The following is a 142,592-nucleotide window of genomic DNA, read 5'->3' as shown; positions in this document are numbered from 1 at the left end:
GGTTTATTTTATCAATCAACGGCGTTTTGAACAAAATTTTTACTGTTTAATCACGCACAGGAGAAATCTCACCAGGCACTACCTTGGAGGTAAAGAATGGCTGCTAATGGGAATGACAGACAGAAGAAGTCGGCTTTTAGCTAACGCTGCGAATTTTTTGTTGTTCAAAAACGCACAGGAAAAATCTCCCACCGGCACCACCTTGGAGGTCAAAGCGTAAGACTGGTTACGCACTACGACTACGACTACGAGGGACGAACGGGTGCCGCCTTAAGGAGCTTCGCCCCTAAAACGCGTTTGTACAATCTCCAGAGTTTGTGGCGGTGGCTCAGTGGATAGCATGCCCTGCATCTGTTGTCGCGGACCAAGAGTTCGTGGGTTCGACTCCAGTTCATGGTATTCTTTGAATTTTTATTTGCCGTCTGATTATTTGCATTCTTTCGACGTCATTTCCGTGACGAAAATACGTCACTGAAATATTGGTGGACCCCGGCATAAAACACTTTCGTGTTAAAATATAAATGTTTATACAAGTTTATCAAAGTTCTAAAAGTTGATAAGATCTCAATGCGGTGCTTTGTCTGGGAAATGTCTCACTGATAAAATGCGCGGCGAGACTTTAGATACAGCGATTAAAAACATTCTATTTTGCACGAAAATTGTACGTCTCAAATGGGAGAACATCTTGGTCCGGCCACCCTTTGGTTTCCTGCGCTGTCAGGGCCGCCAGACTGACAAGCCAATCGTTGAGAAGGATGGCCTCCTAATTCTCTAAACGATTTATGATCTGGGGACGGGATCTGCCATGGAATGTGGCGACAAGAGGGTGAGGTGGGGGGGGGGGGGGAGGACATATATATTGAGCCAAGGCATTGAACTCAGCCAAATTCCATTGATCAATTTCATATGGGCAAGTTTTTTCTACTCTTCATGAGGCTAAATCAATCGCGGAAAAGTTCCTATATTGCTCCAGTATTTCAATGTTGTTAAAACAACTCAATATTCCCTTAATTTAGTAATTATTTGAGGTTTGATAACCGTATTACGCTAATTGCTACGAGTCTTTATGAGTGCCCGCTTTTAACAACTTTTATATTCAAATACTTCAAAACGGCGTGTTATACGAAGTTTCGCAAACTTAGAACCAAATCTTTGGAGTATCTCTGGTCACGCTTCTCTGCGTTGTAAATGTGGCTCCTGAATCTGTTGACAGTGGTTCTTGATATTTTTCAACAACCAGTAGCGAAACTATTCCACTAATAGAACTTTCTACGCCAGTAATATCCCTCAACGTCTGCCCGTTGATGTGAAATATTAGGTTGTGGCACATACACATGCACTGTGAGAGAGTAAACAAGAATCGGGAAACTGCGGGCGGCGAACCTAGACAGGAAATAAGAAAATAATGGCTTAGGTAATAAGAGGTGGACAAATATTACATTACTAGGTCTTTCCTGCGTGTTCTCTGGAGCAAAATAAAGTTAATTCAACAACTACCGACTTTTTTTTTCTTCTCCAAAAGGGAGATCTTCAACCTAAAATGATATGAGGAAAAGATACTAAAAATACAATTGAGCCCATGAACTAGAGAGGTTCAGTTTCGGTTTCACTTTATTAAGGTGGGGTGAGACTTTAAAAATGAGTTTCAAAATTTGTGTGTACAGCAGTGGTAATAATAGCTACAGCTATAAAATGTGCAAAGAATTTTAAAGGTAGACGTAGGTTGCATTGAAGCCCTAATGAGTTTTTATTGTATTTAATTTTTTTTAGTTTTTCCATATGTACTTTTTGTTAGGATCTACAAGCTGCAGAGAATTGCAGTTTTGTACAAAAAAGTTGCAACCTACGCTTTACAGAAGTAGAACTAAAATTGTGAGCAGACAGCAAAAACTAGATTTGTTATGTTTTTTACGTTTTTCGATGTATGAAAATTGCCACTTATGAATGTTTTTTTTAATATTAAAACAGTAAGAATGCACCTAGGTGATTACACTTGTTCCAGTTATTTAAATGCAATTAATTAGCACATGTGAGAATTTTTGCGTGTTTATGCACCACAGTTCTCGATAAAAAGATACCGCAAAATCCCGAGCAAGCGCCCCTCATGCGGTAAAAGATTATCGTATTCAAAACTATTCAATAGCGATGAAGAAACTATTCAATATGCGTCAAAAACATCAAAAAGAAACATAAATCACTGTGTGTCGTCTTCTTGTTCCCGTCTTTGTGCGCTTAACGGTTTCACAATATAAATCACTCCTACAATAAAAAAGGATCAAAATACAGGTTATCGAAACTATCGTGAAGAAACTATTCAATAGCGATTTTTTACTGTATAGTGTAAGCATTGTTCCACCTGTGACGAGGAACGACAGCACCAACAGTAAGCAAGAAGGGTTTATCCACGCAATCACCGTATCGCCTCAAACTGGCAAAAATTATTCCCCAGAATAAATGCGTCACAAGCCAATGCTCGGGCTAGCGCTCAAATTAAGCATTATGCCATTGCATATCTTCACTGAGTTGCATGATAATAAGCGACCAAAGCCGTAATTGTTCCTCTCATAACAATGCTCGTTTTGTCTGAAACTATTTTTTACCGTGTGATGCCTTAAGCTCACCCATAAATACGGACTCGTAGCAACAGTCTTTCTTTACTTTACACCTGTTGTTCGACATCATACATAAAACTCGTATATAACAACGGATTTAGTTCATTACGTCATCCTCAAAGTTTTCTTTGCTTTCTCAGATAATACTTTTGAATTGGTAAATGTTTTTGTTGAGACATATGGATCAAGAAAATGTAATACTCAATATGGAATTTGCCTCCACGTTGACTGCTACATCGCCATTATATGAACAGCAATATACTGCGAAAAACTGGCCGATTTCGCAGTCGGCTACCATGTCATGCTCTTTGCGACCGATTAATTGTCATTTAATTAGACGCAAACGCATGGTTTCGACAGACGCCGATACAGGCGCGTCGCTCGAGCACTTTCCACTGCTCGAGTCTGTCCAACTCTACCGCGCATGCGCGCTGCCAAGCCGCTGACGCCCCGGTTTGTCGACGTCATCAATGGGAGTGCTTGCTTCGCTGCCAGTGTCGCCGCCAGGGGCGTTCCTTGGCGCTCATGGCGCGGATGGTGCGGCACAGCGTGCACCCGCTGCCGGCCTTTGTCGCCTCGTTCAGCGCCACGCTGGACTCGTGCGTGGACGAGTAGTAGCTGCTGGACACGACGTCCGAGTCTTCCGCACCGTGGTGTGGTCGATAGCTCTGGTTAACGGAAACGCAGCCGCACTGTTGCCTCCGGATGGCGCTTTCCCTCGCGCTGTCCTGCACGACAGGCCAGCGGGGCGTGGTGAAAACCCTTTGCGACACATATTATGGTCGACTGTCAATAAATGCGTGAAATTTACTTAATTTGCTGCCGAGGTTCTAGAGACCCAATTTAAGCGAGTGGAAGTGTTAGAATAAATTATTAAGGCGAAAGCCTTAGATGCCTCATCAAATGGGAAGATTGGCCATCGGCGGCGTCCACGTCGGTGGCGTTAACACGAGTGATGAAAAAAAAATCATCACGTGATGACGTCACGTAAGATGACGTCAGGTGATGCCGTGATCACATGGCATCGTCCCTTGGTCAAAAGTAGGCCGATCACGGAGGCACGCAAAATCAGGTGAGTTGCAGAAAACTTCCAACTTCCAATGTCTCCGTTCCTGGAGGCGGTGCAAAATTACGTTAGGCGCAGAAAGCTTTTGGAAGGGGGCGGGGAGGACCAATACATTGACTGAGAAGAGAAAGAAGAAGACGACTTTCACCTTCCAGTCGTCTTAGGTGGATGCATAAAAGATCCCATGAGTTTTTTGTATTTTATAGCAAATGCTTGCAATTAGAAAATAATTAGTACTCTAATTATTGTACAGTCAGCCATGTCATATTTATTCGTAAAACGAATTCAACAACCCACTCAAATTACGTACGACAGCTATCTGATGGATGTAAGCATTGCTAAAAAAGTAAAAGAAAAATATTTCGAAATTCCTGTCAAGACGCCGCACGTCCAGCGTCTCGTTAAACACAGTAGTACCTTCAGCAAAGCGATCGTGTGTAGCAAATATTTCACCCAGATGTGGTATAAACGAAGTTTAGGCAACACGAATGTTTACGCAACCGTAAGCTCAGTGTTCGTGGTCTTTTCCTTGCCAACTGTGCACGGAAATGGCAAAATTAGGTCGTGTCTCCAAATGAGGGCGCCGTGACGCAAAGTGATAAGAACGGGCATAGGTGTGCGCAGGGGGGGGGGGGCGCCCCCCCCCCCCTCTCACCTAAGAGGGGGGCGCAAAGTCTGCCCCATACATTGACCTAATAGGGAGGGGGCGCTTCGATGAACCTTCGCCCGCCTTCACCCCCCCTGAAGGGGAACCCTGCGCACGCCTATGATAACGGGCATGTGTTCTACAGCAGGGGTCGGCAACCTTTTGAGACGGAGGGCCGAGTTGCGTGAAGGCGACCCGGCGAGGGCCGGACGGCAATTTGGAGGGGGCAGGGCTTTGCAGGCGAAAATGAAAAAATTGGGTGAATTGACACTAAAGTACTAAACTCGCCGAGCTTTTGCCAAATAGGGAACAATGCCAACTGGAAGCAATCATTCTTTGTTCCCGTATAACCCCATTTAAGCTCAAAACTGCCATGTAGGCTTTCAGATTGGAAGCGACAAGGGGAGGGGCGGGGTGTTCTGACGTCGTGTCGGGGGCCGCATAATATTGTCCCGCGGGCCGCACGTTGCCGACCCCTGTTGTGCAGCGTTGCTTGGGGCTCTTAGACAAGGCCATGGGAATACAGACAACCGATTACAGTCAATGGCATACCGTCAGTCTTCGCGTGACTTGGTCGCCTCATGCGTGTCAGTCGACACCGCTCCTGACGGTGAAATACTTGGCTCTTTGTGACGCAAGCATAGGCTTTGTACACGTGACGTTGTGGGCAGAAAACTCACAGGTGGTTAACACGTCAGGAAAAAATCTCTGTGCGTGTCGTGTTCTTCACTAATGTCGCTACACTTCTACAGTGTATTTACTAACATCTCTACTCACGTTTCGGCTGGTGGTCTAGGCAAATCATCAATATATTTATACATACGGCGTTATTCTTTCTTGATGTTATGCTCATGGAGCAAGCACGCCTTTCTTCCTCTAACGTCTGCATGTATGTACAGGTGCCCCAAAAGTAAACCGGAGCACGCGAGCTGTTGCCAAACTGGGCAAAACTGCATGCCAGCGCGCTCTATCAGAAGATGCGCTGCAGATAGCGAGAGTGCGTCGGCATATCCGGCTGACCCATGCCGATATTTTGATGCTCGCATTATTGCCGGCTCGAGCGAAGCCGCGCTGCTACCATCACTGCTCACCAGGGGACGCTTTCAACGCTTTATGCATTTGTTTGCCCGCGTCGTGAAGAATTCTTCCGAGGCATGCGCTTTCTTCATCGCCAAGAATGCCACCACTTTCGCCCCTGACAAGCAGTGATGGTAGTAGCGTGGCTTCGCCCGAGCCGGCGATAAGGCGAGCATCAAAATGTCGGGATGGGTCGGCCGGTTATGCCGACGCGCTCTCGCTATCTGCAGCGCATCTGCGCATCTTCTGATAGAGCGCGCTGGCATGCAGTTTTACCCAGTTTGGCAACAGCTCGTGTGCTCCGGTTTACTTTTGGAGCACATGTATGTATGTATGTATGTGTGTATGTATGTATGTATGTATGTACGTACGTACGTACGTATGTATGTATGTATGTATGTATGTATGTATGTATGTATGTATGTATGTATGTATGTATGTATGTATGTATGTATGTATGTATGTATGTATGTATGTATGTATGTATGTTGTTTGTTTGTTGTTTGTTTGTTTGTTTGTTTGTACATACGTACGTATGTGCGTGTGTATGTGTATATGTAAATCAGTACTGCGATAGGAATTAATCTCACTTGTTCATCACTACACGACATCACTTGTTCTGACGCCCCCTGGTGCGAATCTGTCAGCGGAACTCACAGCGTCGGTGGCGTTGCCTTCGCTGGCCTTCCGAGTGTCCGCCTGATGACGACGACGGGTGGCACGTTGGCAGGAACCACCGCTGTCTTTATTCCGCGCCGGCAACGCGCGGCTCGATCCCTGCCTCCCTTCCTGACTCGCGCTCGAGCCTTCTTGCAGTATGCAGCGCAGCTCGGTGTTCAGGCGCGAGTCAGTGAACACGATGCGCACGGTGTTGTCCGCTCCCGCTCCTTCTTCCGCGCAGTGACCGCCACGCGTCTCCTCCACGTCGCTGTCTGCAGACGACGCCTGCAAGGAGGTGTCGTGCATTCCAGCTTGTAGAGCGCAGTCAGAACAGCCAGGGTAGGGGCTAGTTGGCTGCACTTAGTTGAAAGCTGCGGCATGTGACTAAGACACACACAAGGAACGATGCAGGAAGAAGCACAAGTGCACAGAACAAGTGCGTTTGTTCTGTTCAAAACACCTGCCTATATATATCCGAAATACCTGCCTATATTTATAAGCTGGTATTTCGGACAAGAACGTTTTAGCAGTACGCTTTAGACGAAGGCCGACCCCACGGCCGAAACGTCGGCATAAATTGTGCTAAAACGTACGTTGAGTCCGAAATACCTGCCCAGAGTATCTGCCTACTATACCTACTGCCTACATTAGGTAGTAGAGCCATTCCGAGCTTTTCCCCTATCTCATCATCATCTGAATATATAAGATTGCTGTTAATGCTATATATTATATCATACAAGTGCACCGCGTTGTCCTAATGAATCAGTGTGATATACATACACTTCGGCCAAACAGCGCCATTGTGGAGATGAATATTGCCTCCGTAAATCGTGCTCTCACTTTTTTCCTGCTCTTTGTCTCCTCGCACTATGAGCACTGTATGATCAAAGCGAAATTGCAGGTTTGTTCGATTTTCCGTACTCTATTGCTTCCAAAAGCCGTTCTAAATGTACCGAGCTCGAAACAAGGGCACGCTCTACATAACACAGTTGCCGAGTGTTTTAAAGATTTGGAGATATTTCTAGGCAAGAAAATTCAAGTTAGTATGAGCAGTGGAAGGCACAGCTCGCCAGCTCAGACCCCGGGGGGCAGTTGGCACGTTGGGGTCATGTCCGGCGGGTCATGTCCGGCCTTGGACTTGGGACCCCGCTCATAATGTGCCACGTCTCCTTTCGCCTTTCATCCTTCATAAAGCTTTTTTATTGCGATAGCAATTATATATATATATATATATATGGACAGTCTCGACGGGGTTTTGCCGTCGCCGTTGCCGTCGCCGTCATGTCCTTCCGATAGGAAGTCCAAATTGATAAGATCCCCCCGCACATTGTACGTTCTACCGCGGGTAAAAGCGCGCAAGCGGGGGCAACGAACGCGGCCGAAGCAGAGTTCAAACGAGCCGGCTCATTTTCGTCGCTCGGAGGGTGCATGCGATAACATCAACCCGCTCGGGAGGCCTGCCGTCGAAGCAGACAGGAAACGCCCCGCCCGTCTTTAACGAGCCTTAAAAGACGCGAAGACGCGAGGGGGGAGGGGGGAGTGTCGCGCGAAGAGCAACTTTGAACTTTGAATCTATGGGCGCGGTCGCGATCGCTGGCGCGCGCGATATCTCGAAAGCCATCACAGCGGGCTGCTCGTATAGGGAACCCAAGCTCAAGTTTGCGGCGCGACGACAGCGCCGCGCCAGCCGCGCTGCGGCTCTGTCGGAAAGCTCTGAACCTTATGCGCGGCCGACTCAGCCCCTTTCACGGTAGCGGTAGCGCACGTGCGCACGCGTTCTGTCGGTGCGGGTAACTGGGGGGCCGTCAGCTCGGCACGTTGAACCGAGAGGCTTGCTGTGCGAAGCTGCGCATTTCCGCGATGGCAGAAGCGACCCCACGGAAGTGGACGTGAGGTCGGAAGTATTCCTGTGTCGTGGGCTGCCACAACAGTGCAGACAACACCAAGGCACGCGATTTACGTGTGAAACTGTATTGTTTCCCGGTCGTGTCGCACGAGAAATAAAGGCGGCAAGCGTGGATAGCTGACAGCGCTGTCTCGCCTTCTATTTTGGTTGTCTGAGTTCATCGCTTTCGTTCGTTTCGACTACCAGCTGAATCGGTAAGTAACGCGGCGCATGCACGCAGCGACTACAGTAATGATTACACGCTGTCTTCTCGCATTGTGAAAGTCCAGTTATGGTTGTAGGTGAAACAACTTTGTGTTTTGATTCCTCGTGTTCGCGAGACCTACCCGTCGTTGTTGAACGTTCACACTCGCGCTATACCGTTAGCGTTGCGCGGTTGTTTGATTTCAACTGAACTCAGCACATTGTCAGAAGTTCGGCGCCTGCAATTCATGCGTCGGGAAGGCTGCTTTATCACGCCGTAACGGACGTCCGTGCATTTTCAGCATGCTTTGACATTGTTTTGCAGGTTTGCTTTGTTTTTGTCACTTTATTAGTGTGATATATATTTAAGCCGCTAAATACAACTGGCACTTAATACATGCTTTGCAATTGCAACCTTGAAGTAACCTTCTGTCACCTTCTGACTTTGTGCGATTTTGTAGCCGCGTTCGCGCAGCAGGTTTTATACGCCTGTCAAGTCGATATAAAAAGAGACTGCAAGCATGACACGAGAGCCGACAAAACGAGGCGAGCAGTTCATCTTGCTTCACAGTGGTTAAAGCTCAGCTAGCTGCCTCGCGTCTTAATCGGCGGGTGATTCTCCAGCGACACGGAGAACTTGACTCTAACCTTCTCAGGAAACAGGGCCATGGCCGTGTAATTTCTTTTTTTCGCACGCCGCAAACGTTTGTTCACGAAAGTACACGGCTGCTACTGTTAAGCATGCCATATCAAAACAACAATCATATGATTCGTAGTCCACACCGCAGAACATCCATAGCATGTACGGCTTCATTTCGGAGTGCGTGTGGACCATTATTCATCTTTAATATGACAGAATGAGACTTACCTCGAGGTATAAGTCCTACACGGTGTAATCGCGACTTGGGAAATGAATTTCGCTTTGAGTCGGGCGTCGTTGTCGTCGATCGTCTGCTCTTCACCGTTAAAGGGGTCATGAACCACTTTTCCAAGTAATGATCTAATGGCCTCAGTATCGGAGTGTACTGCCTCCCGAATCGATTGCCGCAAAAATTTCTCGAATCCGTCAAGAATCAGCGGAGTTACGGGGGTTTGGCGCACGCTCCCAGCGCTTTCTCTCTTTTCTCGTGCCGACGAGCGCACTGGAAGCTAGACAGGGAGGGATGGCATGGGGGAAAGAAGTTACGCCAGCGCGCGTCATGAAACGCGATCGCTCTCCCGCTGTGATTCGCTTGCGCGAGTGCGGCTACCGTGTACTGAGGAGTGCGGCGCCGGCAAGTGGTGGCACCCCGCGGCAAGAAGCGCATCTGATCCGAACGCCGCTCTCGATTTACGTCGGCTATCGGCCAATAAGCATGCTATGTCTCTTGCTACGTACAGCGGACAGACGCCCCGCCCACCTACGAGAGTGAGAACCGGCCTCTGTTTGAAAAGAGGGTGCCTGGGGAAACGGCAACTTCGCGCTCCGCTTGTGGCCATTACGCGGCGCGCACGACTGTAATATTTGGCAGAGCAGTTCATAGCCGTGTCATCTTTCCGCAGGATGTGTTTTTTCAATCAGCCCAAGGGGTGCTTCATGACCCCTTTAACGTGATTGACGAGCCTTTCTCCTTTTATCAAGTTCGCTTTTCGGAAGTGCCTATCCAGCTGTGAGATCTTTTTGAACCCGCACTGCAGGCGGTACATTGTGAGGTGATGGTAGTGGTTTGAAGAGGAAAAGGCGCCTAATTTCTGCAGCCCGGTCGGGAGCACGGCGCAGCGCCGCGAGAACTCTGCACATGCACAGAAGCGAGCGGCAACGCGGTGGAGAGAAGGGAAAACGCTCGCTGCTTACACCCCAGTTTCTCTTTTTCTGCCAGAGATGGCGCTGCCTGTCAAGAGCAGCAGCGCCGCTAAGCGTTTCTTGGGAAGCCTATACCCTTCTACGTGCTGCGCTCTCAACGCGAAGTGACTATGCGGAGAGCATCTCTCCCTGGAGCGGCCGTATTCTCTTACATCGGCGTTTTGTAGTTACGCGAGATCAGATACAAAACAGTTAGCTGCCAGCCTCACTTCGTGTAACACTGCAATTTGCTGCTCTCGCATTCGTTGCTTCGCCCTTGCGGTGAAACTGTGACTTTTTTTTCTTCGAGTGGTACAGTTGCACGTGTGTGCGTTTTTATTTGCGTCCTCTCTTCGTCTCGTAAGAAGAAGCGCGTTTCTAAGAGCCGGAAAAAAATGTTTTTAAAGGAACACTAAAGTGAAACAACAAATCAATTTAGACTGGTAAGTAACGTTGGGAAAACCCTATTGTCGTCAATTTCACCGCCATGCGTTTACTAACAGAATAGAAAATGAAGGTCAAAGTTTCATTTTTAAATTTCGCGCCGAAATCTCCGCACGTGACGTCAGGGATTTCAAACCACCTTTCTCGTATTTTGATGACATTGTTTCAACAAAATATCCTGAAAATTGGTATGCTACGTCTAGTGCGCTGAAAACACATTTAAAAATTGATACGCTACATCTACGGCCTCCGCAGAGGATAATGTGCTACATACTCTCCGCTTAGGAATTACGTAGGCCCTTGTACACACCGCTAAAGCCTATGACGTCATAGCAATTGGTGCTGGAACTTCAAGGTGGCGTCGCCACCGGCATTTTGTTTTTGCGCGTTTACTTCCTTACCAAGCGTCTTCTCGTGGCATGCGTGGTGATTTTGGTTTTGCGAAAGAGTAATTTACAAATACGAGAAAAAACATCATTTTTCTCTTTCGTATCCCTTTCAAAGGCAGTGCGCGCTGATCGCTATCTTGCCTTGATAGGCTGCTTCGCCTTTCTCGGGTCCAAAGACATCTTCCGGCCGGTGTCTCCGGCGCAGCCGCCGGCCTTGGCCTTGGGTATGGTCAGCCGGAGCTCTCGCTGCCTGCTGGGAACCCGGCCCGCTAAATCCTCACGGTCTGCTCCTCGACTGCGCCATGAACTTTTGCCGACGGCTGGTCGAACCACAACTTCCTCCGTGCCTTTCTCCTTGCCGTACGTGACGCCATTGTTGTCGTCGTCTTCACTCGAATCGCTACTGGAGGACGAGCACGGGTGTAAGACCTTCGGAGGTGCCGAGTCCTCTTGGCGCGCGTTAAGTCCCTTGCGTCGCAGTGTGTGCCTGAGAGAAGGAGAGCACGATACGTTTCAGGCAAAATCACTATTGTAAGGTGTACAGCTAAGACCGAGTATCAGTTTTAAGGCGAAAGCCTTAGATGCCTCTTCAAACGCGAAAATTGACCGGCGTCCCGCGTCGGCCTCCCCCGTCGGCAGCGTCAGCATGAGTGATGCAAAAAATCATCATCACGTTCAGCATGCACAAAAATCATCATTATTCAGCATGCACCTTATTTTCCAACATTTTCAGCTCCCCTGATGGCAGGGAGAGGGCGATGAATTCGGAAGCATGAGACGCATCTGAAAACCTGAAACTACGCATAAAATCGGTTGACAGCTCAACTGAATTAGGCGGTCGTTGTAACAGCAGATGGCCAGCACACGCTAACCATCATCTAGCCAACATTCGGCTACAAACACTCGGCATTTGCCAACACTGCAGCCATGGCTAGCTATACCTAATTACCGAACGCTAGCCAGCATTAGCAATCATTTAGCCATGCTTGTCCAACATTGGTTATCACATAACCGACGCTGGCCAACATTAGTCGGTGCTAACAAGTGCGGGCAGTACGCGAGCAAATGCGGCATGCAAGGACGCCATTGAGCCTTCTCCACCGCTGGTCCCGCGCACCTTAGTGATCGCACATGTAAAAATATTCAGAGCCCTTCTATTACTGTAAGGATGGAAGTCGGCGAAATCAGCGGCAGTGGCTTAACGTCATTTTCGAGCACATTCGCGCATCTGTGCGCGTTGGCGCTCCTTCATTTTCCCCCTGTTCTTCCTCCGAGCGAACGACACGCGTCCGTCGCCTAGCGAGTCCTAAGGCAACTGCTGGTAGCAACGCTAGCACGCTCTCTACGTCACGAGACAAAGGGGCACAGCGATTGGTGGGAAGTGCCACCACCGAATATCCCGACACTTGTGAAAGACACAATGCCACCGCCGAGAATCGCAACACTTGTGAGATAGGCAGTGCCGCCGCCGAGTATCGCGACACTTGTGAAAGAGACAGTGCCACCGCCGAGTATCGCGACACTTTTGAAAGAGACAGTGCCGCCGCCGAGTATCCAGCCACCTGTGAAAGAGACAGTGCCGCCGCCGAGCATCGCGACACTTGTGAAAGAGACAGTGCCGCCGCCTAGTATCACGGCACTTGTGAAAGAAGCGGTGGCGAGGGAAGCCCGTAGCGAGGAGCGAGGAGCGCCAAAAATTATTGTCCCACACCTCTTTCGTCTACGGACGTGATTCGCCAGAACCTAGCCATATGCAGCTTCGCTGTAGAGATACAAGAACCAACTCAGCCTGTTGTCTACGAATATGATAACTATACTTAAGTTTAATGGAAACAGTACGCTTGGTATAAAAGCGGAGTGCCTACCTCAGCCGACGCTAGCCATCACTCACCGATATTTATCAATAGCAAACCAACATCACCAATAGTCTGGCCATAATTACCGTACATAATTGTTTCTGGCGCGAAATTGAGGTCGTGAAAAAGGGACAGAGGAAAGACATACAGTGAAGTGCCGTGCCCCTTTTGCTCCAGAAAAAGTATGCGGAGAAATCTGAGCACCAACTTCACCAAGACGTTCCTTTAGCCGTATTTTCATTGAGTAGCGCAAAAAAACAACAAAAAGAAGCAGGGGCACAGGCTAGAGAGAGGATGCAGGCGATAACTTTCAATTGACGTTTATTTTCAGAAACAAGTTTGTATTGTCTTTCTTGCCTGTGTCCCTGTGTTTTAAATGCGAAGCATTTCTTAGCGAACCTTTGGCACTTTGAGCGTTTCTATCTACGTATCTATCTATCTATCTATCTAGCCGCCTACGTCTGGGTGCTCTCATGGTCGCCTCCTTAACTTGGTGTATACCAAAATTGGCATGGGAGGGTAAGAGGATTTGACGAATATGACTGTCGGGTCGTGACATGAATAACGTGAAAATCCTGTCGCGTACTTCGTCACACCCTTTCCCCCACACACGTGTGGCACATACCCGTTTACCACGGGCCGCGGTGTACGGGTATGCGCCACAGGTGATTGACAGTTTATATCTATTCAGTAACGGCGAGATCAGACATTGGTAATTTAAATGCGAGGGCGTTAAGAAAAACCGACATCGGCAGCGTTGACCCGACTAATGGAAAGAATCAAAATTAGGATCCCAGAAGGAATCGAACCCAAGCATTCTGCGTAGCAATTATGTATTCTACCACAGAGCCATACCAGGTCTATAAACTGGTTTGTATGAACAGTCTATGCAGGCGTAATGTCGGTGCAACATCAACTGTGGTTCTGGTGCTGGCTATCTGATTTTACAAGAGAGCTATGAACGCTACATATGTAGTCCTACGACACAGCCGTCATATCAGATTAACGACTGTGGTTTCAGTGTTGGCTCTGCTTTTATAGCAGTCTAATAAACATTACATTTGTATTCCTATGATTCAGCAAGCTATATTGAAGCATTGCTTGACCCAGAAGGAATGCATTAACGAAAGCTACGTATGATATTCATAAGACTGCACCATAAAGTGCATGATACTGACGTATGTACTCTAACGTGAGGGCTGACGTTACGTCGCACCATAAGTTACCCTTCAAACGCCAGTGTTGTCTACGTGCGTGGTAAACCTACGATGTGCACGCAGCTACTACACTTACAAAAACACATCGATCCACCTCGCAACGTTTGTCTCAACGCCATAAAATACAGCATAGAAGTACTGGCTGACTGCTTCGCATGAAACCGATTCCCACAACGCGTGGGATCTGCCGAATTTTTTTTTTCTCTTTTTTTCTCTCTTTTGCTACTCCACAGTGCATTAATATCAACTAGCTCGGCGTTCCTTACTACAGCCGCATTTAGCAAGCAATGACCAGCGTCAACCGATTATTAGCCATCATACACAGTACGAGCATCTGTGCCTCTCTAAGCTGACGCCCTTTAGTTCGACGTTCTTGGCGCAACTCCAGCTCCGGAAGATGTGGTTTGTACAGTATGGTCCACTGTTGGTGGGAACACTCGAATGTGCACCTTTCAAATTGTTGGCCCCCTAACGTATAGCTGATGTAGAAACATTGTTCGTGCACTGCACGAGTCTGTCGAAAGGACGCAGAAGTTTCTACCACCAGTAGCGTGTATGCCACTACGCTTTTGCAAGACAGCGAAATCCGCACATGCCGTGGACGCAGTGTTCTTTTAACATCAGACCGGTCTGTACATGACCTGAAACGGCGGCGAGGGCTAACCTGACGTAACTGTGCTTGCGGCGAATCCGGAGAGCGTCGGGGATGGTTTCTTCGCAGCGATTCCTTCTCTTGTCAGTGTGGCGTTTCTCGCGATCGCGTTCTGCGCAGACGCGCTTGAAATTGTCAAGGTGGCGCGACGTGCAGCGTTCCTGTTCGACGACGCAGCTGGGACTGCGGATCACGTGCTCCACTGTCAACTTGTGAGGCTCCGGCAGCGACACCAGAATTACCTGCGAGAAAAAAGATGTTTGATCCCTCTGTCATAGGAATCGGTATAACACAAAAGTGAAACGTGTCGTCACAGAAGTAGTTGATTGCTTTAGTGCATTAGACCAGTGTACTGCGTGATGTCAGTGCACGTTAGAGAACACCAGATGGTCGAAATTTACGGAGCCCTCCACTGCGGCGTGCCTCGTAATCACATCGTGGTTTTGGCACGCACTATGACACACACACACGCACACGCACGCGCGCACACACACACACACACACACACACGCGCGCGCGCGCACGCACACACACACATTCGCGCAAGAGCTCAAGCTGTGGCCTGTAAAGCGTGCTCTGCCGTTAGCTGCTGAAGAGTCAGGCGAAGAAGCGCAGGGGTAGAAATATGTGGTCCAACGTGCGACTGCAACGGAGAAGAGATTCCCAAACCGAGTAGACAGTAATTACAGCGGAAGTGGACTGAAGTCAATTATTCTTTTCGATGCGAATACGCGGCACTTCATAGGCGTTGTCAAAGGGGGAGCGAGCGTCTCAGAGTGCTGGCACCGGCACGCAACGGAATTCGCGAGGAAAACATCAGTATGTAAAAAATGCTCCAGGCGCCTGAACGCGCTCGCTTGCTCGTGGAACATTCTTAAAGGCGTTCTATTTTGCCCGTTGAAGCAGGTGCCCACTACGGCTGACCCACTCTCCCAATGATGACATCCTTGCTGTATCACCCTAATTAAAAGCTATGTGTATGCTTAAAGGGTACCTGGAACGCATTGGCCTAGTCAGAGGGGCGGCGGGGGGGGGGGGTTCAAGTTTGTCCCGAATTTTTTTCAATTTCGCACGTGTATTCGTATACGCACACATGCAAACGCACGAACATAAATTAAGTATGGTTGAACCGCCTCCTCCCGAAAAAAATTTCTGGCTACGCCCCTGCTGAAACGTTTTTTTTTAATGACATAGTAGCACAGTGAACTAGGCTAGTTGGTACTGGTTCGTTATGTTACAGCGCTGCAAGAACGAGGAAAAACCTAAGGCACACACACGACGGCACACAACGCTGACTATCAACCGAAAATTTTTAACACGTTTCTTGAATAAAAAATTTAAGTCGATAGTCAGCGCTGTGTCCCGTCGTGTGTGTGCCTTAGCTTTTTCGTCGTTCTTGCCGGGCTGTAACATAATGAATTAATGATATAAAACCTTATGCTACAACTAGTGGAAAGGATTCACACCGCAGTCTAAGCGAAGCTCCTTGTTCTAAGGGGGCTATGGACAATTTTTAGATCCCCCCCCCTCCTACCCCTCCCTCCTAATGCAAGAGTCATCCTTAACATCTTCGACGACCGGCCACGACGAACCCGGCCGCTCACTTATTCTTCTCCAGTAGAAACGCTAAGAACCAATCAGATTGGTCACACGAGGAACGTCGCAAAACCATGCCACGGGCCAAATGCAGGGCCGGTTGAAAACTGGACGTGGCGGCGCCGCTGTCGCGAACAAATTTTACACTGAGCACTTGGCTTGGTTTGCTAGTGATTCCTAAAAACCTACGCTACTGGGTCGATGAGATAGTGCACAATTGGAGAATCCGTTTCAGGTTCCACTTTGATTCAGCCTTACCTGGCTGTCTCCCTGCAGCTCGCAAGTCTGCCCCGGCTTCATGCGATGCACGAAGCGTTCGGCGTTGACGTCGTTTTTCTCATCGTCATCGTCGTCGTCATCGTTGTTATCCTCGGCCTCCTTATTGTCCTCGCAAGGACAGTGCATTTCCAGAAGGTTGGATATGCTACGCATCAGCGGCGAAGACGGGAAGTTCAGCTCCAGGACGTGCTTCTCGACGGTCGACTCGACGGGCCCGTCGACGCAGCGCCTCGGGGAGCCGCTACGGCTTCTGGTTCGGCTGCTGCCGCGGATTTCTCCTCGGTGACGCGGCTGCGAGGACGACTCCCGCGTCCGTGTGATTGTGATCGTCCTGGAGCCGTCGCCTTCGCGCTTGCAACTCGCGACGGCGACCTCTTCGCCGCGTTCGTCTTCGGAAGACGACGACGACGACGTGGAGTTGTCCGTCTCCGCCGAGCGGTAATTGGAGCGGTACCGGCTGAAGACGGCGCCGCACTTTGTCCCGTCTGGCCGCTTCGTAGCGCCGGTGTCTTTTGCGCCATTTTCTGTTTCGTCGCCATTCTCATCTTGGCGCGCCGCCCGGTGATGGTCACCACCTGAGGCGCGCTTCATTGGTGCCTGAAATTATGGAAGTGGCTATTGTCGCTTTACAGACGAGCCAAAAAGTGCAATATACAGACTTAGCTAAACGTTTCCTTGGTCTAGTTGGTTCATGACTTGAGAAGGAAAAATTGTAGCGCAACACAGCGCAAGGTCAGACAAAGAACACGGGACTGGCGCTATCTTCCAACTGTTCATTGAAGAAACTCACGGGAATATATACATGGCGTAAGAGCAGCAAAGGACATGACCCTCGCAGACGGATGTTCAGACGGATGCGCGAGCACCACAGCTCCTTAAAATGTGCTCCGTCGTCGAATTTGGCCTTACATTGCTGTCAGTGTGGTTGCGATCCGCAGTTTGAACTAACCTCCGTTTTATTCCGTCACAGGGTACAATTAACTCGCGAGATAGCTGAGGCTTGCGTTATCCAGAGGCAAGGCACCCTGTGCGTAAGCCAGCCGTCTGTACACCTACACGATAAGGAATTATCATTCCTTAGCGTAGCTTCATAAGATCGCGTAAATATCTGATGTCACACGTGGAATAGAAAAGGGTGTATGAAGATGTGTATTTCGTTGTTTTTCTAAATGATTGGATTATTGTACTGTCAAATGGTATTTTGTTGTTTTCCTTTTTTGGTTTTTTTTTTTTTTTTTTTTTGGGGGGGGGGGGGGGGGTTGTCATGCTGTCCGACGCATGAGATATTCCGCGCAGCAGTACGAAATGGTTTCTTGACAGTCTAAAGAAATTTCATGTCATGAGCCTGATGCTTGAGATCGTTGTAATTAGTGACGTATATATTCTTGCATGTTCCGAAATAAACGTGGTTTGAAGTTAGCGCTTGTGCTGTCTACGTCTCTATCTTTTGTGTCCGTGTTTTATGTGCTACCCACTCGAAAAAATGAACTTGCGCATCTTCCTGCGCACTGCAAGGTCTGCAAATGCGAACCACAATTTCATGAGGTGATGATCCTGGGTACGAGCAAGTATCAGACAGTCCGTGAGTTACTAGAAGCCTTTTATATCAGTTGAATGTATAAGTCCCACGTCCATACAGCAGCGGTCTTCTGATATTAGATTGTTTGAGAGGTGGGTAGGTTAGGCAGTGTTGTTGGCTGTTCTGCGCATGTGTGTGTCACATGTATATATCGCTATGTTTCATGCTTGAAATAAATCAGTTGGAAGTGCCGCCCTATGTCGTCCTGTTGGTGTCTCTCTTCTCTGTATGTTTTTTTTTTTTTCTAGCGGCAGTGTGTCATACTGTAAGCAACACCAACTAGGCCAAGAAGAAGTTTTCCTCAGGTAGATCGCGGTAGCCCGTGTGAATATCCACGACCGTGAGTCGCGTTTCGATTGCTAGTCGGGATCCATCATGGAACCATTGCTATTCGCCCCTTTGGAATGAGTCCTAATGGTGACGTAGGCATCCCACGCTGTTTACTCACCCTAAAGCAGCAGGAGTCGCTGGCCGCTGAACTTCGGCAGCAATGCCTGTGTTTCTGAGGGGCCGTGGGCGGAGTCTGTACACCACCATCACTGAAGTCACCGTCACGCATCCGGCGCTGATGCCTGTGGTGGTGGTGTCTCTGGCGCCGATGAGTAATCGGCGCGCCCTGTGGATGCTTGTGAGCTCCCGAACACTCCTCTATGCGCCTTTCACGTCGATCGGCGGCCGACGAAGCGGAACGGTGACGTCGACGGTGACAGCTGCTCGACCGAGACTTGGAGGCGCAGTGGCCATCAACGTGCGCCTTTCCTGCAGCTCTCTGCGTGCAGTGAGCCACAGAAGAGATATTTCTTTCAACCGTAGAGCATGCATGTCGACCACGGAGAAATAAAAATCTGTATAAAAAACAAAAAAAAATGCATGCAGTTGCACTCAACGTGAAAGCTGTATGAAGTGCGGAACAGTGATTCGTCTGCCCTTCAGCGAAGCTCGCGTTCGCGAGCAAGCAAGCGCTGGCGTTCCACACGTGCAGTCCGCTCGGCGTCTATGGCGCGAAAGGAAACCTTCATTTGTGATACAGTGGCGCCCTCTGCCCTCCTCCTTTCTCTCCTCCTTACCCTGACTTCCCTTCTTCAGCCCCTTGCGGTATTACACTACACACGGCTATACTGTGCTTTACCCCCTCCTCCTTTTCTTCCTCCTCACCGTCACTTCCATTTCCCACCCCTTGCTATACTATACTACATATGTCCACGCTATACTACGCTGGCTATGCTATATCTTCTTCTCTACTCATTCCCATCCTCTTCCCCCTCACATCACTTCTCCTCGCCCTCACTTGCCTTTCCTGCCTTCTTCTTGTCATGCCATACTATACACGTCTGTGCTATACGTGGTTTTTCCTGTGTGACGCCATACATGGCGATGCTATGCTTTACCCTCTTCCCTCCTCCTTTCCCTCCTTCTCCCTCTCACTTCCCTTTACATGGTTTTACATGGCTATACATGGTTATGCTATACATGATTTTGCCTGCGTGACGCCGGGCAACGACCTGAGATGACAGCATACGATGACAGCGTACTCCCTTCCTCTTCCCTTCCTTCCTCCTTTCCCTCCTTCTCAGCCTGACATCACTCCTCCTCACCCTCTGTTTCCTTTCCCGCCCCCGTGCTATAGATGGTTATGCTATACACGGTTTTGCCTGCACGACGCCAAGCGAAGCGAGATGACAACGACAGCATACCGCAGCGTACGACAGCCCGGGCCCCCAAAGTGACCCGCCCTTAAAAATTAGGGAGCCCTTCCCCTATCGGGAAAATGGGGCAAGCGAGCTCGGCGTGTCCATGAATGACCTCATTTCTTTCTTTCTTTCTTTCTTTCTTTCTTTCTTTCTTTCTTTCTTTCTTTCTTTCTTTCTTTCTTTCTTTCTTTCTTTCTTTCTTTCTTTCTTTCTTTCTTTCTTTCTTTCTTTCTTTCTTTCTTTCTTTCGCACTGCGCAATGCTCCCTCCTGTTTCCTTCCTCCATGCCGGTAATGGGACCTTCACCTCCGTGCTTACCAGCGCAACACTTATGTTGCTACAAGCAACAACGACTGTTGTACGTGAAACATTGGAAATGCAACAATGAAATGTGGCAACGGGAAATGACAAGTGATCTCGATAAAATACCAGACTGTCATATCAGAAACGGTTGATCGCCCACGATCGAGAGACCATCAGTTATTAGAAAACGGCGCGTACAAATTACGCATGTGACCGGCGAACTTTCGAACTTTCGAGGGCCGCATTTCTGTACTTTCAAGGCGCCGGGTCTTTCGCGTACAATAACGCCGCCACCGAAATCTTGAACTCATCAGAGCTTCGCTTAAGAAAGTTCTGCAGCATGTTACGCTATATGTAACACTCGAAGGTGAAAACCTGCTGCACACTTGGTAAAGCACTGAGTCGTACTATCGGGGACCAGACTTCTTGCAAGACATAGCGAGCCGCAGTGTGGGAGACACGCATTAAAATTGTAGGAATATCGGCAGCTGGACCAGTTGGTAACAGTTCGTGAACGTCTTGAAAATCGGGGCAAGAAAACGACCCGGACCAGACTGACGTCGTAAGTGACGTTTCAGTTCAGCTCACGTGACCCCGAGCTGTGGAGGTGGAAGTAGACTATACCGCGTCGAAGCCACTCGGAGCATGCGCACTAGGAAAACATCGGGCATTGGAAACCCTTTCCTTACGCTAAAAAAATAATAAAGAGGAGGGGGGGTTGATCCAGGGCTCGTTTCTTTTTTTAGACACACCCTAATGAAACCAACAGACATATGTCTTAAGTTGAAGTGTAGTAATTATGACATAAATGGATTAAATTGCATGAAAAATGAACTTCCCGCGGGTAGGGGCCGAACCTACAACCTTCGGATAACGCGTCTGATGCTCTACCAATTGAGCTACAGTGGTGGGTGCTTTGCCATCTGCTGTACTATTGGGTATTTATGTTTGTGAATTCCTGGGAATGCTGCCCAGCGCCGCTCGCAGCCATGACGATGGGTGTGAAACACTCTTTTCTTGCCAGCTATGGTCACTAGCACGTGACCTTATTACGAGCTTGAAGCTGACCAATAAACCCTCGTATACTACCTAAAGTATTAAATCCGCGTTCTAGCAGGCGTGATGTCGACCTTCCGCTAAGCGATTTGAGGTGTCGCGATGAACGTGCATACGGCGCCCCTCCTCTCCCATTTTTCTTACACCATGCGCTAGGCAGGGTGTTCTGGGGTTATTGTAAACTGCGAAACGCTTCACCGTAAGGTGTCTACACTATCCGAAGCAACGTAGGCAGCCACCTTGTTTCTGCACTGCTTCCTCCGGCAGCCGCAGTGACCGCGTCCAGCACTGCATCCATTCTTGGCCGCAGGAGCCGGTGGCGCCGAGATTTGGAACTTGAGCAGCCTGTTGGACTCCTCCTTGCTGCCTTTCTCGCCATTGTTGGGTGCCACCTGCGTGGTTTTCTCCGTTACGTACACATCGTAATCGTAATGAAGCGTGTTTGCTGCATTCCCTGATCATTGTATCACGTCCTCACTACATAAAGCTGTTAACTTCCTTAGCGCGTCGTTCCACTGTACTCGGTTACAAGCTATAGACGGTTATAACCCTAAGGATAAATATATGCTCCTCCACCACCGTCGATATCTATCCTAGAAGGAATTTGCATAGATGCCCAATCCAATCGCATCTTTTCATTTCCGTAATGTCAGGCACTTTTCGCGTATTATAGGTACTTGACTTTTTTATATTCAGACACATGTTCGTGTCGCTGGTTTTTCGTCGAAAACTTGAACTTACCGTCCAATTTCGGCATGATTCGGGCATCAGTGCTAAGCCAAACTTAATATTTCAAGCGGAGATGACGAAGTTTTAATTCTTAGCATGCGTGGTGGGGTGAGTGCAAGGAAACACCCACGTTACTAAATTAAAATACACGTTAAACAACCACGTGTGTTCAAAATGAATCCGGAATATCCGATAACGACGGACGTCATAATAATTATCATATAGGGGTTTTGGCATGTGAAACCGAAGACGTTAATTTTTTTTTAATTTCAATAATCTGGATGCTTCAGTAAGCACGGAAAGTCTGCAGTAAAGATTATGCGCAGTAATTGAGTTTTAGCCGTTTGACAGTAATTAACAGCATTGACTAGATCCAACGTACTGTACGTAATGCATCTTAGAAGAGGTATTGATTGATTGATTGATTGATTGATTGATTGATTGATTGATTGATTGATTGATTGATTGATTGATTGATCGATGATTGATTGATTGATTGATTGATTGATTGATTGGATGCAAGAGCAAGACACTGAGTTCACCTCGGCAACCTTGTCGCCGCTGTTGTCCTTCGGGTCGTCCTCCAGCATCTTCGTTTGACCGCCGGACTGTTCGAAAGACTTGCCAATGTTCTTCAGCTCCTGAAAAAGTGTGAAATGAAAATTACGCGCACTAATCTATCGTGGTGTTTAAAGAGGTACTACAATGGTTACTATAGCAACTAGCTGATAAAATGGCGTAGTACGATGTTTTAACAGTGGCGAATCTGTTTAACGGAGCCGTAATTTGTGCGGCCTATCCTGTCTGGCCTGCCCTGTGTGGCCCATCACGCATGTGCTACAGAAATTGGGTAAATGCCACTACTCACCACTGGTCCGCTAAAAATGAAGAAAGAGGAAGAATGCAACAGTTAGCCCAACATTGGGGAACAGGAAAGGCAACGGCGGCTGCGAGAAGACCCCGAAGTGATTGAAGGCCTACGCCAATGACGACGTGCCCGTAGATCTATGAGAGGTGCGAACGCTTGGTTTCAGCGCGAGTTTTCTCTCTGGTTGGCCATCCATGTCGTGTCTGTGACTGTGTGAGAGGTGCGAATGGTGCGAAACACGAATTCGTTACTTTCGTAGAGCACTGTATTCACGCTGTTCTTCTGGTGTCCATAATTTCCGTTGTCTAATCATGAGAGTCTTAGAATTAACTTGATGAGTTGCTTGACGGGTCTCCCTTTTATATATGAAAGCAGGAAACACACGCGGGGTGAAGCACCGTTTGACGTCATTGAAGCCCTCGGGTCAAGTACAAAGCAGCTGCAACCTAATCTTTACCGGGAACGCGTTGAAGGGTGTTCCCATTGTTCAGAGGCGCATTATCATCCACCGTGCGGTTTCGACGCTTGTTTTGTGGTTTTCTTTATTGAAATGAATGCTGAGGTCTATGCTGTATGCCTGATTGCGATGAAATATATGCCGTTTGCCTGCAATTGTTAAAGGGCCCCTAAACCACCCAGAGGTCGAAATGTAGTTGTGGCGTTGCAGTTGCGCACGAGTCTACAGCGAACGCGTTCGTCGGCTCGTCTCTCCACCTCTCCGAATGCCCTTCCTCAGCGTCCGAGGTAAAACGCAAGGAAAGCGCTCATCTGCTAGCACAGGAGCACGCGAGCGTCTGTTGGTGGTTTAGGGGACCTTTAACCTGGCGTTTTGAGTTCACGCCACCAAATTTTCCGACCAACGAGAGTTATATATAGCTTCACCGTAAAACGCACAGGGTTCCTTATGCGTTCGCCTAAGATAACTCGAAGACGAAAGCCATCTTTTTCTCAGTCGATTGCATTGATACTCTCGCCCCCCGAAAGCTTTCTGTATCTAGTGCGGTTTCGCACTGCTTCAGGTATCCGAGGTGCCGTATGCTTACTGCTAGTACACTATACTTACTGCACCTCACGTGCCTCCGGGATTGGCCCACCTATGACCAAGCGACGGTTCCATGCGATGACGCCACCATGTGACGCCTCTATGACGTCATGATGACGTCTGAAATTTTGGCGATCTGTGACGCCACGATGACGTCGTAGGGTGATGCCATCACACGATAATTTTTTTGCATCACTCGTGTTGACGCCGACAGTCACTCGATCGTGTTTGAAGAGGCGTATGTAATGCTCTCGCATTAATAAATACAGTTACAGGTCCGTGGGCATCGGCAGGGGGGAGCAAAAGGGGCACTTGCCCCCCTCTAGCCGCACCAGCACCTGCACCCCACCCAAGCTACACCAGCGCTACACCCCCCCCAAGCCACGATGCAACACGGATTGGCACCTCCCAAGACAAAATCCTGCCGACGCCCATGTACAGGGGGGATGGAAAGAACAGCGAACAGCGCGGCGCACTGTTTTCATCAGGCTCGGAACTTGGTGCCAATAAAAAAGATACTGGATAGTTTTTGATTGGATCATGGATGACTCTAGTGGCATTTTATCACCATCCAGGCTACAACCGCTTGCAAATAAATGCGAAAGAGCAGAGAATGTAGATGCCGCATGTTCGCGTTTCTTTTCATCCCCACTGTACATATCTGTACGCTGAGCGCGCCGCGTACCTTGAAAAACTCCTCGCTCACCGACGACGTCGAGAAACCGCCCGAGCCCACAGGGCGCGCGGCGATCAGAGTGGGGCGCGAGTCGTCTTCGTTTTCGGGCTTCGTGTCGCCCGCGTCCTGTTTCTGAGACGACTGGTCCTTCAGTGCCGTTTCGTCGGTCGACCCGTCACCGTCTTGGTTCATGGCCGAAATCCACTACGGAGTGTCATAGGCGCCGGCGACGTCCCGGTAGCTCCCATTGGTTTCGAGAGGCCCTGGCCGCAGCTATGGAACATATAGGGAGACCTGATGTGGCACCCTCGTACACGATGCAGTAAATTTGGACCGAAAAACACGATTCCCAGGTCTGGACCCTGAGCTCCGCATAGCCCAGGGTCGTCGTCTTTCTTGTTCACTGTCTGTGAGGCACTAGAGAGAAAGAAATGTCTATGTACAGAGAGGCGGGTTTACATCTACAGATACACTCTAAAAACTGGTAAGCGTATCGCAAGAGTAAGTAAGCCGAGTTACTCTTCAGAGCGTTCTCTTACTCTCTCAAAGCATCGCATAGAGTGAAATGCACGTTCACTCTGTACGAAAGGAGAGAGTGAAATGTGCTTATACTCCACCCCTATCTGAGAGATTGGAATGCCCGTATACTCTTCTGGCAAGACAGAGTAAGACGCAGTTATACTCCTGCTCCTCTATAGTATATATCGATGAGCCGGCATACCGCTAGCGATGACCACTCATTATTAAGCACACGCATATACAGTAGAGAGCACTGCATTCGTCGCGGGGCTGCATACAATTAATAAAAAAAAAGCAGCGTTTCCAGCGCCTCCCAATGCTTGTCAGTGTACTTGAATGCACTGGGATCCAGCGCCTCGCAGTGCTTTTCAGTGTACAGGAAGGCACTGGAATAAAGCCTAATATCCGCGTTTTTAGCTTTGGATTTGTGCAGTTAAATAAGCGAATATCACCTCATCGAGTCGGTCGACGATCGAAACTACATTCTAAAGGTTTTTAAATTCTTCGTATTTCAGTATCCACGTTTTTCGCTCGAACGTCGCGCACGGAGTACACTGCCCTAAGCTAAATGGTCCGTACGGTTAGAGTGCGCTATTACGACTATAGTCGCGGAACGTGAACACTAATGACCGAAAATATGTCCAAGGGCGTGACGAAAACTGAAGTGTTCAATGTGCAGTTCAGAAGTACAGCGTTTTCTACACAGAAATGACCAACCGCTTTAGCTGGTCAATGCGAATGCCGCACATATCCTCGGTTACGCTAATCTTGTTTGCTAAGAAACGAGCCGGATTGACGTTCTGATACCGGGATACGGAGATACTCAAACCGGCGTTTCTAAACAAGAAAATGAAGACAGATCACCGATATGGTCAGTGCAATCAGTGACAACATGAAAGAAAAAGGGCGTGTTCTTCGTCTCCGAGTGTGTCGTTGTGGTAGCGCATCCGACTCACAATGTGAGGGTCACTGGTTCGGAACCTCACTTGCGCGTGTTTTTTTTTTCTCTCGTCTTTTTTTTTGTCGCAGTGCTCGTTATTATGTCATCATTACGATCTACGCATGAATAAATTCTCAAAAGCAATTTTAAGGCCCTATTTTGGCCCGAGTTCTGCTATTTCTGTCTTGAGGTGTACTACTACTCCTTTCGGAGGGGTCCGGCTACTCTGCTTCGGCAAGAGTTATGTTACTCTGTTGTGGTGGAGTACTATAACCCTTCCTGGGGGCATTACTATACTCTGCCTCAAGAAGAGGTGATTTACTCTGGAAAAGAGAGTTAAATATGGGACAAGAATATACTCTTCCAAAGAGAGTGCCCAGCACTCTCTTAGTTCTTGTGTAGGTAGACCTCAGGTACAAGTTGCTTTGGCCTGTCACTCATTGAAAAAACAAAAACAAAAACTACATGCTGTGACGACAATGTCATTCACTAGCAACAACATGGGTTAATCCCTATTGAAGATTTTGGGTGCGTAGAGATGGTTTCACTAGCTGCAACGCTCCACAACATAATAAAAAATCACAGTTTCACCGCAAGGGCGTAGAAATGAATGCGATAGCAACGTGTTATTACGAAGTAAGGCCATCAGTTGTGACTTTTGGACCCGATCTCGCGTGACCCTACAAAACGCTGGTGTAAGAGAATACGGCCGCTCCAGGGAGAGAAGCGGTTTTCGTGCAGTTTCTTCGCGTTCAGCTCGTAGAAGGGTAGACGAGCCGTTTGCTGATGCCTGCCGAGACAGCGCGCGCCAGCGATCGCGACCGCGCCCTTACAATCAAAGTTCACAGCTGCTGCTCGAGCTTCACAGCTCCCTCCCTTCCCCGGCGTTCCTTCACGCTCCTTCAAAACTGGCGGGGCGTTTCCTTCCTGCTTGAGCAGCAATCGACGGCAGGCCTCGCACGTGTGGTGACGTTATCCCATGCGCCCTCTGTGCGACGGAGATGGGCCGGCTCGTTTCATCTCTGCTTAAGCCGCGTTCGACACCCCCGCTCACGCGATTTTACCCGCGGGTAGAACATAAGATGTGCGGGGGGGGGGGTGTTATGAATTTGGACTTTATGCGTAACATCACGACGACGGCTACGGCAAAACCCATTGAGAGTGTCCATATAATTGCTACCGCAATAATAATTTTTGGCATTTTACTTCCCAAAACCACGATATGATTACGAGAAACACCGTAGTGGAGGGCTCCGGAAGTTGCGACCATGTGGGTTGCAAGTAAATATGAGCGCACGGGGCTCCAACATTTCGCCTTCACCGAAATGCGGCCGGCGCGGCCGGGCCTCCATCCCGCGACTCTCGAGTCAGCAGTCAAACGCCATAACCACTAGTCCACCGTGGCGGGTGCGTCAGAACATACCTTGTTAAGTTTATGTAAGACGGCCTCAGGCGGCCGCTAGTCTTTAAAACATAGGTATATAATTTGCATGGGAGAGTCCGTATATGGAAATGCAAAGAGATAACCAGATGGAGTCTCATTGTCGACCCTGCACAGCGGGAGAAATGTGAAGATAGAAAGAAAATGAGAGTGGAAGGATAAAAGGGAGAGAGACGAGCAGAGCGTGCGCTGAACTGCTGTAGCCAGCGACACTGTTTAATATTAATAATGACAATTTGTAGGTTTTGCGTGCCAGAACCAAGATATGATTACGCCGCAGTGGGCGGCTCTAAACTGAACCCGACCTCCTAGGGCTCTTTAACGTGCACCTTATAAATTTAAGTACACCGGCGTTCTGGTGTATCGGCCGCGTCGAAACGTGGCCGCTGTGGCCGGGAGTCGAACCCGCGCCCTCAAGCTTAGCACCACAGCGCTGTTAAAGCTTACCTCGGCTCTCTCGACGTTGGGCTTCAGTGATTCCTTTAGTGACAGTAATTCGTCAGATATAGAGACAAGCGAACACCTTACAATGACACTTACAGAGAAAGATAACAAAAAAAAAACAATTACGCTCTCTTGAGTATGATTTTGCACATTCTCATAAGACCAGAAAGTTTGGTGATCTGAGCAACGGCCCTGTATGTTTAAGACATCTGCCCACAAAGACATTATTTGCCCGCTGGTGATCGTGTGTGTAAAGAGCGCTTTGATTTTTTCCTCTTTCCTTCTTTATTCGTTTGTTGATTCGTTATCAGTTTCGTGAAGTTGGAATAGCCGGCTCGAATGCAACCTACCTTCTCATGTTTTCATGTCTGTAAAAAAATAAAAACTAACAGGGTCCGTTACGCACTCACCTAAGACGACTGGAGAACGAAAGCCAGCTTCTTTTTCTCCTCAGTCGATGTAATGTTGCTGCCCCGCCACCATCCGAAAGATTTCTGCACCTAATGTGTGCTTGCGTTGCCTCCAGGATCGGAGGCATCTCACCTGATTTTGCACTGCCTCCGGGATCGGCCCACCGCTGGCCAAGCTACGATGTAATGTGGTGACGCCATCATGTGACGTCCCGCCATCGTGCCGTCACTGTGACGTTATGATACGTAACAAATTTTGGCGATCTGTGACGTCATCATGTGATGATTTTATTGCATCACTCGTGTGGACGCCGACGGGAGGCACCGATCAATCTTTGCGTTTGATGAGGCATCTACGGCTTTCGCCTTAATAAAAAGAGCAACGAGGTTCTTGGTTAGTGCTCTGAAAAAAACTCCGCGCATAAGTCTTAATTTGTGATATACGTATGGTACTGAAGTATACGGGTCTTTTTCGTAGACCGTGGCCTCCGCGATTCTAATCGCGGTGACCACGCGTAGACTTTAAAAGATACAAATAGACACGCATAATTACATGAGGTGCTGACTGTGTCCTACTGTACCATACCACGGAAATGACCAGGAGGCAGGTCTGGTCAGATTCCTTCTCCACTGCGCGCATTCTGTGGTGAGCTAGAATTACAATAGATAATTTCTTTTTAAGGCGGAAGCTTTAGATGCCTCATCAACGCGAAATTTGATCGTCGGCGTCGTCGTTCCGCGGCGTCGAGGACGAGCGATGCAAAAAATCATCACCACCTAATGACGTCGCCATATGACGTGACAGGCTGCCAATTATTGTGACTTCATTATGGCGTCATCGTGATGTCTGTGTGGCGTCACGTGACGTAACGATACAAGATAAAGTCATCGCATGACGTAGCTTGGTCGAATGTGGTCCGATCACGGAGGCAATGCAAAAGCAGCTGAGGTGCCTCCGATCTTTGGCGCAGTGCAAAAGCACGTTATGTGGAGAAAGCTTTCGAAACGTGGCAGGCAGGATCAGTTCATCGATTGAGAAGAAAAAGAAGGTGCTTTCGCCTTCGAGTCGTCTTAGTTATGCATAAAGGCCCTGTGAATTTTAGCCTCCATTTCTGGGTTCTGCAATGCGAAGGTTCGCTTGGCTGTGCGGAATTGTCTTAATGAAACCTATAGGCTAACTAACTAAACTTGTTATTCTTATCTTTCTCTGTGTAAACATATCCCAGGAGAAAAAAGTTACATTTCGAGCTGGATTATTGAACCAGAAATCTTTTCCAGCTTGAAAGGTTCAATAATCCAGCTGGAGATAGAACTTGTTTCATCTGGGATATAAATAAAAATTAGGGTACTTACTTGTTTGTTTATTTTAATATTTATAACTGTTATTGGTAAAAAAACTGTATTTTTTATGTATATTTCATTGTGCACCAAACATTTTCCCCTATAATTGCGTAACATTGTTACTCTATAAATTGTCATATTCTTAAGTTTTCTGACAACTTATAAAACCACTGAATCCGCCTCTTTCATTTTCCTGTGCTGCCCCCTGCCGTTTTGGTAGGCATTTGGTAGGGGCCGGGACAATCGGTATTGAGTAACGTTCGTATTGTCAAAAGCAAAGCCTCCGAGACGGAGAGATGTTTCTCCGAGACAACCGGTATTGAATAACGTTGGTATTGTCGAAAGCAAAGCTTCCGAGATGAAGAGACGTTTCGCGACTTCACCACTAGGGGAAGGGTGCGTGCGAAAAAGGCGGCAGTGCCCTACAGTGGGCAAGGCAGTGGGTGTGAGCCACACTTCATAGTGGAACGAGAAGAAAAAAAAGAGCAGGATGCGCGGTTCGCACGTGGCACGCGGCTGACGCGTGCAGACGTTCGGCGCCCAAGGAGAACATCATTCTTGCACTGGAGCCGGGACACGTCGACCAAGCGAACCAGAACAAAAAAAAAAAAAAAAAAAAAGGTACGGTCGTTCTTTGCTCTCTGTCTCGATCCATGTCGCTTCTCGTTTGTCCCCTTCGCTGTGTCCTTGCCTCTTGTGCGCTGTGAAATTTCGCGATGCCTCCGAGAGCTATGTGATGCCTCTGGTATAGTGGTTATGGTGTTATTCGGTGTTTCCGGCATACCGTCTCTTATGCATGGGTCTTGGTTCGCGCAAACTTGGGGTTGGTCTATCGCTCTGCTTTGGGTGGCAGAGCTGCTCGGGCGCCTGCCCTTCAATGCTGCACCACCAAGAGCAAACATACTCAAAACATAACGCATAAGTTTCCCGCCTCCTGTAATTTTAGTAATTAAATTACATTACTAAGTAATTTTCTAGAATTTTTTGAAAATTCGATTCAATTGCTTTACAAATGATAGCTGGTCCAAAGTAAAGACGTTACATTACTATTTTGGAAAGTAATGGAATTACTTTGAAATTCATTCATGCGCTAGCTCATGTTGACTTGATTATTGACTTGACTCCGTTCTTTTTCTTCCCTGTCGTGCCAATTTTTTGTGACGTAAGGGAAGCGGACGTGCTACGTTTTAGTACAAAGTAATTGCGAAATGACTATTTTTTAATTTACTCGCTTGAAGTAATTCATTACATTTCTAAATTACCAGCCCACAAAAGTAATTCATTACATTACCAATTTCAGCAAAAAGTAATTTCATAACTGTAATTGGATTACTGCAATCACCGCATTTATACATTACTCGCTTGAAATAATTCATTACATTTCTAAATTACCAACCCACAAAAGTAATTCATTACATTACCAATTTCAGCAAAAAGTAATTTCATGACTGTAATTGGATTACTGCAATCACCGCATTTATACAGGACACAAACAACCTTGGAGCTGCAATCGTGGTCGCGCGCGCGAAATTACCGAAGTCACAGTTCAACCATGGCCTCCGAGATGGCGCGTCGGCATCTTTGAGCAAAACCTGCCGGCGCGCAATCTCGGAGGCCATAATTTACTCTTGTAACTGCCGGATAAAGTAGAGCGGTGGCACCACCATGTCCTGCTTTGTTTAGTTCCTGCGCGCACGAGAGGTGACTTCATTGCATAGATTTGGAACAGAATGGTGGATCTATTCGCATATCTGCTCCCTGCAGGCCTGTAGTAGCGTATCTGCTTCCTTCAGGGGCTCCAGTCAAACGCGCATTGAAAAGGCCGCGGTACTTTTACCTTTCTCCTCTGTTCTTGCGGCCCCTTATGACCTTTTATGCCTCATAGGTACACTAAAACAAAAAATTAAATCAGCTTAGACAGGTAACCTATTCTTTCCGAACACCGTTGTCATTAATTTCGCCATCATAGGTTAGTTACGAGAAGAGGTCAAAATTTTATTTTTGAATTTCGCGCCGAAATTTCAGCGCGTGAACGTCACCGCGACGTCACGAATTTCGAAGTTCTTTTTCCGTATTCTGGTCCCATTGGTTAAATGAAGTTTTCTGAAACTTGGTATGCGAAGACTGGGTCAATTACCGATAAAAGACTACGTAGTCACCAGCAGACGCCGTCTAAATCTGTGACGTCATGACGAGCTGATGCGGGAAATTCAAGGCGGTGTCGCTACCTCTATTTTATTTCTGCGCGTTTCCTCGGTTACCAAGCTTCCTCTCGCTGTAAGTGTGGTGCTTTCGGTATCGTAAAAATCTAATTTACTAATACGAGAAAAATCGTTTTTCTATTTAGTGTCCCTTTAAAGCAACAATGAACTCATGTGCGTGTACCATTCTTTTGTTTAGCTGGCGCTTACAGTGTACTGGCGCTGAAGGAAAAACGCCAAAGTAGCGGCTGTTTGGGTGATGCGAAACTAAAGCAGATGCGCTCGGGCGAACCGGCGGCCAACTTTCATTCATCCACATCCCAGGTGAAAGATGGCGGCGACGCCGTACCGGCTGCGATGCTCCTTGCTGGGTCATTCGATGGACGTGAGGGCCGTTGCGGCCGCACACAAACCCGAAGGTGCCATCGTCACAGGCTCGAGGGACCGAACGACGCGGATCTGGCTGCCAAATGAGTGCGTACCCACCGACGTCTCTGTTTGTCAACGATCTGAGCTCGCCGTTGGTGCCGGCCTCTGGGAGCTGTGTAAACCGGCAGCGACAGTTTTATCGCTCTTGTTTGTTTTACGTATTCGCGTAACTGCACCCGTTTACTCTAGTTTGCGCGAATACTGCGGCCTAAAGATAGCGGCGTAGTTTGTTCGCTGGTTTCCCCCGTTTGGTTTTGTTCGTTTATCCATCTTACTAGTCATTCAGACAGGTTGTTGCTGACGTCTGAACACAAATAGCTGCGACAAACACAATCGTCGCAGGCATCGGTGAAACTAACGTCGAGTTCCGCTTACGATATTGAAGGTTGCGTGTATGCAAAAGCGAACGGCTGCAAATTCGAGCCATGTTTCGGAATGAACGGTTAGGTTGCACGTAGTAAACGGTGTACCGTGGTGCAAGTTTTGTAGCATAGAAACACCCTCCGAAGAAAGCGTAAACAAACCGTGTACGAAAAGTACTTACACCCTGGTAAAAAAGTAACGCCCCGCGGGAAAACTTTATAATAGGTGTCGTTGGCGTAAGGAACACCTAAATTCTCGGAGTGTCACCTGTAAAATAGTAGTAAAAAGGCCCTTTTGACGTGCGCGAACCATGCCATTCCACGCAGCGCGTCGTTTTTATCGACTTTCGCATTCTATTCCCGGCGGTGCCCAGATCCGCCGGCCTTGATGATGGCCGTGAGCGCATTGACCCACTATTGAATGCCGGGTTGCTCTTGAGCTAAAAAACACGCCTTCTTTGCTTATGCCGGCGCAGAGTCCCGTAAAGAAGAAAATGTATAAGAGTAATTGAAAATGTATGTAAAAGAAAAAAAAAACCGGCGTGGCCATTATTGCTTCAGAAACCTTTTGTCCACGCTAGCAGAGATCAACACAGCATATTTTCGTAGTCGGTTTTGTTTTTTCCTATGCATTAAGCAGTATTGCTTCAATGGCATTGAATATCCTCATTTTGCATGGTCACAGTTGACCCTGTTATCTGGGGAACACAAGTTATCACACAAAAAGTTTTCACTGTGCTCTTGATCCTTAGTCACGGTATGACATTTCCTGATCTAATGCACAGTGGCATATTGCACTGCAGTTGACTGCCTTAGTTTCGACAACCTTGAGAAACTGAAACTAAATTCATATCATTCATGCAATCTGTGTCTGTTTGCCGATTCTATACACTGCTGTGTTTTCAGTGAGTGTGCACAAAGTACTCGTAATATAGAATTGAAATTACCTATGTATTTTGTTTAGGTGGGATAATGTCGCAACCTGCTGTGGTAGCTTGGTGGCTGAAGTATTGTGCGGCCAAACAAAAGGATGCGGATTCGATTCCAAGTCACATCAACCACGTTTCAGTGTGGGTGCTATGCAAGAAACAGCTGTGTACTTAACGTGAGCGTTTGGGCAAGTTGGTAATTCATAGTGAAGAAAAACCTCTTACCGATTGGCGTTTATTCCGCACTGTTGAAAATTTTCTTGGCTGTGTACTTAGATTTAGGTGCGCATTGGAAGAACCCTGCATGGTCAAAATCGATCCGGAATCCTCCACTAATGAGTGCCTCGTAATCATGTTATGGTTCTGGCATATAAGAGCCCAAGAATTTTCCTCAGAATAAAGTTGCAGGGAAATATCATGCTGTGGCTTGCTGCAACAAACATGTACACGCCGTTTCCTTGCACAAGACTGCTTTGCGGATGTCTGCACGCAGACACAGGAAATGCATGGGACAACACATCACATGTGCATTTCCTCCGTTAGCACACAGTTGTCTTTTGCATTGTCCTCACTGCGTATCATAACCAGATTCACGAGCTAGCTACCTAATCGTTTTCACACGTTATGAAATATGTCCCACTAGATTCATAGCGACAGATGTTGCAAGCACTAGGCTACCATATATGAGCTCTGCTTGACATTTTAGGTGATCATTATGTACTTGCTAGCTAGGCTGGGGAATGATATGGCAATTTGCTTTACTTGGTATTGGGGGATTAAGTTTTGCTTGGTATTTGCATTATTTTTCGTTACATGCCACCAACTTTAGTGGTCAAATGGGAAGTGAATTCTACATGTTTAAAACAACATTGCTGAGTTACAGTAATGTTACATGTAATGCACACTCTTTGTTTTCATGTACAGGCTACTGCTTTGTACAGAACATGGCAGGATAGAGTTGGCATGAGATGACTGTAATGCAACACAGGATACAATAAAAGATGAGCAAGCTTCTTCTTGAAGCATGCTTTGGCAGTTCACTTACAAAAGTTGGGAATGGCAGATTATGCAGTGATATATTCTACAGCTTGGCACTTAATTGAAAGATATAAGAACAATCCACATTTGACCTGAAGTCACAATGCTTAGTTAGTGCATGTGCCTGGTTCATCAGATTGAATGACTGCAGAACATGTTGCATAGTGAATTACAAAAATGAATCTTCAAACAAGACATTGCAACAGCAAAGTTGTACAAAAAGAGCAACACTAAGTGCAATGGTGCAGAATTTAAAGAGCATTTGTCAAGAACATTTGTTGCATTGTATGGTGGGCCTACTTGGAAAGAAACATTGGGGCATTCGAATGCTTCAACATACAAGTTATTCCTTATGCTGCTTGTTTTGCAGGATCTTTTTATCAAGTCAGTTCTGTGCAAGGAATTATGATCTTCCTTTACATGACAGGCATATGTTAAGTTACTGGTTTAGTGTGGCTGTTCTTTATTCATGTTAGCACCATGAGGAATAAAACGGCAAACTTGTAATTCGTCTTGATTAGCTTGCTGTTTGCACCTGCCTCTTTATTTTATTACCGCAGTCTCCTTGCAACAATGAGATGAAACATTACCAGACACACATCTTTTTGTACTCCTGTATGCTGAATACTCAAATTGACCCTGAAACATTTGTGACAGCCTTTTAGAAACCTGTTTAGGCAGTAGCATAGGTCGTTCAGATAATTAACAGACTGATCTAAGAGTTCTGCGCAAAGTGTGTAACATATTCTAAAGTTGCAAACATGCGCATCACTTCCTAGTGTGCTGTTGCACGAAGTTTTGAGCTTTCCTGTTATGGGGGGGTGGGGTACCACTTGTGCAACAGATTTGATCGTCTTGTTAGCATTTGTGCAAAAAACCGAATGCAAGCAGCCACTTTGCATTGGAATCTAGTGGCATAGAAATTAACCAAATGAACGCGGACCATGGCTTTGCGATTCACAGCACATTAGCAGATGATCGCAGAGTGGGAAGCTTAGTCCCATACACTCAGTGACGAAGTTGAGAACAAGCACGACTTGGGAGGAGGGTAACCTTTAATGCCCCTTAGCTCCCTTGATGCAAGGTGCTATGCTTAACTTGTGGTGCAGATTATTCACTTCAATTGTAGCCTAACCACTTGCGTAACTTGAGAAACCGTTTTAGGGTACTTTGAAGCATATGTGTAATGGAACATGACAATTCCGTCTCTTCATTTTTTGCGTATCTTCTACACTGTATGGTGTGTGCATTGTCAAGTTGGGCCTTGGGCATAGCTGGCATCTGTATAGCTAAAGTATGAAAAGTGTCAGATTTGTGAAACTTTGCATTCAGTCAATTCAGCTTGCCCTGTGCAAACTGATTCCAATTTATGGCTGCGGGCTTAATTTCATCACCTCAAATAACTGCCAGCCATCCTCGACCGCATTTCTTATATAGCTTGGTAACCATTCCGTTGCTCTAACTGGCCACAGGTTGTCTGTCCTATGCATTACGTGGCTTGCCAAGGTTAATTTTTATCGCTTAATGTCAACTGGAATATCAGTTACCCCTGTTTGTTCTCTGACCCCCTCTGCTGTCTTCCGGTTGTAGTTTTCTAAACTTGGCAGGGCAAGACACTAGCACCCGTGCTTCGTTTAGTAGTCTTTGTAGCAAGCTCCTCGGCCAAGCCTAGTTGCATCGAGAGTATTGTGTTTGCCTTGTTTGGGGTAGCGCAAACGTCGCGAACCAGCCATACGAGACTGTCAGAGGCCCGATTTTGCTTCTCTCTCAGGGGCAGCTGCGACTATTATGAAAGCCAGTGCCTCATGGGGCCGAGCAATTTCGTGTCCAGCGTGTGCACGGTGCCACCCTCGGAGCAGTACAAGTCCGGCTTCATCCTGGTGGGCAGCAACGACTGCAGCATCTACTGCTTCAGTCCCGATTCGCCACAGCCCCTGTACAAGCTGCTGGGACATAGCGGAGCCGGTACGTCATTCAGGCCTCTGTGGCCTCCGGAAGTAGTGCTATGCTTATAAAGGTCATGAAGTGCTTTTCGGTATAATCATCAAATGCACTCAGTATCAAAATTTTTAGCCTCACAAACGGATTGCCGCAAAAATTTCTCGAATCCGTCAAAAACAAGCTGAGTTGCAGGGGTTCGTTGCAAGTCAGCGTGCGTCATGACCTTCAGTGCGCGTGATGACCCATGATTGCTCTCTCCCGTTGTGATTCCTCTGTGCAAGTGTGGATCACTGTGTAATATTAGCAGACTCTGGAGCACGGCATCGGCACATAGCGGCAGCTCGGGCCAAGAAGCACACCTTGTCCAAATGCTGCTCTTGACTTGGGTCACCTATTGGTCAATAGCATGCTACCCGCTGTTCGACGTCAAAACAGCAGGCGCCAGCAGCTCTGAAGAGAGTGAGCACAGGCCTCTGTATGAAAAGAGGGTGCTTGAGAAAATCCCAACTTCACGCTCCGCTTCTAAACTCTCTGCCTCACACGACTGCAAGATGTGGCTGTGATGTTCATAGCAGTGTTTGCTATACGCAGGATATGTTTTCTCGCCAAGCCCAAGGGGTGGTTCATGGCCTCGTAAATGCTCGTATCTCTGACTATTGGTGTTAATGAATGCATATATATCTTTTGTTTGTTTGCTTAGCTATGTTTGCTGCATATGATGGTAACCTTTAAAAAGGTTACCGTAGTGTTAGTTATTTTCATTTTCGATCTGCACCCATTGACGACATATACCTCTACTCACCTAATTGTTTCTTTTGTTGGTTTTTCTTTTTTGGATCGAAATCCAACCATGTTAACATCATTTCAATTAAATTTCAAATCTCATAACTGCAGGTTGCTTTGGGTGAATCGGGTTTCCAGTAGACTTGGTAGACTTGGCTGTTTGCCATGTGGCGAGGTTGAAGCTGATGATGAGTGCTGTAACTACAATGACCTAACAATGGCACAGCAGAAAAGACCCAGTTTCAATGTTATAATCAGGGCTGCAGTAAAACATAATGGGAAAACACCTGTGGCCACACACACGCAGCAGCTACGTACCGACTGCAGTTAGCTTTCTTTGAATGTGTATGTGTAGTATACATGCCTTATGTTGTTGTACATATTTAGCTTCGTTTTGGAATTGCATCACTTCTTTGCGCCACTGAGCGATCATTACTTTAACCTCGGGTCATGTGTTTACGTCTTGAATTTGTCTCAGTGAGAGGCGTACGTTTTGTTCTTCTGCGGCGTTTCACACCCATACTTGGGCCTCGCAACCTCATTCGAAGGCCTGCACCTTACCCACAAGTGCACAACATTCTTGGCTCCCCTGGGTACGAAACGCCACAGACTGACTTCATTGTGCCAACGTAAACATGTGAACCGAGTTTATGGAGATAGTGCACAGTGTTGCTAGTGGAGTGATGCAATTTCAAACTGACAACCCCTGGTTGCGGGATTCCGCAGAAACGATTTGCAGTATTCTGTGTCCATGTGCTTTGAGTTGTCGATGAATTCGCCCTTGCGCTGCCAATTGCTAGCTTCCTAGTTTGCTCATTTGGTAGAGCGACCCCCCCATGAAGGGGTGTTGGTTCCGGGTTCGATCCCCGGACCAGGAAGAATGTTTCTTCAACCAAGAAGCTTTCTTTCTGAGAAATCTTTCAGGCTACAAACAGGTGGTTGTCAGTTTCCCGTTTTTTTCACCACACCTGCCGTTTCTTCATACTTGACATTCTGCTGGGTCATGTTGTTATCCGCCTTTGCAGTCTGCGCCCTGGCAGCAGGTCAGTTCGGCACGCTTCTCAGCGGCTCCTGGGACAAGACAGCGCGCGTCTGGTACGGCCAGAAGTGCGTGATGACCCTCGAGGGCCACCAGCACACAGTCTGGGCAGTCCAAATCTTCCCCAAGCAGGGGATCATGCTCACTGGATCGGCCGACAAGACCGTGAGGCTGTGGAGGGCAGGAAAATGCGAACGGATCTACACTGGTGAGTTATATTTCATCTCATTAGCAATAGGACAGGCCTTTGTCTGTGGCACTCAGAGGCCACAGGAATCTGGCGAATCGTGGCAAGGGAGGGAGATTGTGGTGAAGCGGACGTGTCATTGCAGCTGCTCTCTGCTCTCTTATATCTGTTCACTATTGCATGCCTCGCAATCTTATTGTCATAACTGATGAAACCATTAGTTATGAACCATTGGTTTCATTGTGTCTAACAAAAAAACAAGCCCCTCAAACAATTCCCCTTCTTTCGTAATTACATTGTCATGTCAAACCCATAGTGTTGTAAACCAAGAATTCTAATTTTGAACAGATTTCCACTCCAAGATTTCTCATTGCTCACCAAGAAATTTTGGATTACCGTGACTTATTATTAATTATTGAATCTCGAGTAAACCTTTTCCTCTTTCGGTATTTATGAGAAGTCGCTGGAAAAGGAATTTTGCTGGAGTTAACATTTCAATAAGGGGGCTTGTGTTTGTACGGGCGGCAACTGCTTTCTTTGGCACCATTCTTATGTAAGCCTAGCACACTCTCTCCAAACATGTTCAACGCGGAGGAGCAGGCAAAGAATAAGCTATAGCGGCGCTCTTTGTTCGGCACTTCTCGTCACTTCCCCTAAACCTGTTCCTCTTGCTGCACTCTCGTAGGTCACGAGGACTGCGTCCGCGGTCTAGCCATTCTTTCCAATATGGAGTTTCTCTCGAGCTCCAACGACCAGACCATCCGGCACTGGACGGCCACCGGAGATTGCCTGCGTGTGTACACCGGACACACCAACTACATCTACTCGATCTGCACACTACCCGACTCTCCCGCTGGCACGGAAGAGTTTGTCACGTGCGGCGAAGACCGAACTGTGCGCATCTGGACAGTTGGTGGCGACTGTGTCCAGACGATCGCGATGCCGGCGCATTCGGTGTGGTCGGTGGCGTGCCTGGCCAATGGAGACATCGTTGCTGGCACAAGGTGAGGACGTGCTTTTGAAAAGCGCGTGGAGTTTCTTAAAAATGGGTACAGTCGAACCCGGGTATATCGAACTCGCCAAAAAACGTTTATTAGTTCGATATATGGCATAATTCGATATAGGCCCGCTATAGGATTTTGACACAAAGGCACATAACAATAAGAAAAGTACTTTATTAATATGGTGGCTTACTTGCGTGCCCTACTTTGGAACAAAATAGTCCTGGATTTTCTTGTGTCAACGACTTCGCTGCCTGCGACAGCACACACACCTCCACGTTGTCCAACGAGTCGGAGCAGCTGAGGCTGCAACCTTCCACATTCACGCAATAGCGCCGGACCAACGCAAGTGCACTAATCACTTCGGAGGATGTAGGCAATGGGCCATCGTCAATTTCCTTATTGTTGTCGCTTTGGCTCGTCATTGGCACGACGTCTGCAACGTAGTCCTCATCTTGTAGCTCACCCATGATGGCGACATCATCGTCCGCACTGACGAACTCGTCGAATGTCGATCCGTCGATAGCTCCCGGGAACTCTGCCAGCTCGCTCCAAACTTCGGCGGAAACACCTGCGGTGTTTTCAGTGCTGTCATCGGAATTTGGGGTGTCATCACCAGGCATGCGGAAGCCAGCACGCCTAAAGCAGTTCTGGATCGTCTCCTTCGTGACATCTGCCCACGATCTACTCAACATAGAAAGAGCTCCGAGCAAGTCGATCTTAAGCTCCCTGCCGACACGAAGGTTCACAGAGCACCAACAGGCAACACCACCAGCACGGACCACGCTGAATGAGGACTCGAGGAAAACAGGCAGCAGCAGGCACCCAAGCATAAAGAAAGAAAAAATGGCGCTCACTTCTACCGCCTCTGTACCTCGGAGAAAGCACAACGGCCTCTGATTGGCTGTAAGCGCTGCGAGCGGGCCAGGATCATTTCCTGCAGGGGGGTGTTCGCCCGTGCACAACCGGGTCTAAACCACTTTTTCTAGGGTGGCGCCGGCAGTTTTCCCCGACACCGCGAGGGAAAGCCAACTTGCTGGGGCACTTTTGAGGCACATGGAGTTTGATATATCGGTTGTCGTTGCTATTTTCGTTCGATGTAACAGTAACTTTTGCTATATATTCTCAATGTAAATTTACCGTGTTTAGAAATTGTTCGATATACGGGACAATTTGATATAAACGGGTTCGATATAGTCGGGCTCGACTGTAGCGGCACGGCATTGTTGCATTGTGGTGGCGGCAAAAAAATGAGGCAGTGGCAAAGGTGCTAGTCACCGATATTTCTCTTTACTGGGCAAGCCTGTGCCCAGACAAAAATGAGTGACACTCTAACTATGAGCGCAGGAACACATGCATTTGAAAATGTGTACTCCCGCTTGCATCACACAGTTTGCAGCAACATCAGTGACCATATGTGAAGGTGCATTAGCAGTTTAACTTTTTTTTTGCACTGGTAACCTATGGATGCACAGGACATTGTTATCAGCCAACACAATCTTAAGGGCCTCGCTACTAATACAGAAAGAAGCTTACTTCTCAGACAGCACAGCCCTCTAGTTCTAACACTAAAAATGTTTTTAAAACGTGTGCACGTGTTGGTGTGCATGGATTTTCCTATAATCCTGCATACATACAGATTCATGGCAGCAAATAAAACTGCTCTAACACAAGGGACAGAGGAAAATATTGACGATGCAAGTTAATGCCTTTGTTGATGACCTACTTTTTTTTTCCACTGCTGTGCGCCTTTTCAGTTGTTAGTAGGTGTTTGTGGTGTCTTGACTTCTTTCTTGTGTCCGTGTTTGCATGCCCAGTCCTTCAACAGGAACTAGGTTCAACTGTATTCCAATTTGCAGTGCATGCAGATATCTTACGTTTGCTTGCATGCAGTGATGGCGTCGCTCGGGTGTTCACGAGGCACGCAGAGCTTCAGGCGCCGCCCGAGGAGCAGGCGGCGTTTGCGGAGGCAGTCGCCAAGTTTGCACTGCCAGCTCAGGAGATCGGCGACCTCAAGATCAATGAACTGCCTGGCAAGGAAGCCCTCTTTGAACAAGGTAACTCGTTCTGGCTTCTCTTCACTTTTGGATCAGCTGCTTGCTTCCACTGTCCAGATATCGTGTTTCATTCTTTCTAAGTGGGCCTTAGAGGGCCCTGAAATGGTCCTTTTATGCTTGGCTGCTAACCCAAAAGTGTCTGGTTTTAGAGTGAGCAACTGGGCGTGTTGGTAATGCATGATTCGAATTTGTAGGCGCAAAGAAAACACAGACGAGAAGGGAGACACACACACAGGCGCCCTGTGTGTGTGTCTCCCTTCTCGTCCGTGTCTTCTTTGCGCCTACAAATTCTCTGGTTTTATTCCGGCCACGACAGTTGCATTTCAGTGGAGGCGAAGCGTGGGAGGCCCGTGTACTGTGCAGTCTCTGTGGCACTCTTTTTTTTCCTCACCTGTCAGTCTCTTAGTCTTTTTGAGTGTTGCGCTACAATATCGGGTCTTTCAGTAAGTACCAACTCGCCCAAGAATAAGTTGTTGTGCTGTACGATGTCGGTGCGTGAAAGACCCCAGGTGGTCGAAATTACCCGGAGCTATGGTGGCTAGAGGGGGAAGTGTGACGGGCGCTGTATACCCGCCGTGGGAGAGCGATGCGCGGAACGCAATGAAAGTTCTGGCCGCCGCAAGGGGCACTGGTGTAGTAGTAGGTGCTTGCTCTCGCCGCGCTTGCTTTGGCTCGTCTGGACTCGTTCGTTTTCTCTGTGCTGTGCCGTCACCTTGTTCGGATGCCTTGCCTTCGCTGTCGTCGTTTGTTTACCCGCCACTATACCCACGTGTTCTGCGAACCATGCCGTCAAATCGCGCAAGTACATGCTTCGTACAGCTCGTAATATTAAGCGGACTCGCTGACGAGGGACAGCGTTGTTTGCGAGCGGCACTTCGACGTGAGTTTCATCGGAAGGATATACCAACACATTATAAACGGTGAGGTTGTTGAGATACCCCGCGTTTGTCAGAAGACGCTGTGCCTACGGTGTTTCCGAACGCACCGCGAAGTAATTTACCAAAAAAAGAAAAGCAGACAGGAGTGTCCAAAGGGAGCGCCAAAAACTTGAAGTTGAGGAGGGTCAAGTAATTTGACCTCTTAACGTGATAGGGGAGTATGTGATAATAAATGCCTGACATAATTATGGGATGACAAATGTGTGATAAATAAACATGTCCTTGCATGTATTTAGTATGCATCTAAAGCCGTAAGTTAACAGAAATCATTGGTCCTTGCATAGATAGAACTATCGCTAAAATAATAAAATAAAATGCTCAGTATCAAAGAGCCTCCAGCTGCAGCATTCCAATCTCCACTTCAATTTTCTCAAGGAAAAGGAGCCGGAAATTGTAAATGCTTTGAACATTTGGCGCTCAAGAGCACTTCAATTTTCTCAAGGAAAAGTAGCCGGAAAATGTAAATGCTTTGAAGATTTCGCGCTCAAGAGAACCCCCTACAATACAGAGGAAATGGAGGGGGGTAGGTGGGTGCGGACTAAGAGAGAAAAAAAAAGACGCGCTGCACTGCAGCCAGTATACTCGCTATGAACGATTGTAAACAAGGAAAAAAGTAAGGACAGGACAGAAAGGGCGTCACTCGCAACTAACTTTATTCCCAGAACATCAGCATCATATATAACCACAGCGCGTACGCGTCTTTTTCGTTTTTCAGTAAGCATGTACCAACTAGCCCAACAAAAAGTTCTATTAAGATTGTAAACAGTTTACACTTGACCAAGAAGAAAGAACACTTTAATGTCAGCTGAGCTATGCAGCCGAGCAAGTGGTTTAGCTCAACTGAAGCAGACTAATATGGTAAAAGCAGCGCAAAAGGAATATGATAATAAGAATGACACATAACCAGCGCTGAACAGTTCAGCGCCTGTCCTGTGTCGTTCTTCTCGTGTTGTCGTCTTTTTGCGCTGCTTTTACCATGAAAATCAACCAACTAGCCCAGTTTTTGCACACTGTAGCAGATTAAACATGTTGAAGCAAACCGATATTAAGAAACATTTAAATATGAAAACATGGAGGCACGCCAGTTCTGTCTGGTTTAAAAGCATTCTTGGTTTTCTTTTTTTTTTCCCTCTTGCTTAACACCGCTAAGAACTTGCAACACATGCTTCTTAGCGAAACAAACACGTAGCGCCTTTAACAACACGGGCGCGGGGTATAAGCGATTATTAGAAACAAGTGAAACTAACGTCTAGCGGCCATACGCAAAGCAGGCAAATGCCGCCGCAAGCACCTACGGCGCAGGTAGCGCCACCTGGTGTGACCGCCATCTTTCATTGGGAATTCGTACAGCCCTCCGCTCTCGCCCGTCACACTTCCCCCTCTAGCCACCATACCGGAGCCCTCCACTATGGTGTCTCTCATAGCCCAGGTCTGTTTCGCATGTTCGACCCCATAAACCTTTACCTAACCTTCTTGTGTGCCTTTTTACTGAGCAGGGCTCGCTGAGTAGACATTAAATTAAGCAAAACATAAAAAAAAATCAAATTAAACTGCTGGGTCAAGTTAGCAAAAGCCTACATACTGTAGTTGTGGCCTGTGCCATAGAGTTTCCTATAAATACACTAGAGGGAACTCTGGTCTATGGAAGCTGCAATGCATGGCGCTTCAGCCAGCATGGGAATGATGGGTAGTACACGGATTTGTCTAAACTTCGTTCTTTCGGCTCCGTTTGGCTCCGAGTCTCCTGCATCCGCTTTGTCGCAAGGCGAAGTTCAGAAAAAGTTCAGTAGTTCCACTTCTCCACCTTAACCTTTTAGGCTCAACCAATTCAAATCTGGTCACGGAGTTCGCAACGGTCCATTCTTTTATCCGAAACAAACTCCAAAACACAGCACTAAACAAAGCCACAAGTGCGTTTGAAGCCGTAAGCACGAAGACTAGGCAAATCCGTGTACTACCCATCATTCCCATGGTGGCTGAACAATTGCAGCGCCACAGTTCCCTCTAGGTAATTATAGGAAACTAGGCCTGTGCCACTGGAAAATGCAAGCAGTTGATGATGCAGCAATCGCTGGCATGCGAAGCCCTTTTGGATACACACTTAGTGGCTGAGGTGTCTCACTGCTAAACTCAGAGACAGGTTCAATTCCTATCCATTGCAGCCGCATTTCGATACTGGAGAGACGCAAAAACACCCAGAACTTAGACTTAGTTGTACATCCAACTACCCCAGGTTGTCAAAATGAATCCACTGTCCCTCACCACAGTGTGCCTCATAATCATATTGTGCTTTTGTCATGTAAAACCCAGGATATGTATCATTGGTTGGTGTGTGCGTCGGTGCACGCTCATTATCCATGCAGGTACTGCTTCACACTTTTTTCCAAGTGAGGAAATGCACGTTGTTGCCACGCCACTGATTACACTATGTTGTTACTGTGCTTCTTTGTTTATTCATTCCTGCCATATTCAAGCTAATGTGCACATTATTGTAATGCTGCGTTCATCATTTTGGATAGACAGCATACTGATGTCTTTCTGGCGATGCACTGTCTCGGCAGGTCAGAGAGATGGCCAGACAAGATTGATACGAGAGGACAACTTGGTCTCGGCATACCAGTGGGTTGCAGCCGACAATTCGTGGCAGAAAATCGGGGACGTCGTGGGCGCGCCAAACGCGGACACTCCCGTTGGCAAGATCACGTACGAAGGAAAGGTCAGTGGTCCAGTTTGCTTTTTTTACATGCACATTCGGAGATCGGACCACTTAAAAGGGTCAAGAACCACTTTGCCAAGCAATCATTGAATGACTTCTGTATCAGAGTTTATTGCCTCACGAATCGATTGCCGCAAAAATTTCTAGATTCCGTCAAGAACAGGTGAAGTTACAGGGGTTTGTCCTGTGATTTAAGCGCTTTCTCTCTTTTTCTCGTCCCGACGAGCGCGCTGGAAGCTAAGCAGGGAGGGGTGGCATGGGGGAAAGAAGTTATGTCAGCACGTGTCATGACCGTGAGCATGCGTAATGAAACGCGATCGCTCTCACCCGGTGTTATTTTTGTGTGGAAGTGTGGCTCACTGTGTAATGTTAGCAGACTATGGAGCTCTGCGCCAGTGCGTGGCGACACCACGTGGCAAAAGCGCATCTGATCCAAACGCCACACTTTATTTATGTCGGCTGTTGGCCAATGGCATGCTACCCAGCTGTTCAACGTCATTCAGCGGCCGCCAGCAGCTAGGAAGTGAGTGAGGATGGTCCTCTGTATCAAAATAATGCAATTAAGAAAATGGTAACTTCGCACCCTGCTTGTAAGCTCTCCTTGTGGCGCACGACTGCAAAATCTGTCCAAGATGTTCATAGCAGTGTCTGTTATCTGCAGAATGTGTTTTCTCACCAAGCCCGAGGGGTGCTTCATGACCCCTTTAAAAATGGGTAGAGGGATTCAACTTAATCGGTGTCGTTTCTATACATTTCATTACTTATGCGGCCACGTGACATACTGCAAAGCCATCTTGGTCTTCCCTTCGGCCCAGGGAGCACTTGGGGACAATAATCGATCAATGACAGGGAAATTTCAGCTACCCCTTCAATTTTGTCAGAGTTGTGTTCTGTTCACTCAATACTGAAGTGTCGCTTTTCTCAAAACTTATTGTTACCGCACGTGATAGAAACCCCTGACACTCGTGGCTGTCGTTAAGATCACTATCAATAAATATGTGGCGTGCGTGTGCAAAAGCTGCACAGTATCATAAAGCTTTATACCTGTGTAGCACGGGCGTTTGGAAGGCCTTTCAACAAATAGTCCATTGACTCGTTGGTCAAGTTCAAGCTGCTACACGGGCACTTTTGAAGGCCACCACGTCAATAGTCTGAAGAAAGTCAACAGATCACCCTACAACTATCGAAACCCCGTCAAGCAGTGGAAGCGGAAATAGAGCAAACGTGCCTTCTCATTCACAGTGTGCTCAATTCACAATTAAAAAGGAAATAATCAAACCAGTATGCTCTAAAAATAGTATAGGTGAATGGTAATTATTTTTGCCACTTGAAGTGTGTGAACTGCACACTCTTGACAACAGTGACGTGCCTGTGTTGAGACATATTTCTTTGTTTTTGAGTACATTTTTATGAAACTTTCGCAGCCTATGTATTTTTGTCCTGATTTCAAATATGCAATTATTTTTCTAGTACACTATGCTGTTTTCAAAATATCAAATATTTCATGTATATTGTTGGGAGCAAGATTTATTTATAAATTGTGAAAGTTATAAAGCAAATCAGCATATCACAATAAGCTGGAATGAATACTGTATGCAATAAAACAAGAATGGATGTTTAGGCCCATTTGAACAAAAGTTATGGTACGTTGAACACTTGGCAAGTGAGTGATGTCGAGCTCGTTCAAACTGGGATCAAGCTGGGAATGTTCAACATACCATAACTTTTGTTCAAATGGGCCTAGAACCTCCATTCTTGTTTTATTGCATACAGTATTCATTCCAGGTTATTGTGATAGGCTGATTTGCTTGATAACTCTCACAGTTCAGAAATAAAGCCTGCTCCTAACAATACAAAAACTATTTAATAGTTTCAAAACTACATATTGTATTAGAACAATAATTGCATGTTTGAAATCATCACATAAAAAATACATAAGCTGTGAAAGTTTCATAATTAATATACTATGCTCAAAAACAAGAAACATGTTTCAGAAGCAGGGTCTCCCCTTAAACGGGGCCTGAAGGGACCAGGAAAATATGTTCCGTTTAGTAGGAGTGCAGAATTTAAGCAAGTCCGAAACCAGTCATCTTGGAGGCAGCGTTCCATTTAAGCAGCAATTCCGTTTAAAAGATTTCCGTTTACTGAGTCTACTGCATGTGCTAGCCGCATTGAGTCGCACAAATGCTGCCATAGTTTCACTACTCAACAACCTTTTTAGAAGTAAACAGACATTTGGGTGGTATATGCACAACCACGTGTAAACAACAGGGCTTGTTGCTGAGCTAGTTGGTTCATAACTTGAGGAAAAACTGTAATGACGCAAAGAAGGCGGGGACGAAGCGAAGACACGAACAGACAGACACGGGCGCCAACTTCCAACTGTTTATTATCAGAAACCGCGCCGATTTATATACGCTGCCGAACAAGGTAATCCCATAACAGAAATTGAGACATCGCAGAACTAACAATTCATCATGTGCCATAAATACAAAGACAAGGCATGCGCCAGAACTGCACTAACGCGATCAGACTATGAAAACATGCCAGCACCTATGAACACGTGCCAACCCTAGTGAGAGGCAAAATGAATAGCGCACAATCTAAACTCTACATGTCTAAATGCTATCTTTCAAAAAGATAGCTTCTTTCTCGCTTAGATCGAGTGATGGGGCACTAACGCACTGGCTACCTGCCCTCTTTATTAGAAACGCTTCAATTGTCTCCCTTTCAGTGCAGCTGTTTGCTCTCCTAAGAAACGTGGTTTGGCTGAAGTGTGGCGCACAACCACAGTGCTTGCAGTGGTCTGCCAAGTGCCCGCCCATGTTGCTGCTAACCGCCAAGCGGTGCTCCCTTGCACGATCGTTGAAACACCGGCCTGTTTGGCCGATGTACACCCTACCGCAGCTTAGGGGAATATTATATATCACATTGCTGACACACTCGGTGTATCGCGTGGCGTGCTTCTTGGAGCAAGCAGCTGGCTGCTTATCCGCCATCAAAGGGCAAATCCTGGCCAGTTTGCATGGAGCGGAAAATACAATGCGCACACTATATCTGGCTGCGATCTTCTTTATATTGTGCGAGAGCCGGTGAACGTAAGGAATTACGTGCGTATTCATTTTTTCTTTTGGCTCCTGCACTTTTCTTCCACGTTTCAACTTCTGCAAGAGGCTTTCGCACACACCCGTGATAACGGAGGGAGGAAATCGAGCGTCTTTCAGCCTGTTAATCTGATTACTAAATCCCGTAACAAGACGGTGCTCACATGACTTAATCAAAGCTGAATTGAGGCATGTGATAGCTATGCCTCTCCTGATTAGCTTAGAATGTGCGCTGTCATACGGCAAAAGGCTCTTCTTAGTCCTAGGGTTATACATCCAGCACAGGTGGTCCTTCGTGAAACTAAGTTTAACATCCAGAAATTGAATGGAATTGTCTTGAGGCAATCCCGAAGTGAATTCTAGTCCGCCAGATTCCTTTAAAAAAATGTTAGTTAATTCTGCAACAGCTACGTCAAGGCTAGTGTCGGGTAAACTTAAAAACACAAGATAGTCGTCAACATATCTGTAAATCTTAACAACACTGCTGTTGTTGGTTTTGGCATGAATGCATTTGTCAATGGATGAAAGAAAGATGTCGCACAAAACCAGGGCCACAGATGAGCCGATGCAGATGCCGTTTTTCTGAACATAATATGAACCGTTAAAACACACGATGGTGGAATGCAAATAAAATCGTAAAAACTCTAAAAATTGATCCGTACTCATCCCAGCATAGTTCTGGAAGTCTACTTCACCCAAAGCCTCGATGGACTCGCGAACTGCATCAAACAGACCACTCTGCGGTACGGAATAAAATACTTCACTTCATACACTTCAGCCAAACCACGTTTCTTAGGAGAGCAAACAGCCGCACTGAAAGGGAGACAATTGAAGCGTTTCTAATAAAGAGGGCAGGTAGCCAGTGCGTTAGTGCCCCATCACTCGATCTAAGCGAGAAAGAAGCTATCTTTTTGAAAGGTAGCATTTAGACATGTAGAGTTTAGATTGTGCGCTATTCATTTTGCCTCTCACTAGGGTTGGCACGTGTTCATAGGTGCTGGCATGTTTTCATAGTTTGATCGCGTTAGTGCAGTTCTGGCGCATGCCTTGTCTTTGTATTTATGGCACATGATGAATTGTTAGTTCTGCGATGTCTCAATTTCTGTTATGGGATTACCTTGTTCGGCAGCGTATATAAATCGGCGCGGTTTCTGATAATAAACAGTTGGAAGTTGGCGCCCGTGTCTGTCTGTTCGTGTCTTCGCTTCGCCCCCATCTTCTTTGCGTCATTACAGTTTTTCCTCATGCGTAAACAATTTATTTAAATGTTTAAACATAAATAAGAGACATATTTAGGCTTTTAAGTGGATTTAAATTAACTTTCTGTGGCTTGAAAACAAAAATGCAATTTTTGCGAGAAACACCTGAACCACGCAGTGGCATGTAGCAGTATCACAACTCCGTTGAGTCGATAGAGTGTGGCGTTTCGATGGCCATCGAATGGATTGCCCTTCAAGTGTGCCCGTGTGACACGGGTATTAGACAACTTTAATTGCTCGGTAACGTTGGTCTCTCCGGCAATGTTCTTTGAACGCAGGAGTACGACTACGTCTTTGACGTTGACTTGGACACCGGCGGGAAGATGAAGCTGCCATACAACGTGACCGAGGACCCGTGGCACGCCGCGCAGAACTTCATTCACCGCCACGAACTGAACCAGTATTACCTCGACCAAATTGCGAACTTCATTATTCAAAACACCAAGGGCATGGTTATCGGGAATGCCGTTCCTAGTACATATCAGGATCCCTTTACAGGTGAGTGTCCATCTGCTCTGAACGGCTCTGTTGCAATCATTTTGGAGGGGTGGCATGGGGGAAAGAAGTTATGTCCAAAGAAATGCTCCAAAGAAATGGAGCGTTACATTTTATTTTGAAATTTTCAGGTGGCTCAAGATATATCCCAGGAACTTCAACACCCCAGCCTGCGCAACAAGCATCATCGCAACAAGGTTAGCACTAGGAAGACATCACTTTCATAATGTTCCCCTGCCAGCTGAAAGAACTGAGTAACTTTCTAGATTGCTAGCTAGTACTTGTACTTCATCAAGGCAATTTAAGGTGGCTTGCCGACGGGTGTTTACTTTATGATCATCGTAGTACAGCCAGACCTCAATATAACAGACTTCAATACTATATAACAAAATTCTCGATATGATAAAGCATCTCTGTTTCTATAACTTCACGTAAATTGAACGCCATGTGTAGCCTCAATGCAACGAAACATGTTTACCCGCAACTTCAATATAGCGAAGTTTCGCTGCTACCGCAGAGGAAGACGTAGGCAAAAAATTTAAACTTATTCTTGTGCCGCTCGTCATATGGTTGAGCTTCACACAGTTTTGGGGCACGCATTTCTAAAATTGTGCATCGTGCGACAGAGAGCAGCCGCTGAAGCGGAGGCACGCATTTTCTGGCAGCTGGGGAAAGGGTGCACTTCAGTGTCCTCCTCACCTTCAGAGTGGTAAAGCGGGACAGTGTGGTGGCTGATGCATGGTGTAACACTGGCAAATCATATCGCACTCTACTCCGTTGTATCTACACAGCGCACTTCAGTTTCCTGCGCCGCGCATGCCATGCATTGGTGCCTGCTGTGTTGTTTATTGTTATCCCCTTGTGTCAAGCAACAAGCATGACCCTTTCTTGTACGCCCCTGCCTGCAGCATAAGCGTATCTTTGAAACTTTGAGATAACGTGACAGCCTTCACTGGGCACGCGGGAGCACGGTGCGCATGTAGCTACCAGCCTTCCTTACTTACCTACCTGTATTTTGTGCTCGCTGCTGATCACCTGCAAGCTAACGAGTGGTGGCTGCCGATGCGCTCAGCAGACAATAACCGCGTGAAGCACCTACCTACGTATGTACACACACATGGCTGCACCAAACGCACTCCTGTACACGAAAAAGGCTCCTTGTTTGAACTCCGTTTTACTTCCACAAATGTCCATTCCTCATAGAATTCGAGTTAACAAAGTTACACTGCGTTCCGTAAACTGTAACCTGTTTAAGACAGAGCCTGAAACTCTGTTCATTAGGTGCTTTCGCTTGTGAGGACATCATACTTTTTACGTATCACTGTGTTTCAGCTGATCTGGCCTTTTAGGGGCGAAGCTCCTTAGGGTGTGGGTCATTCCCTCCTCTGTAGTAGTAGTAGTATGAAGCCAGCTCTAGTTTAATGAATTGCTCACTAGATGAGCAATTCACTAGATATCATAATTTACAAGACATCGTAGTGTTCCTCGATTTAATCACACTAAAAGACATACTTTGCGGGCGATATACCCTAGTGAGCTTTCAACTTTTCGTCTTAATGTACATAATAAAGAAATCATTTCTATGAAAAACGCAAAGCACACCTTGAGCAAGATGTTTGGCTAAATGGGACCATGAGGTGATGCAAAGCCGGAGCACTTGCAGGATCGCGTTCTGTTGGCTTTCGTTGGGCATGCTACCGACCTCGCGTCGTGTCTTCCCTCTAGCCTTGCCGTTAATTCTCACAGGGCGAGCAGAGAATGTGGTCGCTCTTGGCGCGCTTTCTCTTTCGCTCGGGAGCGGACACTTTCCCTGCATGTCACCGATCACAAAGCGGTGATAATGAAGGGACCACGTAAACCAACAGTACAATAAAAGTTTGATGTTTAATATATACACGGTGTTTCACACTTTTTATATGATGTACTGGGCGAATTTCACGGTTTATCAATGATTCCCTCTGGAGCTTCGCCCCACTCATCATCATTCACCCCGTGGATATGCTGTGATTTTTTTTTTCATCAGGTGACTCAACGGATGTCGACAATGCAGCGGGCGACATGACTGTCGGTGGCCATTTCTTCCCCCACACGTCGTTCGTCCGCTTTGACGTTGCCAACATCCAGGGAATCCTGAGCAAGATGCGGGAATTCAACGCCCAAGTCCCTCCCGCTCACACGGTGGACGACGAAGACTTGGTTCACCTGATGGAGCTGGCCAGTGCATCGGGAGCACCCAGTGATGCCCAGATGGCCGCTCTCGAAAAGGTGGTGCATTGGCCGGAAGGTATGCAGGGCTTCTATTGTGCCTTCTCTGCTTGCTGAATTTGCCTTTTTCTTTTTCATTCAGTCTGTTTTTTGTGTTGGTTTTGCCATTCCTTCATCTGCTGAATCGAAGACATGGAAACATTTGATAGGCATGTGTGAATATTCGAGCACTTCGAATATTCGAACGAATATTACAGTATTCGAATTCGCTTCGACACGGATTTAAATTATTTGACATTTCGAGGTACAGTCAACTGCCGATTTTGCGAACGCCCGATTTTCCGGACATGCTCGAAAATTCGGACACTTTTGCAGCACCTTCACCAGCCCCATAGACGTCAGTGTATGAGAACATCCGAAATTTCGGACGCTGTAACTCTTCAGCATCTGATTTTTTGAACTTTCTGCCCAAATTGCGAGTCCGAAAGGCATTAATTGAAGCCCCCACCTCTGTCGGGTCTTATCATCTCGTAGGTTCGAATTCGCGCTTTCACGAGTCAATCTGCGACAGTAGCAGAGCCCGAAAGTCAGCTTTGCCGCAGTGCCAAAGTGTTATGGGGTGAAGCAGACCAGAAATTCAAAGGGGCCGCTATCACGGCGCCGTGCGGTGATGTCTTAACGTTATAGCGGAAATGGATGGAGGCGTGATGGCGGCAGGTGGCAAACTCGCCAGTACGGCTTAAGAGCATCTTCAGTTAACTGCTCAGTAGTGCATGTGGCCTAGTGCGGTTGCATGCTTACTGCACGCATTTAATAGGCGAGAATTCCAACGCGGCACGCTGCCATTCATGCTGCCTCTTTGTGCAAGACCGCCAAGTGTGCCACATAGATGCCGTGCGCCGCCTTCACTGAATGAAACTTCCTCGCCATTGCCGTGCCCTTGCGCGGTCAGGAACGGAGTGGACATCACGAACCCTTTCATAACAAATGCATGCGTACGGTACATCAACGGTACAGTGACTGTGTCAGCTTAGTTGGCGATGTACTACACACAACTATAAACGATCGGCTTCACACGGCAGCAAATGCTGTGCATCAGCGGAGATTCGACGATGTGTGTGCGCATTGTTTACGTGCGCACATGCATTGGGGAAAGCCAGACGAGTTGTCCGCTTTTCCGCCACAGTCTTTGTGTTCTGCGTTGTTTCCAAACGCTCTATGCGAGAGAGCCGTAATCTATTCCGCACTTTGCTGGTATCAGCGGCGCGCAGCACGAGATGCAAGTCAATCATGAAATGCAATTTGCAAGTGGCGGTTGGCACGTTGTCAAGCGGGCTTCCGCCACTTGCAGGTACTTGCGAGAGCCTGGGCGCTCATCAAAATGCCTGATAAGTGTATTGGGAGGCATTAAAGCTATTTCAGATGTGGCTGTGGTGATTTGACCGCTTGGGTGGAATAAAAAAACATGAATTCGTTTTTTCGGACTGCCCAATTTTTCGGACGATTTCACGGTCCCTAGGGAGTCCGAAAAATCATTGACTGTATATTCGAAATGAGCGAATAGGCGTATATTAGACTGCACGTGACCCCGCTGTAAAGGTGGTTTCACTGCGGCATGGAGTGCTGTGCCGTGGAGGCTCATGTCCAGGAAAAATTCGCTCTGCCACAAAGCCATACTTCAAGGTTAAATGAACATACATATTACCCTCACATAGAATAATCAATTTTTTATGTTTAATGGCTTGTTATACAGGCTTATATGCAATAAGAACAGTAAATTTTAAACGTAACATTTTACCAGTTATCACTAGCATCCTACTGAAATTCAGATCCTGCTATTATTGATATTTGCTTCCACCTTACCACTAACCAAAGAAGTGACATTCACACATGCCTTGTTCCAGTCTTTAAAAATATTGTGCAGGTTGGTTGGGTCATGACATATATGCTCATTTTTCTTTAAAATATGTAATATATACTATTCGAACTGTTAAATTCGATATTATTCGACCAATTTACTATTCGCTTTGTATTCGCTTTGAACCTTAAGTTTACTATTCACACATTCCTAGGGAACAAGACCATGTGTTTGGTAATCGGCATGTGTGGCGATATGGGCTTATGTGTATTTCACCATGGTCTGTAGGGATAGTTCGCGCTGGTATGGGGGCCAAATATGTACCATCGCAGCAGTCAGTCTTTTAAGTTGTGAAGGAGGATGTTTACCTGTACCAACCGGTCACGACATACTCTGATGTCTAGAAGGAATTCTCTGCATAAGAAATACAAGGTTGGAATGCATATGGCAGGCTTTATATCAGTTGGCAGTTTACCAATGTTCTTGGGAATGACAAATATGTGCAGAATTTATCACTTTCCAGGCAGCTCACATTCACCGATTTTATTTATTTTGTTCAGGTGTTTATTTGCCGGCACTCAGCGACAATACGTAATGGTGACAGTCACGGCAAAGCACAGGCTCTCAGCGTGAGCGGCGTCCTTTCAGGTCAACCCACTAGAAGGCGCTCGAGAGCGCAACCCATTACTAAGTTCCAAGGCTTCGCTACAATTACTCCGGGTATGAAAAGGGAGCTGCCCGTCAACCTAACAGCTGGTCACTATGAGCGGGTGAAGTAGGCCTTGAGGCACTCCATGTTGACAATGTCGCGCCCTCGACGGTGCATGTCCGAGGGTGGTTCTGTGGGTTCGATCAGGTAGTTGACCGGGAATGTGCGCTCAATGACACGGTAGGGGCCTTCGTAGTTTGGCAGTAGTTTTGAAGAGATGCCAGTTGCAGTGGTAGTGACCGAGAGCCATACGAGCGCTCCAGGAACATGGGCTCCGAAGTGGTGGTGCCATCACGAAAGCTCTTCTGCTGCTCTTGTTCATGCGTTGTAGAGGTCTTGGCAAGCTCTTGACACTTTTCAGCAAGCCTGGCTGTGTCAGAAATTAGGCGCACACTCAGATGGTTCCGGCTTGTATGGAAGTATTGTGTCGATGGTGTGCGACGGGTGTCTTCCGTACAGTGAGAAGGGTGAAAACCAGTAGCGCTCTTATTTATTTGAAATACCTTACAGGCCCATTGGACATTGTGTAAGGGGGTGCTACAATCGCAACACTGTAGATAAAGATTATGAAAAACAAGCAAACGACTATACACAGTGCATAAAATTTGAACACATAATATATAGTAGCGTAATACGTAACGCATGCGTAATACCTACGTAATTATATGTTCACAATGAATTAACTAGCCTCTTTAAAAATTCCTCCATAATCATTAAAGGGGTATTCACATGGGGGAGAAATCCTCGAGGGGAAGTGGGGATTGCAGATCACGTGACAGCACCGTTGTGTGACCACAATCCCCGCTTCTTTCCCAAGGATTTCTCCTCCGCGTGAATATAACCCTTAAAAGACATGCGTTGCCCATGTGCTTCACCGCTTTCAGATTATGTGTTCCCGGCGCTGGACCTGCTGAGGCTCGCGCTGCGAAATCAGACAGTGAACAGCCGTGTGTGCCAGATGAGCGGGGCGCAGCTGTGCAGCCTGCTGATTGGTCTGCTGTCGTCGACGGGCCGCAACGCGGCGGCCAATCAAATGCTAGTCTTGCGCTGCTTGTGCAACCTGTTCTCCCAGCCGAGCGGCGAAGCACTGGCACTGCAAGAGCGCGAGCGGATACTGGGCGCGCTGCAGCGGCGGGCCGCGGCCGGCGGCGCCAACAAGAACACGCAGATCGCCATGTCGACGCTGCTGCTGAACTTTGCCGTGGCGCACTTGCGCGAAGGGGTGGTGTGCGACCCGCAGGCCACGGAACGCATGGTGCAACTGCTCACCACCATGGTCGCCGTTGCGGCTGAGCTGACAGACGGCGAGGCGCAGTTTCGGCTGCTTGTGGCGGCTGGCACGCTGTGCAACGTGGAGGGTACGGGGACGGCCGAGATCCGCGAGCTGGCAGTGGCGCTCGAACTCCCACGAATCGTGGAGAAGTGGGTGGCAATGGACTGCCCCGTCAAGGTGAAGCTGTGTGCGCAGCAATTCCTCGAGTCCCTGAGGTGAAAAACGCATGAGCTTGCCCGGCTGGCTGGGCTCTGCAAGTTAAAATCAATCCGTCGGCTGTGTGCTTGTTACTTTGTTGTCTTTTTTTCGCGCCGTTTGATTTCATGCTCGTAGCAAATTCCTGCCTATTGGTCCCTCGAGTCAACGCACAGGTTGTCCAAATTCTGGAAGAACGATTTGCGCTTTCCCTTCTTGTGATATATCAAAGAATGATGCCTTTTTTTTCTAATGGCAAGAGAAAAGCCGAGATAACAACTTTTAATAAATTCTCGTTGGATATATTCTTTCTGTTACTACGGTTTGGTACAAATATGTCACACTGAATTACTGCATTAAACTGAAACGCATAACCTCTTTCGCGGAAGGCCCGAGGCCTAAGTCTATTTTCCCAGTTCGGAAAGCAAAGCCTTGCACAAGTCTCCGGTGTGCGTCTTTTCTTCGTCTCCATTTTCTTGGAGTGATGTGTGATTTCTTGTACAGAGCTGTTTAAGGAATACCTGTAGGTTTAAACACAGGTTTTGAAATTGCTGTGTAACTGTCTTTGAAATGTTTCTTCGTGTGTGCGCCTCCGTATTCAAGAAGTTGTGTGCACGGTCTGTGCAACCTAACCCCAACAAAGACATCGTCACCTCTTTGCATTCTCCTCCTTCCCCCTCGCCCCTTTTCTCCCATGTCTCACTTCTCTGATGCCTCTTGTAAATACTAGCTTAGCTGTCCGCTGGACCCGGTGAAATTCTAACAGCCCCAACACATCATTCTCCTGAGCGCCTGTGTCGTCCCAAACTTGCATGCAAGTAGCGTAGTTGCAAACTTCTGTGAATGGAATAGATTGTTGATGTTTGAGGCAGATGCATTGTCATGTGCACCAAAACGAAGCTGCCACAGGAAAACATTGCTGCAAATCATTCCTTTACCCTGAATCGGAAAACCGGTGGTAGATCAAAATTATCTTTCACAGCCAAACAGGTCTGTGGACGTTCCCAGGTATATTGAAAGGGAAGTTTCGTTGCACTTGCAGAGAACGTCATCTTTATGAAATTGCAAATTCTTCGATTAACGTAGTTCAGCAAGCTAGAGTCGGGAAAGGCTATGCAGAGAAGTGTTCAAGGATGCTGAAATTCCCACTATATCTTATAGAGCCTGTGGCAGAGTCGTGTGCTGACTGAAAACTCGCGACGCTTCATTGTAGGCAGTGTTTTATTGTTGCAGAAAATTGTACCGTTTCTGTCAACTTAGCCTTGCAGCAGCAACTGAAAGATGGTGCTATTCACGTGAACAACGATGACTCTGCAAACGCTAACAGCACCGCACTGTGGGCTGGTTTGTGGGATTTTAAGCCCACGTGTTTAGTTTCACAAGTGTCAAGGCTGAATGTCTGGTTTTAGATTGCACATGTCGACTGAAAGCACATGTTAATTCGACAGCTCACCTTAGGCTTAGCTTAGGCCTAATCTTAGGCCTAGCTCGTTCTTCACATTGCATTGTTTGGCCAAGCTCAACTGTGGTCGCAAAGACCCACTGCATAGCGCCTTTTCCCCTCGTGGTATCAGTGGCCTATGGCTTGCAAAAAAAATTACCCCAAAGTGCTTTGCATTTGTACAGCATCTTGTTGCAAGCTGCCATACAAACCGTGCCTCAGCTGTTGGACAAATATCTATTTTTTTTTTTTCTGAAGTGTATGATAAAAAAGAATGGATGCGTGCTTTATGGAACTGTGCATAGTATCTGTTGCCGCGGATTTATTACGGTGTTAAGAAGCAGAACAGAGGAATAGCATCAATACCTCAGACACATTGAAACAGAATGCACTTGGTGTTACTGCAATAGGTTTCACTCAGTGAAAAATTTGGAGGCGTTATGTAGAGTCAACAGTGTGCACTCTGTTTTGACTTTGTGAACGTGTTAGCCACTTGCACATGCACTGGCACCTTCTCGTAACCTGTGCGAAACCTGCTACAGTAGCACGACTGGCATTCTGAAAAAAAAAAAAAAAAAGGTCTTGGTCAGGGCATATCGACTTTCTGGTACTCGAACAAACCTTCACATCATTAGTACGTTTAGGCTGCATTGAGAAAACTATCACATATCGTTAACGATCATTGCACCTTACCTGCTAAACAAATGGTTGCTTTTTACGCTCAAAGCCACTTGCCCAAATGCGAAATCACTTGAAAGGCCTCCCATGGTGCCTCCGATTGCTTTATCAAGCTAAATGTTTCCCTAGCGTCAAGGAACAGGAGCGAGCACCCTGGCTTGATAAGTAGCTGCTTGTGTACTGGCACTTTCACGTAGCCTGGTTTGCTCATTTCGACATGCTTGTGATTGAACTGAGTTGACCATGTTTAATGGCAGGCACTAGACATTAATGATAGCACTTGCAATTTTGAAATATAATCCACCAGTTTTTTCTCTAAAAAAAAAAAACGTGTGAAAAAGTCTTTTATGGCACGTACATGTGATATATTTCAAGAACACTGAAGTAAGGTTGTGCTTTTTTTATGGGAATATTTTCCCCCAACTGCCCGAAAACGTACGCACCGCATCGCAGCACTGATAACTGTGATGATGGTGTCGCAGAGCGTGGAGGATTGGTGCCTCGTTGCCACCTGGTGAGTTTTTTTGCAACCAAAGAAATAAAACTGAGAGAGTGCTTTTAAAGGAAACATCTTGTGCCTCGCCTCTTGACTGTGCAGTCATGCCCCCAACTCTCAAACTACGTGTGAAAGCGACTTGCCGTGTCAAGTCATTTGTGAAGAGCTTGCAGCTGTATGCGTCAGGAAAGGAAAACTATTTACCGATAAACCATTCCACCAGGATTGCACATCCTGCCTCTTCAGAATATCATTCGAGTTCATCGAATGAAACACTGGAAGAGGGGAGAATTCACTTTTTGTAAAGCTTTGATGAAACATCCACAACAAAATAAATTAGCATGAATCCATATACCAATAAGGGTCCGTAATTTTATCAATAAGGCGTTCGTAAGTTGTCGGTGAAATTCTTGGTGCAAGTTATCAGTGAGCATTACGGATAATTTTGGAATTAAGGTAAGTACTAGATGTGCGCATGAGAGAATGTGCCATACACTATCCTTGGTTCACTTGTAGCAATACAGTCGCTCGCGTGACACTTTGCACTACCAGTGACGGACACATCGCCATTTACGGGTAATAGCGTCCGTAGCTCTGTGTAAAGACTGCTTGTTCGGCTCTGTGCAAGCAACACCTTCAGCCGTAGACTGAGTATTCGTCCGAGAATATTTTCCCGGTTCTTCCTGCCGTTTGGCTGATCCAGATTGTACTTTTTGTGGCATCACACATATTTACTGAAGTGGGAGTGTGACTTTAAAAGCATGCTCGGGGCATGCATGAGAGCTTTTGTTGTTTGTGCACAGGTGGTGCCTGGCATCAGCGTTGATAGAGCCTTCAACGTTTTCGAGACATACTTTTTTCCTGTTAGAATAGCAGTGCATGAGCCGTTTGTCCAAACAGTTAGCACTGCCGTTATGAGAGTGCCCGACACTTCTCCCCTTCTGCCGAACTTCTCGGGCTGGAAAAAGAAACATCATTGACATTTGGTCAGCCATAATGGTCTGAACTAGGATAATGTGATGCCACCAGCTGTTTTGTTGGCAGATGAAAGAAACAGTAAGTTTGAGTGACAGCATTCTGACATCGAGTGTGAAAGATAGAACACATGTACATGTGTACATAAATATGGCTGAAAAAAAGAATGCGCCCTCGATTATATACATATGCACCCACATCACTTGCATACTTAGTGTGTACACTACTGGTACATATATTTCACGTGCAAATGTGCAAACACGAGGCACATGCATGAACATGTTCCCTACCATCTTTCATTTTGCACTTCTGGAACTGTACCAAAATATAGTGGCATGCCCACGTAGGGGGGGGGGGTGGCATTGCTAAAATTTGAAGAAAATATAGTAGCGCAAGAAACGTGTTTCTGTGGACCGTTTTCATAGCAACAGTCTGAGGAAAGAAACGTGCTGCTAATGTGGAATTTACATTTGAGCCTCTGTCTTTCGGCAAATGTTGTCACAGGGTTGAAGTCAGCCCAGCCTCTTAAAGATCATGTTGGTTTGCTTACATGTTTCACCTGTACATAAGATGAATCCTCTCTATGCTGAAGCATGGCTTTTTCAACACAAAATCTTGCTGGGCTTTCTTTGGGAGAGCAGCACCTTGGCAGTGTGTCAGAAGTCGGATACAACTTTATTATAAGGTAGCAGCGTTTCTGCTGCATTTTCTTCTCAAAGTTTAATGAATATGAGCGCACTCTTATGCTGACAGCGGAGGCCAGTGCCTCCGCTGTTCAGGAACATGGCCAAAAATGTATGGGGCTATTTCTTTAGTTGCGGAGGCAATCGGCTGCCGCATTTCAATCATCTTCCTGTCCTGCCTTCTTAAGTTCTATCCGACTGCAGTGCTAGTGCATCAACACTGCTTTTGCGTGTTGTTGTGCCAGCTCCGAAACAGCGTAACATGCTTTGCACAATAATTGTTCTGATTTGGGGAAAGTGCGTTTGCTCAAAACTTTCTTCTGACACTATTTCGGTTTGCTTTGTCGGTTGCTAATTTATGCAGGTGTACTTTTGTAGCACTAGCTTCCTTGTACTGCCGTGCTGTTTTTACGTCACAGTCCGCCACACGTGTTCGAGACATGGGATTGTGGCCTCAAAATCAGTATTTCGATCAGTTTGTATGCGTTTGACACTGTTTTTTGTGAAGTTCAAAGCGTGCATTGCCTTACCAGAGCGTAGATCCACACTTGCCGAAGAACCATTGTTTCAAAAATTTTTGTGGTCGACTGTACATCGCTAGTGCATCTATACACATACACACACACAAAAAAAATATTTGTTGACATACGTGTGCTTTCTCTACTGTCATTTCCCTTGCATCATTGTATTTGTTGCATAAAATAGTGCCTAATCAGTTTTTATAACTGCATCCTTGTGCACTTGCAGGGACACTACAGAGAAACATTAAGTTTTGAGTGGTATTGCATCTTATTGCATCTTTGAGCAGTATTGCTAATTTGTGCTAAACAGCTGTTGCTAATAGAAGAGAAAATGAAGCCTATATTTTCACTTTTTGAAAACATTGTGCCTATACTTTGGTGCTCATTTTCGAATGTTGCCATGTAGTTCACCGTTTTTGTTGTATTTGGGCAATGGGCCATTGCAGCCCAGTGGAAAATTTTGAACTTGTCAAGTTCAATTTTTGTCTTCCTTATTACGCAATGTAGTCTTTACTGATAAAAGGCCAGCTAGTCCTTACAATGTGCCATCAAAAATCAAAGATGTCGCACTAGGCTGGTGCGGGACTTCAAGGCAGCGACATCAGCCATCTTTTCTTGCTTTGCGAAGTCTTTCCTCATTTTGACGAGCATTGTGGAAGAGCGATTCACTGATGCAACCCAAATTATGAGACTTCTTTCTTTAATGTCTCTTTAAAAAACGCATGCTCCTTTCTACGTGTGCATTAGGTTTAATGGCATCAGCTGTGGCATTGTGGGCACATAAAAATTGTGACCACATAGATTGCATTTCTGAGGCACCAACTGAGTGCAGTGATTCTGCACCGAACTGAGGTTAAACCCTATTGAGATTCCTTTTTATTTTTTTTTGCCCTTTAAAGGCAAATATATCGTGGATGGGTGGCCTTCTGGTGTAACACTCACACATGCAAGTGATGTTGGGGCATTGCATATGTACACTCAGTAAACATATAAAATTGAGACGTTTAGATGGTGGGATTTGAACGCTGGACCTCTTGTGCTGAAGCCTGATACTTTAACCGTTACGCCATAGGGGCATGCCTGATTGGGCATGACGGAATACCTTTAAGATTGTCTCGCATGCAAGCACATGCATATGTAAACTTTGTCATCGAGTAACCATTATGCTGTTTGCATTGACAGTGATCATTGACACCACTCAATTTCTACTGTTTTTTTTGTTTTTTTTCATGTTTTAACAGAACGACGCAATGTCGCACATTATGTGTGCCTCCACAGAAGTATGCTGTTTTTTTTTTTTGCCATGAATGGTTGGCAAAATCCTTGAAAGGAAATGTAGATGAAGGCTTAATTGCTTTAAGCTTTGTGGAAATTCCCTTATAGCAGTAAGAAAGGAGAGGGGGTGTCTAGACAGTTCTTGATGCCCATCACTTAAAAAAAAAGGGGGAAGAGGGGGTCTAGGCAGTTCTTGATGCCTGTCACTTAAAAAGAAGGGGGTGGGGAGTCTAGGCAGTTCTTGATGCCTGTCACTTATCACATGGCACATGATCACTACTTTTAATAGGTTTAGTTGTGTGAAAAAAATTGAAAGTGCCTAATATTGCTTTTCTTCAAACACCTACCATTTGCAATGAACTTTTATTTATTTTTTTTGCCAGATAATAGTACAGGATAAAATCTAAACGGCGAACCGTCACCGACTAAAATATTTGCGAATCAGTTTCAAGCGGTGTCGACTGAAATGTGATGTGCGAGCACTTCTGCAACTGTTTGCAAGTGAAAAAAAAAAGAGAAGAGCAACAGTTGTTTCTCAAGTGTGCAAAGTTGTGTACATGTGATGAATAAACTAAACTTGTTTCCATGTTCTGCCAAAGCAAGCTTGTCGTGTTGGCTGCCTTAGAAAAAAGGTGCAATGGTTTGATGCTTCTATAGTCGGAATAGAAGTCTGCGGCATTTCCTCCTTGAAGGCGGATGCATAGAAGCCTGCACCAACGGACGTGCGCTCTAGACCATCATGAGCCGGACGGCAGGTTCCCCTGCCTTTGGAGAACATTGCTGTGTGCATGAGCGGGACTATTTCTTCAGTCACAGAGGTGATTGGCTGCCACACTTCGGTTACGTGGGAGGGGCTTCTCCGGACTTCTTAAGTTGCATCTGACTACAGACATGAGATTTCCTCCAAGACTATGAGCTGTTTACCCATTATACGTTCCATCCTGACCATTACAGAGGACTCTGAATTCTTTATGTTTGAGAAGATTTCTTCATTTTGCTGTTGAAAGCAGCAGTACCCGGATGTGGGTTTTACACAACAGGTACTGATATGGCTAGTGACGACGGCACGGTTTGTGATGCGCTTTATTGACTAACCAGAAAGCGTACAGCATATTGGGTGCCATTGAATAAGATCGAAAAGGAAGGCTTTTCATTCTCCATTTGGCTTGCCGTTTTTAAAATCTAATTTAGCACGGGCAATCCACCTTTAGTAGCAAGGATTAATCTACAGTGATCTACATTGAGATCTTCACTGGGAGTTAAACCACACTTAGTCATTTAGTTACTTTGTAAGAATCTGTGAAAACAAATGTATGTAGCCAATCCTAGTCGCAGACTTTCGCAATTTCCTTGGCATCGGTGCTACTGTAAGTTGGTTTGTGTATCGACGTGCCTGGAGTTGTCCATTGACGAGCGCGCAAATATTAGTTTCCTTCGTGCGGCAACATCGCGAATCCAATGGTTGGAACTACGAGTGATTTGTAGAGATGACTCCGATTTCATGTTACAGAAACAATTAAGGTTTCTTGCAGGATTGAATTAGTTACAGGAGAGAAAGCTAAATTTTACCAACTGTATGAAGCACATTTCTTAGATTGGTAAGCTTAAAAAAAAATTGGAAGTTTAAAGTTCAAAAATCTTAACGAAACATGCATTCTAATATTGCAGCTCTCTCATGTCGTCAACTTTAGAGAATATGAAAGAAAAATCACCACCCAACCTATCCGTACTGATGGTTAACCAGTGAAGCTGAAACTAGCAACCCAGTGTTTATCACTGGCTTAGTCCCAACAGTTCAATAAAGTCTTTGCATTTCCCAACGAGGTTGCACACACATTTGGCTTGGGTTTGCTACGGTGTTTATTTCACATGCTTCGCACAATCACCATCGTGGAGGAGCGCAATAAGCAGTTCATTGTGTTTAGCAATTCGATAATCGCAACAGTTCGTACTAGCTTTCACTGTTGTTACCCGGTGACACACCGGGGCTGCACGTTTCAGATTCGCTGGTTAATCAACGGAGTGCTTGTGCGGCGATTTCATTATTTTTGCACTTTTGCACTTGCTCCGCATTGATTGATTGAATCCCCAACACTATGGCACATACCCACTCTGGGGGATTGGCCAATATTGCGTATTGCGGGCAGAGCAGACTGCTGCATTAATCTGACCAGAACAATTATGAATGGATATGTTAGGTTTTTACACTTCATTTTTAGAGGATAGATGGCGAGTAGTGGCACTTGCCCAATTGCTGTGGCACATGCGAGCTAGGAGTTTCTGCATACATAAAAGTGGCAAATTTTGGTTGTGCCTAGCGTTGCACAGCTTTGCTGTTAAAGGCTAAATTTTAAGCCGTGCGCTGTCATAAACACCTCAAAGGCGCAAGTTCAATTCCGACTATGTCGGTTGCATTTCGATGGAGGCAAAATAGCAGAGGCCCATGTACTGTGCAACGTTGTTGCACGTTAAAACAACCTCAGGTGGTCGATATTATCCATTGAACCCAACTCGCAGCCCTCGGCCACGGACGACTGCCCGCTACAAGCAATGGCCATTTCAGTCCGTAGTAGAGATTTGCAGCAGACTCGATAATTCAAACTCGAGGGGACCTCAGGACTTAGTTTGAATTATCAGAAATTCTCATAAATGACTCTGGGCAAAATACCAACTAGTGTTGCGATGTTTATTGTTTCCCAGTGCCGCAGCAACATCACAGACAGCTCAGCACGATTGCCAGTGAAGTATTTAGACATAAGTGATCATACTACTATCTTGTTACTATAGAACACGTGCACTCGAGTGTAAATAAGGGACAAAATGCGTTGTGCCCCTCTCCCCCCCCCCCTACAGCTTGTAGCCCCTTCCCATTCTTAGGACGTTTTCCTGCATGACATCAGTGTATTACGGCAAACGTGACATTAATTACACGATAGATCAAGGCCAGGCCACTTCAGTTTTTTCTTACTTTCTTCCTAAGATTGTGCATACACGCAGCTTAGCCATTTTGTTGGCAGGCAATCGGGTGTATTTGTGACTGCTGGTGACACAAAAATGCAAATGTTCACCTAGAAGCAACAAAGGCAGCAGATATTTCCAGGCACGGACAAGCAAAAAGTTTGAATTGTCTAAATTTGTGCAATGTGGCAGTTCGGATTAAGTGGCTTTAAAATACAGTGAAAACATAGCGGGCCAGCCAAAAATGTAATGTTTGTTCGAATTTGAGAACTTACTGCATGACCGGCCACGCCCGGTCATGCAGACCGACAAGTTGCAGTCTCACATAAATTAAACACGCCGGCAACAGCAGCGCCATCCCAACATAAAACAGATTTAATTACTTTCCCCAACCATGAAACATTACAACAGAGACCGCAGCACACCAACAGACGACGAGAAGTAGCGCGGTGTGCGCTTCTGAACTTTGCATTGCAGATGCGCACAACACAGAGGGCGAAGGGGGGTAGGTGATGGTTGCTTGTGGTCCGCACACTGCCCGGTGGGACGACGACACGACACAGAGAGATGGAAGGCTCTTGCACACACACGCAGTCGGATGAACGCGCTCCGATGACACTCCTTTCCGCCGGCGATTCCTATGGACAATATGTACATGAAGGAGAGGCGGGTCTTTCTTGCCCACGCCTCACTGGTTTGCGCTCTCGCATGCATCGATCCAGTCACTGTAGACGTCGATAGCTTCGGAGAGATCTGTTGGTGTGGGGACACAGTCAAGGCCAATGGCACTAGTTTGCGTGAGCACAGACGATTTCACATAAGACATATGGGCGCTGCCACCTTGAGCTGTTAAACGAATGTTTTCATATTTTTTAATGTCACGAAGTGAATTGTCGAACGCACCAACCCAACCGTTTTCATATAGTCCACCATAGCACTGTTCGTCTAGTTGTTAAAGATACGAAATGACAAGGTTACAGTCCAATGTGGCAGCACCAAAGCCCATCTGTAAAATAGTCTATAACATTAGAGGAGTGGGTAATAGTGGGAACGTTAATTAACCAGAAAGAAGCAATCCAGTATGCTATCCTAAACCGAGAAACAGGATAAGTCAGTCGATACAGAGAGGGAAAAAGACAGCACAAACTGTCTCAGTGTGTCACTACCAATGACAGCCACTGTGTAACGCCAATTCTGGCAACAGCTAGCACTTGTGCACATATGTCATTGAATTCTGCAAACCTTAAACACTACGGAGATTCAGAACATGTACTTTTATCGATGTCATGGATTCATTATGTTCATTACACTGACAAATGTATGTTTTCAAGTTGTTACGCTGTGAGCCCAGCAATGAGATGCCAGAGATTTCAATGTGTGTTCTTGCATTCCAGCCATTCTGGCGGAGTATAAGTCAAGCATGCAGGTTCAGTGTTTAGCATAATTAAAATTCAATTTCTTCCCCGCTTGTTAATAAAAAGGTAATAGAGCAACGGCCAACATTTTGGGTAGTAGTAACTTTTTCAAACTTTTATAAGAAAATTTTTGGTGGCAAGCAAGCTGACAGTTAACAGCACAGTCAAAACACTTAAAAAGCGTCATTGTTAATGAGAAGAAACAGCTGGAAACAAGATAAGGATACAGTTTATAGCCGTCTGAAAATCTTCCAAACAGACTCGACAGGTGATGCGACCTGTATTCCGTTGCCGATCCCTGAAAAACAAAGACTTTCAGAGAAGCCCAGCTGGAATGGTAAATATCTCAAACACGAATACCTGGAAATTGCAATCACTAAACTACAGTGTTGAGTTCTGTAACTTAACTTTTTATTTACACAGAGCTGGTCTCGTGGCATTTTCACCAAATTGTTCCTTTGGTGAAGGTCAGGAGACAACAGAACAACTTCTAATTTGTGAAAAATAATTTTAGAAACTGCACTCTGCATTTTTAGATTAGGTTCAAACGTTCAGGGGGCCTTCACTCTTAAGCATAGTGATAGGAATGCTCGCAATGCCATAAGGGAATTTTTGATTGGCTCGAGAATCATAGCGCCATTTCGTTTTCTTTTTTTCTACCGAATAGCTATACCACTGTGTCAATTTATTCGTTCCCATGAAAAATTTCTACTGCATTTCATCTTTCTTAATTCAGATTTTATATGTTTTAAAGCTACCTTATGGAACTAGCCAGATCATCACCAATACCCCTGAGGGAGTGTCTGCCACTGGATTTTAGGTTCTGCTGTACTCTATTCCACAAGTGAACTATATCAGCAAATATCAGTTAAATGTAACCCATGGCCATAGCAGCAATGCATAACAGGTAACTAGATACTCAGAACTTGGACTCCATGGACTTGGAGCCATTTGACATGTTGGCTGTCACTGTGAATACAAGCTCTTTGCACTACAAGGAAACGCCATGTCCACAAACCACATTACAGAAATTGGTGGACATCGCTAAAAAAACTGACGAGGACACGGAACAGGTGGATGTAACAGGCGCTGACGTAAAGCAGATCTTTATTAAGAAGTATGCACGTGTAATATATTATTATTATCCCAGCTACCTCGCACATTGCTCATGAAACTAACAAAAGAACTGTCACTCTCAACTACAAGCGCACGCGAACTTAACAATCGGTATACAGAATGACTACTGAGACATCAAACAAGGCAGCTGCCAGGAAACTTGTGTAGTACTGAGGCACGCCGTTTCATTAACTCAAAGGTTGGCTCGTGCAGCTACTCATTAGTGATTGTTAACTTGCACGTATACCAATGCTACTCAACTTATTAAGAATGATAGTTCCGCATGGCCTTCTAAATGCATAAGCGTTTCTATGCTGACACGATGGGAAACTTGGATTTCCCTCAATCCCTGTCACATAAGACGAATCACCATAGAGAACCAAATTTATAAGACCATAAGTTTCCTGATGGTGATGACTTTCGAATCTGTGGCCCCATGCTGAGAAGCCAAGTGCCTTACCCACTGAGCTAAACACCCAACTCTTGCAGAATACATCTGAAACACAGTGGTCGAGGCGAAAAGCTGGAGACCCGTGTACTTAGATTTAGGTGATGTTGAAGAACCCCAGGGGGTCGAAATTTCTGGAGCGAAGCCCTCCGCTAAGGTGCCCTTCGCAATCATATCGTGATTTCTGGACATGAAAGCCCTACAATTATTACATCTGAGCCACAGGAATGCATTGTACCAGCACTACAAAATGAAATGTAAAAGTAGAGCACTCTGTAGAAAGGTTTTGTTGAAATACTTCATGATGGTAGAACAAAAGCTTTCTCTAACATAACATGTAAAGGCGACATGGAGGATCGTGCACATAAGGAAAATTTTCCACACTGCGAAAATTTAATGCCAAACCCACGTTTTGGTGCTCGCGGGATGCACCTTCCATCGGGGCCGTTCCAGTCGCTAGAAAGGTCAAAGACTGCGCGCCAATGCCATCCGCTAAAAACGTTCCAGGGAAGGAGTTTCCCAAAAGAAATGTTTGCAACACAGGCAACTCAAAAAGGAGATTCCGTGTTTGCTTTCCACCTGATTGACGCTTGATGTGTGGAATAGCTGGGATAAGAATAGCACCGGCGTAACCAGGGACGTTGGTCGAATGCGTCAACCCCCCACCCTCTCCAAATTTTGCAGTTTTGCACGTGTATACATGCACGTAAGTACACATCAAACGCACGCACAAACATACGTAAAGTATCGTTGAATCCCGTCCCTAAAAGAATTTCCGGTTACGCTCTCGAAGAACAGTATAAATATATGTGTGCACCTGAACAAACGTTACTTCGAAGTTGCGTCTTTTACTTGGCCGTTGTTTGCAAGTCACCGAGCGTTGAAGCTTTACCACTCCGCCAAACTTACGAGTACGAAACAACAAGATGGTGTTCCCGGGAAGTACTTACATTTTGACTTCGCACGAGCGCTCGTGGTTGCAGAAAGGACAGTTGAACTGCGTCTCCAGGGGTTCAATGTTCTTGCGTTTCGGCGGTGGCTTCCGCTTGCTTCTGCGTCGTCCCATCCTTTCAAGCTGCTCGGGCACGGAAAGTTCTGCCGGGGTGAATAAAGCAACGAACACCAAAAGCCTCAGGAAGGAGCCGCTTTAGATGCGTCCATCCGATACGCGCCGTTAATCAAAAAAAGGCTCGCAGTCAGCTGGTCCCAGACAGGCGTGACAGGGGGGTCCCCCCCTCGATCCGTCTACCGCGCGTTGGCCATCACTTTCGAACGCATTAACACATCATCAAAACACAGCTCGTCGCAAGAAAGGTCAAGGCAGCGTGCAGTAAAGATCAGCCTCGCACTTCTCGGAATTTGATTCCGTTCTTTCCAATATTTCGCGAAGAGCAGCCGAAGTGAGGCACCCTACAACCACTACAACTTGGTACCCGCCGATTTGCCGAGATAAATAACGTGCGTAATGCGAGCTTCAATATCGCGCTAGCCTACTCACGATCTCCTGAAAGGACGCGATGAAACCGTAGACCCTTTGGTTAAGCGAGACAAAAAAAAGAGAGACTAAAAATGTAGCGCGTTCATCACTTACCTCAAAATGCAGCAGCACAGGCCTTTCCGCTGCTTTCCACCGCGGCGCGACGGCGTGCTTAAAAACGCTATCGCCAGGTGTCGCCAGTTGCGCAAAATTTAGAAACGTATTAAAGCTTTTTTAAATTTTTACCAACGTACGTGGGGCAGTTACTGAGAACACTTCTGGTTACGTTTGATTTGCCCTAATGTTTTGCATCAAGTGGATTTATTTGTTGTTTTTTTTATGATGATCCGAAACTAGGCCTCTTGAGTTAGAGGCTATCATCCAGGTCACGTTTTGTTGCTCGCTTTTTTTATAATGTTGTTGTTTTGAATGTCGTTGCGTGCGTTTTGATTTCGCATGCGAGCCGTGTCGTTTGTAGCGGTTGTGTGCGTGCGACAGAACGCCGATGGATTGAGCGAACGGAGCTTTCTTCATCAACGCTCGTCTCGACGCTACGAGCCATGTCTCGCATCCCAAAGCCACAGCAGCCCAGGCATAAGTTTACCTGGTCCAACCCGCAAGCATGCTTCGACCTGCAAAAGAAAGCGCCCGCGCTCAGCTTAAATATGATCAAGCTGGCGCGCAAGAGCGGAGAACTCAACTTGACTGGGGTCGGCCTGACCGACGGTGAGCGGTCGACGTTTTCACGAAATATCACGCCGCTGTTTTCCTTTTCATGGCACGTTTTGTTGTCAGCGCGAGTGACTTGTTTCAAATTCTTCCCCTACCTTGCTACTTCGTTCTGTTCCGCGTCCTTTCGGGCTGACAATAGCGAAATATATGTGCTCTTCGCTTGTCGAACGTAACTTGTGATCTACCACGGTGCTCTGATATAAACGAATCCCACAGAGCGTGATACATGCGAGCTCCTCACGCCATCTTCATCGGCGCCTGGCGTCGTGGCAAGTGGCTTGAAGAATAAATCCGTAAAATGTCATTGTGGAGAAATCTGTCAAGCGATGACAAATCAAATAGCTCGAAAGCTTCGATTGTTCGTGCAGTTAGAGGCATTTCGCAAGCGCGTTGTGCGAAAGTTCTTTTTTTGCTGCAGTTTCGAATTTAAAGCGTGGTTTCGTTTATGTCGGCGCGGTGCTAAATTTAAATCTGCTGGATCACATTCCCCCTCGCAACCTCGTCGTTTTCAGCCCGTGGGCTCTTTTATTAGTTCGTCCTTGAAGCTTAGTTACGGAAATTCAGCAAGCAAATACGAACCCATAAGTCTGTTGACAGCTGTCACGGTCCACTTGCATTGACGCGGCGCATCTGTCTCTCTTGAACGAATCAAGCGTTTATATCTCGGAACCAATTTGTCATGCGCTGGGCAGCTCGCTCGGCTAAACCTTATATAACCCGAGTTTCTTTTTTTTTTTTTTTTTGCTGCACCGTATAATGTACAGGTTGCTGCGCTACCTAGCAACGTGAGGTTGCTTGCCTGTGAAGTTATTCCGTGCAGTGAGAAGCTGTGCATTCTGGAATTTTTTTTGCAAGACTTAGTTGTGTCGCAGCCAGCTTTTTGCATAATGTGATAAAGCATGCGCAGTGCGTGCTCGTTGTTTATAGTCGGAATCTGTAACAGCTTGCACGTCTGACGACCTGCCGCTGCAGATTAAAATTCCTCTCACAGCTGCAAATAGTGCGTTGTCATTTAATGAAAACGCTTCTGTGAGCTCTAATCTTGTGTATTGTGTTTAGTGGCCTGGGCTCAGAGCTTAGGAAATTAAGCGTGTTGCAACAGCCACACACATCTGAGTTTAACTAATTCCGTTACTATTACGCCTTACTTTTTTCCCGCAGTTCCAGACCAACTTTGGAACATACCGTTGTTTTTAGTTTGAATCTGTAACAGCTTGCATGTCTGGCAACCTGCTGTCGCAAACCTAAATTGCCTTCACAGCTGCCTGCAAATATATGCTGTGATTTAAAATGCTTCCACAAGCTGTTTAATCTTGAGTAACGTGTTTGGTTGCCTGGGCTTAGAAACAAGCAAATTGGGTGTGTCGTGACAACTACATGTATCGGAGTTTAACTAGTTCCATTGCTGCTACGCCTTACTTTTTCCCGCAGTTCCTGACCAACTCTGGAACATAAACAACTTGACGGAGGACGAGAGGCGAGAACTTTCGATTTCGCTCGACGAGTGTGATGGTGATCGGTGGTGGGACCAAGCAGATTTGACGAAGCTGTATTTATCGTCCAATAGCCTGTCCAGCCTCTCGCCTGACATTCAGAAATTTCACGCCCTCCTCATTCTTGAGGTAGGAACCCTAACGATATTATTACTGTGCACCAAACCGAGCTTTAACATAGTTGTCAATTTTATTTTACGTTCATGGCATGTGCTGCTGTAATCATGTGCTATTGGGGGATTCATTTATTTTTGCTCCTGCAGCCTATTGCAGAAGCGGGCACAATACAATGAAAAAGCAAGTAAACGTGTAAGACACAATTGGTATACTCAGGAAAGCTGATTAGGAAGACAAAAACAAAAGAAAGCATGTAAACACTGCCTAACAGATTAATACGCTAAAAATTAATACATTATTGTGGTATGCAACCAATGAACCGCTTGCACCATTTTATGCTGCCAGATATAATATTTTATAAGTTCATGGAAACTCGGTGTACGAGTTCATAGTATGTAGTGATAATGCAATTTCATCTTGTTTACAAACATTTCGTGTAATATTGCATTAAAAGATTGGCTAACGGGCTGGAAGGTGATACAGCAGTATTTCGAGAGCCACAGTAAAAAAACCTCTTTAATAGTGTTGACGGGAAGGTATGTTGTAGTAGTATTAACAAACTTTAGCAATATCTGCAGCATCTTCACTGTTACCACTACCAAGGTGATACCGCTACACTTCTTATATTTGACAGAGCTTTTTCTCACTAATAGGGACTGCAGCGAAAACATTTCAGTGATGTATCTGTGCTTGTAATCAATGGCAGCGCTGTTTCGTCATTGGCAGCCTATTTCATGTCTGTTGAAAGGTGAAAGGCTCACCAAATAATCTCCAACTTGCTCTGTCCTACGCAAGCTTATTCACTTTTATGCCTGCCAGTTCCTCACTCTCATTGATCCACTTAACACTGTGCCATCCTACGTTTTCCATCCCTCAGTATCAATTCCTTCACTTTGACGAACCATTGGTTATCTGTTCTTTGCATCACATGGCCTGCCCAGATGCACTTTTTTTTTTCACACGAACAAGAATGTCGACTACTTTTATTTGTTCTCCGATCCACTCTACTCTCTTACGCTTGTCATTTTCCGTTCCATTGCATGTACGCTGTGTGATTCTTAAGTTCTCAAACTTGCTTGTTGTTATCCAAGTTTCGGCCCAGTATGTTAGTACGAGCACTATACGATAGTTGTACACTTACTGCTTCAGGGATCGTGCTAAGTTGTCAAGCACGAGTTGGAAATGTCTACTGCATGCGCATTCTTTGCTGCATGCATTAGCAAAATATTTTTTTTTTTGTTCACTACTCCTAGAAGGCCATCAGCAATGTGATGCCGCTATACTGGGGAGATTTGTGTAACGCCTGCATGAAACAGCAACTTTCACAGAAACAAAGCACAAGTGAAATCGTAATACCATAGTATCGACAAAGTAAAAAGATCATGTACTCTCAGGAACATGAATACACAACGCATACAACAAATTGCCATAAGGAAGAAATGTCACAGGCCTTTTATACCGAATTTGGCTAATTGCGTGTGCTGTATTCTATTGCTTATTGAATTAGAAAGGCATCCAAATGTGTCATTGATGCTTGCATGTTCATAGTGATATATTACTTTGTGCACCTTGAATAACAGGTGTGATGAAGTGGTTATGGTTGTATGGGATTTTCTTGTACTGGTTAAATCTCTCCTTTATCCTTGCTAGTCACAAACATTTTCCATTGACAAACACCACCTTTGTTGTTGAGTGGAATGACAAGTTTACGTTACGTAAAATTTCCAGCGTTATTTTTATCTCTTTTTGTGTGTGTGTGTCTTCTTGAACCACACATTTTGCCAATGAGTGGAAAAAGTAACGGCCCCACATTAACGCCCTCCGTTAAGCGAAGAAAGTGTCTTGTTTCAAGAGGCTCATTTCATCTGTAGCAAGCGCCGCAGCGAACAATTCTACAGCCTGTTTTTCTTGGCACGAAGTACCTCATTGTCTTTAACACACGTAGACACCCGTAGCGTCCCACCCCAAAACGAGTTCAGCGCCAGCGCGTGTCCGTATGGCGCGGCAATAATTCTCATCGGACGTAGCGCACGGCGGAAGCGAAGGCACGGCGTTTATCTCTGCTGCCGCGGCATCCTTTTTATTTTGTTCCGCTCGGTTGACCCCAGCCGAGAGCTTCCATATGAATGCCTTCCTGGCACACTGCCTGCATTTTGATTTGGGGGATTGCGCGCTAGATGCGACTATTGGAGGGAGGGGGCTCTGCTTTGCTAACCTACATCCTGTTCTTTCTTTCTCATCTGCCCCCCAACCTTGACTTTTCTTTTTTTTTGTAATTTTTATCTCTCTCTACTGCAGCTGAATGACAATGCTCTCACTTCACTGCCAGACACCATTGGAAACCTCCAGCACCTCACAAAGCTGAATATTAGGCAAGCCTCTTTTGCATTCTGTAAGGCGTGGCGTAGTTGGTGCATATTGCGGGCATTTAAAGTCCCTTTGATAAAGAGGCCCCGGAAAAACTATTGTTGAAGCTGTGCCTACTTCTTACCTGATGTTTCTTTTTATTTTTTCTTGTGTGTCGCATTTGCAAGCATTCTGGGTTGTACACTGGGTTAAGTCCTGTGCAAGCACATACTACCTATATACTACTGCTAACTGCAGCCACGCTGTCATAGGTAACCATGCACAGAGCCGTGTTTCTTTCGAGAAGGGGAGGGGCCTTACTTTGGGATGGCAGTTAATGACAATGGTTATTGCACAAATTTCTACAGTTGGTAATAATAATAAATTTTTCCACATCCAAGTGAGCTCCAACATGCCAAGTCATAAAAAAAAATTAAGCTAACATTACGGTACTTTTAGTTAGAAAAAAGATTAGCCCTTATGGGGTTTGTGCGGCAAGCGGTAATGATCCCATGCTTGTCACTGTGTCTTGAGCAACTTTTCAGCGTGCTCATGCAACCGTGCACGCAGCTTCCAAGTCGCTAAGATTTTAGAACGACATAGTTTTGCTACCTATACTTCGTCTCAGAAATGACGCGCACTGCTACTCCATGCGGCCGTGAATATGCGTATTGACGTTATCAATGACTTGGCTTGGCTCATGCATTGAGAGAGTAATGACGCCAGGTCAAGCCACCCATGACGCATGACACTGACTGTAAGATAATTAGATTATTAATTGCTTTTTAATTATAAGTACCTAATTGCTATAAACCCATCACGACTGTCTAGTGTTATGATGCTCGGCTGCTGACCCGAAGGTCGTGGTATTAAATCCCGACCACCGCGCTGCATTTACGATGGAGGCGAAAATGCTTGGGCCCGTGTACTTAGATTTAGGTACACGTTAAAGAACCCCAGGTAGTCGAAATTTTCGGAGCCCTCCACTACGGCATCCCTCATAATCATATCATGGTTTTGCGACGTTAAACCCCCAAAATGATTATTATTATAAGTAATTGTCGTAAAATACAAAATAGTTTATTCTAACACTTCCACTCGCTTTATATTGGGTCTCTAGAACCTTGGCATCAAATTATGTAAATTTCACGCATCTAAAGACAGTCGGTCATAATGCGAGTTGCAAAGGGCTGAGTATGTTTGCTTGCACTGAAGTGAACTGACCTAAGTGTATTAGTTTTCAATGACACAGAAACACGGCAACTTTTTTTTTCTGTTAACCCTTTTCTTTCAGTCGCAACAAGCTTCAGCGGCTGCCCGATTCCTTCTATCAGCTGAAGGAGCTAAGGCAGCTGCTTGCCCACCATAATGATATAGCCGAGCTGAGTGACGACGTTGGCAACCTCTCCCTTCTGGAACTGGTGGTATGTCATTTTCGCTGCAGAGCGTTCTTTCTCTTTCGTGCATGCAGTAGGGCCCAATGCTAGCTTTCCTATAGATGCGATGTTGTACCGTGCATTATTGCCTGAAGTATGGTGCCTAAGAGAGCATTGCTTCGGATGTTCTCGATAGATTCTATGACAGCTCACTGGTGTAATGGCTTTTCCAAGTTGGTTCTTATTGCTAATAGGTATCTTAAGCTCTGTAGCTGTACCATTTCCTGGCTCTCGGCTCTTTAAAGAGAAAATTGGTGCCGTAATGGTGGGTTCTCATGATTGTTATGGGAAGAAAAGTCTACCCTCGTTCCACAAAGTGAACCTGTACTTCGCATTAGCATACTTTTTCTCATATTCTGGCATTGGTGCTTTCGTTGCATCTCAGTCCTAGCTCGCCGTTCAGCTACAAGATCACAAAAGGGACCCGCTCTCTTCATAGTCCCTCAAAGCGATTTAGTACAGAATGTTTTTTTTTTTCCAAGCATCGATACATAATTGATTAGGAGGCAAAAATTATGACAGTACCTTACGAAGATGTGCCGATATAGACATATACATGTACAGGGTGTTTTTTTTTTTAGACAATACAGATTTTTAATAAGAACGCCATGACAGTCAGGCCCCTAGCTATTTGCAAACGAACTCTACGCTAAGGCGTAAAATCTTTGTTGCACCTAAAGTTACAATCAAATGAGCAGTTAACAAAGCTTGTTAATTAACTTTTTACTTATTAACTTTGGGGCTTTGTTTTTATGGAAGAGTTGTACGACGTGACAACTTATGGCATGCCTATTTTTTTAAAAATTGCTAGAAATGCACATAGTTTGAGATAATAATCACCTAAATTCAAGAGCCCGATCGAGGGCATACCGAAACTGAGCGCACCGGGCGCGCAGGAAATCCGACAGCCCTGTTACATCAGACCGGAAGCTCGCGTGACAATTTTTGAAAAAAGGAGCGTCACAGCAGAATATTGTCTGCAAAAACAGCAAGTCGTCTCAAATACCGAAATGGACTGCTTATTCTTTGCGTTTGGTGTGTAGGGCTTATTTGTTTCTGTCGTGCTGTACCCCAAGAAAACCACAATTTCCACTTTTTCTTTCACTGTACAGCTTAAAAGTAGGTGGCAGCCACTGTGGCACTATTTTTCACAGACAAGCGAACGAGTTCGTTGCAATTCTTTCAAGTTTAACAAAGAGACGGATAAGCACTACACAGTCAACGCAAAGAATAAGGGGTACATTTGGGTATTTGGGACGACTCACCGTTTTTCAGACAATATTCTGCTGCGACGCATGAGCTTTCCGGTCTGACGTAACAGGGCTGACTGATTTGCTGCGCTCCTGGTATCGCTTCGATCGGGGTCTTGAATTTCGGTGATTATTCTCTCAAATTACATGCATCTCTAGTGATTTTTAAAAATTGGCATGCCATGAATTGTCACGTTCCATTTAAGCAACGGCCCTAAAGTTAATAATGAAAATGTTAATTAATGGGTTTTTGTTAATGCCTCATTTGAATGTAACTAGGCGCACCGAAATTTTTCCGCCTCGGCATAGAGTTCACTTATTCATTTACGAAGGCGACAGAGGCCTGACTGTCATAGCATTTTTATTAAAAATCTGTATTGTCTAAAAGAAACAACCCTGTACTATATATCATAGGGCAACGTCAGCAGATGACGCAGTTTTGTGCCACGCAAAATGGAAACACGTTCGTTGTGTACGGATGTACAATAGGTAATTGGTAACAAACGCTCTGGGTGATATCACATCTCCATTGTTAATGATTCATGAAGGAAGGCCATCTTATTGAGAGCTCATTTTAGGTACTATGAAAAAGCGTATTCGTACAACAATGAGAAACGTCGACATCGTGTTCATTATCGGCGTGCCACTACAATTAGGAGGGCTGTGGAACAAATCATTTGTTATGTGTATCCCAAGGTATTCGTAACAAGACACTCTTTCTAGAGTAGTTTACTTGCGTAGTTTAACATATTTCTTGTGTTTATTGTGCGCGCATTAATTGCAAGCCATGTTTGGTTGTGCACTGGTAACTGCACACTATCGTAACACAGCGTAAGTGATCGATTTCTTTTCTTCTTGCCAGTTTATTGACTGGTAGAAAAGAAACTGCACATTCATACAACAATGAGGAGCACAAGTTATGTTCATGATTCGTGCCCGCGACGATTGCGAGGGCTGCGAGATCAATCAAGCAGTCGGGAGTCTGAGCTGCGTTGTAATGAATGTGTGTATTCCAAGATAAGCCATCTGTTTCGCGTGTCTCGAGATAATCGTAACAAGACACTTGTTCTAAAATAGTTTGTTTTGACACTTTCGCTTTTTTCTTTCGTGCATTTTGTACTTGCACAATGTTACAAGCCATGGCACTACATGCACATTTGAATGCACCCTAGTAACTGCATGCAATTGCAGGTTAGCGCATGTGGTGATTTCTTTTTTTCTTCTTGCCAATATATGTGCCACAGGACTTGAGCCATAACAAGCTGACCTCGTTACCGGCCATGATAGGATTCCTGTCTCGGGCAGCTAATGTTAACCTCTCGCACAACTCTCTCGCTGAGCTTCCTCCTGAAATTGGCAGCATGAATGGTAAGGCGTGCTGCAGTTTAGAAATTCTTCAGTGTTGTAGATGTGCATTTCAACTTGAAGAGTTCCATCCTTCTTTTTCCTGCTTTAATTACCACATTTTGTTGGGGCTTCAACATTTAGCAGGCAGGGTTTTCTTTTTTCCATTGAATTTAGTAGTACCTTTTCTAATATAAAAATGCTACCATTGTTATGTGTGACTTAATCATCGACAAACAAAAAATTAAAAATTTTTGATTACTATGTAATACAGTTAAAACTCGATCTAACGAAACCCGATTTTACGAAGTTCCCGATCTAAGAAGAAATGTGCATTCCCTGGCAGATACCCATAGGGTTAAATGTTATAATCAACCTGATATAATGAACTAAATTTAAAATGTCCACCAAACCCAATTCAACGAAGTTTTTTTCTGGAATAACTGAGTAAAGAAAGCGATTTCCTTCTAATTTTGGCACACACTGGCTTTTCTTCGAGCGTCTGCTCTAATGCTATCGCGTTAAAGCATCTAGGTGGCCTAGTCATGGCCCTAGCTTTATTCTGACGACGCTGCAAGCCGCACCCATGCACAGAAAAACGGACTCTGCAGTCGTTAGCACTCTTACGTACCACAGGGTGCTGTGGGTGGTGGTTGCTTTCGTTATTTCATGGCTAATGTGACAGATAGCATTAATCATCCCCTAGGAATTTTTTCGCATGCGGTTGTAAGAATGTTTATCCGTTTCATCCTTCTCTGAACACGCCATGGAGGAAAGAAAGGTTCTTTCGCTTCATGAAACGCCAGATCCATCCATTGCTGGATGGATCCAGTGTATGGATGAGTAACGTATAAGTGGGGTTCTGCTGTAGCACACATTTGATAAGTGCCAATTTTTCATAGTAATGCTTTTTTTTTTAATTTTGTCAACAGCCTTGCAAATCCTGGATGTGTCGTCCAACCGGCTACGAAGCTTACCAGAATCCATTGGCTCGCTCTGCCACTTGGAGCAGCTGTTTGTGCAACAGAATGAGCTCACAGCACTGCCACCTTTTACTGCCTGTGCACGCCTGATGGCAAGTTTGAATATGCTTTTGTTTGATATTTCTGAGTCTGCGCTATTATGTGCCTTGCAGCGAATCCTTGTTATTGTGTTTCCAGGTTGTGCTGTAGCAGTTGCCTTGGATGAATTGGTTTCATCTAATGCTGAAGTCACTCTTTCTGGAGAGTTTCTTTTCACATGTTAAGGCATTTTTTTTTAGGCTTGTGTGAAAAAAAATTTTTTTGTTTCAGCGCGAAGTCAAAGCAGATGGTAATTAGTCTAGAATAATTTCGAAGTGAATCCAAATAGTGGGAGGTTTGTAATAGTAATAGAGTGCAATTTATAAGTGTCAAAATATGTTATGCTTTAAAATTTGCCATACTTCGCCTATATAAGCACATACAACGCACTTTTAAACTTTAAAAAAAAATTTAATCAGAGTGCAGGTGATATGCACACTTAACCTTGAAGTGTGGCTTCGCGGCAGCATGGATATTAGCTGAATTTCATGGTGTGGTGGCCTCCCGCTACTATGATAAAATGTGTCACGTGACATCATGTTTTGAGTTACGTGACGTGAATAGGAACCACGGTATGGTCAGGCAGGTTAAAAATATGTCTGTGAAATGCAACACGTTCAAGACGGAATTCTAATGTGAAAAAAAAAAAGGAGGGAAAAAGGTGGATGGGATGGATCTTCAACTTCGGACTGTTTTGTTTCGAACAGACCCACAATTCTGGAGGCGTGGCACTTTCGCAGCCCCAACTGTACGCACTCGTATAACTGCAGTAAGGCTTAAATTGCTCGAAGTGTTCGCTTTCAGCTCTTTCAAAAACTGCAGAGGGCTCCACGTTGCATTTCAGGAGCTTCACGTCGGCAACAATGCCATCGAGGAATTCCCCATCGAGGTGATCGAGACGTTGCTGAGTCTCAAGACGCTGGACCTGAAGTCCAACAAGCTGTCGATCCTGTCGCCGGACATCACCATGATCCAAGGCCTGGAGCGGCTTGACCTGTCCAACAACAATCTCGCATCACTACCCTACGAACTGGGAACCCTGGTACATCTCAAGGGTCTCGGTGTGGAGGGGAATCCCCTCAGGGCCATTCGCAGGGATATCGTCAAGGTGGGCTTACCTTCATGCGTGTCAAATGTCCAGTTACCGCTTCACTCTTCCGCTGTTGCTCGTTTCTGACTATAGTAGTCGAACCCTGGTATACGGGATTGTTGTCTGTATCAAACATTTGCAACATTTGAAGTTTGCAACAATGAAACTTCATTGTGAACAAGGTTCCCATGTGGGAGACAAAACGTCGATAAATATTTTTCACCGTGGTAATAATAATAATGATTGATAGGGTTTAGCATCCGAAAACCACAATATGATTATGAGGGACGCCGTAGTGGAGGGCTCCGAAAATTTCGACCAGCTGGGGTTCCTTAACGTGCACCTAAATCTATGTACACGGGCCTCAAGCATTTTCGCCTCCATCGAAAATGCGGCAGTCGCGGCCGGGATTCGATCACACGACCTTTGGGTCAGCAGTCGAGCACCATAACCAGTAAACCATCTTGGTGGGTCACCTTGGTCAGCATCCATCAACATTTTCATCAATATTTGCAACATTTCTTTGGAAATTGCATCCAAAAGCATAGTACACCGGAATCATGTTGATACTATTCTCACGGGCATTAAGACTAAAAATGTATTATCCGAAAATCGCAATATCCAAGACACGGCCCAAAAGATCACACAAAGTACATACTTGGTGCAGAACCTGCTCTTAAACTTTAAAACAGTCCATCACTTTGCGCTGAACTTCTTGTTCTTCGATGTCCCGCAAGAAGCTCTTTTTTGGAACTCGCAGAAACAAGTAGCAGTTTTATCACTGAACTGTTCATGGTGCACTGCAACTATGTCTCCATTGCAGAGGTCTAGGCTTTTCATGTAGTCCAAGGTTTCATGGCTGCTTGCTTCTAATACTAATACAGGGTGTTAAGAACGGGCGTGTGCTGTGTGTACTGTATGGCAAACACTGATGTACAGTCGTAAACAGTATGAAAGGGAACAACAAATTTGTGTTCAATCAATGATTACTTGTAATTTACCGATATAAATGTGACGTATCGAATTTTAAGAGACACCTTTCGGTTTGAGCATTTAGTGTTATATGAACATTTTGCGCTTGACAACTACAATTATACGCTATGACCTTTTAAAAGGTAATTTCACTGTTCCCGGTCATGTTGCTTGGGACTGTACACTGCAAGCCCACAGCCATTTGCTTATTTACAAGAGCATGTCATCTCCTGCCGTGGCAGATATATCTTGATGGGGTCGAATTTCAGAAACACTTGTTTACCTGAATTTATGTGAGCATTAAAAAGCTCCAGGTGGTCAAAATTAATCCGAAGCATTGCGCTGAAGCATGCATCATAGTCATATTGTTCATTTTGGCACATAATATTTCAGAATTTAACTCTTCTTCACAAGTGCAGAGGGGTACAGTGCACCTGTTGAAGTGGCTGCAAGATCGGCTGGGCGAATCACCAGAAGGTGCTGCCCGCAAGCGGCTGTCCGGAGGGGCGGGCCTCAGTGATGGCTCAGACCTGATTGAGTCCATCGAGAAGTTTGCCCTCAAGACGACCCATGCACTGGAACTAAGGTGTGTGTGCACTGGGGTCTGTCTTTTTGTGACCTTTTGCCTCCTGTAGACCTGCTTGGCACGTGTACACGTTTTGCGGGAGTAATGCTTGTGGACTTGCTGAGATTGTCCGCCGCACACTTTTCTGATTTATCTTACCAAGGTGATTGAATGAGCCGATGCATCAAGTTATCTTTTCTCATGCACAGAGTGTGCTACAGCGCAGCAGTAACATTTTCAACCATATGCGTTTAGTTTATTTTTTGCGATTGGGCTCCACCCAGCAACGTTGTTACCACGACTCAGCGAAGGCGTCGTCGCAATGTTTCCCAAACATTGCGATGTGTTTTTAGAGTGTTCTGATAGCATTTCGCACACGACGCAAGTAGTCGAGTTTGCTCTGCAGCTAAAGCAAGCACCAGCGATAACACTGGAATGGTCTATCACTCATGTGTAAAAGATGTGTTCTGCCAACAACTGACGTGCATGCTCAGTGCTTTCGCTGTGTTTTGAGTGTTACCTCTTTTTCTGGGCATAAGTTCGCCCAATAAAGAGTTCTTTTTTACTGGCCTAAGTATTGCTTTTTTCACCATTACAACCACCTGACAATACCACTAGGAAAATTGACTGCAAGCCATGAAGGGAAGCCAACTTCCTTCTTTACCTGACCAACTTATTCCTATATGTTCAGCAAAAGAAAAAAAATGTTGCCTTTAATGCATCTCTTGCATTTACTCAATGTTCTTATACCAAAGTGCACTGAAAAATAAAATCAATTTTTTTTTTTTTTTAGTACAGGTGGTAAAGAGTTAATCCATACATTACTGTTATGGTGCAATGGTATGTGTTGTTCATTTACTGGCTGGGCACTGAACCCTACACGTTGTTGATGAGAGTTTCAGGCGTGCACAGATGACCGGGGGCCTTTATTGTTTTGTGTGCCTTGCAGCAAGCGATCTCTGCACGATGTCCCCGAGGAGATTTTCAAGATGGCAGCTGAGTGCGATGCCAACACAATCGACCTCAGCAAGAATGCCCTTGAATCCGTTCCAAAAGGGTATGTTCAAATTTCTTCCATGAGAACAGCTAGCAAAGAAATGGTCATAGTATTGAGAAAAAGTCATTGAGCACACCCTACTTCATTTGACGGAATGATTTTGATTGAATGTTATCTACACTACTACAACAATGCAAAACAAGTTGAAACTGTTAACATACCCAGTGGCACGTCTCCACATTGAATGCCTCTATATCCTGGCTAAATCCTTACCTTTCGTGTGTATTGTGCATGCCTCTGTAACGAAGACTGATGCTGTGAATTTGCATGTACAACGAATGAGCTTACTGATCCCTGAGCACCGATTTATTGGTTACGCATGGGTATGAAGGGTTAACTTCTCTTCGTCGAGTCTGCTAGGTAAATACGAGGGGCGTTCATATAGTTCATTTTATCAGTGTGATATACAGTAGAACCCCGCTGTTACGTTCCTCACTGCTGCGTTTTCCCGGCTGTTACGTCGTTTTCCGCCGGTCCCGGCATAGCTCCCATAGGATACAATGTATTGGGAACCCCACTGTTACGTCGTAACTGTCGGACCGTTCCCGTATGATACGTCGCGAAGTGCGCCCGGAGCCGACCGAGTGACTACCAAAGAGAGCGGCCATGGCGCATTTTCACGCAGCTTGGCCTCGTTTGACCGTAATATTAGCCGCATGAGAGGCGCAAGCAACAGAATCTTTCAATTGATGCAAACAAAAGCATGGCCTTCGAGATTCAAATTGCAAAGATGGCGTCTATGACGTAACTGCTCGCGAAAGCAAGGCCTTCGAGATTGGCATTTACTATTGACAAAAGCATAGCCTCTGAGATTTGCATTGCACAAACATGGCGTGTATGACGTAATTGCTTGCGAAAGCAAGGCCTTCGAGATTGGCATTCACTTCTGCCATCGCGTTGGCGTAGACTCATCATCATCGTTATTCGTCGGAGAACGGGAGGAGTTCGAGCTGGTTGGAGCTCGCATGGTCGTGCGTGCAGTCCGCGGTCGGACTCGCCGCGCCAGTCGTGATTGCGTGTGCTTAGTTCTTTCATGCCTACAGCTGTTGGTGTTAAAAAAATCACATACATTGATTACATTTCTGTGGATAAGGCCGTCCTAAGCTCCGCGTTTCTATCCATCGACTAGATCGCGGCTGAGCGCGCCAATTTTCGTGCTGCTCGTAAGAATTGAAATAAAATTCTGTACCACTAAATATTTTGCCGTTTTTCCTGTTTTTCGGCTCTTACATTTCCAGTCTCTTACGTTTATTTCCTACGGTCCCTTCAAAAACGTATCAGCGGGGTTCTACTGTATTCATAAAAGGCTTACATAATAGGCATCGAAATGAGTGTGCATCTGTCTAGTTTTAGCGTAGAGTAAAACTTCTGTTCTTTATGTATTAGTGAGCAACACCACTATGGCACGAAAACAAAAATGGCAGCACCCATCGGAGAAACTCCGGCTCACCCAGCACAGGTGACGGTGGCGCATGCAGCCTCCTTAGGCCCCGAAATTTTTGCTCACCTGCCCCTGACCTCACACGAATGGCTTCTTCCTGTTTCCTGACATGAAGAGCGCATTATGCGGGAACATTTTCGGGACGAAGAAGAAGTCATCACTCAAGTCGAGTTCTTTCTGAACTCTGAAACTGAGGAGTTCAGCTGCAATGGCCTGCAGCAGCTCATGCATCATTGAAAGAAGTGCGTGTTTGGAAGGAAATTATTTAGAGAAAGAACAAACCTTCACTCTCATTTCGTGTTTTTGTGCCGCTTCATGCCAATAATACGAACTTTATGAACGCCCCTCTCATGTGCCTTGCAATGCATGTCACAGATGTGTCGAGAACTGCAGCGTTTTTCTCTGTCTGTTCTTGTGTTGCAAATACTTACCTGCTTCTTTTTTTCTGTTTGCTAATTTATTCACATTCCCAGACTTGAAGCCGCCTGTCCCGTCATGACAGAGCTGAACCTGAGCTTCAACAAGTTAACTGCACTTCCGGGCTTCTTGTGCCTTGCCACCAGACTTACATTCCTGGATTTGAGGTAAGTGAATTTCTTTGAATAAAATAAAACAGCAATGTTGACTATTCTGTATGGAGGTGCTGGTGACTTCATTGAGGCCACCTAATTCAGTGAGCTAGAATAGTTGCAGGATTTACGTAAAACCTCGGCCCAACAGCCGGAAGTTGAGGAATCTGGAAATAAGAACGAGTGAGGTCCTTACTTTCAGCGATGAGAGCAGTTTTATTCCCGGGAAGGCAGAGGTGCACACTCTTGATAAAGAAACTTGTGGGCCACTGCTGGAGTTCATGGCTTTTTTATCATCTTTCAGGAACAACCAGTTAAGCGACCTACCTGGTGAGATGTCGGTGCTGCCCAACGTAAGGGAGGTCAACCTGTCGTTCAACAGGTGAGCCCCAGTTGCTTGTGAAAAACGACTGCACACATTCCTCGGAAGATGAAGCCAAGCCTTAACGTGTAGTGAGATCGTGTCATTTCCATACGTCAAAACAGTCTTCTCTTGCCCATAAGTTTGGCTGCTTAATTACACTGTGGGGCGGCACCTTGATAAGGCCCTGAGCCAGTTGGGTTTTTTTGAGACTTCAAAAAAAAAAAAAAAAACTCACAGGATCTTTTATGCATTCGCCTAAAATGACTTGAAGGCAATAGCCACCTTCTTTTCTTTTTCTTCTCAGTCGATGTATTGATCCCCCTACCCGAAAGCTTTCTGCACTGCAGTCACCATATTACATCATGGTGACGTCACAAATTCTGGTGATCTGTGACGTCATAATGACGTAATATGGTGACTTCCTCACGTGATAATTTTTCACATCACTTGTGTTGACACCAACAGTCGATTTTTGCATTTGACGAGGCATGTCATAAATTTTTGTACGATTACGGCATTGACGTCAAAGTCGTTTGCATTGTGTTGGCATTTCACGATGTACTAATTCATTCCCTCAAAGAGATAGGCTTCCTGCTTCAGTTTTATGCGAAATACGAATGAGCACCGTGCGGCGTTTAGATTTGTTACAAGCAGACTATGCCATTGTGAATGACCCGCAGGTTGTCTCGGATTCCCGAAGTGGTGATGAGCTGGGAGTCGTTGGAGATACTGTTTGTGTCTGACAACAAGATTGAGGAGCTTGACATGACGCAGCTGCAGAAGCTGAAGCAGATTGCCGTGCTTGATCTCAGAAACAACAGCATCCGGCAAGTGCCACCCGAACTGGGCAACATGCGGCAGCTCCGGTAAGCTCTTGGCCTTTTTAAAGCCACTGTCTACTTTGAGCGAGTCAGCAGCTTCAGTCAGTCAATTCGATTTAAACTGTTCTCAGCATTTTATGTTACGACACAAAAGTTTCTTGCTGTGTGCATCTTGCTATGTGCATTTTGCTATGTGTTTTTTGCTGAGTGCAACTGATCCATGTGCATCTATAAGCAGCCCTAGCAGAAGGTCATTTAGCAAGAGGGCACAGATCAGATATGCTATTACCACTTATGCAACCTAATGAGGCCTAGGAAAGCACAGAGGACATTATTTGCAGTTTTTAAAGGGGTCATGAGCCAGCCACTTTTCCAAGTACCGTATTTACTCGAATCTAACGCGCACCTTTTTTCCGGGAAAACGAATCCAAAAATCGCATGCGCGTTAGAATCGAGTACCGAAAAAAAAAAAAGAAACTCGATTATCGTATTGCCATCGACATTTCAAAATGGCCCCCTCCTACGCGCCTTGGCCATTTCTGCTATTTTTTCAGTTCGTACGTGTATAGTGCCGACTCCAAATACTCGACTAGTGTACCACGATGCCGCATTTAAGAGAATAGTTATTACATGTGCAGAGAGACGGATGGAAATCGGGCCGCATCGCGGTCGTTCGGAGTTCCCGAAACGTGCGTGCGAGACTGGCGCAAACAGAAGCAGAAGATTTTTTACAGCAAAGCTTCACGAAAAAGTTTCTGTGGACAAAAGCAGGGCCGGTTTCCCGAAATCGAAGACTGTTGACAGCGACGAGGACTGATCCATTACGCGACTCGTATCGCCGCCGTAGTGGTGACAGTTTTAGCGGCAAGGCCCGCCTTTTGACTTTGTGTTTTACTTTTTTGAAACTTTAGTTCTTTAAAACCCAAATACTTGTTCTTCTGAATGTGCGAAGTTTGACCCCTACGGACTTTTTTTGTTCTTTTCTCTCACGAAAAATGGGTGCGCGTTACAATCGATGTATTACTTTTTTTTTTTTTTTTTGGTCGCGGAAAACGGGTGCGCGTTACAATCGAGGGCGCGGTAGAATCGAGTAAATACGGTAATCTTCGAATGACCTCAGTATCAGAGTTTATTGCCTAACGAATCGATTGCTGCAAAAGTTTCTCAAATCTGTCAAGAATGAGTGGAACTACGGGGTTTATCACGTGCTTTAAGCTCTTTCTCCTCTCAACCCGGCGAACGCGCTTAAAGCTACATAGGTAGGGATGGGATGGGGGAAAGAAGTTACGTCAGCGTGCGTCATGTCCTTGAGCACGCGTGATGAAACTCAATCGCTCTCTTCCATCGTTATTTTTATGCCCGAGTGTGGCTCACTCTGTAAGGGTAGTAGACTATGGAGCGCTGTGCCTGTAGCTGGCGGCTCCCGTGGCAAGAAGTGCATCTGATTCAAAAGCCGCAATTGATTTATTTCGGCAGTTGGCCAATAGAATGTCACCTGCTGTTTGACGTCAAACAGTGGGCACCGGCAGCGCCAAAGCGAGTGAGGACAGGCCTCTGTATGAAAAGAGAGCGCCTGAGAAGATGGCAACTTTGCACTCCACTTGTAAGCTCTCCTTGCCTTGCACGACTGCAAGATCTGGCTGAGATGTTCAGAGCAGTGTCTGCTATCGGCAGGATGCATTTTCTCAACCAGCCCGAGGAGGGGTGGTTCATGACCCTTTTAACATTAGTGCAAAGGTTATGACATAAACGTAAAGGAATTAAAGTGGACGAAAAAGCAACTTTGCTGCTGGTAGGAATTTGAAGGCTGTCAGTTCAGTTGTCAGGAAAATGTGCTGTCACGGCACACAGCACGTTTTGTCCCTTAATAACGGGACAAAATGATAATGCACTGCATAATTACGAGTATCAGTATGACTGCTGTCGTCTACAAAGTATACTGGCAGTCATTCAGAACTCTCTATGACATTGCTGCAGCCCTGAGAAACAACAAATAAAAACTCGGGCCAATTTTCTTTAGTTTTGTCCCCCCCCCCCTCCATTTGGGGATGGGGGTTCACTGTGTCCCAGGGTTTATTGCTGTGTCAGTTTATTTGCACTTATCGTCACTTGCTGACTTTTTCAGGCAGCTGATTTTTCTATTATAATTGACAGAAAATATGATTATAATTAAGTGAGCTTGTTATCCTGCATACCAAGACCTTAATAGACGTTACTGAGGATGTGTCCGCAAAATTTGCGTGTGACCTGCTCACCTTCTTCCTGAAGCTCTAAGATAAGGAAAGAGAGTGCAAAAATTACATAAGTAAATACGGTACAGTCAAATCCCGCTACAACGAAATTGACGGGACGCGCGAAAAAGTTCGTTGTCGCGGAATTTCGTTGCAGCGAAATTTCATCTATAGACCACAAAAGTTAGGAAGATCTGATGATCATGACTCGTCCTTTGGTCCCGGCAAGCGCATGCATTGTCCTTTGCATTTAACTGTCGCTAACTCGGACGCACTTGGCCGCACACCGTGTGAATGTATTTTCTCGCGTATAATACGCACAAAATATACAGAAAATTTAGCGCTAAACTCGGGGTGCGGGTTATACGCGAATTTCGTTGCGCAAGTTGGCTTCACGGCAACGCAATGAAGGCGGCTTTGCGTCAATAGGCGAGTTATATACGTGGGTTATACACGAGCAAATACTATTGGCCTCGAGGCCCACCACTGGAAACGCCGGCGCCACCGTCGGCGTGACGTACTTGGCAGGATCACGTGGTCTCCGCGGCCGCGTCGGCTGCTTGTGGCGCACTGCCGCGTGCTTTGAAAACGAGTTTCAAGTCCCACATGCACTGCGGTCTGTTCAAATTCGGAAGTTTTCTCTCATTTTCTACTCAAATGAAACCATTTTAATAGAGTGGCTGCCTCCGAAGGCGACGAACATGGGGCTCTACCGCTCGGTGCCGCAGCGCCGCGCTTACGCAAAGGAGCCCATGTGTCAGCCTGCACTGGTAACCGCGGGACAAGAAACAGCGTGAAGCATGGGTTGTAAAGCTAATAACCGGCAAGCAGCCATCCGCTACGAGTCTTGTGTGCAACAAGCACTTCCGCGACGAAGACTTTTGTTACTGCGTCGGGCCCGCGATGTTCGGTGAGTAGCAGACAGCGCGCACTGAGACGATGGCTCGCGCGCGCTTCCCGCCGGCAAATGATGCTTATCTGCCACAGGATGGTAAAAGCGCTACATTTTACCACGTGCGATGCCATCTCAGAACCCTCCAATGCGACCTCTTGATCGTCGGCCCCGTGCTCAGCGTCCACAAAATCGGCTGCAGATGCGCAAGTCATTGTTTAGATACGTTGAATTAAAAAACGCACTAGGTCCCTTATGCATTCGTTAAAGATGACTAGAAGGCGAAAGCCATCTTCTTGTCAGTCGATGTACTGATTTTCCCGCGTTACTGTATTTTCTTTCTTTTTCTAGACGTCGCATGCTACTACATGCTCGGTCTCGTAGACTGGTTCTCCTTCCACCAGCAATCTCGAAGTGGTGAAGCTTTAGTCTATGAATTTGTTGATCACAGAGAGCGGCAAGTTCACTGGAATGCAAACGGAACGATAATAAGGAGCATTAAAAAAAGGCGTCGCATTTGCTCACGTTTTGTGTGAGCACCAAACGAAACGAATGCGCTGAATAAAGAAACAGAAGCAGCGGCATTTGCCCGCTGAGAAGACCGATCAATACGCAGTGCGAGACAACTTGTCAAATGACATTGAAACGTACCCGAATTTAGACCGAAAAAGAAAAAAACAAACACTGAATCGTCGGGACGGCAGATTACAAAGTTGTCATGCGCACCGAAGCCGCAGTTGTAAGGAAATTGTTTTTGAACTGCTCTGATAGCGTCCGCGCAACAGTAGTTGTTTGTTTACTCACAAATTCTCATGTTTTGCGGCCTAAAGTTCACAGCGCGGTGCCAAAACGCGCTCGTAGCAAAAGCGAAACCATCAGTACGAACATACATGCAGACGCTCATACATGTAGAGGCACCGTCAGTCGTCGCGAACCCGTGCGATCGCTGGCTTGAGGCTTCTTTCTGTTATGCTCCGTTTGGTTATACAGGCAGTCTACTCTAACGAGATATTTCACATAGTTTGCACTCAGCGAGTGACTACCTTTCACGCAAGAAGCCGGTTCAGGGTCTCCAACGCGGTGACAGCGCGAAGCGGGTGCTCGGTTTTCTGCAAAGAGACAGCGACTGTAGACTATCTTGTGCTTTCAGTTCGTCGAAAATGATTATCTTGACAGTAAAGAACACAGTTCATTTCGAACGTACTTACAGAAATGCCCTGGAGGGCTTCCGCGAGGTGTTTTTGTAGGGCGCCGACAGCAAAACCTATGGAGAACGCGCCGGCGGCATCCTGCCTAGCACGCAATCGAGGCGCGTCCGATAGAGGGCGACTCCGTAACTCCTCGAGGCCAATATGCAGGCTACCCTCGAAGCCTGCCGAGCGCGTAGCGCGCGTAGCGCCGCGAAGGAGCGTGCCAAAGTTCGGTAGAGGCTAAGTGAAAACGAAGTGCCGAAGCTCCGCACTACCACAGTCATAAGCGAGAGAAAGGAAAGTCGAAACGCTTCGTGCCGTTTTACGACTTTGTTGCCTTTAATCTTTCTTCCGGTGTGTTAGCTGCGTACTTCAGCATATTCGCTATCGATAATCGCGACGATAGCGACCGCGGTCTCTGCCGTGGTTTTCTGCGCAGAGCTTCCGGCAAACGGTAGCGACGGTAGTTCCGTTTTCAATCTGTGCGCGCTGGCCGTGCGTGTGCCTTCAGAACTGCGTCGTTGCTATCTGTGATCGCGTCTACCGTGGTTTTGGCCGCAGCATTGCATTGAGTCAGTGCGCGTACGTTCGATGGATGCGCGCGTACTTTCGTGGTCGCCCGTGATCGCGTCGACACGACCGCATTTGTATTCACAGCGGTTGCGGCAGAATGCAGTTACGCTTGGACTAGGTGCGCGCTGGCGGCGCGTGTGCTTTCACGATCGCAGGGCTTGCGCGTGTGCATTCACGATCGCAGGGCTTGTGACGACGAGCAGTCGTTTTGTTTTGAGTGCTACGTCAAAACAATGGCGGGAGTTCATCAACGATTCTTCCGCGGCCCGCACGCGCATCAAACCCGCCGGCAGCATCATGGCGGATGGACGATCTGTCGCCGAGCATCTCAGTGGCGAAAAATTTACCGGGATGTGCGTGAGGTGGCAGAAAGCATGTCTCCGATGAAGACACGGGTCTTGCGATGCGGCCGCACGGCTCTGGCAACGAGAAATGGTCGAGTTTCTAGCGGAATTTCGCGGCAATCCTAGGCAAGCTCCTTTTCCTTATGTGGTGGCACTTGCGAAAACTTCGTTCAAGCGGAAATACCCAGAAAAAGTATTCGTTGTGACGAGACATTTTTCGCATTGTTTTCTATGGGCGGCTGGCGGGGAATCGAAAATTATTCGTTGTGGCGGAAATTTCGTTGTAGCGGTATTCGTTATAGCGGGATTCGACTGTATTCAGTAATTGTTTATATGTACTGTTGGAGCTTCATATAACAAATTAATATAACAGAAGGATTTCTTATGTCTCGGTTATATTGTGGGTGTTGCGGTGTGAATATGTATAACGAAGTATTTTGTATGATCTTGAGCACTCTGTTACGCATTTGACCCTATAATGAGCTTAGGCAAATGGAACTTAACAATGTTCAGACAACTCCTCCAGAACCCACACTAGAAAGCACTTGGAAATTCATTTTGAATCACCTTCATATCGAATTCTTTTTCACTTTTCTGCAGATCTCTCCAGTTGGAAGGGAATCCATTCCGCAATCCACGGCCAGCCATACTTTCCAAGGGCACCCCTGCCCTGCTGGAATTCCTGAGGGACCGTATCCCTCGATGAGCTCACCTGCTTTTTTTTTCAGTGAAGCACTTCATTTCATTCACATATTTATGACTTCGTTACTCGTCGTCACTTCGAGATTTTTGAAGTGCCACATCGCCACAGATTGCCACGTTTTTCTCTTGTTGCTCACAGCAAATTTTCTTTGCCATAGTCGATCCACGACATAGCCAAGCGATCTTTCGAGCAAAAGCTTGTTCATTATGTCTGATGTGTGTTATAACGGAAGGCACAAGTTCAATATTCTTGCCCGTGGTGCATGTTATAACGGAAGGCACAAGTTCAATATTCTTGCCTGTGGTGCATGTTATAACGGAAGGCACAAGTTCAATATTCTTGCCTGTGGTGCTGGAACAGGAGAGAGGGTCAAACGATACTGATCCTCCAGTGCTTTTAGTTGTTGATTAATTTCTCCTATTGTGGCCTATCACTGGCCTCCTGGTTAGCTAGCTAGAGTGCACAACCCGGATAGGCTTTGGTCCTGGGTTCGATCCACAGACTAGGACGGATTTTTTGTCAACCATGAAGCTTTTCTTTCCGAGAAATCTGCATGGATTTCCTTCTGGCTTCGTGCTACAAAAGGGTGAATTGCAGTTTCTCCATTCGTAAGCCTTCCTCCACCTTTCGGGATTTCATGGAACTGATTTAGCGAAATTCTTGTTTGTGTAGAAAGTAGCCTTAATTTTAGGTAGAGCTGTCGGCCAAAATTTTACATTTGGCATGGAAGTGGATTGTTGTTAACCATTACTGCAGTCGGAAATGGTACAGAAGCCACAGGGTTGGGTTTCAGGAAACCGAACAGCACACAGGAAACCTTCAAGGCAATATGCTGAGGTTTACATTGAGTCTGCTAATCACCAGGTGCATGTGCCATCTTCTTATGTACTAAAGAAAGTCAATATGAAAATTATACAGTGGACTCTCAGTAAACAAAGATCTCTAAAACGGAATTGCTGCTTAAATGGCATAACTGCATCTAATATGATTGGTTTCTGCTTGTATTCTGCACCCCTGTTCATCTCTCAGTAAACGGAACTCCTGTTAAATGGAACATACTTGCTGGTCCCTTCAGGTTCTGTTTAACGAGAGTCTGCTGTGTAATTCAGCTTTATTATAATTTTCCTGATGTAATATAAAATTTCATTGTAGTTGACATTATTGTATAAAGTCTGGTGGCCCGTTTAATGTAAATCATAAGCATGACCCAAAGATTGCACGCATAAACACGGTCTTTAGAAAATTAGTCACAAACTATCCGCTCTCTCTACAGACGAACTTGATTTTAATGCAGAATCTTATTATGCTGCCTTATTTTGACACTGTTAAGCAGCTGTAATGAAGTAGGCATCACTGAGGGCACACATTTTTTGTCCACAGTAATTACGGCTCACATATAAGAAATTTTCTTGCTCGCAAGCTTTGGCGTCTATGCCGACCTCCTTATTTAGATGCCAAATACATTTTAAATATGCTTTTTCATGCTTTTCAATGTTTCTAAAGCTATTGCAGCCTCAAGTTCAGTTGCTGACTTCATATACTTTGCAACCATTGTTACTTGTGTTTTCTGTAATAGCACTAATATCGTGCCATTACAGAAAAAAAAGAATAGTGGTTGCATTGTATTAGGTTCCAGTAATGGCACCGATAGGTACCCATATTGGTACTGAATATAGGTACCCATATTGGTACCCATATTGGTACCCATATTGTAGGTAGCCATATTGGTACCCATATTGGTACCAATATTGGGTACCCATATTGGTACCCATATAGGTACCCATATTGGTACTGCAACGAAACAAGTCTTCGTTGCACACCTTTGGACAGTTCTTCTTGCAGTTTTTAAGAACTTCTGGGCAACAAAAATGAGCACAAAAATAAGCAAAAACAAACTTTTGCAACACTAGGACCTGTTAGTGCATCAGTTTGCTTCGCAGCACTAAATAGCTTCTCTGACCTAAAAGGATTTCAGGACACTTACTGCATTATGACCGTACGGACCTTGTGCAATACATTTTTTTTAGATTAGGCATGTGTGTTGTTCTTTGTACATTTTACACTGAAATGTCGCAATGTTGCAGCAATATTCGTACACACATTACTTTTTTGACAATGCTGCCAAGTCGCAGTTTGGAAAACTCCATTGTTGGAAGAATACTAAACAGTGATGATTTGTTCTGAATTTGTTTTAGATGTTTCTCAATGTCTTCCTTATTATTTTTCAACTACAGCTCAAAATTTGCCTTCTGCAGTCATGGTTTAATGAAAGTAGGAATATGAAGAGGGTAAAGCAATTGGTTTACTAAAGCTGTGTCAGACTTCAAGATTATGTTTTGCTTACATGAGCACATTGTTTTGCTTACATGAGCATACTCTCAAATAAGCCCTTTAGTGCATCTTAGAAGTAGTGACAAATTGATTGATTTATTGATTGAGCTTATTTGCAATAAGCAAATGGCAGTGCATGTGTCACCCTTAGAATTAAATTGAGGTGAGGCCTCGAATATTTCCAAAGCTTTTTGAAGAATTTTATTTCGGCACATTTACTGGCAGCCTACATCACCAGAATGTCACTGAAAAGTGTCGCTAAAATTTAAAAAAAAGACAAAGTTGTCATTGAGGCACTAAAATGTTGCTGAATTTGGCGATTTTCTCCCCACGCTACTGACATTGACGAAACCGTGCTGTTTACAAGAGCTGAAAGTCAAGAAAGTTCAGATGAATGCATGGTCAAGGGGGGCCTAACAACGCAGCAAGACGAGAAGGGCAGCATAGGTCTTCTGTCATTTTTTGGGCTGGTGTTGTTAGCTCAGTTGTGTACCCCTGTTATAGTGTTGCTTTTAGATGCTCGGTTAGGCTCTCCTACAGTGTATAGTGGACTTATGTAACTAAGAAGGGCATTAACAGTCTAAAAAGGCAGTGTTGTCATTAAGGTGACTAAAGCCTTGCCAAATTTACCAACTGGCTCCCTAAATTACTAACACTGGTTTGTAGGTTTCACCTCCAACTGCGACAGCTTTGTTGATGGAAGCCAAATGAAAAAACAATTGTATAATTTTAAGCTTGGGTACTTCAAAGTAACCTAGGTAGTTGAAACTAATCTTTCATAGCATCAGTATTTGTTAAGGTGTTAAAACTAATTAATTAATTGTATCTTCATCTAATTTTACCATGGGGAAAGCGCATTGCATGAGTTGATGCTGACTTTCTTGTTGATGGGACCCTCATGATGGTTGACAGCCAGTACTTGCATATCTTCAGTGCATTCTAAAAGAAATCTTTCATTGCATGCATACATGATGAGATTTAATTTAGGCTTTTGGTTAACTACTTTCTTGTAGGTTAGCCTCACTGATTGTTGCCACGGTAAATGGTAGAGCGTATTGTGGAACAGTATTGTTGTTGAACTGTTTTACTGATGGACTTGTTAATGCATCCATGGGTATAGTCGTACGTCAAGTTCCTGTTGCTGTGTACCAAAGGAACAGTTGTGTGTGTTGATGTTCCCATGTTGAGGCTCTGTGTACCAAAGGAACAGTTCTGTGTGTTAATGTTCCCTTGTTGAGGCATATTTGTCATGCTGTTTGGGCTTTATTCAGAGTAGAGTGGAAAAAAGTTGCAGACGATCCCCAAGCATGTTCTTCGTGATGAGAACACAAGAGCGTTTCTTTTGGCTAGGTTGTTGTTATAGAGGGGTGCTGCAAAGTCCACTATAGGGATTCCACTCTCCTGCATTGCAGCTGCGGGTGGTTGCTGCGACAGTTGTTGGCGCCGGAGTCAGTTCTCCAGTGGGAGAGGTCACACGCTTTCCGGACACGACTTTTACGGATGCCCTTAGGGTGCGCGCTTTTGCCAACCTAGCCAAGAAATGCTGTCACGTTAATACTGCGTGTGTTGTGTGCTGTTTGCGAACCTCTTGACACTTTACAAGTGAGGCAGGGTGCTGGATGGTAAAGCTGTATTTTAGACTTCTAATTGGATTAATGGTTCGAGCTTCCTCGCTGCTGAGCGCAAGAGAATTGCGCTGCTTGCTGAGGAATGTGGAACATGTCAGAGGAAGAGTCATGTGCAGATTTCTTCCATCTCAATTCTCACTCTTCCATGCACCGCAACATGACTGTGTACACGTTATGTTTTAGACATGTTGTCAGCAGCTGAATGCTGTATTTTTGCACGCGCAGACGGCAGGGAAAATTCAAACTTAGCTTAAACTTAACTCCGGTGTGTGCCAGTGTTTCACTTCTAATTCTGCTCTATAGTAATGCATTTTACGCTGCAGTGAAACGGCATGCGAAAACGAAAACCTGTGTGTTAATGTGGTTCGCAGTGAAGCGATGTCATTCTCCGTCAGGTCGTTGCAGGGAAAGCACTTGCACTTGTCTTGTGGCCTTCTTCGTCTTAATTTATTGTGCTTAATTTATCATGCAACTCACCCAGCACTCGATTCTTCCAAGAAAGCAGAGTGTTTTTTGATATTTTGCTTTGTGCTGGCAGTTGTCCAGGGTTCTTCCTGTTAAAACTCTAATGCTGTTTAGTTATTTGAGTGGGTCGTTCGCAGGAATAGTGACTAATGACATTTGTTTCCCATCCTGAATGTTTTGGTGGAAGTGCATGTTAATACTTGCGGAGACATAAGCCCAAAAATAGCGTTAATCTCATTTCAGGTTTGACGAAATATGGAAGGTGCAGTTACGTATGGAAGAATTTACTTGAGAATAGCATGAAATTAGGCAGAGACCATTATTTAAGCATTTACAAGTTTTAAGTGCGAATGCACTTTATAAGCGACCCTGAATCCGCCGTCCCATAGCAACGGCGCGAGGAGCGGAGAAGAGCGTCTGTAGCAACGTCGCAGTGACGTCACGCCCCACGTGACTGCGCGCGCTCCGCCCTCCGCTCCCTGGCTGCGCGCGCCCCGCGCATTGCCTGTGGTGATGAAGGCCGGCGGCGAGACGCCGAACGAAAGCGTGCGAAGCGAGCCGAGCACCCCGAAGCCGATCTGGCGCGGGGACGCGCGATGCTTGAGCGAGCGCGGGCCCTCGAATTCGATCGGCCGGACGCGCGCTTCAAGCGAGACTTCCTGGACCGCAGCTTCGGATATAGCTGCGCGGTGTGCGATCGACTGTGGTTCGACAACAACCTGAGCCCCATCTCGGGCGTGCGCAACGCCGCCAACAAGTTGAACGCGTTGCGGGTTCTTTGGAACGAGTTCGAAAGACAGATCATCATCATCAGTAAAAGTGCTTTGCACTTAAAAACGGCCAGACCTCCGTGGGTCGGCTGGCGCGTGCTCTCTCGCTGCCGTCTCCGCTCGGCTCTGCAGTTTAGTCGCGCGCGCCCCCTCATAGCATCACCCCGTGCTTCGCACTTCCTCATACTCCCCTTCGGGGAAATGCGGGTTTTTTTTCTCAAGTCTTCATTCGTATTTATGAGCATGAAAGAACTGCACACATGGTTGTTGATGCTTGCTTTTACTTAAGTGTTGGGTTATTTAAGCTAACCTTGACACCATAGTGAAACTATTCTCGGGGACAACATTTCTTGGCAGTGCTGTGGAAGCTACAGAACCGAAACGCATGCCTGCCAGCATGCCAAAAAATAGTACCTAATTTTATTGACGATTTTCTCATTTGCCTTGGTCATATAAATACTACTACTTTATTGTCAGACTAAAACTGTTACGGGAAGTCATAGGTGAAATAGAATTATCGTTCACTTTACAAGAATTTGCTCTTCTTTTTTCTTTCCATTTCTTAGACAGCACCACGTTTTCTACATGCCTGTTTTCTAAAGTAAGCATGGCGTCCGTGACACATGTTGGTCGATGTACAGCCACGAACTCCCCATTTACTCTAAATGTACTCGAAATGTGAAACAGAAATGTACGCCGAACAATCAAAATGTCTCTCTCCCATTCACATTTTTCATGTATATGTTTTTCTAAGCGCTCTAACGCTGTGCTGTGATCAAGCAAAACCAAAAGTGGGATTGAAATCAGCTGGAAGCTGCCATACTACCTGCGGGGTAACACGTATAGAAAAGCCGCGGCTCCGTAGCCTTCGCTCCACTGCCAAGATTAGCTGTCCCCGAGTGTAGTGTTTTTTATCATTGGTATGCTCTTTACTGCATTACAAAGGACATCAGGACTTTTCTGCATAAAGTGTAAGGAAGCTAGAAGTGTTGTTATACTCCAAATTTTATCAATATGTGCATTTCCACGTTAAAGCTAACCTTCCATTGTGCTATAGTCATTCTGTCTACTACGATCTCATGAGCAACTGATACCGAAGTATGATGTACTTTTGTAGAAATTTTAGCAACTACTATATTGCTGTTAACGAAATTTTAAAACTTTTGGTGAGGCTTGTACATTCTCGGTCACTGGAAAATTTGTCACATTCCATTTTATGGTATTTTAATGCCTTTGGCTTTCAGAAAACTAATATTTCTCACATATTGTAACAGCACTTGAAACTTTTGGTTTGACTGAGAACATGAAGTATGCTGAGGTAGCGTTCTCGAAATACTACATTTACAGATAATTTCACTTTTCGCGAGACTTCATTGGACTAGGACGGCATGTGTTCACATCCATGAAGGGCAGCAACCCTGGCATTCTGCTTAAAAGAGCAGCAATTATCCTTTAATGTGTCCAGGAATGACTTCATACTTAGTAGTAGTCAGCGGATATATTTAGTATTACGTTCAGATGAGCATAAATGAGGGCAAGATGATTCTCGTGGGTATTGGTGAGTAGGGTACAGCATAGCACGGTTATCATATGTTACATTACTTTATGGGTTTCACTAAATCAATGCTATATGTCACTGCAACATAATATGGGATCACATGGACCGAGCGAGTGGGGGACCACCGAGCCAAATTCACAATCCTTCAACCGTTATGCACTTTTCTCTTGTTTGGTGAAACGTGCCAGCTATAATTTGGCAAACATTGACCAACATTGACCAATATATTGCTAGATATCCACTTGAGCACATACCTCAGCTGCCTAACTGCTTTGGCACAGTCTTTAGAAGTAATGGTATACTACCAGGAGTGTAATAACGGTGCTTCTTTCTTGTTGCTTTTTCAAATTTTGCTGAATGTTTAGTTGATTCTTTGTGCAGTATGCATGTGAGTGTGCTGCAGCTTGCATGAAACTGTATGGGATGCAGTTTTGTGCTTATTTCTTTTTGTTAGTAGCATGTACTCAGACATGAGTTGCCAATATGTTTGCCTTGAGTATGTATTAACAAACAAGTTGTCACTTTATTTGCTTTGGTGGTGGCTTGTTAGACCCATTCACTTGGCTACCTTTGTGAAAGTCACATTATAATTGTACTGTAAGGCTTCTGCTAAATTAGTTCTCAGAATTCTTCCCACATTTAGTCAGTGCAAAAAGATTGCATGTTATGTTATGTTGACAAACTGCACGCAGGCCAACCTTTTTTTCATTTTGTGTCTTAACATGTGCCATCACAAATTGTGCAGTACTTTTCGTGTCTGGACTTTTCTTGTACAAAAAATTTTTGCAAGAAACGCTTATAGAGTTTGAAGTTATAATTTACCTTGAAACACAGTGTAATCTGCTTCACAACTAGCCATGAAAGAACGTCAGTGTGACACTGGCCAACTACCAGGAAAATGGCATCTTCTAAGGGGAATGAATCGAGGGGCCTGCCATATGAAGCCATGAACTCATTGGTGGCATTATTTGTTGGTATTAATTGAAGCGTAGTAGTTATAGGATGAAGGGAAATGAAAATAGATGAAAAGGCAATTTTACACTGGTGGAAAACAAACCCCCAACCACTGCATTATGCACGTTGTGCACTGCTAATTAGGCTATGGTGGCAGTCATTACTTTGTGTCAGCGGCCGGCTACTGGGTACAGGTGTCATGGCCGAACTTGAAACGTTGCCTGCCATTCAGTATTGGCAGCATTTTGAGCGAATCGGGCCACGCCAAAGGAACTCTGCGGGCCAGCCAGGTCTGGCAATCCGAAGGTATCCGAAGTAGCACTCCTTATCTGTGATTCATACAGATCACTAGGTTCACCACAGAACATAGTCTGGTTGCATTTATTTTTAACCTTGCTCAACCGGTTATATTCCGTCATTTTGTGTATTCTTGAAGGCATACAGTTCACACCTCTTGTTTCTATCTTGTCTAAATAGCTTGCCCTGTTGGCAGCTGCTTGTTGTAAGTGTTCCTGATTGTGCATTTCTTTACATGAATGTTTAATATATGTTGTCTTACAAAGTGAAGATGGTACTGGTATTCGTACCTATGTATTTTGTTTCTACGATAGTTTTGATGTTATTTGGTGCGTCATTGCTTTTGAGCTTTACATTACAGGGTTGTTGTCCAGTCTCACTGTTGGTTTTTGTTTGCACATTATGATTTTTTATTCTTTGGTGAACTTTTGAAACTTTCAAAGACTTACAGGGGTTGTGAGTATGTGTTCAGTGTAGACTTCATTACTCGTCTACCTCAATAAGTATACCGTTCTTGAATTCTTGGCCTTGAATTACTTTTCTTTCAGGTTAAAATTATAGTATATGGTTTCATTATGTAGCGCAATAGCCTCTCTGTTACGGAAGAAGCATTATTTCATAGGCATGTATGGCAGCTTTTTTTTTTTTTTATCCTCATTATCTGGATAACCGAAACTTGCATAGCTTCATTACTGAAGTAAATAAACCCTACTATAAGCTCTATTCGGTGAGATAATAAGACCAAGAGCATTTTTTCATACACTCAAACCTCATTATAACAAAGTTGCATCTACCATGAAAATAACTTCGTTATATCCGAAAATTCATTATACACGTTTATTTGTAACACTAGCTATGACAAGACTATTCTTCATTTACTTCGTTATAACCGATAATTCGTTATATCCGTGTTCGTTATACCGAGGTTTGAGTGTATTCTCTAATTTATGTGCTGACATTACTAAACATACGGAGGTCCAACTTTGATTACGTTGCTCAGGCTAACTTTTGCACTTTTTTTTTATGCAACCCTCTAGACTTTGAAAGCCATTGTGATAGTGTAAAAGCCAAATCTGTTAAATGGAACCCATTTGGGCATGTTGGTTTTTGCCGTTGTTCTTGTACACTGTCTGTGCTTGTCGGGTGTTGCAGCATTGCCCGTTTCACACCAGTGGTACGACGCTGTTAGTGTCCGAGACTGGCGTTCGACAAAACTTGTGGTGACGGGACGTGTGACTCTAATTGGATGCCCGCCTCATCCCACATGCAGTGTGTAACTTGCAGCGACGAGTTTGCACAAAAAATAGCACGCCAAACTGCCTGTCGTAGTTTCAACTGTCGTATGTTGGGCAAATAAATTATTTGAAGTCCACGAATGACTGTTTTTCGATATTTCTTTCTTTTGTCAAATTATATCTGTAATTAAAGTCCGTCGATGGGCTTTTGCTGTGGGAAGCTGCGCTAAAGTTCTTATATATTGCCTGTGCGGATGCCCCCCCCCCCCCCCACTCATGCGTCACCTTTGTACATTGCTATCACAGGCCATTCTTTTACAGTTGGGATACTTCTACCAACTCACTTGATACTAGCCCAAACAAACACTGCTCATGCACTGCTTTCCAGGCCAAGGCACGAAAAAAGGGGAATTGTTCGAGCGGCTCGTTTCTTTGTTAGACACAACTAAGGAAACCAAAACAATTAAGCCAAGGAAAGCTTAGGGGACGTTATTTGTTGTTGTTTTTTAAGTGTAGTGTAGTGATTTTTACCTAAATTGAGAAAAATCAAAGTGGACGAAAAATCATCGTTGCCGTTGTTGGGATCTGAACCTGCAACCTTTTAATTACGCGAAAAGTAAGAAAAACATGGTTGATCCCTCTGTCATAGGAATCGGTATAACACGAAAGTAAAACGTGTCTTCTCTCACAACATTACAAAAGTTGCTGAAAGAGCAGATGTTAAAGTAGTCTTTTCCGCCCCACTGAAACCCAAATGGTAGAGAAAATAAAACGTACAAAGAATCTCCAAACGAAATATGTGGAATGCAGTGAAGGCCTCGTCTATGAAATTCCTCTAACATGTAACCGTTCGTACGTAGGACAAACTGGTCGTTGCGTAAACGACAGGCTTCGCGAGTACGCTAACAACGTAAAGAACAAGACTGGGGGATGGCTTTCACTTCATTGCAACAGTTGTGGCTGCTCATCTAGCTGAGTTTCACAAGTGCATCATAATCTCAAAAAGCGCTAACGAAATGACATGCCTCATTATCGCTAGGCTCACAAAATCTCAGGTTTTAAAGCAAAATGCGTAAGCCAGGTTTCTATCTCTCTATCCGACAAGGAAATAGCGTATCTGAGTGGCACGACACGTGTGTATTGAGTGGTTCTTGTTGATATGTATACTTGCTCTCATGCGCAATGTATACTATGGTTCTGTATAAGGTCACGTCAGTCTTAACAAAAATAGGGAGCTCTCGAATCGCGTACGCTAAGTTAATAATAGCTGGGGTTTAACGTCCCAAAACCACGATATGAATTTGAGAAACGCCGTAGTGGAGGGCTCCGGAAATTTCGACCACATGGGGTTCTATTAACGTGCACCTAAATCTAAGTATACGGGCCTCAGACATTTTCGCCTCCATCGAAAATGCAGCCGCCGCGGCCGGGATTCGATCCCGCGACCTTCGGGTCAGTAGTCGAGCGCCATAACCACTAGACCACCGTGGCAGGGCGTACGCTAAGTTATCGTTAGCGTTTGCGGCCCGCTATTTCCGTCACTTAACGGGAGCCCGCAAGCGGTTAGCGTACGACGCATACGCAGTTGCGCGAAAAGCCAATGTTAATAGTGTGCGCTCCGTGTGCGTATCTGTGCTCTTGTCTACGTCTTCAACGCGCAATAGTGTACGAGCAATGGCGAACCAACAAGCCCAAGTAGATACCCTTCTAAAGTTCATATCGCTGGCGTCTGGAGTACAAAAAAGGAAAGAAAGAAAAACAGACCGAACGCAACCGAATCGAGCATGTGATCAGCTCAAAGACTGCGATGACACAGCGGTACGAGCGTTATCGCTTCGACTGTAGCGGGGCGCCTTTTCGGAGTTGGCCGGCGGGTGTCGTTGATAAGCCCACGAACTGCGTCGCGAACAGCCGCATATGCAGCGCTCGTGAAGAGAGAGCCAGGAAAGTCGACGCTCCGGAGAGAGAAGAGACAGACAAGATGCCGTCGCTAAAGCTCGCCCATCGACGTGGGATAATTTTGCTCTGGTACGTGAGTAGTATTAATCGCTCTTCCACGTGTGATCAACATTACGACGTAAGACCGGAGATGTTGATTATGCCATATTAGTGTGTCCGAGCCAATCGGAAAGGCCGTAGCAACACTGGCTCTTCACCAATCGCGGTGTTGGCGAAATGACGAATTCGACAGTGTCAAAAGCAGTTTAACAAAATGATTCCCGGGTGTTTTCGCGCCAAAACCATGATGCGATTGCGTGGCACGTACGCCGTAGTGTAGAACTGTAATTTTGACCACTGCGTGTTCGTTCTTTGACGTGCATCTGAATCTGGGTACACGCGGGCGTGGTCCATTGAACTAACACCTTGGCTATATCTTGGCCTCTAAGCTACCGCGGCGGACGTCTAAATAGTAAGTCGCAGTGCAGCATGTGGTGGTAAAACGTGACTCTTGCCGCGACAGGACGCTTGGTATGGGAAAGATAGGGAGCTTTGACGCTTTGATGCAGGCACTGAGGGCGCTCGCGTCGAGGCACCCTACAACATGCCCTACAAGGTGGCGACGCCACCTTGAAGTTCTCGCACCAACTTGGCGTGACGTCATAGATCTAGACAGCGTCTCCTGGGGCGTGCATAGCTCTAAAAAAATGAAGTACACGCTGACTGTAACGCGAAAATTAAAGGGGCCCTGCAACATTTTTCCAACATGGTCAGAAAACGCTGCCGATCGGTAGTCGAGGCTCCTGACAACACACGAGCCAAACATATAGCCCAGCACGCGGCCTGGAATTTACAATGAATTCTCAAAGTCAGCTAGAAATAGTTCCCTCTTCTCTCGACAAATGATGCGGTATACACAAATGACCGTGCCATGCACCGAAATTCACGGCCATCACCTGATGTGAGCATCGTGCGCTGCATACATAATTACCGAGGCCGACGCGTACCCGCGCGCGCACTCTCGATCACGCTGAAGGTAAGCCGCGCGTTCGAAGAAAAAAGAAAAAGTGTTCAAGGTCATGACACGCGCGTGACGTAACATCTTTCCCTCGTGCCACTCCTCCCCGCGTAGTTTCCAGCGCGCTCGTCGGGACGAGAGAAGGCAGAAAGCAATTACAGCGTGTGACAATTAAATCTGTGACGGATCCGCTCGTACTTGACGGATTCTCAAAATTTTGCGGCGGTCGATTCGTGAAGCAATGAACTCCTTTAATATAGCCATTCTATGGCTACTTGGAAAAGTGATGCAGGGTCCCTTTAAGGCTAAGTAATGCGCGTACTTTCCAACGTCTACAGCTCGTCTCATATCAGCGTAACTTGGACTCGCACACTTACGTCAGAGCCAATATTACCTTTAAATCTGCAGCGACATGACGCGATTAACGCAGTCGCTGTACTCAAAAAACAATAAAAAGGAAGGAAAAAAACGATGTCGCGTTTCACTCCATGAGTACTGTACGTCGTCCTTCAAAGAGTCCGGAGAGTTGACGTGTCAACAAAAAAAAAAAAAGGCGGGGGGGGGGGGATTGTGACGTAACATTATTGCGCAGAGAGTACGGCGGGAAATTTAAAATGATCTTTTTAATCCTCATTTTTTCTCCTGGTAGTGAACCCATGTGCACCCGTGCAAAAAATTCCGCCACCAGCGTACACGCCAAGCGAGGAACTTATCGAACGGAAATATAACGACAACCTGTATACCGTATATAGGCATCCGTTTTCCGACAAAGTCGCTTCAAACAAAAACAGCCGTCCCTCGAACGTAATTTCATTAGCGACCGCGGATACACACGTATAAAGAGCCACATCGCAAAACGTCATTGAAGTACCCAAGCAAAGGCGGCCAGTTTCAATTATTGTAAGAGGATTATAGGCCTCACTGCTTTTTCCGAGTCGTGCACGCTGATAGGATTGGAACCCTGTGTAGTTCCTGATCGCGGTTCGTTTGTACGCCTCGGCCTCGTAGTGCTTTATTTCGTTATTTCTAGCTCTAATATCATAAGCATACTCGAATTAGGTAATATCAGCTACTGTATTATGCATTCAAACACTGCGGACTCCCTCAAATGCGCATCTCTCGTCGAAAACACGAAGAGCAGACGAAGTTTCTCCGCGCTCTTCCAAGGTTTCGTACCGAGAGCTAGTGAAGCTTTCGCTCGGATTGTTGCTAATGTTGCTAAGAGGCTGAACGCTGTTACTGAACATGAGGACACATTTTGTATTCGTCATATGTTAAACCTCGAATTCATTTCTACAGCTCCCTTTTTTCACCACATATATCATAAATTCCGCGCGTTATAGATACGCTTGGCCTTGTGTACGAACTGCTGTCTACTCGTTATGCTGGACTAAAGTTATTGCTTGAGACCATGCGGTAGAAGTACGATGACCAGTGTCAGCATGCACTGTATTTCTCTACAATACACTGACACCATGGTGTCAGTATGCACGTATACGACGAAAGTACAGCCCAGGAGCGTAACAAGATTTTCTTTTTTTTTTTTGGGGGGGGGGGAGCTGTTGTAGGGAGGTCAGTCACCCTTTATGTATACGTTCGCGCGTGTGCCTGCATGAGCGCGTGCATATACAGGGTGTTTCAAGAAATGTGTCCAACCTTCTCACAAAATCAGGAAAATGCGATATTTGCTCCCGACAGTACGGTTTTTGAAGACTGATTTATCGATCTAGACTGATTCATTCTTCCACTTTTTAGTGTCCCTTTAAACGGCCGTGAGCTATTGGACATTGGCGGTTTGTTCGGCTCATCAGCAGAGTTTTGAACGGCAGGGTCTGAGCTTAGCTACAGGGCCATTAGTGTTCAGGAGTAATCTCTCTTTTGACCACATAGGTGGACGACCACAGTAGGTGGAATCGGTAGACTGCTTCTTGGCATTTAGTGCAGATGCTTTTTGTCATGATGATTGTTGTGTAATTGCGACGGATTGGAAAAGTGTTAATCACGACGCAGCTTCAAGACCGAAGCGGTTTGACCTCGCGTTGTTATAGCAACCGACGGTTTGCGGTATATGTGAATTCACCGACTGTCTCAACGCTTCTCACCAGTTGGAAGTGAGTGAAACGGCCGGGCGCCTTTCGCGCTCTGTGGCTGACCAATTTCCGCCATGCGGCTCAATAATTTTGCCGTGAAATGTCGGTTGCTACAGCAACGGGATATAAAATTTCAAGTTTCATCGCGTTGCCGACAGACATCCACCGCCATCATCGGGCCGATGAGTGAGCGCCTTTACAATTGACATTGACCTGCGGTGCAATTGTGGACACCATGGAGGAAGGAATACTAAGGAGAGGCCCTGACGTCACATTCGTGAAGCCCCCACATCGCAAACACCCGCATCGCCTCCTAGCGAAGGCGCAGCGAAACATTGCGCGATTTCCGTTGCGACGTTTGCAAGCGCATGCGCGCATCGCGAAACTTTGCAGCTTTTTTTTTTGTTTGTTTGTATTTCGCCGTGCAAGCGGTGTAGTCGATTCACGCATGCTGCTCTTGGTGTGTGTTCTTTAGGAAAGCTACGCAATGCCCAGCTGAGGCGTATACCCGGTGCAAATCGCGTGCACTGCGGACAGTACCGGGTGTCACTTTTCATGTGTACGTATACGTTCGCTTCATTGCTGATCACTAAGGCACGGTATTTGCGTGCGAAGCTCTCGGATGTGCGCTCTGTTGCTTGTTCCTCATTCTGTCAACTCAGAACTCATGTGAACTTTTGTTTTTGGCGTCTGACGCGCCGTACATAGCATGCGCTGAAGGCATCGTACGTTTTAGAGGCTGTGTCGTTCAACGAAAGGGCAATAAACTTTTGTTGAATTATTATCAGACTACGTGATGTATGTATTGTGCGGTGTGCGCTCGCTGCGTGCTTGTGTTGTGCGCGCACTGGAATTACAAACTTTACGTGCACGATCGCCTATACAACACAGCGGGGTCCTCTTTTCGACGTGAAGTTACGTCAACTATAGGTTGGCGTTGCGCCGAATAGCCACTGCGCTGATTCCATATACACGAGCAGAGAACCGCTAATCGGGCAATAGATCGGGAAATCGGGCTACGAGAAAGGAAAAGAAAGATCTAACGCCCAGCAGAACGCGTAAGTCACTGCTAGGTGAGTTCGCATACGGTGATGTAGGGGCTGAATGTTTTTTGATTACGGCACGTACTGGTACTTTCTGTACTGCTGCACAAAAACGCTCCACGAAGAATTTCAGCACGCAGTGCTCGGGCCTGTCACGCACGAACAGCCTGGTAAACGTCTGCTTGCAACGTTTTACTACGTGCGAACCGCACAATACGCGCTAAGTTTACGCCGGGACTACAAATCTGAGCAGAAGCGAACCACCGCGGAGAGCACGCCGCGGGGCGTCTGCTGTTTTGTTTGCCCCATACCGGTTTGTTTGCCCCATAAATCTGACGTCACTTCCGCCACACTTTTCGCAATGCATTGGGATACGATAGGGCCTCTCCTTAGTTTTTCCTTCCTCCATGGTGGACACTGTCAAATTCCGCCATATTGTGAAATTTTATAATGGCGGCATTTTAAGCCAATCTGAGAGGCCGTTGCAGCCCTCTGGGCCAATCGGTGTTGATCAATGGCGAAATTTGGCAACATGGTGGAATGTGACAATGTCCAGAATAGCAGCTCCTAGTCAATCACGCCTTGCAAGTAAGCCGAGTCTTGGAGGAAACCGTGAAGGCACTCGTAAGTGGTTCGGACTTCATCGCTCGGATTTGATCAACGTTTCCACTTCGTACGTGCTGTCAGCGGCAGGCCTAGAGCGAAGAAAAGCTTGTTGCGATGCAAACAATTACGGCGTGCTTGCGAGGGCTTCCTGCAAAAGTAGAGTGAGGGGGGTCTTCAATCAAAAGTTAGGAGAGAGAGAGATTTAAAGATGGAGAGGAAAGAGAGAGAGAAAGTTAGGGAACTTACAAACATGGGCAAGCTGCTGTTCTCTACGAAGGGAGCCACCCCAGCAAATATTAACCACTCCGCGAGCGGCGTGCTGCCGGGCACACTGCGCCTCCGAGATTGCACGCAACCTGTCGGCGCGCAATATCGGAGGCCATGACTGGGCCGGACCCCCCTTTGGGGGTTGTCTGATCGGGGTTCTCCAGGACCAAATAAAGTTCATTTCATCATCATGACTGGGCGAAGCTCAAACCGTCGAGTGCGCTTATGACAGCGCTGCGATCGCCGACGATGTCAGCGTGTCTGTGAGTTGATGGTGCAAGGCAGGGTGAGGAGGAGGCACGGAGGAAGAAATATTTAGGAGGCGACACTGCCGTGTGAACGGGCGTCGGCGGGCGTCCAGATAACGTCACAAAAATACAAAAATAACATGCGCCGACGGAGGCACTTCAATTGGCGGCGCCTTGCGGCGCGAAGCCGCAACAGCAAAAAAGAAAAAGAAGCGCTTCTGGACGGGCGCGGCCGGCGATAACGCCCGCGCGCGTTCTCTCTAGCAGCGTTCGGGAGCAGACGACAGCGGCGTTTGCTTCAGCGGGCACGCAATTTTTTTTTTTTTTTTGTGGATTGCCTTTTCAGTAACCTTTCTTTTTATGTAGCGGGCGTAGCCGCTGTAATAAGGCTGCTGCGCACAGTATGCTCTTCGGCATTTGCTAGCCTAAGATGGGACGCAGGTATTTTGAAACCTGCAAATGCAGGCGCAAGTCTTGCAGGGAAAATGTTGAACAAGAAACGAACGCGGCCGAACGTGCTCCACGTCCATGCTCCGTGACTGCGGCGGAGCGGGAGCAACCAGTGGGAGCAACGCGCGTGGCCGGTTCCCTCGGAAACCGAAACGGCAGCATTTCCCTTGCGTACCGCTAGACGCCGCCAGCATGAAGTGGCTCTTCCGGCAATGTGACGTTATCTGGTCGCCTCAAGCAGCGGACTTGCGCCTCCTAAATGTTTCTTCCTCCGTGGGAGGAGGGTATATATATAATTGTCCGTAGTGGCCTTGGTACGTGGTGCGTCGCTTAATTTCTGGTGAGAATGATTTAGGGATGCTCTTGCCTAAACGCTGACAAAACTTCTAAAAAAAGCCGTTTCAGGGTCCCTTTAAGAAGAGAACGCCGTGAGTAGCGTGACTTGCTCGGATAATTTCGTGCAGGCCATTTCACATCAACCGCCGCAGACGGAGCGTAGCACGACTACCTCGCCGACCGTAGGTTTACTGTATATGCTACCTTTAGGTAGCAGAGTTCCGCATCTGTCTTCCAAACGCCGCTAGCAACCATGCATTGAGGAGAAGCTGACGCTCGGGCCAATTTTTAACACGAAAGTGTTTTATGCCGGGGTCCACCACGGCTCCACTGACGCATTTCCGTCACGGATATGACGTTGTAAAATATAAAGACCGACATATGGAAAAGCAAAAACTAGTCACCGGGAGTCGAACTTACGACCCCTTGATCCCCAACGCGCAGCGCGAAACGACTCCGCCACAAACGGCACGTTATTCGTCCATACTAACGGCGTGCTATTTATATACACCATTTGCCGGTGGCGGTACTCGAAGATCGGTGGTACATCAGCGTGTTTTCGTTATCACTAGCGAGATGGCGCGAAGGGCTCGAAGTGCGCGCTTTAAAGGTCGTCACCCCACGCGTTGAATGAGCGTGTGCCTCTACAGGGCGTGGTCGCTCGTGCGCGCGCGCTTATCTTGTACGTCTCGCGCTCTCACCGCAAGTTTGCGTTGAAGTAAGAGAGAGCACGAAGCTCACTTCGCTCGCTGCAGCGGCCGCTTTTGCGAAAGGAGCGCGCTTCTCACAAACAAATAAGTTACAGCTGTGACAGTTCGCGCTCATTCTGTATATGCTTGTGCGTTCGTTTCGTGCGTCCTCCTTTGTATTTGACCAGCGCGCTTTAACTGTCGAGCTGTAACAGTTGTTAGTTCGCGCTCATCCTGTGTATGTTCGTTCCGTGCGTCCTTTCTGCTTGAGCAGCGCGTTGCAAGTTTTGAGCTGCTTGCCGTCCTTCGCGTGGCATTACAACTTGTTGCTATAGCATTCACTCCTTCGCCCTCGGGGCGAAACAATGTACAACAAACGCTCAACTACGTCTGTGAAGACACGTTTTACTTTCGTGTTATACCGATTCCTATGACAAATGCATCAGCCATGTTTTTGTATTTCTTAACGACGCCTCTGCAGCGAACTAAATTAACACTAGTCATCGACACAGTCACTGTTTATCGCGGGTCTTCAACACGGCATAAATGTCAATCAGCGACACGGTAGGCATGCCGCTTGCAAAGACAGAATGCTACTTCACCGCATAGCTGGGGTTGCTAGCCAGACCTATGCGCAACTCTGCTACCCATAGGCGATCGCAAGGGGGGGGGGGATGTCGACTACACTCTAAGCACGGTAACGTTTACGAAAACATAAAAATGGCATGTAACTTATAACTGATGAGTTACATGGCTGATACAGGAATTTTATCCTTGCGTTTTCTTCATTTCCGTCTCTCATAAAGGTTACATCAACAGTAGCGTGTCAAATTAAAAGCTAAAGCACCGCGATGAGCATTGTATAACCTTTAGATTGTAACTTATAAAAGCGCAATGACTCATCCGTCAGGGCACGTACACTGTACAGTGCTGGGCAGTATCGAAGATACATGTATCTTAGATACTATCTTAGATACTCTATGGGTATCTTGTATCTGTATTTCTGATACATTCGATAATGTATCGTGTATCTTAAGATACAAGATACTTCTATGAATGAAGGAAAGTGGAAATTTTAAGGACTCGTTTTTCTTTGTTATAACTATATTAATGAGAACTAACAGACAATAATGCCAAGGAAAGTATAGAGGATGTGATTAGTAGTAAATGTAATGTGAATGTGAAGAAAGAAAAGTGGACGAAAAGATAACTTGCCGCGGGCAGGGACCGAACCTGCGACCTTCGGATAACGCGTCCGATGCTCTACCAACTGAGCTACCGTGGCGGCCATCCCCCCGTCCAGTCAGCGCTGCCAGTAGCCATGACGGCGAGTGTGGAACACTCTTTTTCTGCCATTTGGCGTCACGTAGTACGTGAACCTATTACGAGCTGGCAGCTTACCAATAATCCTTCACATACTACCTGAAAGCATCAAGTGCCTGCCTGCCTGCCTCAGCAAGCGCCACTGGCCTCTAACCTCGCTTTCTTCCTCCGTCCCGCGAGCTGGTTCCTCGGTCGGAGCTCGTGCACATGCAGGGCTGGCACGTGCAGTGCGGCTGGCTTCGCTTGTGGTAACGGGGATGTCGGCGTTCCGCTTGATTCGCGACGCCAGCAATGTACAGAGTGGTGTGCGTATATGCACAGTTTCTGTGCCAATATGTAACGAATGTTACATCGCTGCTGGCTGCGGCATGGCCAAACTTCATTAAAACTTCTTCATTGTACGAGTCATTGTTCAGAGTCATTGCCAAAATACGATGAGAAGGGAGCGGTTCGATGCGCGTTCCGGGGCTATCTCCTCGTATATGAAGCCGTGCACTTGCCAAGCGACCCTTTTGCACGCCCTGTCTACGCCCATGGGCCCTGCCATTGGCTCCCCTGAATAAAGCCATCGCCGCAGCAGAGACATGCATGCATTTCTATCTTGGATTCTTTGCCTGATATATCGCCAAATCAAGATGGACTAAGCCGCGCTCAGATGTCGCGTTACGGAGGATCATAATCGTCGATGGTATTCCTGCACAGTTTCGCCATACGACGGCCTGAGGGAACCGCGTGGTCCATCACATCAGTGAGGTAATGCCGCGTCCCTTGTGTTTGTCCGTATACAGCCATCCTTGCCATTATTGGCGATATGTTGGGCGGACAATATTGGCTAGAGCCATCTTTGCAAAGATTGGGCCATTATTGGCTTCCAATATTGGACCAATGCACATTTAAGTGTAGCAAACCCCCAAAAGCGAGCGTAGGACCAATATTTCTGCCTATGTTGGGCAACCTTGGGCCGAGATCGGTCCAATGCCGGTAAAGTGAGCTAGAAGAGGGTAGTGGGCTTGCTGGGGTCTCCTGCTTGACGCCGGGTATGTCAATGGTGGTGGCGCACCAGCGACTTAAATGTAGGGCCACTGCCTGACGGAGGCGTTTTGTGCGCAACTGATGTCATGCTTTTTTGTGCGCTGCTATCATATGCACTGGACGGAAATGTACGCGAATTTCTGCAGTGTAAACGGTGATGCTGATGTCGCTGAGACAATAAAAAATAAAGAAAGAAAACTAGCGCGAGCTAGGTGCGTTGGCCTACATGCGCGCGTAAGGCATGGTAACCATCTAGAACACTGTAGCATGGTGTATGCACCTTGCTGTTAGCTATTTATGATGTTAAATGAAACACACGAAGACCCTCAGTACTCGTGCGAGTAAAGCTGCAGAAAACATTCTTTTCTGAAACTCTGTCGCCGTAACTCGCGCGAACGCGCATGCAGAACTCGATGCATGCAAGGGATGCTGCGCAAATTGAGATGCATATAAATTGTTCATACGAGTGATGAGCAGCGATGGCGAACTTTTCAAAGCTACGCGTTTTGCGGCTATCAATTGTAAACTGGATTCTTTGCATTTCTCGGGCACTACTTCGTCAAGCACGCCTTTACGAGCGTGTGAAATTACTGTCGATGACACACACTCGGGAGTTTACCACGAGCTCTAATGTTATATATTCCACAGCATTTAAAAACTTAGAGCTGCTCATTGTTTCTGCAGATCTCCAGCACCTTGGCTCTGTAATTTGGCTATTTCTACACTGATATTCCTATGCAAGATTGTAAAAATCCACAGATAAGAAAAACAGGAAGCCACTCTCCTCAAGTATGGGCACAGTACTCAACATTATCATATATATTGGGCACAGCTGCGTTGACAGTATCACAATGGTTAGGAACGTACCTTCTTCCACTTTGAACGCTTCCCGATCGCTTTCTCTTTCGGGTCGGCTTTCGTGGTGCTTCTTGTCAAATACGACGCCAAGTTAGGCAGGATGTACGCACAGCGTCCTCTAGAGCAAGGTTTCCCACGTGGTGTGGTACTCGTCCCTTCGATTATATATGTACGTAGTACCGTAGCAAATACTTCGGCTCAAAATGAAGTTGACACACGGCAGATGTGGTCGCCAGTGCTTTGTCCGCGTGATGCAAATTCCTTCCCAGGGCTCTCATGCTTCAGGGATATCCTTCGGAACGCTAACAAAGACGATTGTCGTGCTGCACTTCACGTGGACGTAACCTCCGACAGCCTGGCGCAAAACAGTGGTTTTGCCGCCGCGGAAGCATCTTAACCTCGTGAGACGGTCGCTTGATGGCCACATCGCTGTTCGCAGAAGACCTAGCAGATTGAGGATGCAAAGCGCGAAGAGTCTCAAAAAACAAAACTCGCACACACGACCGCACTCCAAACGGCAGGGTTCTATTTGGTGTCGCAGAAGTCTGTTGCCAGACTCGGGGGTCAATGTTGCCAGACTGCCGCCAGATTTGGCGGATAAATTTGCCCCTGCGGTTTCAGCTTTTCCCGTAAGGCTTCTGTGTCATCCGCGGTGCATTTCGAAAGTGCCTGTGCGACATCGGCCGTTTTAAACGAGCGGAACGAACGGACCCCGCGTGCTGCAGAAGTCGGGACGCGTTTTTTCGCTGCGTGCGCCGTACAATTAAGATATCTGACTCGAAGTAGGGAATCCAGGCGCAACGACTCGTTTGAGGTCCACGTACGCGTAGGGGAAACTGAATTAATCGCCGAAGCCCGGACACGCTGTGTGCGCCGTGTTGCAATACATCGGACTCGTGTCCCCGAAGTACAGATTATCTCCGTAGCTGTGCGTGCCGTGTCGACCATGCCCAACGACGCTCACACTTCCGATCGCATCGCTCGACGAGTATGAAACATACATACCACGGCTGGAGAATTGATGCACGTCGCATATATCAGTGCTCGCTACGCCCGTAGGCGGCTTTATCGCCGCTGCTGGACGACACTGCTAGGTCTGAGCTGGTGGTGGGAGGCACGCGACTCGTGGAACTGTAAATGGGGGGCCCTACATGGAAGAGGGGCTCCACCCACAATAACCACAAACACCAAAATTCCAATTAATGCATGTTTATTTTCTCCGGGCTTGAAAGAGCGCTATCAAAAAGTAACAAAAACGAATGAAACAAAACAAAAAAACGCACACAGCAGGTTGATCAATCTGCATTTGTCGCACTATCGTCTTCAAAGGGGATACCGGCGTGCGATGGCCTCGATGAGTCGAAGGAACTTGTCCTTCACGTTGGGACGTGCGTTCACGGACCTCCACCACAGCCAGGCGAGGTGAGAACGCATCAGAGCGGGAGTCGTTTTGTTGCCGTTGCGAACGAGTCGTCGTTTTGCTTTCTGCCACTCGCTTTCGATGCGTTGCGTGTTGGCGCCTGTTGCAGGGTCGATGAAGTTGACGCTGTGGTTCACGGTGTGCCAGTCGAGGTTTAGCGGCGTCCCGTTGGCATTCACGAGGCCGGGTATGCACCGGTATGCGGCCCACTCGTCACTGAACACCGTCGTCCCGGGAAGAACGTTCTTTGCGATCAGAGGACCAAGGGTGGCCGCGTCTCTTTTGTCGACCTCGAACAGCCTTAGCTCCTTCGTGGACACGCACAGCATGCCGAAAATCCACGGGCCCTTATCTGACACACCACCGTAGTTGTTGCGGCGCCTGGGGGGAACATTGTCGCCAGTCAGAAGGCGGCCTCGGTTCGCCTTGCGTCGTCCCCCTCATCAGGCACTCGTCTATTTGGACCACCTGTCCTACTCCTCCCATCGGCGGCTGTTCGAGAAGCTCTGCGAGAGCCACTTCTCTGACATAATTTCTCCAGTCGGTCCGCGTGGTGTTACTCATCTTGAACTCCTTCTCTATGAGTTCCTTCGTGTTCCTCGACGAGAACCCTTTAATCATTGCGTAGGTCAGCCATATCACCTCTCTTCGAGCGATTTTTACGTTCGGACGTCCAAGTACGTCTCGACAAGCAAAAAAGGAGCCTTGCCCCTGCCTACCGTGCAGGGCGTCCGTCCCGCGGAGCTGAGACAGCTGCTTTTTTGCACCGATTGCACTTGAAGCTCGGCCTGATCCCTTTCTTGCATCGGCGATTGTAAGTGACGACTTCTCCGTCGCATCCTGGCTCGCCTGGATTAAAGCCGAGGTCCTTGCATATCCCCCAGTACTCGGAAGCCGGTGGCCGCCCTTGTAGTGTTCCGGTTGCCTGGGGTCGAGCAGATGGCGTCGGCACCAGTCCAAATTCACGAAGAAAGGCCTCTTCTGCGGCAGGGTATCTGATGATGTCGGCGATCTCGAGAATGCTGGGGTCCATACGTGGCGTGGCCATGACGAACCGCTTCCTGACTGGGGACAATGTTAATTGCATTGCTAACGTTACGGCATTTTATAAGGCTCGCTATGTGAAAGGCGGGGGAGGGCGGCCGAGACAGAACGCACCAAATAAGGGCATTTCGACGGGTGAATTGCCCAAATATGAGCATTTCGACGCGCGTTCCGTCGACGCGTGACGCGCACTAGGCACGCTATAGAGCTTCGCGCTCCCCTTCAAATCGCAGTGCCCATATTTGGTCATTTCTCGCGCTGAAATGCCCATATTTGGAGCGGGCGACTTGAGGGAGAGCGCGACCAGGCGCTGGCGCGACTGACGCTTGCGCGACGCCACGTGACCTGAAGCGCGTGACGTCGAAGCTCTATAGCGTCGACGTCACGTGGCGTCGCGCCAGCGCCTGGTCGCGCTCTCCTTCAAGTCGCCCGCTCCAAATATGGGCATTTCAGCGCGAGAAATGACCAAATATGGGCACTGCGATTTGAAGGGGAGCGCGAAGCTCTATAGCGTGCCTAGTGCGCGTCACGCGTCGACGGAACGCGCGTCGAAATGCTCATATTTGGGCAATTCACCCGTCGAAATGCCCTTATTTGGTGCGTTCTGTCTCGGCCGCCCTCCCCCGCCTTTCACATAGCGAGCCTTATAAAATGCCGTAACGTTAGCAATGCAATTAACATTGTCCCCAGTCAGGAAGGCGGTTCGTCATGGCCACGCCACGTATGGACCCCAGCATTCTCGAGATCGCCGACATCATCAGATACCCTGCCGCAGAAGAGGCCTTTCTTCGTGAATTTGGACTGGTGCCGACGCCATCTGCTCGACCCCAGGCAACCGGAACACTACAAGGGCGGCCACCGGCTTCCGAGTACTGGGGGATATGCAAGGACCTCGGCTTTAATCCAGGCGAGCCAGGATGCGACGGAGAAGTCGTCACTTACAATCGCCGATGCAAGAAAGGGATCAGGCCGAGCTTCAAGTGCAATCGGTGCAAAAAGCAGCTGTCTCAGCTCCGCGGGACGGACGCCCTGCACGGTAGGCAGGGCAAGGCTCCTTTTTTGCTTGTCGAGACGTACTTGGACGTCCGAACGTAAAAATCGCTCGAAGAGAGGTGATATGGCTGACCTACGCAATGGTTAAAGGGTTCTCGTCGAGGAACACGAAGGAACTCATAGAGAAGGAGTTCAAGATGAGTAACACCACGCGGACCGACTGGAGAAATTATGTCAGAGAAGTGGCTCTCGCAGAGCTTCTCGAACAGCCGCCGATGGGAGGAGTAGGACAGGTGGTCCAAATAGACGAGTGCCTGATGAGGGGACGACGCAAGGCGAACCGAGGCCGCCTTCTGACTGGCGACAATGTTCCCCCCAGGCGCCGCAACAACTACGGTGGTGTGTCAGATAAGGGCCCGTGGATTTTCGGCATGCTGTGCGTGTCCACGAAGGAGCTAGGCTGTTCGAGGTCGACAAAAGAGACGCGGCCACCCTTGGTCCTCTGATCGCAAAGAACGTTCTTCCCGGGACGACGGTGTTCAGTGACGAGTGGGCCGCATACCGGTGCATACCCGGCCTCGTGAATGCCAATGGGACGCCGCTAAACCTCGACTGGCACACCGTGAACCACAGCGTCAACTTCATCGACCCTGCAACAGGCGCCAACACGCAACGCATCGAAAGCGAGTGGCAGAAAGCAAAACGACGACTCGTTCGCAACGGCAACAAAACGACTCCCGCTCTGATGCGTTCTCACCTCGCCTGGCTGTGGTGGAGGTCCGTGAACGCACGTCCCAACGTGAAGGACAAGTTCCTTCGCTCATCGAGGCCATCGCACGCCGGTATCCCCTTTGAAGACGATAGTGCGACAAATGCAGATTGATCAACCTGCTGTGTGCGTTTTTTTGTTTTGTTTTCATTCGTTTTTGTTACTTTTTGATAGCGCTCTTTCAAGCCCGGAGAAAATAAACATGCATTAATTGGAATTTTGGTTGTTTGTGGTTATTGTGGGTGGAGCCCCTCTTCCATGTAGGGCCCCCCATTTACAGTTCCACGAGTCGCGTGCCTCCCACCACCAGCTCAGACCTAGCAGTGTCGTCCAGCAGCGGCGATAAAGCCGCCTACGGGCGTAGCGAGCACTGATATATGCGACGTGCATCAATTCTCCAGCCGTGTATGTATGTTTCATACTCGTCGAGCGATGCGATCGGAAGTGTGAGCGTCGTTGGGCATGGTCGACACGGCACGCACAGCTACGGAGATAATCTGTACTTCGGGGACACGAGTCCGATGTATTGCAACACGGCGCACACGCGTGTCCGGGCTTCGGCGATTAATTCAGTTTCCCCTACGCGTACGTGGACTCAAACGAGTCGTTGCGCCTGGATTCCCTACTTCGAGTCAGATATCTTAATTGTACGGCGCACGCAGCGAAAAAACGCGTCCCGACTTCTGCAGCACGCGGGGTCCGTTCGTTCCGCTCGTTAAAACGGCCGATGTCGCACAGGCACTTTCGAAATGCACCGCGGATGACACAGAAGCCTTACGGGAAAGCTGAAACCGCAGGGGCACATTTATCCGCCAAATCTGGTGGCAGTCTGGCAACATTGACCCCCGAGTCTGGCAACAGACTTCTGCGACACCAAATAGAACCCTGCCCTCCAAACAGCCAGCAACTGCCCCAGCGCCAACGCTCACTACATTTGATGCGACGGTGGCGCCGCGCCGCGGAGACGCGCCGAAGCACGTTTTTGTGACATTGGCGGTGTTACCGCAATGCATAGCGCCGGCCGGCGAGTGAGCCCACTACCCTATTCTAGCTCACTTTAATGCCGGCGTGCTGCCTGGGTTATTGGGGTGTTTTAGTAGCGACGGTAATTCCGTAAGGTAAGTACGGAAATACCCGTACCACTGTGGTCAGCACGCAGGTTTTTTTTAGCTCTTGCGCCGCGCGAGTGGCTTATTGTCTTCGGTAACTTGTTGACATGATCAAAATAGGTAATATAAGTCTTGAAAACTCAGAAAGCTAAGTGGCGACGATGACGGTACGCTATTTTCGTACTGATCGCATGGTATTACCGTCACTCCTAAAACATCCTGGTACCACAAGTCCGGGACAGTCGCACAATAGGTGCGACTAATACCGATGTCGTACGTACTGCCCACTGATAGCGGTGACGTCACATTCGGCTCCGTGTCTTCCTATCTTATCGTTGTCAGGGCCAGTGAGCAATTCATTTGAATAAAGTTCATTGTCCCTCTCTTCTTGGTTTCAGTACGACGCTCTACAGACGAAATTCAGTTGGAAAGTGTAATTTAATCTAATCTATACTTTCCTTTGTTTGTTGCGTGCCATACTTCTCATCGATGTAAGACCCTCGCTCGCGTGATATGCCTGCTTACCATTGCTAGAGCAAAGAGAGTCGGGTTGCGTCGATCAGGCTTACATGCATAATTGAGCAGCATTGCAGAGGAAGTAATTTGTAATAATAATTGTTGGGGTTTTACGTCCAAAAGCCACGACATAATTATGAGAGGCGCCGTAGTTAAGGGCTCCGGAAATTCCGACCACCTGGGGTTGTTTAACGTGCACACGGGCCTCTAGCATATTTCTCCATTGCAATGCGGCCGCCAGAGCTGGGATTCGATCCTCCGACATTCAGGTCAGCAGTCACGTACCATAACCACTACACCACCACGGCGGGTAGCAAGTTGTAATGAAGTTCATCTCCCGTTGGTATAACATAATATAATTCTTGGGGTTTAACGTTCGAAAACCACGATTTGATTATGAGGGACGCCGTAGTGGAGGGCTTCGGAAATTTCGACCACCTGGGGTTCTTTAACGTGCACACGGGCCTCAAGTATTTTCGCCTCCGTCGAAAATGCGGCCGCCGCGGCCGGGATTCGTTCCTGATACGTGCTGGTCAGCAGTCGAGCACGTTAAGGGATGGTGCCACCATATTTGTGGCTTGCGCGTTCTTTGCTGTAAGCGTTTCCTATAGCTCCCGGAAGCATGATACACGCACCAAGATTCATGTATTCTCGCTAAATGAATTAATATCTCCTTTATATGGGGACAACTTTCAGTTTCGGTTTCTGGGTGCCGAGTGTGGGGCAGTGACGTAGCAGTGTAGGGGGCTTGGTCACGTGACCACACAAGGCTGTGACGCACTTAGAGCAGGAAGCGATCGAAACTCGGCGAGTGATGCAGCAACCGATGCTTTGCCAGTACGTACGTTGCAGAGTTGGCGGAGGTCTGGAGGTAACTCACGTCAGTACAGCAGATCTGGTGTGACGTCACTACAACTTCTGTTGTCCCTCCTGTAGATCTACGTCAGTGTTGGCGCGCTGGCGATGGATCTCGATCGGGGGAATGGGCATTTAGGTACACCCTGGAAGTGAATTAAGATATATTCTAAACGTTTGCTGTGTTCGACCCTTCGTGTGGAGTGTCCTTGCATACTGAGCAAACCTACAGCAGGCTTGATATAGCCTCGAAATTTGAAGGCACCACCCTTTTAACGACCACCGCGGCGGGTCATCTCCCGTTGGTCTGCACTATTGCACAAGGATACGCAATTTTGCGTTTCTCTGTTAATTTTGTGTGCCCGTGTGCCAGATGTGGTGCCTAACCGCACGGAAATCCGTACGGCTACGGTTAGAGTTGTATACTACAGGGTCGGTCCTGGAGGTAATGAACTATACTCGTGTGGGGTTGCTTGCGCGGGCGCTTGATTGGAAGATTGGCGGCAGGGGAAGATTAGGGAAAGCTTCAGGCTCACACCATGTCTAGTTCAGTCGGTATATAACAGATAAAGCGGGTGTACTATTGGCGTCAGAAAGTTTAGTGACCACTAGGTCTGAGAAAACTGAATTTCAAATCAATGTGTGAATCTATTGGTCGAACTGCTCAGAGCATGTTGCTAGCGCGTTTGAAAGCAGACCGGAATACTAAATTCAAGACTGCCTACCGAAGCAGCGGGAATATTCGCCTTTTTCGTACGCCTCGTGGTCTGAACTTTTGAGGCTGACTGTACATGGCTTGAACGTTGAACGTCTACTGCCTGTTTCGTCGCTGCGTTGTGGTACGATTGGAGGGAACGTTGGAACAGCGCTACGCGGTGACGTCTCGCGTTAACATGAAGCAGCCTGCGAAGACGGTCGACATGATCAAGAAAGCAAACTGTAGAGATGTAATGAGCAGAGGGTGAGTGCGCAAGTCGCGCAAAGCGTTTGCGGACGCCTGATAAGACGTCCGTAATTTGTCCGATAAGATGTCTGGCAACGGTTACGGCGGCAGTGTTCTTCCTCTACGTGCTGTATTGTACACGCTTGTCAGCGTATAGGTGTGCGCTGTCGTTGTAAAAAAATGCAAAGAAAAATTCGCGTCGATCGTGTTCAGTGACCAAGTAAATCGTCCATTCGAAATTTGTTCCCTTCGTGGAAGTAACGAATTTGCAAGCTCTGATGTGCAAAAATCCCAGAGGCTGAGTCAATGCATGTGGTTAACGGTATAATGAAGGCGAAGTTTTATTTATGACAGTAAAAACTCGGCGCTGCTTGAACAGTGAAGCCGAAAACAAGACGGGAAATTCGCAGGTGTTACGCATTAGCGCTTTCTTGCTTAGATGCGTGGTCCTGGTGGCTGTGAAAGTATTCGTATGGTGATGCATGCGCTGTGTCGGTGTCTGTAAGAAGATACAGCATAAAATTTGTTCACAGAACAATCATGAAATCATGAAACGCTGCAATGCAATGCAATGATACGGCGTGACATCACGCACCAATTTTCCATTTCTCCGGGAACGTACGTCTAGCTTGTGTCAACGCCCGGGAGCACCGCGCATTGCCGTCGAAAAGGAATGCAGCACAGTCATTGAGGGAATGATATATGCGGTTAAAAGCGGTCAATGTTGTATAAAATCAAAGCGGCATTAAGCTAGAAGGAAAGCCTCTAGGCGTGAAGAAAATACGCTTAACTACGGCATCTCGAGGGACACACAGACAGTTCCTTTCCTACGACAGTTCCTGTAACACCCGACAGAGCGGAATCAAGCGCCGGCACTACTAAGGTGTTGGTCCTTTAGTGGACAAACGTGAGGACCATTGAGCGTAGCTCGGTCTACAGGTCCCGGCGGCGTGGCTTCACGAGTGCGATGAACGTCTGGGTGGAGCACATGATGCAAGGCTTCCCCGACATTACTTTTCCTCGACGAGGTTGGGCTCCCGCGTCGCCTTCGGGCAAGCGCATCCAGGTCACGCTCGTATCCCTGCCCGTTTCAATATCCACGTAGTGGATGTGCAAGTACAAGATGGACTGTAGCTGGCTGGCCACAGCTTCGACTATCCGCTCCGCGGCCGATGTTCGTAGCTTAGTCTTCGACAGCAGGCACACGCGTTCAAGTGCCCGAGCAGGACACAGGGAGTTCTGGAAGAAAAACAGGTTTTCTTGAATCGCTAGCGAGGCTGATGCGGAAATAGAATGAAATGTTTCGTGGATCAACGGTTGACCCGAGATGTGTACAGAGACAAGAGTGCGGTGAAATTACAGCACTCCTACTGCACAGTAAGGAACTTTCTCGCAAATACTTCTGGCTGTGAAATTTGCACTAAATTATTAATGACAGGCGAGAGAAAAAAAGAAATCTTACCTTGAGGGACTCGGTGTCCAAATCGATGGATGCAAGTCTAACCACTAGAGAGAGGAGGGTGTTGCTGTGGTGCACGGAACTCGCGAGTGCCTTGAAGTCGAAGCGAGGTCTCTCGGAGACGTCGATGAACCGTAGGTTGGCCACGGGACAGCTCTTAAGGAAGTTCAAGGACGCTAAATTCGGCACGTTGCTCAATGTGAGGCGGCCCGATTTCTCGCCAAATGCGCTCACGTCCTCCGGATCGAGGAGGAGTTCTTTACTGCAATAATTGCAGCTGCTGTGGCGCCCGTCGATGTTGAGGCGTACGTCCAAGTCCTCGATGTCGCTAGTGCCTAGGGCCAGCCGGTGCATCGCGCCACTTTTCTGCAGGCCGCAGGGCGCCAGGGACAGCGCGCGCAGCCGCAACACAGTGGGCGTATCCAGAAGCTCCGTGAAGTCAATGCCGTCGTCGAAATGCAAGGAGTTGACGTTCAACTCGACGATGTTACAAAACCTGCCAAAGAACTGCCGAAAGGCGGCGTTGTGCGTAGCGCCGACCGTCGGGTACGTACGTTCGTTTTGTATTGGTGAAAAATCCAAGATGCACAGGCTCTGCAAATCGCTCCATTGGCACGAGCGGACAACATTTAGTAGGGACGCATCGAAATCCGCTCTGTTGAAAGCTACCAGAACGACGGGCTCATCCGGGAGTATCGGGTCTGTCGATCGGCGCAGTACTTGCAGAGGGGCGTAGTTGAGGCATTTCCGCTTTCTCTGGTACACCATGTTAGCGAAAATATCGAGACAGCACTCGGGGTCGTCGGGCAGCGATGCAATTGCTGCCGCTGTACTGGACTGCATCGCAGTCAGCGCTTCGCACGTGGTTGTGACCACCTCGAGGCTGCGCACATTCTTGACGACGCTCGCAAACGTCGTCACGATGTCGTAGTAGCTTGCGAGGTGTACAAAGTGAAGGTGAAAGTCCGTCACGTGTGGACAGTACCGCACAAACGCATTCAGCACTTCGATGTTATCATCTGCGGCGACCTCAGCATACAACGTACGAACTTGGGTCTCTTTGTCCTTGTGCACGTGCTTCAACTGCAGGATCTTCGCTAGTTCCTCCTTTGCGTCATGTTCCGTTCCAACGAACGAGAAGTCCAGGTGGGCCACGTTGTGCAACGATGTCAGCAGGTGTTCCAAAAGGACGCTCGCTCTTAGGGGACATGCAATGCAAGATAGAGACTGAAGATATTGCAGGCGAGGTAAAAGGGACAGGAGGCCTTCCGGCTCCGCGACGATGCAATTAGAGATGTTTAGCGACAGAAGCTTGCCATTCACTTCGTCTATCTTGAGCCTGAGCACGTCCTCGCTGGCGTTGGCGGGCAACTCGTAGTACGATGACATCGCGAGCGTGTTGGAAGGATGCACCGATGCCATTGAAGCGCCAGCCCGATCTAGCGCGTTAAACACTGCGCCCGCCTTTATTTATGAAGGCAGTCTTATCTCACACGAGTACTGAAAAGCCTCCGAAAGCTTGTCGGCATCCAATGAATTGCGAGTATGAATATAAACTTTTTGGGCACTATCGAGAGCGCCTGCGCACTTCGAATAATCCTGTCCGCTAAAGCTATCTATTGCCACCAATAGCTTTGGTCGGATGATTCTCTCCCCTGCTATGCTAGTAAACACTCGTGTGTCGAATTCGAATCGAAGAAAATTTTTTTTAGTTTTACTGGCGTAAGTTGTTAACGCAAGACACAGTCTCTTTATAGTTTCAGAACAAGAACCATGCAAGAAGATGTGTTGCGCTATGTGCTGGTGACTGTTCTCTGGAGTGTCATTGCTCGACGTGACGATGTGCCCGTGGGATACGCTACTGCAGATAGCTGGCTAATTCAAACATGCTTCGAGTAATCTACATTCAAACAATGCGTTGGCTGTGTGCGTGCGTCTCGCACTTTTAATGCGAATCATGACTTCACAAGTCAGTCCACAAACATACGGCCGTCCGCGGCCCACAACAACCACAACAAAAAACTTTGGCCAGTTTCGGGCATTCTTTTATGCTGGGTCAAATGGTGGTGGAGGTATACGAGGCTTCCCAAAGAGATGAAGATTGATCTGATTCCTGAGATAGCTGCAAACAGTGCTTGCCCGTCGCCTGGTATTGAATCCTTTCTCGGTACATTTGGATAGCATGCGCAGTTTAACCCCATTGTGTGCTCCTGAAAGTGGCCCCGTAGATGTGGCACACTAACGACGCGTAATCAGGTTTGATACTATAGCAACAATAAACTTGTACTCGATATGCTTAGACCTAGCACGTACAACTACCACAACAGAAAACAAAAAAAAAACGAGGTAGAAGGAGAAGGCGTTCACAAGATGGAAAGATGGTGCTTTGCGTGTATGGGGCGGGGGGGGGGGGGGGTTTTATAAAATAACTTGGCGGTCTCTTGAGCTTCGCCTTCAAGAGTAGAACGCGATAGCGTATCGGGCCCCGTTCGCATCGCACACTAACGACGCGTAATCAGGTTTGATACTATAGCAACAATAAACTTGTACTCGATATGCTTATACCTAGCACGTACAACTACCACAACAGAAAACAAAAAAAAAACGAGGTAGAAGGAGAAGGCGTTCACAAGATGGAAAGATAGTGCTTTGCGTGTATGGGGGCGGGGGGGGGGGGGTTATAAAATAACTTGGCGGTCTCTTGAGCTTCGCCTTCAAGAGTAGAACGCGATAGCGTATCGGGCCCCGTTCGCATCGCCTTCTCAATTGCTATAGCCTCGCTTCGCATCTCGGTGAACGCCTCTGCCGTGCCGCAGAGAAAGGAACGTCTGTGCGCGTAACATAGGCTTTTAACACGAAAGCGTTTTATGCCGGGGTCTACCAAGACTTTCATGACGTATTTCCGTCACGGAAGTACGTCAGCAAAATAAATGCCATCAGATTGCAAAGAAAAACTTCCGTTGACGGGGATCGAACCCATGACATCTCGGTCCGCGACCGTGGCGGGCGGGCTTATAGCCCACTGAGCTACCGCCAAACACACGGAGGCGACATGGACGCGTTTTTTATCTTTCAGACTTGCCTCTCACAGTGACCTTCGATGGATGGACGCTATGAGCGTCCCGTTTATAACGGGGCGGTGACATCTGTGCCACCATGGCTCGAAAACAAACAAACAGACAAAAAATTTGGCAGATCCCACGTACCGCGGGAATCGATGTTACGCGAAGCATGCAGGGGATGGTGACTGTGGCGTAATTTTTCAGATTGAGCGAAACGTTACGGAATGACGCTAGAGAAATGTGGTAGTGGTATACGTGTTGAAGAGTTGCATATGTATTAGATAACCAGTTATTTACAGTTGCGTAACGATGCGAACAGCAACATGGGTGTTACCAACACCAGACGCGGTAAGCTGATATGTAGTGCTATATTATTCAATACTAGACAGCGCGAATCCGAACAAGACAAAGAAGGAACACAGATGCGCAGGACAGGCGTTACTCGCAACTAAGCTTCATTCAGGAAAGTTTCGCCAGATATATACACAGCCGAGAGGCACGCGCAGGCGCACTGCACGCACGTTACAGTTGCAGTTGTTACAGTTGTTATGTCTATACTTGTCCGTTATGACGGAGAACGTACGCACGCAGGGAGAACGAACACACGCACGCACGCACGAACCCGTGTGCATGTGTGGAAGGGTTTCTTGACAGTTCTTGAACAAGGTCATCATCACCGTGATCAGTGAGCCCCAGCAGCTGGACCGGACTTGGTATTCGGATCCGTTCATGATCGCCGCTACGATGGGTCTAAGTGCAGTCAACTGCGAGGTATAGCACAGCTGGTGGAAATCCTGGATGCCTCTCACGATGAAATGATCTAGGACTGTCCTGGACGTGGCAGCGAGGTCTTTTGATGCCCTGTCTACATCCGAGCCGTCTTTCACGCAGTATAAGGACCAGGCGTTGTTGGGTCTTGATAAAGCAATGTTGAAGTCACCGGTAATAATGGGAGGCCTGGTTCTCTCGGCAGATTTATTGTAGGAGGCATTGATCCCGGTTTTTGCGTAATCCACGTGGTCCACGTTACGGGCCACGAGGACGAGTGGATGGTAGTTGAGCGTCTTCCAGGACTGTTTCTGTCTACAGCTTTCTCACTTTCCTTGCGTTCGCCGCGGTGGAGTAGCGGTTACGGTGCTCGGCTGCTAACTCAATGGTCGCGGGTTCGATCCCGGCCGGGACAGTCGAATTTCGATGGAGGCAAAATGCTGGATGCCCGTGTACTGTGCGATCTCGGTACACATTAAAGAATACCAGATGGTCAAAATTTCCGGAGCCCTTCGCTACGGCGTCTCTCATAATCATGTCGTGGTTTTGTGACATACAACGCCAACAATTATTGTTATCACTTTTCTTGCGTGTCAATGTGCGTTTGTTCGCGGTTACTGCGTTGGTTGAACTCTATCACCTGTGGCGCATACCCGCAAAACATGAAGTCTGGTATGCGGGTATGTGCCACACGTGACTGAGAGAAAGGGTTTCATGACGTACGCGACATGTATTTTGCGTTATTCATGTCATCACCAGTGGATCGTGTTCGTCATACACTGATCCCCTGCTATGCCAATTTTGGTATACTACAAGTTATGGAGACGACTTGGAGAGCGCCCAGACGTAGGCGGCTAGATAGATAGATATATAGATACGTAGATAGAAACGGCCAAAGTGCCTGAGGTTCGCTAAGAAATGCTTCGCATTTAAAAAAAAAACGCCAGGCCTGCGCTTAAACCGCAGCACAGTCACAGCGAAAGCTGGAAGAGAGGCGTTTCTAGAGCCCGTCAAGCTCTCTTGGGGCTACAATACAAGTACACTAGAAAGGTACTCACTACGCCATGAATCACAATTTTTGTGAAGTTGGGAAGCACCTACTAAGCCATTATTCGTCATTCCGCGGAGAAGCGAGGCACCAGCTACACGTCTGTAAGGCATTATGTGCACTTTGTTGACGCGACGACTGATGACGATGAAGAATTATGGCTCAGCCCTTTGTAATGGGTTGGAATCTTTAAACGGGCCACCAGTTATGTAATTTGCATTGGGTGACGCCCGGTCGCTATTTCACTCTCCCGTCATGCTGTATAACATACGTTAACGTGGGAGAGAGACGGGGGGCGGGGGCCAAGAACTTTACTGAGACTCCGAGGAAATGGATCATGCGCTTATGGGCTTCCTTGGCAACCAACACAGGTGCACTTGCGAGGAACCCACTACGCTATAAATCAGTGTAATTTTACTGAGACCCCGAGGAAGTGGATCATGCGCTTATGGGCTTCCTTGGCAACCAATACAAGTGCACTTGCGAGGAACCCACTACGCTATAAATCATTGTAATTTTTGAGAAGTAGGGCAGCAGGCACTGTGCCATTTCTCGTCATTCTACGGAGAGCGTTGGTACCTGCTATACGCATGTAAGGCATTATGCGCACTTTGTTGATGCTGTGCCTGATGGCGATGAAGAATTATGGCAGAGTCCTTTGTAATGGATTGGGAGCATTCAACAACCTACTCGTTGCGCAATTCGCATTGTGTGACGCCTGGTTACAGAATCGCGTTGTGCGACGCTTGGTGCTTATTTTACTCTTCTACCACGCTCTATTGCATACGCTAATGTGGTTCCTTCCCGACATGAAGCCTGTATAGGACCTTTTTGCAAAGCAGTTTCAAGCGCCGGCATGGCTCAGAGGTTGAATACTGGGCTCCCACGCAGAGGGCCCAGGTTCGAACCTCGTTCCATCCTGGAATTTTTTTCTTATTTCATTTTTTTTCTTATTTCGAGCGATACTGGTTACGGACACCGGCGGCAGCGGCGGCGGCGGCGGACAACTACGGCGCCAAAAACGGCCGGTGAAATGATCTCATGACAGCTTTCGCTGTAAAAACACGTGCCGCTGCAACGACTGTCCCATTTGGCGCGTTTCGAATACAAGTTTCATTTCGTCAACGTTCTATTACACCGTGGCGGTTTTATCGCAAGCCTTGCTCATAGCATCCATCCACATCGACAGATAGCTCTCCGACGCTCGCCTGGCTGTTGCCCCGCGTTCGCTGCTCGCCCCTGTGAGAAGAAGTAACGGCCTGGCTAGAGGGAAGACACGACGCGCGTAGCGTTTCTCTTCGCATTTTACGACGCTTTGAAGGAGTGCATATCGAGCATTAGTGTTTATTATGTGCTTGTTGATGCCATCTTTGCGCGGGGATTCACCATATGCGGAGTGCACGTATATGTTAAGGACTTCAGCTAACGCAAGGGTTAAACCATGATCGTGGGCGTTTGTCGTCGGTACGGAGATGTGCCACTAGGCGTCAACGTGAGTGCGATGCGTCCGCATCAAGCGGTGCTATATCTGCCAAACGACAGTCGACATTGTACAAGCTCTCATATACCAATGCCCTATAAACAATAAACTACTTCTGTGACGACACGTTTCACTTTCGTGTTATACCGATTCCTATGACGGAGGGATCGACCAACCATCTTTTTAAAGCTATCCTAGAACGCCCACTGCAAGTGCAGTTGCGAATTGCCCACTACGCCATAATTCTTCCTTTCACCAATTCGCAAAGCACCCACTTTGCGTTCGTAGGGCAACACGCGCACCTTTGCACGTAGGGTGGAGGGGGGGGGCGAAGGTTCATTGCAGCCCCCCCTCCCCATTAAGTCAGTGTATGGGGCAGATTTTGCGCCCCCCCACCCCCACCCCTGCGCACGCTTATGCCTGCGCATCTGCCCACTTTGTTGGGGCTTTTGCTGATGGTGATGGTTAATTATGACTGAGCGCTTTGTCATGGATAGGCCTTTACACCACCCGCTTGTTGCGGAACGCATGTGTTTTGACGTCTGGTGATATTCTAGGTTTCTGCCACGCAATATCACATGTGTTAATGACACTCCTCGCACTGCTTACCATTCATATAGTGTTTCTTTCCGTATCACCTTCGAGCACGGGCGGGGTTCTCTGGTAGAACACCTGCTTGCCACGCCGAAGGCATCAATCGGAGATTTTTTATTATTTATTTACTTATCTGCATTTATTTCGATCACGGACAACACTGATTTTTCGCTCATAACGAACGACGCCGACACCGCAATTTCAGCGAAAGCAGCTCTTTTGACGCTGTCGCGTTAATGCAGCACGAAGGTGAGTGTATGTATGTGCGTCGTCTTTAAAGGGCACCTAAACAACCTCTGAAAACGCAAAGAACGAGCGTGTTATTCCCTTCTGGCGTTTCCCGTCTTTCTACAAAATTCATGACGCCAGTAGTCTCTTCACATGACGTTGTCTGAAAATCAGCTCTCGATCGGTTCATATGCGCGGGACATCAGTTGTGTATTATCTCCGACCTTGCTTTGTCATTCAGTCGCACGCCAGTTCTGCCTTGTCTCGCCTGTGTATCATGCACGATCAACTGATTTCACGTAGTTTTGTGCGTTTTTGACTGCGCAAGCGCGGACGAAACTGCGTGTAGCCGAAAAGCCCGAAATCGTGATAAGCTCTACCTTAGTGTTTGCATTGGCCACGTGTTTTGTGAAGAAAGAAGGGGCGAGGAGGAGATAGTGCCTGCAGGAAGGCGAGAAAAAAAACCCTCTCTCCTCCTTGAATTCGGGGTGCTCTGGGGACCCTTTAATACCATACACAAACGTCACTGTTTTCACTATACATTCGCAAAACAGCTGAAGCAGCTGCAGAACCAAGACAAACTATCACATTTCTTGGGTAGCGCCCAAGCAGGAACTTCCCGTTCAATTAATAATGCCAGTGATTATAGCTAAGAATTCATCGTAACAGATCGTAAGGCGCGGAAACACGGAAACAAGGTAACAGAACAAGGGAACGAACGCGGACTAACTGAAACGCCGACTAAAAACGCCGCACGCTGAAAGGGTACACCGCAACGGAAAAGAAAGTAGACGTAAAACTGATCTGCGCGCGCGCAGGCGTATGGCAGCGCCTCCTGTTATCCAAGCCCATGAGGGGTTCCACGGGAGCGATAACTGTAAGGATTTCATTCCCTTCTTATACAAGTTAATAAATACTTTAATAAATACTTGCTTTACCTTGCTCATTCGTGACGTAAAAATATGCTTCATTTTTTTAAAGCTTTCACATTGCAAGTGGTAATTTCGAAAAAACGAATTCTGACAAACGCATATGAGAAGAACGCCTTCAGAAGCACGTTTAGGCGTGCGTCATATCAAAAACCTCACGCGTTTTACCATTCGTGTGTCGCTGTTAAGGAAAAGGATAAGTAATGTGGTATTTTTCGCGAGATTTGGTTGTATGATTAGCTGGATTCCTATAGGCGTGGCAGTAACAATAGCGATGGCAAACGAGGCTTGTAAGGATCGAGAGCTATACAACAGTTTCATTGCGGCCGGCCTGGTATGTTCAATTGAGAGCGGTGATCTCGCTGCTGCAATGCCATGCAGACGTTCCTATGAGGCACGACAGAACCGGTCAGCCGTGTAATGTACTACAGCTTACTGTCGTGTCGCCTATTTCGGCGCGACTTCACGAAGCTCTGGCAGCAATGGCTGCTTGTTTTCTTGTTGTGACCACATCAGCGCTTTGGCATGCACGCGTTCGTTGGGCCTTAAGAACGTGTACACAGGCGTCCACTGTTAAAGGGAACATCGGAGCGTGTGGCAGCAGCTCGGCGCCACCGCCGGCCGTCGGCTGCAACGAGATTCGCGCAGACGCAGTGAGCACCGTGCCCAGTGCTCTTTCGTCGCGTCAGCGATTCGCTTCGCGACGATTCGCAGCGCGGAAGCAGACAGCAGCAGACAACGAAAGAGCACGACTCACAGCGTGCACTGCGCCTGCGCGAAACTCGTTGCAGCCGCTGGCCGGCGGTGGCGCCGAGCTGCCGCCACACGCTCCGATGTTCCCTTTAACAGTGGACGCCTGTGTACATCCTGCCCGTCCCGTCGGGCCGAGCAGCGTGCCTAAAGCGGCGCAGCAAGACGCTCGAGTGTACCGGGTGGTCGCAGCTGACGACGTAGCGGACGTTGTCCAGCTCCATAGCCCTCGTCGCCACGTCGGTCGCTACTATAAGACGGGTGCCTTGTCTGACCGCAGGGCGTCCAACGCCCACTGGTGTTTTTGCTCCGTTTTGTTCCCGTGAATGCCGACGGCAGGGCAACCCTGACTGTGCAAGGTCGACACGAGGTCTTCTACCCTTTGCTTCATCTCGACAAATACAACGGCCCTGTCGCTCTCGTCCTGAAGAATTCCCTTCAGCAGGGTGACTAGCTTGCCCTCCTTCTCGGCCTCCTCGCAAACGACGACGATGTGTTGTGCGCGCTGAATTTGATGCTCTTGCGTTGCCGTCCCAACATTGACGTCGACGGGATCCTTCAACTGGCACGCTAGCTGCCGCGACTCCCTCGTTAAGCACGTCAGCGTCACCAACGTCTGTCGGTCGAGTCGTATGCTGTCCACGGGGCGGATGCCGTCTTTGCATTTGCTATCGGTTGGCACAGCATTGAACTATCACCGGGATTAGCCCATACTCAGTTTAGTTGGGAAGCTTTACCTTCGCCCCGCTCCAACGTACCATTGCAAGATTATTTTACCCATTTTTAGAAGAGCGAAGTGCGAAGAAAGGTACCGGTCCTTTGATATGCCCCTGCATCAGGCAACTAGGGTCTTAGCCGGAACTTGCACAGTTAGGTTTCATGAAATCTGGAATTGTGATTCTGGATTCGTGTTTCGTTGCTTTTAATTTTGTTTTATATCGTTTCTTTTAAATCTCAAAGATAACGCGTCTGCATTCGCTGTGTGGCCGCGGCTGCAGCTCATTGCGCGCTTCCTTCGGCAGCGGCATCCGCTGCGATCTTGTCCTGGACCCGTGGGCCAAGCTGCCTCAGGCGCGAAAGCAGCGGCTCGTACTCATACGTGGCAGTAACCCCTAGGATCCGCGTCAACTGCCAGGAGTTGTTCAGTTGGACCAGGCGTTTGACCATGTCCTCGTACTTGCCGTACGAGTCGGCGAATGTCTTCAGGATCGCGCCGACCAAGTACGGCGGGTAGGGCGGTTGCTCCTGAAGGCAAGCTTCGACGGCGTCGCATATGGCCACCCTGACGGTGTCGTGTCGCACCCTGTCGCTGTAGCGTGCGGAGAAAACTGGCATGGTTGACACACCCGGCTCGTTGTAGAAGGGCTCCTCGTTCATGAGCGACTGTATTGAGATGAGGACGGTGCCGATGTTCTGTACTGGGCTCCATGCGGGTCCTGGCCAAGTGCCCAGAATGCTGAGGCACACCTGCGAGCTGAAATCAGCTTGTCATTGCTCAAGTCGTGGTTCGAGTGTCAGGTGGCATTATATTGTGTGCCATCTAGAGTGAAGTTAAGCCACGGCCGCGGTACACATATAACGCGCAAGGTCGTCATTAGGCTCTTAATGCTGCTTTGCGGAGTAACGCGGAAACGTTCGCTTTGCTAAGCACGCGTTTGGCGATTCTTCTCGTCGTTCCAGCGGCAATGCCCTTATTTGACAAGAATAAGAAGCAGCACAATGTAAAAACGCTGTTCGTCGTACTTTAGTCTTACACTTTTGTTGCGATTCCTTTGCGTCCATTAAAACGCCATATTAACAAGAACTAATATCGAGAACATTCGTAAACACTTCATCCGGCAATTGTATTTCAAGGCTAAAAGATAGTAATGTTTCTTTTAATGCAACCGTAAACCACAAACAACATGCGCTTAGTATGGTGATATTTTTAAAATCTCCGCACGCGACTGCTCGTACACTTGGTGCGTTTTTTCGATTACTTGTTACCTTTAGCGAAACTATAGTAAAAAAAACAGGGCATTCCTATATTATACATTTTAAACCCGACATGTTCACTCGGAATCATGCACCGCGGAGTCCTAATAATTGCGGTGCTCGGCTGCTGAACCTAAAGACGAAGCTCCAATGCTGGCCGTGGCTGCCGCATTTTTAATAGAGTCGAAATGCTAGAGGCTTGTGTGCTGTGCTATTTCAGAGCACGTTGAAGAATTCCACTTCGGCTAAACTACACAGAGCCCTCCGCTGCGTTAAACCCCCAAAACTAACCAGCCATCACTTGTAACCCTCAATAACTCTTTAAAAACAGGCAGCGCAAGTAACCATGCTGAAAAAAAATTTGAAAAATTCGGCAGCTACGCACTATTGGTGCAAAGACTGAGAAAAACAGCGGAGCTCGTGGCGTTCCCCTTCTACTTTCCCTCCTTCTCACCTTCACTTCCCATTCCCACCCTGTGCTATACTGTATACCATGCATGACTACGCTATCACTCCTCAGTGCCCTCACTTTCCTTTCGCACCCATTGCTGCACTATACCATATATGACTACGCTCTACGCTCTCTCCTCCTCACTCTCACTTTCATTTCCCACCTCTTGCTATACTATACTATGCATGAACATGCTATTCTTTACTCTCTCCCGCTCCCCTTTTCCCTCCTTCTCACACTCACATAACTCATCCTTGCCCTTACACCCCTTTCCCATTTCCCATGGTATACTATGCATGGCTGGGCTATGCTCTACCATCTTCCCTCCTCCTTATCCTCACTTACATTTTCCACCCCCTTGCTGTACTACTACGCATGGCTATGCTATACTTTACCCTTTCCCCTCCTCCTTTCTCTCCTCCTCGCACTCGCATAGATCCTTAACCACACAATCCTTACCCACCCCTTTGTCATACTATACTCTGCATGGCTATGCCATGCTTCCACTCCGGCCACGGACAGAGCTCAAGCTTAAATAGCTCCGCTGTCAAATAATGTTGAGGGAGATTCGATAAAGTCTATAAGTTAGGTGATACTGTGCTCAGAACGCCGCCGCAAGGCGCTGTCGCAGCGATCATGACGATTAACTGCGTAGTCTCTAGCGCAAGTAAACTTTTGCTGTCAACTCTGTGTCTGTTCAGACAGCGGTATCATTAAATGTTAACAGAGCAGAACAACACGGAGAATACAAGACAACAGACGACGAACTCCACCCGTTTTACACTTTCGTGCGCGTAGTTAACTGCGCTGGTTTTACTTTTAACACGTCTTCAACCAACTAGCCAAAAGAATTACGCTTCCAAAGATATCTTGCGCAACAAGTGTCAGGGAAGGAGTAGAGTGCGTCGCCTTTATTCATTATGCTAATGTTTGTAAAACTATAAAAAAAAAGAAAGCAACGATTGCATTTCCCTCAGCTGCCCCGTCTTACTGTAGATACTGAGGAGCGATAGGTTATTGGTGGTCGTTACTTAGAGCAGGCGTCGTCTAGCGTCCAATTTAGCAATCTCCGCGACGAAGTGGACAGCATACGCAACAGGTGTGTTTATATACAGGGTGTTTTTTTTAGACAATACAGATTTTTTTATAGAAATCATATGACAGTAAGCCTCTTGCCGTTTTCGCACACGAACTCTATGTCGAGGCGGAAAAATTTGTCGCAGTTAAAATGACACTGTTGCCACCAATTAACAAAAACCCGTTAATTAATTTTTAATTATTGACTTGGGGGCAGGTGTTTATATTAGAAAGTTGTAGTGCGTGCCAATTTATGGCACACCCATTTTTCGAAATCACGAAAGTTGCACGTAGTTCCAGATATTCCTCATCGAATTTCAAGGGCGAAATCGAAACTGATCGCGCCCGGCCACTGTGGCCCGTCGGGCAGCGGAACACCGGGGCGACACGTCACAGGCGAGTGACGAAATTCGATTGAAGGCGCGCAGAAGCAGAATCTGACCACAAAAATCGGCAAGCATTCTGAAATACACAGGTGCACAGCCTAATGTTTGTGTGCGATGGGCAGTGCTTATGTGTTTCTTCCTTAAACTGTAGAGAGGCGCGAATAACTATTTCGCGTGTCTGCAAGAAGAAGCGCCGAAGTGGCAGCCCCCGAGTTTTATGCTTACCAGACAAAGAAAAGGTTCATATCGTGGTTTTCTTTGCACAGTTCGAAAGAAACGAATAAGCACCAAACACTATGCGCGAAAATAAGGCGATGCGCGGGAACAAGTGAGATGACTTGCAGCTTTTCACGAAACATACGGCCGCGGCGCGCCTTCATTCAAATTTCGTCGCCCCCTTGTAACTCGTAGTTTCCGGTCTGACGTAGCAGAACGGTCGCGCTTCGTGCGCGCTTTGCGCGATCAGTTTCGCTTTCGCCCTTGACATTCGATGAAGAGTATCTCGAACTACGTGCAACTTTTGTGATTTGTAAAAAACAGGTACGCACTACAACGTTCTAATATAAACACCCGCCCTCAAGTCAATAATTAAAAAGTAAATTAACCAGTTTTTGGTAATTAGTGGTGACAATGTCATTGTAAGTGCGGCAAAGTTTTTCCGCCTGGACGTGGAGTGCGTTGTGCGAAAACGCCAAGAGCCTTACTGTCATAGGATTTTCGTAAAAAATCTGTATTATCTAAGAAAAACACTTTGTATAGCCTATCGTATTTCATTATGTTTCACCCTAGCTGTAACCGACTATAGAGAGAAAGCTAGTTTTAGTTAACTCTGCTCTCAATTCGCCATTGTTACGTGACTGATTTCACGCCTGCTGTCAGAAAACACAGCTCACATACCTTTCCGCACGCGTAAAGGTTCGGGTTGAAGCGCACTCTACCGGCGTCCGTGGTCATGATGCGCACACGTGGTGGAACAATCGGGTAGTTCGGGGGACACTTCATGAAGAAGTGGAAGAACCCGCCCTCGTACGGCGTTCCCTCGGGTCCCACCACGATGGCGTGGATTCTGGTGAGGTCGCTCTCTTCGGGAAAGATGAAGATCCCTGGCAGCGGGTCGGCCTTGATCTCCGCGATGTCCCGCGTCACCCTCGTCAGACAAGATGGCGTAGGCTGCTCGTTCAAGTGGAGCATCGGGTCCCAGGAGGCCACGATCAGGCTCTTCTTGGTTACTTTGGATATCGCCGCGGCGTTCGCCATCTTTCTTATCTCGAGCTTGTACTTGAGGGCGGCGGTCCGCGACAGAGGGCTGGAAGAATTCCGGGAACCTGCCCGTCGATCGTCCACCGCTGCGCGCGGCACCACACCTGACGACGACGACGAGGACGACGATAATGTTTCCCTGAATGTGGCCCATGCCCACGAAGGGGAATTGTCGTAGGAGCGGGCATTACGTGTAAAATAAGATAAAGGTTTATACATTGTGGGCAAGACGGAATGGGAAGAAAAATGATATAGTATTGCACGAAAGTGACCTTCCCTTTAAACATAGCTATGGAGTTCACAATGCTAAGGAACATTGCAATCAAGGCGTGTAAGCGGGAATGGTGCGCGGTATCTTATTTTTTAAATGCGAAGCATTTCTTAGCGAACCTCTGGCACTTTGAGCGTTCCTATATACGTATCTATCTATGTATCTATCTATCTAGCCGCCTACGTCTGGGTGCTCTCATGATCGCCTCCTTAACTTGGTGTATACCAAAATTTGCATGGGAGGGTAAGAGGATTTGACGAATATGACTGCCGGGTCATGACATGAATAACGTTCAAATCCTGTCGCGTACGTCGTCAAACCCTTTCCACTAGACACGTGTGGCACACACCCGTTTACCACAGGCCGCGGTGTATGGGTATGTGCCACAGGTGACTGACAGTTTATATCTACCCAGGAACGGCCAGAACAGACATTGGTAACTTAAATGCTAGAGCGTTAAGGAAAACAACATCGGCAGCGTTGACTCAAGGAATGGAAAGAATGAAAATTAGGATCCCAGCAGGAATCGAACCCAAGTATTCTGCGTGGCAATCAGGTATTCTACCACTGAGCCACGCCAGGTCTATAAATTGGTTTGAAAAAACAGCCTACGCAGACGTAATATCGGTGCAACGTCAATTGTGGTTGTGGTGCTGGCTATCTAATTTTACAAAAAAGCAATAAACACTACATGATACTCCTACGATGTGTACGCCTACGATACAGGCGTCATACCAGATTGACGTCTGTAGTTCCAGTGTTGGCTCCGCTTTTATAGCAGTCTAATAAACATTACGTTTGTATTCCTATGATTCAGCGAGCTATATTGAAGCACTGCTCGACCCCGGAGGAATACATTAACGAAAGGTACATATGATATCCACATCACCGCATCGTAAAGTGCACTTCGTCCACCAGAAAGACGCAGTGTCCTCTTCATTTCTTACGAGGCTGGGCGGTGGCCTCATGCTGACCGAGGATGATGTAAGATTGATTGACAGCCATTTGTAGACTAGGCTACGTAGGCCACATACGCCCAGGTAGTCTACGAATAGGACAAACACCATGCACTGATGTTGGTCTACGTAGCACTATCCAGGCCTACCAGCCTCGACGGCCTATACCTCACCAACGCGAAGGGTGGCTTCAGGTTCCGACATATCGCCGGCTCTGTCGACAGACAATTTGTCGACGAAATGACCGAGGCATCCACGAATTCCAACAGCTCTGCTATACCACATACTTCACTACACATGGACCCCTCGTCACCACGATCACGACCGGATCCTATAACAAGTCATGACCAGCTGCTGGTGCTCACTGATCACGGTGATGATGTCGTTGTTCAAGAACTGTGAAGAACTTCTTGCACACATGCACACGGGTTCGTGAAACGTGCGTGTGTTCTCGGGACACGTATAAGCACTACATATCAGCTTACCGCTTCTGGTGTTGGTAATACCCACGTTGCCTTTGGCAGCGTTAGCCAACCGTAAAAAACTGGTTATATAACACATATGCGGCTCTTCAACATATATATGTGTGCGCATAAAATTTATACAAATCTTTAGCGTCATTTTGTAACGTGTCGCTCAGTAAAAAAAGTTACGCCACAGTCACCTACCCGCCGCATGCTTCGCATAACATCGACTCCCACGGTACGTGGGATCTGCCGAATTTTTTGCGTTTCGCGTACATCTGGGATTGGTATTTTAACGCGATAGCGTTAAAGAGCTCGTTTCGCAGAAATGCAAGTGTCCGTGTCGGCGTCGTTGGTTGTGAGCGAAAAATCAGCACCTTGTCCGTGGCCAAAAAATCGAGAAAGATGCAAATAGAATAAGTCTCAGGGTTCGAGAGAGAATCGAACTCAGGCCGTCTGCGTGGCAAGCAGGCGTTCTACCACAGAGCTACGCTCTTTTTTTTTTCTTTATTACAGGAAAAGGAACCGTCGCACTTAGAATGATACTGATTTCCTGTGTTTGATTGGTGTTTAAGTATGCCTGATTATAATTTTTATAATGTCCCTCTTAGAGCCACGTTCTCTCTTGAAACTGCTTCGGGAAAAAACACCGTAGGAATGTCATGTAGTGGAAGGAGTCTCCTTATCTCATGTAATATTGCGTGACAGAACCGTAGAATCGCGCCAGGCGTAAAAACATGTGAATTGCGCAACGCATGGGTGTTTTAAAGGCCCACTCATTACAAAGCGCTGAGACATATTTAATAATCATCATCATCGGCAAAAGCATCAAAAAAGTGAACAACTGCGTATGATCGCGTGTTGCGTTACGGACGCGTAGTGGACCCTTCGCTGATTCGCAAAATGAATAATTATGGCTTAGTTGGCACTTAACAACTGTTCCTGCAGTAGCCATTCTAGGATACTTTGAAACGGCGAATGTTACGCGCACAGTTGTTCGTTTCCTTACGGCACGGTTGAGGCATTAACCGAGAACCGAAGGCAGGCTATGGGTTGAAGGCTGCACGTAGTAATAGTATTAAGTTTTATTTGTCAACATAGACCTGATGCGCTCAAAGAATGTAGCCCGTGCTGATACACAACGTCTGCAGGTGTTGCCGCACCTGCGCGGGCTTGCTTCGAGGTGTGGCCCTGTGGCTGAGCCGTGCCAGTATACGAATAAATCGCAGCATAAAACTTGTTCTCGGCGCAATAGCCGAATCGGCAAAAGAAGCGAAGCGTTCGACACTAGTGCCGTGATACAGTGATACGACATTTTGCACCTTCGCGCGAGCACCGTCGGGCGTGTTTCAAAGGGGTACTGACACAAAAATTTTGGGCTCGCGATTTTTTTTTTTTGTTGCTGCAATGTGTTACTGGGGGCCTGTTAGTCTTAACACGGCACATCGTTTGCTGCAGCGCGCGACAGATAATTAATTACACGGGCGAAAAATTAATAGTTAATCGATTAAAATATATAATCGACCATGCCTACTTGTTGAGCTATTTTTCTATATGGATGGGCCCTGAATTGTATACAGGGTGTTTCAAATAAAAAGCACCAAGTATTAAAAAATTAAGCATGGGCGCTACGCGTCTCCAATTAGCGCAGTATTGTTCTGAGCCATATAGAACACGTCAGAATATTTTTTTCCAATCAGCAAAGCTCGGCAATTAACAAAGATTGCTTAAAGAACTTTTTAAATAGTGACTCTAGAGAAAAATCTAGAGAAAAGTTGTAGCGCTTATTCAGGCTTGATTTTTTCTGTCCTTTCTTTAATGCGGGCGAATTTAAAAAAAAGATACCACGTGACTGCCACGTAATGCGCGGCGCCTTCAGTGCCCTCAAATGTAAGTTGAACGAATTATCAAACGCTGCTCTACGCACGAAGGTCGATGAAATTTCGCACTACCTTCTTAAGTGCGAAATTCCATGAAATATAGAATAACTGCCATCTTTTTCTCATTATCTCGACTTAGCTCTTCCGGTTCCTGTTATCGTGCGCTACGAGCACGCTTTACTTTCTTAAGTATGTCTTCCTAAATTGCGATCTTAAGGCATGTCCAGCTTCAGTAAGGCGGCGAAGCTGAGACTGAAAGCTTTCTCCAATGCTGTGGGCGCAAGATTTCCTCAAAGCATTGGGGAGACAAGAAACCACGACACTCTTCTTCACGAGATTAGAGTGTGCCGAACCAAACGGAAGTAATGGCTTGTTCGCCCTGGGTTCAAACATCCCGCACACGTGATTTCTCAAAAACTGAAGACGTAGTTCAAAAGCCGAATGTTATTTTTCTTCTGGAAGCTCGTGCGTAACAGATCTAGAACAGCTTAACAATAATAATAATTTATGGGGTTTAACGTACCAAAACCACGATATGATTATGAGAGACAGCTTTAAAAACATCATACGTTGCACTGCTACTGTGAAGTCACAATTGTTAATTGGATAATCAGGAACTACTAAGAAGTCGTCAACGTATCTAAATATTCGGACAATGTTTGACCCATGCAAGGTGCTGACGAGATCTTTATCACATTTGGGTCAACCTGTCGGAAGTTTTAGATACGTTGACGATACTTTAGGTGGGCGAGATCGGGTGTCCCCGAGTAGCAACTAGACTACAGTCAGGAGGAGCAATAAAATTCATTAGCTGTTTCACAAATCGCTAGTTTGCGATTAAAAGCGAATGTCATGTTGGAGGTGTTACGACGATATATCTGTAGGTGACGCTTTTGAATAAGAGGCACATGAGATTTCGCGACACACGTCAATCTATAAGAGGCAAAAAAGTGTCTATCCAAGACCGAGGTGTCGATGCTGCAGTGACCCTTTGAGAGGCGATGTACGTGCTCCTTGGTCTACTGCAGTTCACGGTAGTGCGGCTTTGCGAGGCCCACGAAGGTCTGTGTGGAGCACATGATACAAGGCTTCTTTTGCATCACACTTGGTCGACTTGATGGGCCCGCCGCTTCGCCTTCGTGTCGGCCAATCCAGGTGACAGTGGTTTCCGAGCCCGTTTCAACATCCACATAGTGGATGTGGATGTAGAAGATGGTTGGCAGCTGGCGGGCCATGGCTTCCACGACCAAATGCGCTTTCCATGTCGCCAGCTTAGTCTTGGTGAGCAGGCACAGGCGTTCCAGAGCGATCGCAGGGCATAGCAAGAACTGAAAAAAAAAAAGAAAGGAGCAGCTTTGTGAACTGCTACTGTGGCGCTGGTGCTAACATGGCTAAGATATTTCATTATTTCACATGTTTTTTTTTGCTCACTACTTAATAGCCCTCCTTACGTTATCCGTCCAGCTGAAGTATCTCACCGCATCAGTGCAAGTTTTCGACCACGTGCCCATGCTAAAACATTTTCTGCTTTTTTTCCCCAGAGCAGCAAAAGACGAACGCCGTTTTTCACAACGTAGCCACGATCACCGGCCATCAAGTTTCATGCACGGCATATAAAATGTACTCTAGCGTCGTTAATGCCACCACCATAGGTTAAAGAATAGATTTGTAAAACCAGCATAAAAAGTGTCACTTCTAGTTTTCCAACCGAAATCTTCGATGCTGACGTTACTGATTTCAAAGTGTTTCGTAGTTCGCCCACATTGGCTCAACTAAGTTTTTTAAAACTTGGTATGTTAAGTCTCTGCATTCCTCTCAAGACAATGTATGTACTTCATTTTTACCGATTAGGAACTACGTAGCCCGTGGTAGAAGCCGTCAAAATCTATCACGTCACGGCGACTGATACGGGAATTTCTAGACGGCGCCGCCACCCGCATTTTCTCCTTACGCGTTTTCTCACGCATTAAGAGTCTTCTCACAGCGAGCGTGGTGTTCTTGTGAACGAAGAGTCATTTGCTAATACGAAAAAAAAAAACTTTTGCTCTTTAGTCTCCCTTTAAATAACAAAGCGCCGCTGGGAGAGGGATGGCATTCAAAAGTACCTACCTCAAAGGACATCTCGCTGAAGTTAATGAGGGCCATCCCGATGACGAGGGAGCGGAGGGTTTTACTAGAGCTTAAAGTCATTGAGAGTGCCCTGTAGTCGAAATGCGGCACGTCGGAGTCGTCGATGAATCGCAGGTGGGGCATCTTGAAATGCGGGAGAAAGTTCACAGAAACCAGGTTAGGCACGTTGCTCAGCGTAAGACGGCCAGACCCGTTGCGAAACGCGCTCGCATCCACAGGTTCAATGGTCAGTTCCTTGTCGCACGAACGACAACTCTTGTGGCGGCCGTCTAAGTTCAGTCTGATGTCCAGGTCTTCCACGTCGCCGAGCCTGAGGGCCAGCCGTCGCACGGCGCCTTCCGGACGCAAGCCGCAGGGTGGCAGGGACAGCGCTCGGAGGCGCTGCAGGGCGGGTGCAGCCAGGA

General features: G+C 46.9%; 7 protein-coding genes, 1 non-coding gene and 1 pseudogene across 8 annotated transcripts in view; 3 read left to right on the top strand and 6 right to left on the bottom strand.

Moving 5' to 3' along the window:
- The first annotated feature begins 31,955 nt into the window (after positions 1 to 31,955).
- LOC119405115 (phospholipase A-2-activating protein) lies at positions 31,956 to 62,414 on the top strand. Its single transcript, XM_037671910.2, has 10 exons — positions 31,956 to 32,118; positions 36,174 to 36,367; positions 38,152 to 38,373; positions 39,038 to 39,356; positions 41,247 to 41,410; positions 44,910 to 45,064; positions 49,706 to 49,925; positions 50,054 to 50,119; positions 51,946 to 52,206; positions 55,579 to 62,414. The coding sequence occupies exons 1-10, from the start codon at positions 31,976 to 31,978 to the stop codon at positions 56,184 to 56,186; spliced, it is 2,352 nt and encodes a 783-aa protein (XP_037527838.1). The 5' UTR covers positions 31,956 to 31,975; the 3' UTR covers positions 56,187 to 62,414.
- A 3,132-nt stretch (positions 62,415 to 65,546) lies between these two features.
- LOC119405114 (transcription elongation factor 1 homolog) lies at positions 65,547 to 69,865 on the bottom strand. Its single transcript, XM_037671909.2, has 4 exons — positions 69,760 to 69,865; positions 69,119 to 69,263; positions 66,832 to 66,902; positions 65,547 to 65,942 (listed from the first exon to the last, which is right to left on the bottom strand). Exons 2-4 carry the CDS (start codon positions 69,232 to 69,234, stop codon positions 65,878 to 65,880), a joined length of 252 nt encoding a protein of 83 aa, XP_037527837.1. The 5' UTR covers positions 69,235 to 69,263; positions 69,760 to 69,865; the 3' UTR covers positions 65,547 to 65,877.
- Positions 69,866 to 70,031: 166 nt separating this feature from the next.
- On the top strand, positions 70,032 to 92,516 carry LOC119405113 (leucine-rich repeat-containing protein 40). The gene is made up of 13 exons (XM_037671908.2): positions 70,032 to 70,371; positions 71,809 to 71,999; positions 74,286 to 74,359; positions 75,628 to 75,757; positions 78,264 to 78,387; positions 79,296 to 79,438; positions 80,269 to 80,532; positions 81,906 to 82,072; positions 83,001 to 83,108; positions 85,023 to 85,133; positions 85,423 to 85,500; positions 86,163 to 86,348; positions 92,134 to 92,516. The coding sequence occupies exons 1-13, from the start codon at positions 70,206 to 70,208 to the stop codon at positions 92,237 to 92,239; spliced, it is 1,848 nt and encodes a 615-aa protein (XP_037527836.1). The 5' UTR covers positions 70,032 to 70,205; the 3' UTR covers positions 92,240 to 92,516.
- Positions 92,517 to 111,371: 18,855 nt separating this feature from the next.
- Positions 111,372 to 111,444, bottom strand: Trnat-cgu (transfer RNA threonine (anticodon CGU)). Its single transcript has one exon. It is a non-coding gene; the product is annotated as a tRNA-Thr (tRNA).
- Positions 111,445 to 116,958: 5,514 nt separating this feature from the next.
- Positions 116,959 to 117,972, top strand: LOC125759926 (uncharacterized; annotated as a pseudogene).
- Positions 117,973 to 121,798: 3,826 nt separating this feature from the next.
- LOC119405110 (uncharacterized) lies at positions 121,799 to 123,869 on the bottom strand. The gene is made up of 2 exons (XM_037671904.2): positions 122,484 to 123,869; positions 121,799 to 122,260 (listed from the first exon to the last, which is right to left on the bottom strand). Exons 1-2 carry the CDS (start codon positions 123,867 to 123,869, stop codon positions 121,955 to 121,957), a joined length of 1,692 nt encoding a protein of 563 aa, XP_037527832.2. The 3' UTR covers positions 121,799 to 121,954.
- Positions 123,870 to 131,589: 7,720 nt separating this feature from the next.
- On the bottom strand, positions 131,590 to 132,100 carry LOC119405491 (probable ATP-dependent RNA helicase DDX5). Its single transcript, XM_037672324.1, has 2 exons — positions 132,077 to 132,100; positions 131,590 to 132,030 (listed from the first exon to the last, which is right to left on the bottom strand). Exons 1-2 carry the CDS (start codon positions 132,098 to 132,100, stop codon positions 131,590 to 131,592), a joined length of 465 nt encoding a protein of 154 aa, XP_037528252.1.
- A 238-nt stretch (positions 132,101 to 132,338) lies between these two features.
- Positions 132,339 to 136,706, bottom strand: LOC119405489 (ubiquitin-conjugating enzyme E2 Z). The gene is made up of 2 exons (XM_037672323.1): positions 136,125 to 136,706; positions 132,339 to 132,806 (listed from the first exon to the last, which is right to left on the bottom strand). Exons 1-2 carry the CDS (start codon positions 136,704 to 136,706, stop codon positions 132,339 to 132,341), a joined length of 1,050 nt encoding a protein of 349 aa, XP_037528251.1.
- A 3,906-nt stretch (positions 136,707 to 140,612) lies between these two features.
- Positions 140,613 to 142,592, bottom strand: part of LOC119405111 (uncharacterized) — a 2,951-nt gene continuing 971 nt past the window's right edge. Inside the window, exons 1-2 of the mRNA XM_037671905.2 lie at positions 142,168 to 142,592; positions 140,613 to 141,386 (exon numbers count right to left, since the gene is read on the bottom strand). The exon at positions 142,168 to 142,592 is cut by the window's right edge and continues 971 nt beyond it. Coding sequence (XP_037527833.1) covers positions 141,078 to 141,386; positions 142,168 to 142,592 — 734 coding nt within the window. The 3' untranslated portion in view covers positions 140,613 to 141,077. The remainder of the gene's footprint in view (positions 141,387 to 142,167) is intronic.

This window comes from Rhipicephalus sanguineus, chromosome 9 (assembly GCF_013339695.2).
Source record: "Rhipicephalus sanguineus isolate Rsan-2018 chromosome 9, BIME_Rsan_1.4, whole genome shotgun sequence".
NCBI lineage: Eukaryota > Metazoa > Arthropoda > Arachnida > Ixodida > Ixodidae > Rhipicephalus > Rhipicephalus sanguineus.
The sequence above is the reverse complement of the archived record's forward strand: the minus strand, read 5'-3'. Positions and strand labels throughout refer to the sequence as shown.

What these genes read in the sequence shown, in the direction of transcription:
- LOC119405115 (XM_037671910.2), top strand. Translation starts at nt 31,976, where the DNA reads ATGGCGGCGACGCCGTACCGGCTGCGATGCTCCTTGCTGGGTCATTCG. An exon ending in ATGCGAACGGATCTACACTG is followed by an intron (nt 38,374 to 39,037) that starts GTGAGTTATATT and finishes GCACTCTCGTAG; the next exon opens with GTCACGAGGACTGCGTCCGC. An exon ending in GGTGGTGCATTGGCCGGAAG is followed by an intron (nt 52,207 to 55,578) that starts GTATGCAGGGCT and finishes CACCGCTTTCAG; the next exon opens with ATTATGTGTTCCCGGCGCTG.
- LOC119405114 (XM_037671909.2), bottom strand. Translation starts at nt 69,234, where the DNA reads ATGGGACGACGCAGAAGCAAGCGGAAGCCACCGCCGAAACGCAAGAAC. An exon ending in CGCTCGTGCGAAGTCAAAAT is followed by an intron (nt 66,903 to 69,118) that starts GTAAGTACTTCC and finishes TTTGTTTTTCAG; the next exon opens with GGATCGGCAACGGAATACAG. An exon ending in TTTTCAGACGGCTATAAACT is followed by an intron (nt 65,943 to 66,831) that starts GTATCCTTATCT and finishes CCACACCAACAG; the next exon opens with ATCTCTCCGAAGCTATCGAC.
- LOC119405113 (XM_037671908.2), top strand. Translation starts at nt 70,206, where the DNA reads ATGTCTCGCATCCCAAAGCCACAGCAGCCCAGGCATAAGTTTACCTGG. An exon ending in TGAAATTGGCAGCATGAATG is followed by an intron (nt 78,388 to 79,295) that starts GTAAGGCGTGCT and finishes TTTTGTCAACAG; the next exon opens with CCTTGCAAATCCTGGATGTG. An exon ending in TTCGCAGGGATATCGTCAAG is followed by an intron (nt 80,533 to 81,905) that starts GTGGGCTTACCT and finishes TCACAAGTGCAG; the next exon opens with AGGGGTACAGTGCACCTGTT.
- LOC119405110 (XM_037671904.2), bottom strand. Translation starts at nt 123,869, where the DNA reads ATGTCATCGTACTACGAGTTGCCCGCCAACGCCAGCGAGGACGTGCTC. An exon ending in TGGACACCGAGTCCCTCAAG is followed by an intron (nt 122,261 to 122,483) that starts GTAAGATTTCTT and finishes TTTTTCTTCCAG; the next exon opens with AACTCCCTGTGTCCTGCTCG.
- LOC119405491 (XM_037672324.1), bottom strand. Translation starts at nt 132,100, where the DNA reads ATGGTACGTTGGAGCGGGGCGAAG. An exon ending in TACGTTGGAGCGGGGCGAAG is followed by an intron (nt 132,031 to 132,076) that starts GTAAAGCTTCCC and finishes TCCCGGTGATAG; the next exon opens with TTCAATGCTGTGCCAACCGA.
- LOC119405489 (XM_037672323.1), bottom strand. Translation starts at nt 136,706, where the DNA reads ATGTATAAACCTTTATCTTATTTTACACGTAATGCCCGCTCCTACGAC. An exon ending in ACCTTTACGCGTGCGGAAAG is followed by an intron (nt 132,807 to 136,124) that starts GTATGTGAGCTG and finishes TTCAGCTCGCAG; the next exon opens with GTGTGCCTCAGCATTCTGGG.